We start from the raw sequence: 121,896 nt of genomic DNA on the forward strand, positions 1-121,896 counted from the left end.
TTCATTTCCACAAGAAGAATAGATGGGAGGCCACAATTATGTGCTCCAACAGTCGATTTTTAATATCTTTAATTCTGCTCATATTAAAGGAAAACAATTAACTTGGAGTCAGAAAGCCTTAAACACCAAAAGTTTTACAGTTTTCATTTTAAAGCACAAAGGACCTACTTCAAATACAATGCAACGGGAACTTTAACCACGGGCTATGTTTAAAAGACAAATCCACCATGGTACTTTAAACAATCAATTAAGGCAAGTTTAACAATTTTTTTTCAGCCTCACAAAATAGCCCCATTAAAAGTAAGGAAATAAAAAGCGCTGTGTGCTTCTCTCTCTCCCACACACACATGCACACACAGAATACTCTTTAACCATAGTCATATCAAGAGATTGTGTTTTATCTAAGAATAAAGAAAAGAGTAAGCCTTAAGGTGAACTTTATGTAGAACAGCCCAGTACCTTTTGCAAACTGGCTTTTCAAACCGAGAACAACTGAAACACCCTCATCGATTTGGATATTGCTAGGACTCTGAGTGAAAAGCAAAATACCACTTCAAAATATTTATCAAGGGGATTTTTTATTTTTCACTAGTACTGATTTATTTTAAAATTTATACCTAATTCATAAATAAGAGAATACAAATAGTGAAGGAAGTTTCTGCCAGAAGGCCAAAGAGGACTCTTCTGGTGGGCAGACCCTGCGACACATCCCTTCTACCCTAGCCATGCCCTTCTCCATGATGTTCCTGCATGGAAATAAATGGTACTTTAATGCTGAAGCGGGGCACTCCAGGGGATCCTCCTATTGCTAAAAGCTTACGGGTAGGCTGGGCTTAAACGCACATGTCTGCACTGAGCAGGGCTTGCATCACGGGTTGTGAGCAGTGGGCTTGCCCAGATGTATGGCCGGCATCCAGTTCCTGCAAACCTCCCTGCTTCTGTTTTCCTTGCTGCTGCGGCTGCTACTATTGTTCCAGCAGCTTTCTTTGCTACGACGGCCTGGCCAGCGGAGGCTAAATCAGATTGGCCTTGGGGTCAGACAGCTCTCCATGGATTTGGGAGAACAGTTTTATTTGTGCTGAGTTCTCTGGTTCTTGCTCAGTAAATAATGGTCCATTTCAAAATGAACCATGTGTCAAAGCACTGGCTTTCTAGTTTGTCCTGACAGTGCTTTATTCCTCAGCAATCAGCAGCCTAAATTCCTCAGGAGGGATAGCTTGTTACACAGCGGGCCCAAGGAAAGTGGACCCTATGGGTGACCCTGGCTTGGACATCAAATGTGAGCTACCGGTGCTGCACAGAGACCTGCAGAAAAGGTGAATGCTGGGGGTATAAACAGGAATGACATTCGTGACACGTCCTTTGGCTCGCTTGGAGGACTGAAGTACCGAGTCTGGTCTTGTATGGGGCACTTCAAAATGATGTGACGGGAGGGACTGAAGAGAAAGACAAGGAGAAAGAATAAGCAGAGATTAAGGAAACAAGGAGAAAGAAGAAATTTTGTATTGTTTAGCCTGGAAAAAAAGAAAACTGAGATGAGAAATGGTAATAGGCTTCGAGTCCTTTGAATGATAGCTGCCATAGGGAAAAGACCTATTCTCACTCCTTTCACCTCCATTTAGATGTGACATGCTTAAATTGGAGCAGGGAAGAATGAGGTTAAGCATTAGGAAAACCCTTCAGCCGTAAGGATCCTTAGGCACTGGAAAGTGCTTCTGAGGGAGGTTGTGCAATTTCTTGTACTGATGGCTTTTGTAAGAAGAAACAATTCTGACAGAAACAGTTTTGGCACAGCAGATCCTCGAATCGAGGAGATGGGTAATGACTTCCCATGACTCCTCACACCCTTGTTATCTCTAAGTCTATGTTTGGACTTTGTCTCTCTTCCTGACTAACTCCCTGTCGACACCTGTCCCTCCTAAGCCATTCTGCTCAGCTCTACAGCCCCTCCTAAGGCAAAGTTAATCATCAGCAAGCAGTAGCACTCACTGGAAATAGCTACTTTTATTCCCTCATCTCCTGCCGGTGTTTCCTGACAGGAGCTTACAACCGCAGTGAATGGATGGCCAATGGCAGTAGCAGAGAAGAAAAGTCACCCAAGGTCAAGCTATTGGTCAGCAGTTCAGCAGTCATCTTGGGCCTCCTGCACCCATAGACTTGTGAATCTAGTGGATCACGTTATGTCTGTCAGTCAACTGGCCTTCAGTACCAGGGTTTGGCTATCTCTACAGAAGGAAAAAATATATGGGTATAGTTAACATGTGTAACTCTAATGCATAACACATGTAGCCATGTATGTAGCCAGAAGGTGTTCATTGTGCTTGCTGGAGTGATGATTGCCTCAGCTTGCACCACATTTTTTGTGCCACTGCTGCATTTCCCCCATCAATTGCCTGTTTGGCCACAGAGCATGAGTGCTTTTTTCTTCCTGCGTAGTGTAACAACCCGTCTCATGCCAACATCAAACCCACTGTGGACCTCCTTGTACTGCAGGAGACTTCAGGATGTCACGCAGCCAGTCTGACATTCGGAGTTGCTGAGCTCTTGCTGAGCTTTTGCACCATGTGCTGAAGTCAGCAAGAACAGCAGATGTTCGGCAACTTTGGAAATCAAGCCAAGAGCCTTTACTGGGGTTGGTCTGATGGCAGAAGGACCCTATTCTCTGTATGTGATATAAAGCCCAAGCTGTAGACTCCCTGCTCTGCAAATGGACATGCCACATACAGTGAAATTGCATTCTAAGTCTCCTGAATGCTTAATTTCATAGCGAGGAAGTTCATATGAAGCCTTCAGAGAAAATATGAAGCCTACATAATGGAAGACTTGAATGAGTGGACATAGACTGCTTAGGGTTGCAGGAGCCAAATTTTTAAGGGACTTGCGGCAGACTTTGTTCTTCTTTTCTAGAGTTTATATGTGCCTGGAGAAATACGTGAGATGCTGCTCATTAGGGAAGCATGATGCCACTGAGCATCATCTGTCTCCGGACTCCTCGTGGGCTGAGATTAGTGAAGGCAGGATGCAGGAGCTGGTGTCCCTCCCAGACACCCCTTTTATGATACTGTGGTTCCTCTCTTCAGGCCTTGCACCAGTCCTGCTGGATGTTGGCTACAACATGCTGAGTGCCAGCCCTGGCACTGGGGTGGAGGTTGTTGACCACATTGCGTAAGCTACCTACAGGATACCACCCAGTAGCATTAAGGACTCGGTGGGAGAGCTTTTTGGTTGACCTGAAGTAGCACACATATATATGCGTGAAACAGCTACCGCCCTTCTCATTTTTCGATTATTGTATAGGGCAATGAATCCGGACGAAAGAGCTGAGCGAGAGCCCTTGTTAGTACCTGTGTATTGCAGTCCATGATGGAAATCAGTCCCTTCTCAGCTTTGCACACAGAATGATGCTGAGGGATGAGGTCTCTGCTGCCCTTACAGCTCGCAGTGACTTGGGTCTGCAAGGTCTTGTCTGCAGCAGCTGGGACCCTGGCCATGTCTCTACGGACCTGACTCTCAGTTCTCACAGGCCTTTCACACTGCCTTCTCGTCTTACTAGCAAAGCTTTGTCACAACTTTTCAGAGAAAGTATGTGTTTCATCTTCACTTTCCTTACCTTTTTTTTTATTTAACCATAGAATCATGGAATAATTTTGGTTGGAAGAGACATTTAAGATCATCAAGTCCAACCATTAACCTAACACTGACAAGTTACCACTAAAACATGTCCCTGAGCACTACATCTACCCATCTTATAAATACCTCCAGGGATGATGACTCAACCACTTCCCTGGGCAGCCTGTTCCAATGCTTGATAACCCTTTCCATGAAGAAATTTTTCCTAATATCCAATCTAAACCTCCCCTGGTGCAACTTGAAGCCATTTCCTCTTGTCCTATCTCTTGTTACTTGGGAGAAGAGACCAACCCCCACCCCGCTACACCCTCCTTTCAGGTAGTTGTAGAGAGCGATGAGGTCTCCCTTCAGCCTCCTTTTCTCCAGGCTAAACAACCCCAGCTCCCTCAGCCGCTCCTCATAAGACTTGTTCTCCAGACCCCTCACCAGCTTTGTTGCCCTTCTCTGGATCCGCTCCAGCACCTCCGTGTCTTTTCTGTAGTGAGGGGCCCAAAACTGAACAGAGTATTCGAGGTGCAGCCTCGCCAGTGCCAAGCAGAACATTTCCTCTTCCCATTTACCAAGATTTTAATTTGTCTAGGATAGGGGCACTTTCTTTTCTAAATCCATAAGGCTTTATATCTCAGGGAAACATGAACTGTGAGCCGCATGCCTGCAGGAAATGTTGGGAGAAGGAACATAGAGGTGACTTGCTTAGTAAATGTATCCATACATTTTCTTCTGCAAGTGTCGCATCGTACACTAGACTTCCTCATTCCTTGGTGAATGAAGTGTAGTGTGTATGACACGGAAAGAAGACATTACACATAGGAAGTTTATGATGATTACAAAGGCACAAGCCAGGGTACGGTGTGATTTTCCTTCAACTAGTCTTCTACCAGCCAGTCTAACAGGGAGGAAATATGGGGGTAATGAAGCAAGTAAAAGAGAGGAGTAACTGAATTAGTTGGAGGAATGAAGCAAACTGACATTCAGCTTTGCCCAGCTTGTCACTATTAGATGTGCAAGTGATAAAACAATCAGACAAACCGAATGGCCTCAGATACTGCAAACTGTTACACAAGTCAACTCTGTGTGTCACATTAATGAATATTTATGAAAATTAATATGAAACAATGGAAAAGTTCAGTCGTTAAAATATGACCTGCCAACTGCTTCTACCATTGTTTTCACTGCACCCCATGAAACAAAGAACATTTGGAGTCCAGGCCTCTGCTTCATTTTCAGCTTGTCCCAAACTTGTGATTTGTTGTTGCAATTTTGTCAAGATGTGAGAAAACAGTGGCTGGTTCCACGACCGGCATCTTCCAGAGGGCTCTATACAAGGACTTTGCTACACGGCAACTTCCACACTGAAATGAACTATCTCTTCTCAAACCCCTCATTGCATTCTCTTTTGTGGAGCTAAGGGCATTCTCCTGTCCTTTGCTATGCAGGACAAATCCTGGGTTGTTTTTTTCTCCACTGGCACCTGGGCCCGCAGGGCTGGGACAGGTACCCGCGTTATGAAACAGCAGAGCAGACGGTTGCAAGCCAAAATCAGGGCTCAAGCATTACCTCTCTACTGAAGCCAATCAGACCTAAGGACCTCACTCAGTTTCATCACCATATCATCACGGATCTAGAATTCACACACAAGGATATCTGAGATTAATATGTTTTTTCTTTACACTTTGGCTAGAAGATATCTGTGGTCACAGTGAGGTAATGACTGGCAGATGCTGATTTTCCAGTGACCTGTAAGGATGCTTGCTCTTGATCTCAATTCAGCACTCCTGCTGCTATGTTTTCTTACCCTTTTTTAACTCACAGTCTTGGACTGGCTCCCACACATCCAGGCTTCATTCTCTCAGGCTACATGTAGCAACTGCTGTCCCCTTTCTGCGAGAGCCTTTTTTCTAAATTACTTTCTAGTCTTCAACATGTTTTACTCCCTTTTTTGTTCACTTCCTTTCTCCCCTCCGTAAATTAGCTTTCCCCGCTAAACTGACGGGTCTCAACTTTCCATTCAGCCTTCACTTCCACCTTGGGCTTTCTGCACTCCTTATGGTCTGCCACCCCTTGTCTTTGGCTGGGGGGCTCCTCTCACCTTTGCCGTGCTCCCTTCAGGGTCACGGGAGGCAATCTCTGAGCAGCGCCGGTTCCTCCACACCAGCTCTTTCCCTGTCTCACGTCCCAACGCTCCTCCTTTCCAGAGCAAAGGATGGAAAAACAAAGTAACAAATCATTTTCTCGACTTGGGGGTTTATGCATGGATCCCTCTTTGGTCTTGGCACCCTCCATTCTCCTTTAATCTTATGCATAGCTCCTCCTTATGCCATTTCAGAAGTGAAATAAAATACGTAGTATATAATGCGTCTTTTCCTTGCTTCCTGCTTTCACCAGCCTGCGTGCTCAGAGAATTTGAAGTGCCAGTTCTCTCTTTTAATGTCTGAATCTCATTTTTCTTAGTTCCTCTCTTGGCTTCAAAATTTTTGGGCGTGCTGTCTCCTCTTCACCCGTGTGATGTATCTTACAGACACTGCTCGCCCCTCCGAAGACAAACCGCTAGTACAAATACAGAACAAACAACTGAGATGAACAAATACCTGGGCAACCATGACCAAGTGAGAAAACTGTTCATTTCAGAAAAATAATACCACACACTTTTAAGAACATTAGGGAAATAAATGCTTTGCTTTTTACATAGTTCTTCCTTCCAAAGACAGCTGCAAAGGACAGCTGCAAAGAGAGTGGGGTTTTCTTTTGTTTGTTTCCCTGGCTCAAATGGTAGATTCGTGTGGTAACTAGAAAAAAGTTCATCTTGGCTTTAGATACACTCACTTGTCCCCTACTGTTATATCCAGAGATAAACTCAAACCGGTAACACAAGCATAACTCTGAACACAGGCGGAGTCTGAACATAAATCAAACTGTGTCCAACAGTCCCAATGCCATCTCTCCCCCATCCCGAGCTCCCATTGGCATCCCCAACACAGGCAACTGATGGGGTTTAAACAAAACCAGGAGGGTTGGAGCCAGCCCTGGATATTTCAAGTACCTGCTCATATTGCCTTGTCCAAGCTCATTGTCCTTCGTAATTGCCATCATATGTTACTAGGTGCAATGTGGCTGAAAGATAGCTCTACATCCGTTCCGCTGTTTGCTTATGCTGCATCACAGTATACACAGAAGGAGTCTCTCACAGCTGTACAAAAGTCAGGACCAAAGTGTCCATAAACAAGCACAATCAGTAGCCTGGACTAATTTTCACTAGCAATTATATTTTATTTGTGTGTTCGGCGATGGGAAGTAGCTAAAATCAACTCTCTACTTCTACCGATATTAAATGCAGGTAGTATTTTCCCTGCTGTAATTGTGTCTCTTCCTTTAACTGTAGTTTGGTTAAAGCAAACATAGACTATATCACATTTTAAAATAACATTTCTTTCTTTTTTTCTCAAATGTAGCAATAATACTAATTTAATATGGCAGAAAAATAATACATGATTTAATTCTTTAAAAGTTTGACATGGAATTCAATCTGTGTGCATAATTTGTCTCAGATTGTTTCACACTTTACTACCAATACTGTTTTGCCTTTTTTTCACGTGTTTGTTCATTTCATTTTTAACACTCCCTAATCCCAAAATTGCCATGAGGAAAATTTCACAATTCTGTGTACTCAAGGAAATTTGACAATGTTACTTCACCAAAGACATTTCTGTTTGGAAGCTAAAATGAAACAATTCTGAATGGATGTCAGGACTAAGTTATAAAATGAAAGACTATTTCAAACTTCACAGCACCATTATAAATCAGGATTTTTCAATCTCTAAGTCACGTGATCACGATGGTTCTCTGTTTCCTCAACAAATTAAGGATATCCATCAAACTACAAGTCTTTCCAGTGTGCGTAAATAGAGATTAAAAGTATCATACATTGTTTCACAATTGTACACGGTATCACCCAGAGAAAAGAAAACCATAGTCTGAAATCAAAGGACTTGAACATTGACAGCATCACTTGAAGAGTAGTTCATTCAGCTGGGGGACTGGGGACTTGGGGTGCCATCGAAACATTCATAATGCCTACAACCACGTGCATGGCTAATTGTCACTAGAGTGCTCCATTAGACAGAGATTTTCATGGATTAAACAATTCTGGGGGACCAGACAAACCTGTCTACCCAGGTCTCCATCTGCCTCCCTTGGTCACCGCCTTCTAGATTTCAGCAGAACTGCGTTTTCTTTTTGCATCAAACCACCAAAGTAGGGCAAACACAGTCAGGGAATCCATTAGAAACCTCAAACCTTGGTCCAACCTGCTAAATATTTATTGAATTTGGAAAAAATGTGAGACAAATTTAGACTGAACTTGGGCTGATTTATTGTGTTTGGCAAAACATGGTTGTTTCGTATGATTATGACTCTCAAACCAGACAAATCTAAGTGGTTTCAATTGAATGAAACTAAAGCTTAAATCAAAGCTGGAGAGACATTACTGGAACAGAAGTTGTTGGGGTTTTTGTCTTTTTTTTTTTTTTTTTTTTTCAGGAACAAAAGTTATTTTGGTTTTGTTCTTTTTTCATCTGGAGCCAAACTCCATAAAATATTTTATCTGCTCCTTTAGTCCGCCTGCACATACACAAATGGAAAATCATGCTGATCTGCAGTACAAGTTTGTTTCCCGATCGTTATTTACCTGTCTTCACCAGAACGTAAGAAGTCTTTGCAGTTTTCTCGAGGTTGAGTTCTTCACAACAAATAGATGCTTTCACAACAGAGAACTCTTTTTGCCTAAAATACACAGAGATTCTCAATCAAAAAGAGAAAGAGAAACTCTCATGGTTTTATTGGAGAGGTTAAAATAAATTACTATTCCAAACGTTAAATTACAGAGAATAGGCACGTGAAAGCAACAATAAAATAGCAACAGAAAGAAGCAAAAAAAAAGAGGCTAATTTTGCTACTCTGGAATTCCCGTGAGTTGCAAAATTTATAGCACTTCCTTATATCATTATCGTCATTATTATTTGGAATCATCAAGTGGAGTGTTGTTTTCCAGACAGAAGTTTTGGAGAACGTAAGTTGCAAACAGTTTTCTTATTATTTCACTGATATTTTTACATAGTTTTAATTTTTACCTAGAGAAATAATTAGTTTTAAAATAAAATACATTCTTATCTTGATGCTAATGCAGATACATAGCCAGCTCCTCACAAAACCAGATATTAAACAAGAAAATTTAAAGAACTTGGGAAGGTAGCACTACATTTTTTCCTCATGTGTTTATACAAAACCATTTCCTTTCAGGTTTGAATTATAAAATTCACCAAAGCAAATACGATTTTTGCTTTGAATGCAGATGTTTTCCTTGACAGAAGAATGCATTTAATTTAAGTCGCAATGCAGTTGATGCTGGAATAAATACAGGAACGGTTGTACTGCAATTTTTCTTAAGATAGAATTAAAATATATTTAATATTTTCATGACTGGAGGCCAAAGAAGATTTTGGTATCACCGTGGCCACATAAAGCAGAATACGATGTAGTTATGAGTTCATTTACAAATACATTCTAGCAACAGAAGGTAGAGTCAGAGCCTTTTTCGTGTCATTCAAGAAAATCCAAAAACGATGCTTAAGCCTGAGCAAAACACAAAAGGAGGGCACAGAGTACTTCAGCACATGACACGAACAACAGTGAGAAAATAAGGTTTAAAAACAAAAAAAGGTTTTTATATAGATAATAAGACCATCTAGAAATGCAACGGGTAATGCTTAGGATGGAGGTGGTGAGAAACATGCACCTCGGAGTTTCATCCTGGGATATTCTATCCCTCTAACACCCCATAACCACCACGAGCCCTTCACGGGGTTGGAGCCTTGCCTACAAGCTGGCTGTGCTTCCCAGGCCTTCCTCTGCTCCCCTCCCAGGGGAAGGGGGGACACCGGCAAGGCACGCCGCTGAGGCAGGGGTGATAGAAGCTACTCGGTACCAGCAAATTAAAGACAACAGTATGGTAGCAGGGCCACACAAAGGCCAATGTCCCCCTTGCCTTCCCCGCCGCCTCACGAGCAATGCTGTGCTACTCAGTCGGAGCGACGTTCCACTGCCTGGCCTTTCAGAGGGTTGCCCCAAATTAAGTGTTTGCAGAGTAACACCCCAGAAAGGTAAAGTGAGGCCATTTTATCCTCTGCCACGAGCACATCTAAAATAATACCCACTCCCACCGTGGTGGGGAAAAAGGCTAGCTGTAATTAAGCTGCTGAAGCATAGCGCTTTTATTCATTAAAAACAATTCTTTGATTTAGCGCGCAACACAAAACACCCACAGACCACAGGAAATCTCTGGGCTAATTCTCCTGCCCTTTCACCTCTCACACATTCGAGCTTTCTGCTTTCTTCCTCCTGTCCATCTGCTTTAATCATTAGCAAAAGCCTTGTGCAACAGCTCTCGCAAGTAAAGTCAGCTGTCATCAGAGCATATTTAAACTCTGACTGTTAGTTTCCACTAAATCAGCTCTATGCCCACAGGCCTCATTAAGCATGGAGAAGGGCAGTGCTGCAGGTCCCAAAAAGCTACAGGGGAAACCAGCCTTTCCCAGATGAAATCGTGGTCCACATGGTCCTTGGACCAGGTTTATCTTTTCCTGAGTTTTCCAATAGCTTTGAAAGGGAAATGTGATCGGCACAGAAAACAGCTGGTGTGCAACCGGCGCACTGGGGATAGATCTGAGGATGGCGGTTTTGCGTTGTAGGTATTTGAGTGCCAAAATACACTATCATTAGGAGGGAAAAATAAGTACGGCTCTTGACAGTGGTCTAACACGGTGAGTACAGAGAGCACTGCAGTACAAGACCTGGAGAGGGTTTGATTTTGCTTAGGAAATGAGCTCCCCTTTCATAACATGCTTGCCTTTCCACAGAGCGATGGCTGAAGGAAGAGAATGAAGGCAACTGCAGGCGAAGCTCTTAATGTCCAACTAGGAGCGGCTCATGGGCAAAGAGCTTTGGAAAAGTCACAGTGCTTGCCCTTGAAAGCAGCAACAGCATTCATAACAAAGCAAATAAAATGAAGATGCAGTCCTGCATTGTGAAAACATTTACACGCTTGGATTACCTCTGCTGGAGAACAGTGTATGAAATTCAGAGGTGCAACTGAAACTACCCAGTTAGGCCAAAAAAACATTTGGCAACAGGTAACCAGTCAAACTGAAGGGATACCAGGGCACTTTATTTTCCATTGTCTTAGGAGAAGCCTTGGATTTTTTGGCTGTGCTCCTAAGTGTGCATACACTAGCTGCTTTGTATGTATACTATCCACTAGAGCGATAAATCAAACATTAGGTAGACCTAGAGACCAACACCTTAATGGAATAAAGTCAGGTAAAAAATTGAGGCATTGGTCCTGCATATTCATTTTAAATGTATGGGCAGATACACATCTTTGGACCAGATCCTCAGGTGCTGTGAATCTGTGTGCTAGAATTAGAGAAAATACAAATACAGACAACAAGGACAATCACACATAGACTCACAGAATGGTTTGGTTTCAAAGAGACCATCTAGTCCAGCCTCTCTGCAATGAGCAGGGACATCTTCAACTAGATCAGGTTGCTCAGAGCGCAGTCCAACCTGACCTCGAATGTTTCCAGGGGTGGTGCATCTACCATCTCTCTGGGCAACCTGCTCCAGTGTTTCACTACCCTCACTGTAAAAAATTTCGTCCTTATATCTAGTCTGAACCTGCCCTCTTTTAGTTTAAAGCCATTACCCCCTGTCCTATCACAACAGACTCTGCCAAAAAGTTTGTCCCCATCTTTCCTGTAGGCCCCCTTTAAGTAATGAAAGGCCACAATAAGGTGTCCCCAGAGCTTTCTCTTCTCCAGGCTGAATAACCCGAACTCTCAGCCTGACCTCATAGGAGAGGTGCTCCAGCCCTCTGATCATTTTTGTGGCGCTCCTCTGGACCTGCTCCAACAGGTCCATGTCTTTCTTGTGCTGAGGGCTCCAAAACTGGACACAATACTCCAGGTGGGGTCTCAACAGAGCCAAGTAGAGGGGCAGAATCACCTCCCTTGACTTGCTGGCTATGCTTCTTTTGATGTAGCCCAGGGTACACTTGGCCTTCTGGGCTGTGAGTGCACATTGTCAGTTCATATCCAGCTTTGCATCCACCAGTACCCCCAAGTCCATCTTGGCAGGGCTTCTCTCAATCCCTTCATCCCCCAGCCTTTATTGATATGGGTGGTTGCCCTGACCCAGGTGCAGGACCCTGCACTTGGCCTTGTTGAACCTCATGAGGTTCACACAGGCCCACTTCTCGAGCTTCCATCCCTCAGGCGTGTCAACCTCGCCATTCAGTTTACACAGCACCTGCCATTCAAGAGAATACTTAGGTTAGGTGTCCTCAGTTTGGAAGAGTGACAGCAGAAAAGTGACATTACAGGGCGACCAACGGTATTTTAAGTGGCATGGCAAAGATGAATAAGAAATCATTATTTATTGTTTGGAGGTAGGCGCAGTGTCTTTGGACCTACCCTTTGTGCTGTGCAACCTGTGAAATTTTCAGATGCTTAAAATGCCTCTACAGAAGTAGTTTTTTAACACTGCTTGTAGTTAAGTTACAGAAGCCAAAAAGAATCAAACAAATTTATGGGAGGGAGGTTTATCTCAGGTTATTAATCATAGTGGATGTCAGCGTAGGGCATCACTAAGCCACCGATTTCTAGGGGCTGGGAAGATAGGTGAAGCTCTACATGCCTTGTGTTAGTATTCTGTCACTACATGCCTGCTACTAACCACTGTTAGAAACAGGATACTGGGTTTGAGTGATCTTAGCTTTTCATAGTGACAAGAAGATGTTTATGTTCTCCAGAGAGCTTAACAACCCAAAGGACATCTTGCTAAGTATTGAATTCAAACGTTACAGACTGAAACACTACAAAGCAAACAAATGAATAAGCAGTGAAAACTCACGTTCCCATCGCAGGATTGCCAAATTATCACCTGGTATCCTGAATAGTGTTTTTAATCTCCAGCATACTTTACTTATTAGCTGGTGGAAGGGTGGCAAGTCTACAGCGGAAATTACCCTGAGCTTCAGAAAATAAGGTATATTCCCCTTAGGGCAGCAACAGGTTCAGGTTACCCTGACTGTACACTCTATAAATGTGTACATTTAATGAAATAAGTTTGAATGTTTCAACAAAGATGAATCGCTAGCATTAATATAAACATAATTAAAGTTATATCAGCACCTTTGTTCTGAAATTGCAAAGTGTATTTTGGACACAAGTTTCATCAAGTAAAAATATACCTGTGCTGAGGATGGTTCTAGAGAGGCAGCTCCAGAGGGTGCAGCTATGCTCAGAGCTCCTGACTTCATGCTCCAGGCTCCTGCTCTCCACCTCCCTCCAGAGGAGCGTGGAGCTCTTGGTGGTTGGAGAGTGAGGGAGTGCCTTGGACCAGCCTCCCAACTAAGGCACCCTTCCACATGTCTGCTGAAATGAATCTGGCTGTTTTCCGCCTTCTTACACCTCTCTAAATGGCCACATTTTAAAATACATACATACACAGCGCACACGAGAACATTTCACATTTGGTTTTTGCAATGTAATGGTTTTGCTTGCTTTGTTATGGTTTCTTGCACCAGATGTAGGAATGCTGAGACATATGGAAAAGAAAATCAGCTACAGCAAGAATGAGCTACCAGTCGCTGTTGCAGGTTCCTCAGAGATAGGTGAATAGGATTAAAGACAATGTCAACCAACTGGCAGAATGATTTAGAGAACCACTAGCGTTTCCTCCTTCCTCAGCATCTCCCTAGCCTGAAACAGTGTAATGCTGGTCCATCCTTGTTAGGTTCTTCAAAGGAAGCAATTCCAGAAAAAATCCTATGATGATAGTCAGTAATTAAAGGTCCTGTTGTAAATGCTGCAAGATGATAGCAATTAAAATAAATGTAAGTCTCTTCACAGCCTGGTTTCGGTCTCTTCACCAAAGACTTAGGGAGGTTAAACTGACCTCTTATGAGCAGTCCAGCCTTAGAGATGTTACACAGGACAAACAGCACAGGACAAAGTTTTAAAATCTCTCCATAGTGAGGTGCCATGGTTTCAGCTGGAATAGAGTTAATTTTCTTCCTAGTAGCTGCTGTGTTTTGGATTTAGTATGAAAATAATGTCGATAGCACCTATTGTTTTAGTTGTTGCTAAGTAATGTTTATATTAAGTCAAGGACTTTTTCAGCTTCCCGTAAAAGCTGAGAGGGAGCACAGGCAGGACAAGCTGTCCAAAGCAATATCCCATACCATAGACAACATGCTCAGTATATAAATGGGGGTTGGCCAGGGGGCAGGAATCTGTGATTGCTGCTCGGGATGGGCAATTCATCAATGGGTGCTGTGTTAGGGATAAAAGAGGATGGTCCGAGTGAGACAAGCACCGTGCCCGCCTTCCCTCTGCCGTACCGATGTAGGTCCTTGTTATCCTGCTGCTCAGCGGTACTACTACGATCTAGGGGGTGGTAAGACTCTCTAAGTATCTTTTGGGACATTCAGACAAAAGCTGAATTCACTGCTTTTTTTTCTCTGTAGCAAGGCTTCACAATAAAGCAGAGTTAACCCTTTTTTTTTTCCTTTGTGTGGGCTCCAGTTTGTACGTTGGAATCTTTAAAAAAGAACCGGTTACAGGTGCTGAGAGCAATTGTATTGCTTCACTTTTTTTTTCTATATTCTTTTACTATTATTATTATTTTCTCTTCTGTTACTGTTTTAATAAACTGTCTTCATCTCAAACCATGAGGCTGGGGGGGTTTCCCCCTTTTTCTTCCTCCTCCCTATCCAACTCGTGGGGTGGGGAGTGAGTGAATGGCTGTGTGGGATTAAACCACGACAGGAGGGAAAACTTGGACGTAGAATGGAAAGGCTAATGAGGATCTGCTTACTCCTGGTTTACAACCTAGCATAGTGCCCTCCACGCCACCCCAGCCTTACCAAATGTCATCAGTTCCTCACCCTTGCCTGCCTGGGAGCCTCAGCAGAGGCAACACGGCCATGCTTGAACTAGCTTTAATCTCACCAGCCTGCAGACCTGTGGCTAGGGACCAGCGTAGGCACAGTAACAGCTGCGGAGAACGGCGTGGGGTGCAGAAAACACCCGTAGCTCTGACATCTGCCCTCCTCAGCTGCTGCTGTCCCTGAGGCAAAGCCCCTTGCTGAGGCATCTGGCCAGAGCCTTTCTGCAGCACAGCCCTGGTATTTCTCCTCCTCCTCCTCCTCCTGCATGTGGCAGCAGTGCCGAGTTGTAGGGCTGAGAAGCTTGGAGGCAGCACGACGTGCGCAAGCAGCCATGGCAGTGGAGCAAGGAGCAAGGTGGCCGACTGCCCGCTTACTTATCCAGCCTCACAGCTGGGTTTCGCAGCCCCGGCCGCTGGCCTTCTCCCAGTACCTCAAACACCTTGTTTAAAACTAGCTTAAGTATGTCCACACCACACTTCCAGCGGCACTCACCATCCCAGCCACACCGCAGGCAATCTTGGCTCTGGAGATAACCCATTGCCTGCGTGGTCATGCACAGAAAGCTCTGGTTCTGGAAAGCGTTGACTCAACCCTTCAAGCAGGCATTAGGATCACTTACAGAAACATACAGAATACTTTGTTTCAGCGCTCAATGGTCTGTTTGTGTGTTTACCAACTGGAGGGGGTTGCAGCACACAATTTTGCCAAGGCAAAAAGGTGTTCCAAGAAGAGCAGCAGCAGCTGTAAGCAGGCTCTGGGAATTAAATAATGGCATCTTATAAAACTTCACAAATTGAGCCAATAAGTGTGCAATAAGTCAGTTTTGAAATTACTGTCTTATATCAAGTTTCTCTAATAAAAGTCAAATTTGTGCTTAGAAAAGCTTAAAGCCCATATGTAGGAAAACTTTATAACTCTAATGGGAGCCATGATAGAGCAGCATGTTAGTAAATACATGTGTAAGCAGCACAGTACAAAGAGAAAAGTAGCAATATGTTAATTATCTCCCTCCTGTATTATTTTTGGTTGTCACTGTGGATGCAACTGCAGCAAAACACATGCACGTTCCTGACAGCTGCTCTGTTCCACGAGGAATAAAACGGCAGGAAGACTGGCAATGTGAAAGAGAGAAAACAGAGTCTTTTCTTCTATAAAAATTCATTACATGTCCATCCAGAGATAGAAATAACCTTTTTATGTTCTCAGTGACTGATTCAGAGGCAACTTTTTTTAAAGGAGATATGTGGGTTGGAAAAGAAAGCTGTCTGATGCTGGAGAACTAGTCTGTAGGGACAGACTCCTTATTAACAGCCATAGGTTCTCACTTAGCTTGGAAGTGTTGCAAACGTCCGCGCCAGCACTGACAGAGAGGTAGTCTCTCGCATCCAGAAGGCCTGCGTGGCCTCTGGCAGGCTCACCGAGCGAGCACGGAGCCAGGCTGGAATCCACTTCTCCACCAGACGAAAGGTGAGCAAGGCTGTTGCTGCTTTGCAGGTGTGAGACTTGGACACTGTGCTTAAGACACGTCCCGTCGCGGGAGATGTCGCGCCGTGCAGAGCACTGCTGAGTAATGGCAACTCAACCAGCGGCTAACGGCATTTGCCAAATGGGCAAACTTTCCATCGCCCCAAATAAAAGTGGTCAAACTCTTTTTGCTTGCATTTTCCCTTAGCTGCAGGTACAAAGCAGCACCACTCTGTCCTGTCCAAATGAGGTAACCGCTGCTCTATCAGTTGAGGTATAATAACAGAGGTTCAGCTGAAATGAGCCAGGCAAGATCTTCAAGGGCAGACATTGGTCCTCTCTTTTGAGCTTTTAGAGAAAAAACACTTCTAATAGAGCACCAAGATAAAGGACACCATAGGACTTCTTCCACAGAAAGAGTATACCCTTAAATAGTAAAGGTGTAAAGACAAAGGATTGAGCAGCTTCACAAGGTGGTTTTCACAAACTGAGTTAACCTATTAAATTATGAGATGAAAAGAGAACATTACACATGCAGTCATCCCTGCATCCTCTAAACCTCACCGATCAACCACACCACAGAAACACCTTGTTCAGCCTGGAGAAGACAAAGCTCCGGGGAGACATTATAGCGGCCTTCCAGTACCTGAAGGGGGTCTACAGGAAAGCTGGGGAGGGGCTGTTTCTAAAACAATTTCTAAAAATATAGGCTAGTATATGGCAAAGCAAGTTATCCATTAACAAAGTAATGACCTTTCAAGCCAGAAGACAACCTTGTCCAGTAACCAACTGCTTAATGAAATTATTACCTCAGCAGCATAATTACAGCAAGCCTTTTGCCAAAAACCACAGAGTCGAGCAGACTTTGCCCATCAGGCTTGAATTCGGGTGCTCACAGCTCCACTGCTCCATTTCAGAGCAAGGAAAGAGCCATTGCACGCGTGTGGAACGCCCTCAGCCCAGCACGGGGGGATAAACCACCAGGGCAATGCAAACTGGTATCAGGTTTAGTTTATTTGACAGGCTGAGGGAGTTGGGGTTGTTCAGCCTGGAGAAGAGAAGGCTCCGGGGAGACCTTATAGCGGCTTTCCAGTACCCAAGGGGGGCCTACAGGAAAGATGAGGAGGGGCTGTTTGCAAAGGCATGTAGCAACAGGACGAGGGGCAATAGTTTTAAACTAGAGCAGGGTAGGTTTAGATTAGACATTAGGAAGAAGTTCTTTACAATGAGGGTGGTGAGACACTGGCACAGGTTGCCCAGAGAGGTGGTGGAGGTCCCATCCCTGGAGACATTCAAGGCCAGGCTTGATGAGGCTCTGAGCAACCTGATCTAGTTGAAGATGTCCCTGCTTACTGCAGGGGGGTTGGACTAGATGACCTTCAAAGGTCCCTTCCAACCCAACACATTTTATGATTCTGTGATTCTATGATTCTATGATTCTTATCACCTAGAATTAACCAAATAGAAATGTTTCCAAAGTTATCAAAGGCCAATCCACAAAGGTGTGGATAGCTAAACTGGAGATGTTGCATAAAAAGGGTGACAGAATACCTAAATCCAAAAGGACATTCAAGGCTACAAGCCTCAATGAGTCCAGAGTTAATAATCTAAAGTCACACAGTAGGATGGGTCTTTAAGATATACCTTTCTCTTCACCTTTTCTTAGCGTCTATGACTCCAGTTCAGCCTATTGGATTTTGTGGTTTCCATTCTTAGGCACTGCACTGCACAAGCACCAATCCTAATACCTTTATTAGATAATGTCTAAAACTTGGGCATTACAGTGCCTACTTGTTTTTATGGAGTTACATTTGGTCTTAATGGAGTAGACCAGATCACCTGTGTTTTAATTCATTTTTTATCATTTTGAGTTATTAGACAAGGCCACTCCAAAGATTTCCTTTGCCTCTGAGAAAAAAAATGTAGCTTGTATAACGTTTCCTTATCACCAGGTCTCCTTGAGACCTACTGTTCTTCAGATTACTGCATGCTATGCTTTTAGAAGTAGACAAATTATATCCTCTTCCTGTGATATGGTGGCTAAAACTGTATAAACAAGGGTTTCAGATAGCAACAACGTGCCAGGTCATCCCAGTGTGCAAACGTAACAGGAACACAGAATTTCCTGGGCCACAGTGAAGGTGTGAGCAAAGAAACTCCCCAAATATGCAGAGGCTCTGGGCTTGGAAACCAGAAAAATTGCTTTACCTGTGGTAGTCCTCATAACTTGGGTCATCACAAGGGTATGCAAGTATGGAAGCCTCTTTCCTTAGCATGCTATCTGTTATATATGGCTATTTGTCTGGAAAAGAGGCATGTATACAGCAGTGGTTTGGTTTGCTTGGGCTTTTCATTTTGTGTTTTGCTTTTCAGGTACACAGACAGGATGGGTGTGCTGGAGAGAACAGGTCATGGATGCACACCCTGATCATTGGTCAGGTGCAGATGGTCCTCCTTTCTCGTAATAGGTTATTCCATGGACACAGACAGTCCCCGATGCTGCTTGGCCTTCAAGGTGAAGCCAGACACCCATCCATGGTCTTCCTTCACAGAACTCTTAGCCAGTCCTCTGGAAAACCTGAGCTCAGGTCCTCGCTTGTTTTGCAAACAAGCATCAAGACCTTGGACTTGATTCATAATTCAGGGGAAAACCAGTTTTGACACACATCCCTAAGAGGGAAGAGCTGCCTAAAGGTCCACGATCCAGACTTCGGGCAGCCTAATTCCATGTAAACCCCTGGGTTTAGGGTTTCCTGTGGCTGGCTCTAGGCCTTCAGGCATCCTATGCAATACAAAACACTAAAAAAGTGGGTTTGGAAGGAAGTGAGGCTGACTGAACCTAAGCTTGTACGTTTTCAATCCTAGAGGTGTTTTTTTCCCCATGTTTTAGTCTATAGTATGACCAAGACAGGCAGGAAGTGTCCTGGTTGAGAGCAAATTGCATGACAACTGGCTGCAAATGGCCTGAGCTAAAATATCTGACTTTCAATAGGGCTTTCAAATCTAGGACTCTGGATCCAGCTGCTGGTCCTCAATTTTGGCTGCAACATGGGGGCAGAAAGCTGCAGCCTCTGTGGAGTACATCCAGAGATATTTTTGTCAGATGTTATGAGAAGGGTTAAGGTAAATAAAGAGCGCCCCAAAATCCAGCACCTGAAACAGCAAGTCTTGCCTGTGCCTTCACAGCATTTTACCTCTGGCACTGCAGATTTTTTACTCATCCTCTTGATGTTTTTAAGTGTGTGCATGTATGCTACAAAATGGAAGAACAATCTGGAGCAAATAGTACAGTTTTGTTTAGTATAATAATTCTGACAAATCCGTAAAGTTGTAGTAGAATTTAAGTTGGGTTCTGTTAGAACAATAAATACACAATATTTTCAAAAACATTTGTATTTTTCCATGAAAAGATTACAATCTATCCCTGGCTTTTGAAGCTCTTTTGCCTTTGACATGATAAGGCTCCACAAATATGTAGCCAAGAGGTTTGGCCATTGTTTTTTTTCTAGAATGTCACAACATGCTCTGCTCCTAAATTGGTAAATATCACTGTCTCCATATTTCACGATATTCTGGGGAATACAAAGTGAGCTCTTTTGTGAACTAGGACAGAGGGGCATTGGAACAGCATATGCAGGAAGTCACAGTGTGACCATTGGGGATACAGTGAGATGCAAAAAAGTCACATTTCTACTTACATTGCTATCTGGGAAGCAATTTCCCAATAATATAAGAAGATATATGGGTAGTCTGACCTATTTTTTTGTAGAGACTCACTGCAGCTGAGTATTTCCTGTAGTGACCTGGATCCAATATCATAGAACCTAATAAATCAGTTAATATTTCAGGTAACTAAAATATTAAAAGATGCCTTAAAGATTTAAAATTTTTCCACACATCATACTCCAGCTTAACAAACAAAGGTAATGTGAAACATGTAAAAATTCCCCTCCTTTATTAATTTTTTATTCTTTTTTCTTTTTTTACTTGAAAGCTATCCAACTAAGCAAGAGGAAGCCATGACCTTAGAAAGCGCTTTTCTCTTTACCAGAGTGTTCAGAGACAATGTGTGTGGCACATTTAAGTGATACATAATCCCCAGTTCTTCCCCTCAGTCTCTAAGGAATAAAGACAGAATCTCTTGTTGTGGTAAGAACTATTCCCCAGAATACAGATTTCATCTATTCAATACATGTAATGCTGTTCAGTTATTAAACATCCTGTTTAGTTCTGATCTGTCCCCAAATATGGGATTTTCTTCTGCAATTTGACTCAATAATCCAAATCTTCATTTGTGTCGCATAGGCTCCGTGGTGATCCTTCACCTCTCCTACATAGGGAGACTCCATATAACCACCCCAGAAATAAATATACCTGGAATAGACCCAATTCCTTTCACTTTGTTGGGCTCTGCTGACCATGATGTGACTGCACAGGCATCAGCTTCTTAGCCCAGGAGAATCTTTCCATTAAAAATGAAAATAAATAAATAAATATTTAAAAATGGAAGCCTTCCTATTGTTTTCGTAAAACAAAAGGATCCCAGTTTCATAAAGCCACGGCTTTTGTATTAATCAGAGAATCTGTTGATCTTTGCTAACCACTACATTTCTTGGAAGTTCAAGGGGCTGTAACAGTTAATTCAACATGATCTCTTAGAAAGAGCCTAGTAGCCGAAAAGCTGAAGGCATTTTCCTGTACTCAGGGTTTTAGTTAATTTTATACACAACAACTAGGATGACACGCTATTATGGAAAAGGTCGTAATTCATTCCAGTCCATTTGCAAGCCAGGAATTCTAGGATTTGTATAAGTCTTTTGTAAAACGGCCAATTTCATGTAGAGCATGCAAACACTCAGAATGGTAACTGTCAGGAGACAAAATTCACCAACAGCCGAATTGAATTAAACTCAACAACATTTCGGTTACTTTCTTCTATACTAGATAAGCACTAAATGAAATTTTACAAAAAATGGTTGTGACACCAAAACAATATTTTGCCATTGATCCATAGGCATGAATTCAACCCAAAATCCATAAAACTCAAGGGTTTGCATTTTTCATGAACCTCGGATGCAGGCTTCTGTGCTTCCCAAGCGATCCTGCCTCTCCCAGCCCTGCAGAGAAACATGCAAACTAGAAATCCTTGGTGTAGCCATAGCTAACAGCCTAGTTGCTGGTTTTAGTTATTTTTTTTCTATTTGCAAATATTCTATGAACAGGCTATAATTTGACTGCTTATTTCTTTAGTTTCATGTAATTTCATTTTCAGGTTACAGACTGGGCACACAGTATTCACTGCAAGTATCAAGCAAAATCCATCTAAGATTTGAGCTAAGATTTCAGGTCATCACTGATAAAGCAGTAGACAAAGACCTAACTCTGTGTTTTTCCATGCTGAAATTTAACCACATAATGTCATTATGTTTACACACATACCTAATGCTAAAAGTTAGGTAATTAAGCTTGCAGCTGTGTCAGGGACTTGTCAAAGGAGGAACGTTGGAATGCTCTTCGGCATTGTTTTTACTTTAGGATAAAGAATAAAAAGGGGGAGTATTTCATTTAGCTGGTTGATTTATTTTATTAATTTTTTTTTTCACAAATGTGGACCTGACAACATCAAGTTTATGAGTAGGTAGTTTATTAACACATTTTGCTTTTAACAAATAGCGTATAGATCAGGAAACGATAAAAAAAAAACCAAACTCGAACTGTTCATAGTGACATTTCATACAAAATATTTTTATTTTTCCTAATTAAAACAGGACATTTCATTCCAAAATATCCTTCCATTTTGTTTTTGAGAAAAAAAAAAATTAAAGTCCTCAGACCTATTAGATAAGATATTTGGAAGAAATTCTTTCCTGGGAGGGTGGTGAGACACTGGCACATGTTGCCCAGGGAAGTTGCGGATGCCCCATCCCTGGAGGTGTTCAAGGCCAGGCTGGATGGGGCTTTGAGCAGCCTGGTCTAGTGGGAGGTGTCCCTGCCCATGGCAGTGGCGTTGGAACTAGATCATCTTTGAGGTCGCTTCCAATTCTAACCATTCTATAATTCTATGGTAGGTGTTCACGATATTTTAGGATTTTACCTGTGCTACCCACCAAAAATTCCTGAATGTTTTAGGCCTGGGTTAACTTGATTTTTCTGCCCCCTGAACTGCAAACAAATCAACCGTCCTGTAAGACTTCAACAGAAAGACAAGAGAGTCACAAACTTCAGTATGAAATTAGCCCGAATTTCAGTCCCCCTCAACGTTGCAAGCCTAAAGCCATGGCGGGGCAGAAGCTGCCCGTGGGCTGGTGGCACCTTCCCATGGGTAGCCAGCCCCCTCGGCTGGCCGGAGCACATGGCTGGGGGCGGGAGCCCCTGCAGCCACCTGATATTAATCCGCTGCCGTATGTGAGTCAGAGCCCAAAGACTCCCCAGGGCAGAATCGCCATTTCATAGCAACCTTTCCCGGTACGCTCTAAATTTGGCCAAGTCAAGCAGCTGCAATCCTACATTAGTCATTTGGCAGGCAGGTTGATCCTGCAATTTGTTGAGCACACATAGCAGTCCTTTAATGTAGTCCATTAAACAAACCTTGATGCATGTGAGCAGTGCTCAGATTCAGTGGGAATACTGCAGCGATTCAGAGGGTTTGGTTTCAAAGGTCCAATCCTGGCGAGTACGTGAGGATTTTGCTATTGAATTCCACCGGTGGGGGGGGGGATACTTCAGGATCAGGTCGGCTCTGTAACAATGTGGAGAAAAAAGTGCTTTTAGGTGTCATGTGTGGTTATCCCGGCATTGTTGTTCTGCGACAGAAAAGTTTTCTGCATGCAAAACTTGCATTTTTCACTTGGTAAGGTTACAATGACAGTCTTGTAACTTAGATCCACTATAAAAGTAGGGGTAAAACTGAAATGACTTGAGTTGAAGGTGTTGCATGTTTGCAAAGGCTTAAAATGCCTTTTTCTCCTAACTCCGCACAGCACACATCCTCATGGTTAATCCTGTGAATCCAGGGAACAAAAAGCCACTTCACACAGTCTGGCTCATTTGGATAATGAAATATCCAGAGGAATTAGGTCTGGGAAAATGCTCTGATTTGCAGTTGTTTGAAGGCAGGGCAAGGTAATAGTGTCACTGGTGAAGATAATCCAAGGAATTTCAGAGATAAACAAGGGCTGAAATGTCCCTGGTTTAATGGATGGCTGATGTTACACCTTGTTATTTTTTTACAAAAGTCTGCACTTACGAAGACTGTCAACAGCAATGAATATAGTGGACTTGAGCCTCCTCATATCCACCAGACAATCCTGTTCTTACCCAACTATCACATATTCTTTGACTTGCAGCTACTTTTCCGATATATGCTGCTACACGTCAGTGCTGACCTACCTCAGTTTCAGTGCATGTGGCTATTGCTGTTCCCGGAGCACTGATAGCCAGCTGGAGGCTCTACCGTGGAGCAGAAGAAAAGGTCACCACTGAAATAGCTTTCCAACTACAGGCCCTGTCTGCAGGGGCAGATGCATCTTCTCACACGCACCCCGCATCCCCCACAAGTCAGGGGGCTCCAGGAGGAGCAGACAGGTCTACCTGTAGGGAGAAAGAGAAAAGGCGCAGATACACCCCTGGTAGAAGAGGTGGGTCAAGAGAAGAGGAAATAAAAGTGTCCCGGAATAAGCCTTGCTCATTACAAGGGTCTGGAAGCTGGTTTGGGTAATTTTTTTTCCTCTGACCTGTAAATGCCTCTTTGAAAAGAGGACACATAAGCCATTTAGGAAGAGTCTATTTTAAGGAAGTGGTTAACAGAAAAGAATATGAAGGCAGAGCCACTCCAGGCAAATGAGACCATATTTATCAAACTTGTTTTAATAGCAGAAAAAAAACATAACTATGTTGGTCAAGTAATTTCTTCCTGCTGAAGACAGCAAAAATATTAATTGAACAACTTACTTGACAAAAAAGTCTGGCTATTATTTAGTCAGCTGTAGTTACAGCCTAATTTATGTCCATTTCCATCCTCATTGTTATGAGAGTATCCCTCAGGAGCTAACAGTGTGAGATAGTACAAAAATGCTTTAATTTTATTGTATTTTATTGCCTACACCCAAATGCTTGGTAATTATACTAGGTTTTCTCAACATGACAAGAAGAGGACATGCTGAGTGAGAATTTTAATAGCAAAAATGTTTTAAGAAACAGAAAATCTCGTTTCCCTCAACTCCCAACCTCCTGGACACCAGCAAATAACTAAGTAGAAAAATGTCATCCAGAAAGACGCATTTGTGACACAGCTGATGTATTAACTAGCTTTAACAAGATGACAAAGTACCTAGAATCCAGCTGTCCACAGCGAATATTCCAGGTCATCAAGGTGAGGTTACTTCCAAGTAACCAATCTAGCCTAGTTTCCACATGGCAGGCTCGGAGATCCCCATCCCAAAGCGTCCCTACAACCTCCTCTTGCACACACACACGAGGCACACACGTAGTTTTTACAACATGCAGAAAAGCAATCGCAGTATGAAACGAAAAATGCAGCAAAGCCAGCAGGTGTTTGGAGACACTGGAGTATTTCCGCCCTTTATTCTTTTGCTTTTTCCTTCTGCTTTTATCCTCCCTCGCCTCCCGGCGGCAGGCCTTTCTGTGCTCGACCTTTAGCCTTGCTACCCCTTTGCCGCAGCCCTTCTCCCATCCCCCATACATCCCCATACATCCCTGTACATCCCCATACATCCCCATACATCCCTATACAACCCCATATGTCCCACGGCAGCCAGCAGTGCCAGCAAATACTCAGCGGCTGGCTGTGGCCTGCCCACCCAAAAGGAAAGGCGGCCATTGAAATATTCCCCCCAGGGTTTCCCTTCAGCGTCACCGTCAGGAAACTTGCCACTCACAAAGGCACTACTGGCCCCAGGAATCAAACACCGGCCCGAAGAGCAGGGGCTCTCGCTGTAGCCCAAACACAACTTATTGTAATCCCTTGCTGCCTCCTGTGCTTATACAGTACAGACCTTCTTGGGTTACAAGACACTTTGAAGATCTCACCTTCTCCCATTACTTGTCTTTTACATAAAATGTCCACAGATGTGAGTCTGCTAGTGTGTCGGAGGACTGCGGTTAATAATTTATAAACCAATACTTCCTATTGGGTGTATTATTTAGCCTAGGGGTATACGGCAGAGAGAGCCTTGCTGCAGGAGCACCCTCTGCTGACCCCCACATGGGGCCACAGCCCTGAGGTGGGGTGATGGCCACCCTGGGTGGCCTGCTGAGGGCCAGTCCCCAGCTGAGGGGATGCTGTGTCTCAGAGTCTCCAGGGTGGTGGTGACTCCTAAAGCCTAAAGCCCCCGCTCTGCAGCAAAGAGCAAGGCTTAATGTCCCAGCGTAGCACAAATGAAGGGGGCTCCAGCGGAAATACCCGGATGCGTAATTCTTGGGAAGACCATGCTACGCACCCCCAGCTTGCAAAGCGTCGCTTTCAGAAAGCCCGGGATTTTTTCTGTGTGCATGCTCCAGCAATCACACTGAAAAGGCTCTTCTTGAGCCAAAGCCACAAGGAAATGGTCTAGACGGCTACACCTGAAAATGGGCTGTTGTGTGTGATGGCGTTTGCCCCATACTCCTAATTCACCCCAGGTCCGAGTGGAGCACAGGAGAGGATGTGGGCAGATATATTTGCCGCGTCAAAGATAACTCTCTGCAGGTGGGACTGATGCTCTGGACCGGCAGTCGCAGCCTGAGAAGAAGGGTCCTCCCTAGGAGTGTGCACTGGGTGGATCTTCTTCAACTCCCTTCCCATCCATGACAGGTCTGGAGCAGGAAATGCCAGTAACAATGGTGAGAACAGTCAAACAGCATCTTCCTGCAGGGACGCGTGGACTAGATCATCATAAATAAAGAACCTGGCATACCTAGCAATGGCTGCTCGATAAGGAACCATCATGTAGCTCGAGTGCTGGTGGCAAGGGCTTGTCCTTCCTACTCTTACCACATCTATCTCTATGAACAGTGAGTCTGTTTACTATTTCACTTTTTTTAAATATTTTTAAAAGTTTCTAAACACCTTTTAAGCATTTGCTAATTGGTGAGCTAATGGTTCTTCACATCATCAGGAATCCTTGAGAGATTTTAAAATGACAATTCGTTTCAGATTCCCAAAATGTGGTACCAAAGTGGTACGAATGTTACAGAAGAGCATTCCAGGGCACTGTGCAATTTCAGCTTCCTTTCAATTATGGTTATGTCTTAGGCCATTTTTTTACCAGGAAAGTGATTACAAAACCAAAACGTCCACGGCTCTCTAGGCATAGCTTTACTGACCTGAGGAAGAGTTTGTCTGCTGAAAGCTTGTCTGCTTTTTCAGACTAGAGTAATAAAAGATATTACCTCCCCTTACAAACCTTTCCTCGCTGACTGATCAAAATGTTGCAAATGTTATTTCCAGCTGTGCTTTATTATTCCGATTAGAAGGGCAGGTTTAAAAACCTGTGGTAGAGGGATATCCTCATTTAGTCAGAAACAAAACTGACATCCTCCTGCCTGAAACTTTTGGCTGCTTATCTCCAGTCTGTGTCACAGGAGACTGTTTTTGCAGCAGCAGGAAACACAAGTGGCCATTGGAGGCTCTGCGCTGGACACCCTTCATGATGGGATGGAGGCCAAGGCTTCAGTGTCCTCTCAGCACGTGCCAAAGATCCGGGCTGGGCTATTCCTCCCTCCGCACTGGTGCTTGTGAGCCCCAGACTGCCCTTTCCCACTGTCCTCACACCGGGGATGCTGCTGGTGGATGCATAGCAGCAGGCATTACCGGGCAGCCTGGACAAGTGGTGGGACACATGGAAGCTGCTGTGTTGATATGCAGAGGACTGTCACGGGCTCCTTCACATGCACAGCACAGGTCCTCACCTGAGCTAAGGGCTACCTGTCTTCACAGGCTGCTGAACCTCCAGGAATGCCTTCACGGACTGTTGTTACCAAGTTCCATTACGTTCTGCTTTCTCGGATTATCATACGACATAGAATTTGTCTTGCTGATCTGCTGTTAACAAGGCAGGGATACAGGTAGAGATGGTTTTGTGGTACAAGCTGAATTCTTTCCCATTCACTCACCCAGGGGGAACCAACACCTTCACAGAGGGCAGACCTGAACCATTGCAAGGACAGACAGTAAAGTGAGACCAACCACTCTCAGAAATACCATGCAGGTTATACTGTTGTGAAAAGGCAATTTACTGAGCCCTGTTTCTGTGTATCAAAGCATTTTATATTTTTAAAGGAGGTGGTATAATACAGACAAAATAAGACAAAATAAAAAAAGACAAAATACTTCCTTCTGCCAAAACATACCTAGTAAGAGGGCTTGGAAAAATGTTCTGATTGAATTGGGTTTTGGACTTTACTTCAAATTCTGTTGGGGTTAGTGCATTAATAACACATGTACCGTCTCTCTTCCACAACTAAGCATCTCAGTTTCCTCCCAGTGACCTCCTTTTGTCACTTCTTCTTTTCATATCTACATATTTCTCTTCCGCTCAACAGAGAGGAGGAGTTTCCTCCAGGCAGTCATTCATGGTGTGAACCAAAGCTTGGCTCTGCAAAGTACCAGCCTTATCTGGTGGCTGTAACGTCACAGGGTGGACCATGTTCCTATGAAAAAGCTGAGCCTTTGGGGTTTTCGTCAGACTCTCATTTCCATGTGACAATAACAGAAAAACAATTGTCAGTAGCAACCTTGGGCATCTTGAACATCACCCAGTTGCAGACATCTGCACCCAGAGACTTCCAGCCTATTCTTTTACTTAGCTGCTTTCAACACAGCCTTGGGCCAAGGTAATCCTCGAGTAAAATCAGTGGGAATTCTTTTCACTGGAAACCAGGTGTTTCTTCCTGGGACACGCCGTGTTTTTCCACTACATATAGTGCTCAGTTTTGTATTCTAGGTGCCTCCTACTTCAGAGGCTCATCCTCTGTATTTTTACCAGTTTTTGGATCATCAACAGTTTGCTGTTACGTGTGTGCTTGGTATTCATCCTCACTGGGGGCAGTCAGTCATCACGTATGGACAAAGGGCAGTTTTAACTACACGTTGTTTCACTAGTGCTTGTTACAAAGCAGCATCTAACAATCTCCCTGGCTCGCTCAGCCCAGCATCCACAGAGAGTAAGGCGCCTGCTGCCCAACAGAGCAACCCCCTCGCAACAGCAGTAAGAGGATTTGTTCTGAAGGTCTTTTATTTAGGAAGCGGAGCAAAATGTTAAGAAGTGCCAAGATTTTTCTTATGCGTATAAATCCCCTCACTTTTTATTTCTGGGGTCATGCACCGCTGAGGTATGTGGTAAGGAAATAGCATCTTGAACTTGCCTTATACTGAAAAATGAAACAGATCTTCAATATTCCATGGAGAAGAGGGTGTGCATCGTTTCTTGAGAATAAGCCCTTTGTGTCTCTATTATTTTTACAATGCACTTTAATGACCTGAAAGCATGTGTGTGCCTTCTTAAATCATCACATTCAAAACTACATTTTGACTGTAAAATATATTAAGAATCTTATAGAGGAAGTTATGCCATGTGTGGGGTTTTTTTCTCTGTTTTCAAAGATAGGATGAGTTTTGCCTGTATTACAAGGACAAACTCCAAAAATGAAAAAAATAAGGTGGGAAGGGGAAGGTATTTTTTTTGAAAAAGAATAAATCCTAGCCCTAGACACCAGTGTTAGAAAAGTCACCCTTACCAGATGGCTAATACAGACAAGGGAAAATAGCCAACTTGATTTCAAATGTGAGAGTGATTTTTAAAATGAATGATAGAAACTACTTCAGATTCATTATTTTAAGCAGGGAAACTCATGTGTTTAGCTTACGGGTCTGGTTTGAATAAAAGTTTGTCTTTCTTGAATAGAAATCATATGTGATTCCAGGCAGTGGCCTGGACCATTTGCTAATACTAATTGTTGCTGGTTGAAAGTAGGGTAGAAGATTGTTAAAGTCTTCCCTGGCAGTAACTTGATCTGTGGAAATGTACTTTACAGGAACTGTGATGAGGTTTACAGCTGGCAGAAGCTTGTGATAGGATGGCCACATGACTTTACATCTCCCTTTTAATAACAGAATAAAAGCTCGCATGACACAGTTCTGGTAGGTAAAGGATGGCAGGGATTGTATAAGCTGAAACAGGGATATATATTTATATAAACATTTCACATTTTGAAAGATACTCGATGATGTGGCTATTTTGAAATAATATTATCACAATACGCTGAAATAAAGCTGGCAAGTTAGAAAACCACCAACTGAGGCCAGACGGGCTGTTGAAGTTCTCACATGAAGCATCAGTAGTGAAAAAAAAAGTGTCAGATTATAATCATATCAGTTTGCCCTCACCCAGTCTCAACAGAGACCTGGTCAGTTGGTAAATGCTTTGTTTGCTGATAAGGCAGAGCTCTAATCTTAGTTAAATAGATAAGATGTGATTATTCTGCATAATTTACATGTTAGCACCAGTGCTCTGGTAAATTCCAGAGTGAAACCTTATCTTCTGTTTCTGAAATGCCAGGGTTACACTATTTTCAACCTTCAGCCATACTGCAGCGCTGCTGCTATTCATATTCACATCCAAGCTGGCGGCATATTACTGCTGCATGAAACACCTAGGGCGTGAGTCAGCTGCACAAAAATAGGTCTTGGTGCCCTTCAAAATGCCCTGATGTGTCTGAGACATCTCTGAGGGGCTGGCAGATGAGGTGCACGACCCACCACACCCCACGTCCCTGCTTCTCCGTACATCAGCATTCTTCCAGAGGGAGCAGGCTCTACAGGCACCCATAACAGAGCTGTGGCTGTGGCTGTGGAGCACAAAAGAGCTGTGGGCTTGATGCCCTCTTTCTCATAGAATCATAGAATCATCTAGGTTGGAAGGGACCTTTAAGATCATCGAGTCCAACCATCAACCTAACACTGCCAAAAGCCACCACTAACCCATGTCCCTAAGCACCACGTCTACCCATCTTTTAAACACCTCCAGGGATGGCGATTCCACCACTTCCCTGGGCAGCCTGTCCCAATGTTTGATAACCTTTTCAGTCCACCCTTCCTGGACTCCTTCTCCCAGGAAGGATGCTGTGGCTCCTTCCCCATGGAGGGTGTGCCAGAGTCGTAAGAAAAGCTCAGTCCCAGTTGGTTGAAGGGATGAGCGGCATTTAGTTGGTGTTCATACACTTGACATGTTGCCTGCAAGCTCATCCAGAAGAATTTCAGCCTGCAGTTTCAGTCAGAGCATCACACACTTATTTTCATTGCACATCCGATAGTATCAACGTGTTTTCTGAAGCTTTGTCATGCTTGGATAGACAGAAAGTATTCTTTTCACTAGTATTTGTATTGCTTCACATCTGGTTCATAATAATTCTCATGCTATTGTCAGTGGAATTGCTCTGCCATTTCCTTTCATGATGTGCTTGATGACTGCTCTGGAAAACAGTTTATTTACAGGTTCAAGAAGATGCTGTTGGGTGCATTTTCCATTTGGCAAGCTACAAAAGTAACGTTTACAGTTATAAACACCTGCATAGACTAACATATATGTTGTATAACTTTCTTCACAGAGAGGTATACAGCATAAATAACATGTAAACAGCTTTCCACAAGTCAAAACGAATGCAGAAAAAAAACAAGACTTTTAGGGATATAAAAAATAGAGAAGTGCAACTTTTTTTAAACCTTTTCACTTCTATTCCTCCCCAGTCCCAGTCACAGTTATTTCATATTTTCTCCAGCAACTGTCTTTTGGAAGTAGTGAATATTGTGTACTCATTTTATATTCTTTTGAAAAATCCCAAACCTTCACAACCACTGATTCTTTTTATTTATTATTTACTTCTTTACCTGTTCACAGAGTAGCAGCTGTCTGTGAAAATGCTCTGAGTTGTGTCCTGTTCTGTGTGGTCCTATAAGAAGTTTCAGTGTGCTCTTCTTTGGGGAAAGCTGAGCTCCTCGGTTGAGTCGCATCTGCAACCAAGGCTGGCATTACATCCTTTCACCTTTTGCTGGTTCTCACCTAGACATCCTCTGGCACATCTAGGCAGCCCAATATCCTTGCCCTAAACACAGCTAATCAATTTTCAGTCCCATTGCTCTGCTGGCAAGCAGATATATAAGTTTTAGAATTAATAATCTTGACATTAAAATGTGGGCTTCAGTCATGATGTCGTCTGGGCTAACTCTTGCTTTTTCTTGATGGCTTGTTTGGGGATTTTTGACAATGTCTTCTGATGATGACAATAACCTTACAAATATAGCTTGAAAAGCAGATTAGCCTAATTTCTTTACAGTTGCCAGGCGGAAATTTGGTAGCGATGGGTGCCATGTGCAAGAAACTCAATGGTTCCAGTGTTCTGATGTGTTTTGAGCAATATATTGCAGCATCGGGTCCATCTTTCATGGACAAGCACACATCACTAGCCATATAAACACTACGTTTGGATATGTAATGGTCAGCTTCCCTGACTGTGGAGTTTCCAGAAGATTGTATCAAACTCACAGCAGCCCACAGCAAAAATACCTGTGAGAAAATTCAGCTCTTACACTCATAAACCTGATATTACTGACTGAAACCTGTCTCTTGTCTGCATACCTCTCAACAGGAATGGAGATGGCTGTGGAACAGACCTTCTCTTCTCCGATTCAAAGACCAATGCGACATCTCACTTTCATTTTCCTGGCCCTCAGGTTCCTGAGGAAGTGTACATTATTTCTCCCTGCCCCTTGTACGTCCTTCAGTCCTCTTCCAGTGGAGGACGTGAGGGAAACAGGCACAGAAAGTGCAACAAAAGTCATTTCACTGCCTGTGGGTGGGTGGAGCCTTGTCCTGTAGTTCCATCCTGCCTTTGCTCCTTCGCGCTTCTAGGAGGTGCAAAGGAGCTCCAGTGGTGTGGAGAAACAGATCAAAGGACCAGCAGTTCATAGCTGTTCTCTATGGACAAGGACGCAGTATGGACCCCAGGGCAGGTTCTTGGAAAGAACTGATTTAACTTAACTGGGTCTCCAGAACTGCCAAGATTACGCAAAAGACCACTGGGGCCACCAAAGAAGGAGAACAATGAGATCAAAGCCACCTGAGACCCACACTTTCTAAGGCAGGCCTCTGAGAGTTTCTGCACGTGTCAACCTTTCACAGGCAGTTTGGTGCAAACACTGAGCAAATGTTGGCCTTTGCCAGGAGTACACTTTAGAGAACTGCATGGACAAAGGCTAAGAAAAGCTTTCACAAAAAGCACAGAAAAAAGGAATAAATGGAATCCCTTCCCCAGCTGTAATTCGCATGTGTTTTAAATACTATTAACACAGACAAAAACAAATTATCAGATAGTTTCTGTAATAGCAAAAGCGGTTGCTATTATAACAGGTTATGATTCAATGTTTCATTTTCTTTTATGCATTATAACTTCCATCCAGCCATCTTTTAGCTGGGTCTGTCACCAAGTCCTGACTCCCTGTTAAGCCTCAATCTCTGGCACTCATAACTAAAGCAACGAGACCAAGTCCTTAAACTTATCCACTAAATGTGTTGGCTCTGAGAGGTTTTTCCAGAACTATGTCAACCCTCCACTTATCACTTATCTTCCTACCTCCTGCAAGTGCCCCTATTCACAACACTCTGCACATCGCCTGGGACTTTCAGAGACCATCATGCAACATATTAAAACCATTCTAATCTGCTTCTTCACACATAACCCTTCAATCACAGCTCGTACTGATTCCAACCATCAGGCTCATAATCTTTGTAGCACATTAGCCAAAAAAAAAAAAAAAAAAAAGAAAGAAAATCCAGTTTCATTCTATCTTATCCATAACATGTGCAAATATTACCTCATCCATCCTTGAGCTGGCTCCAGAGATTAACCCAAAGCTGACATGATAGATGTCTAATTTAAAAAATAGGCCGTTTCCTGGCAGTTGATTTTATTGTCAGTTTTGTTTTAGACTTCAACTTCGGGTGTGACATTGCTACCAGAATTTCATATTTTTAAATACCGTTTCGCTTTCAACGGCTGAAGCCAAGGATGATGTCATGTGCGCAAGTAGCTTAGCACATATCTGCAGCGGGAGCTTGAAGATTCAAAAGAAAGTCTTCCTTGCAAAAACAACAGAGCAGGACACGCAGGAAAAAGATTTTCGTAGGAAGCCAACGTGACACTATTTAACCTTCACATGAGGTAAAACATGACGTGAGTTGTTTTAATTGAGGGAATGTCACTCGCGCAGTTTGCTAGGCAGGAAGTGGCTGCTGATGGCTATGGAAAGCAGGCTGCATGAGGTTTGAAGCAGCACCCTTTGAAGTGAATGGAAAGAGTTTTACTGAGCTCAGCGGAGGTACTCTGCATTTGTACTAATGCAATTCCGAGCACAATTTGACCCATGGGGATGAAGGGCACCGGCTAAATGAAAAAATAGCATGAATCCTTTGTTTATGTTACAGAAAAGCTCGTATTGTATGCAATATTACTAAGAAATAAAATATCCTTTGCAGTGAAACAGTTTGTTCTTCCTAATCCAGTATTATTGTTACGCATGTGTTAAATCATAGGATACACATGGTTGTAAAAGCTGATTTATTAACTAACTAAAAATCAGAGGCATCCACCCAAGCGCCACCCAGCATCTGCTGGGACTAATGTCCCTCAAAAACGTCCCATATGTCAAAGAAGGGTATAGGCTCAGAAAAACACTAATCCCAGCTGGTCAAAAGGAGCAAAAGAAAAACAGGTTTTGCTTTATAGACTACAGTATTTTGTTTGTTTTCATTAAACACTCTTACTGATTTTAAACATCTGTATTTGTTAACTTGTTTAGTTCTTTCAAACTTAAGAGTACAAACAGTGCCATATGTGCTCACTGCTGGCATTTCTGTTCCCCATGCTCACATTTGCCTCCAGAGCTGGGCTTATCTCTGACAACTCGGTAAACACAGCTCACGATGAAATTTGAACTATGCGAGGTAGTGTACTGCCTAGAGAAGGCAGAAGGGACACATGGAAACCCCTCTCTTAAAACCTATGACACCCCCCGTGGCAATGTCGGCTCGGCTGAAGCAAAGTTGACATATGGGGGGGCTGCATGTGGCCAGCTCTACTGTCTCTGGTCGTTAGCTTTCTCATCGTTTGCGTGTGCTAGCTGGAGTCCGTGCAAGCGGGTGGAAAGGTAAACCCCGGTGACTTGCACATCCTGCTGTACATTATCATAGAGGCTGGTTTAAAATGAAACACAGAGCTTCCTGCAGTTGTACGAAGCAAGTCCACTTGCCTCAAATCACAGCCAGTCAAGAAGAAGATTAAGAAGTGGTTTGGCTTCATTGCATTGGTACTTTCACAGAGGTGAAATAGAGTGCACTCCAGGACTCTTTAATCTGGTAGAGATAGTCTCACAAGTGGAAGGCTCAAGCCAAACACACTTAAGTGATGAATTAGATGGGTTTTTAACTAAAGGAGTAATCATTATTACTGACCGGAACCAGTTACTAGGGGAAGTGATGTCTTTATGGCCGCTTTCCTGGACGGCAGGTCATGGTCAAACAAGTTACTAGTCCCAATACCACAGTATTTCTGATGGATAGGAGATCAGGCTACACGATGTGTAGTCACTGTCACCCTGTGTACTCCAGGAACCCACTGAGCTGTGGATACACCACCTAGACTCCTCCAAAGTGTAGGGAAATGACAGTCACATTTCTTCTTCCACTATGGGACCAACCGAGAAAAAAAAAAAAACACCTCGCATTCTGCTAATTTTTGGCAATTTGAGCAGCCATGCTCAGAAAAAACCCACTCATTTAAGGCATTTCCCATCAAGTGCCCTCATTTTGAATATTCAGGCCACTTTTTGGAAACATTAATCTAATTTCAGGCCAATCCCTTTTTCAGAATATTTGACTTCAACTGTTTTTTCTCCTATGATCGACTTCTCACGTCTAATTCCAATTTATAATATATTCCTCCTTGGTAGGCATACAATCTTGGAACCTGGCCTGGAATTATCCAACGTAATTTTTGGCACCAGAGTTTCCTGCAGAATGAAAATGGGCACCTCTTAAGCAAGATTCTTAGCTTCCTTTTCTCAGGGGGTTTGCCCCTTCACACAGAGACCATAGATACTGACATTAAACATATGTCTATATTTACAATTACAGAAACATGTATCTATCTTGTCCTCAAACCCTGCCCCCTTCGCATTCAAGACCTACATTTCATGCTCAGTCCTTCTCTAAGGCTTTGCACCGAGCCTGTGCTCCATGCTATAGAGGTACAAGTCCATCCTCACCTCTCCCGGTTCATTCTCCATGAGCCAGGCAACCATTCACCCTTTGAGACAGGGGTGCACCTTTACAGAACAGCAGCACGTGTGTGCACATATGTGTGTTCACGCACGTGCACTGACCTTTTAAATATGTGCAACAGCTCTGCCTGCCTCTCTCCGGCAGATGACATGGGAAATACTGATACTACATAAAAGCTGGGGGAGCAGAGGCAGGGAGAGGGGGTAGTAGGCTCACGTATACATACATTTCTTCATAGGGAAAGAGGAATGGTTAGTGGAATACACATATATGCTTAAATAGGAAACAAGGGAAGAGAAGCAAATGAATGGCAGAGCTTATTTTGCAAAGGCTACAGAAGGCAGAAGACACAGACAAATTGGGTTTGTGGAAATAGGTGAACAGAGGAAATCTTCTCCTGATCCTCTCTGGACGTGTCCTGTGTGAACCTGAGAGCAGCTGGGTGAGAGGACCAACAGAAGATGTGGTCGGGCAAGAGCTATGGTACTGTCTTGGTTCGTTTAGCACTTCCTGAAGGCAGAAATACAGTATTAGGAGAGGTGCATTACAGTCCTTCTGAAGTCTAATAAACAGCCTGTCAGAGCCACTGAATTTCACCACTGCTTCTAGAGACTTTCTGAAGCCTCTCTCAACATTTCACTAATAAAAGTGTATGAAACAGTCACGTCTCCCTTTGTATGCTTCCCTATAGGAGGCACCAGCAATACCAGCTGCTCAGAGAACACATAAGCTTCTAGACATGTAGTTGATACCTTTTTCTTCTTCCTCTTGTCCCTGCAACATCCCTTTCACTCCATTCTTTAATCTGTATGTTTTTTGGATTATTAACAATTGGCCTCCAGGACAGCCAACTCTTAGCACATCAGTAAGAAGGTATATGTTAATATGATTAGACTCAAAATCCCCTAAAAAGACACACACACGAAAAAAAAAAAAAGCATCTGAGGGGATTATCAAAAGCTTCTAGGCAATGAAATATCTTAAGAAATCTGGCTTTACTCTCCCGCGTGTGGACTGTGGCTTGTATACACTTCTGAAATCAGGGGCAGGTGTCTGGGAATGCTACTGCAAAGAAAATACGCAGGGGGGTCTAATTCATATCACTTCACATCCCCTTCTGAATTTGCACTTCTTTCCATGTCCAACTATCGGGTGTTTTTTACAGTTTATTACGTTTTGAACTCGACACTGTGAAGATCAAATAAGCAGCCAGCCATCAATTAACTTTCCAAAGCAAACACTTCAATATTCAGAACACATATGCACTGCAGGCATAAATGGGGGTGTGGGGGGTGTGTGTGTGTTGGTGTGTGTGTGCACATGTAGAAGGAACCGGGGGAACGGGCTGCTCAGTTAGCACACAAGTTTCCAAACATGTGGATTATACGCTCTTCTTGTACCTCTTTTCCACACAACATCTCTTTCACTCCAAATGCAGGCAGATACACAGAGACACACACGCTCACCTTTGATATAAAATTCAGCCTGACTCTTGCTGTGAATGTAATTTTCTTCTGCTCGATGGCTCTCTTACACTCTTCTGTAAGTGGTCCAAGGGGGCCACCAGCTAAGGAGAATTTTGGCCCACCATGTTTTAAACTTCATCACACATTAGGGCCAGAAGCAGCAATAGCTTCTCATTGTAAATTGTGCCTGTTATTGTAATTTATCAGGATCAAACAGTTGCTGGCAGCCCTTTCCATAAGATCCGGTTGCAGTGTCTATATCAGCATCAAGCAAAATCAAACATGGCTTGCGAACAGAGGTTTAGCGATAAATAAATCACTCAGGGAGCTTTAGAGAAACAAGTCTTCACACACACCAATGTTATGGTACTTGTCTTTATTTCTCTTCCAGCTTTCCTTTCTTTTCTTTTCTTTTCTTTTTTTTTTTTTTTTTAATTTGATTCACAGTGTTCGGGTGACATGTGTTTTGCCTTATTCAGCCATTTGGAGTACAGGTGCATGACTGTGTTTTTGATGGAGTGTTGCTATTCTGGAGTGCTCCATCCAAAACACAATCCCACACATGTAATCCAAACTGCCGAAGATGAGTCAACCATCTTCCCTTTGCCATGATAATTAGACATTTTTTTTTCATTCAAAGTTGCATAGTCTTTATTATTAGTTGCAGATGCCACGCTTGAACGATATTGTTGAATCTTAAAAGGCTTTCGCACCGGGCTATTTTATCCCTCAGCGTGGAGGAAATTAACAAAAAGCCCAAGCTTATCCAAACTTAAATTAAATCAAATCAAATATTATTACACTGCAAGAAAACAGTGACACCTAAATACCTTTCATATACATGTAAAAATCGTCGCTTAATATTCTGTTATGTAAATACAGCAGCTCACCAGGAAGGTTTGTCATAATTAAGGGATTCGTGGAACAGCAGCTTCCAGTCTTACTAATCCACGCAGGCCACACATCTAAGTGTCTTTTCTTTGAAAACATTTCAGTTTCTTATCGCATTAAGAAAATGATCACTTTCCCAGAAGCCTGAAACAACAAAGAACCTCACTGGGTTTTAAATCCTTAAGCTAGGTATTATTTTCCAGACAAATGCTCGCAAAAGGCAGTTTTCACAGGTCTTAGTATACACTGTCTGAACCTTGGGGCTGCTGGTGTTTATTTCTGGTACCTTAGGAGCTAATAGGCGATTAGTGGGGTAGATATGGAGAGAAAGAGAAGACACGGGAGAGCAGGTGTCATAGTCCTTCAAGGCTGAGCTTTAAGGACTATTTTAGTCCTTCGACAAGCTGATCTCTTGGTGGCATTTTTGGCACTAGGTGGGTGGCAGACAGACACCAAATGTTCAGCTGCTGGAAATCTCTAAGTAATGACAGGTCGTACCTCTACCTAAAGCACTGTTTACGAAAAAATGAAGAAAGAAATCAATCTTCTGCCTGTCCACATTTGAGAGTTTCCGAGCAGTGAGGTTTTCCTTTCTGTAGCACCTATCTGGCTGGCTTTTGTTTTCTGTACATAGAACATCAGTTTAGATTACCTTTAGTTCCAGCTATGAAAAAATAAACCAAAAAGGATGACACTTGCTGACTCCAGAAAGGCTGCTTTGCCTGGTGGAGAATGAGACCTCCTGACCAGCACAGGGCAACAAAAGTGGCATGCTATAAATGTGTTGTAGGTGAGGGATCTGCACCTAGCTGAAATGGCCCCAATGCAGCGCTGGGGATGTGGCAGCAGAGAAGGAGACCTCAGATTTCTCTGGCTTCCCCATCCCTCGGCTCTGGTCTAACAGCATCTGTACAAACAGCATGGGACCAGGGCCTGCGTCTCCGCGAGCGAGAGGATGACGAGTGAGACAGCTACATTAAATCGACAAACACGTGAACTCGCTTTGCAAAGAAAACGGGCTTGTAATAGTCACCCTGTCCACCCCATCAATATTGGTTAACACATCCCAGGGTTTTTCTTATTATGTGTGAACCTAAGTTTGGGATGGTTATTCCTTCACCAGCCAAAGATAAAAAAGGGTATCCATATGCACCAATCTACCTTTTTTCTGTTCACTGGGAAAAAAAGCCACGTTCACCTGGCAGTCCATGGATCAGCCAGGGGAGCAGAACTTGTACGGGCAATGATTCCTGGCAAGGATCTGATTTTGTCCCCTTAGTTTTTAAGACATGATGCTCAAGTCCCTGTGCAAGAACGTTAAGACTGAACCTCACAGCACAGTTTCAAAGAAAATAAAAAATGTGGAGTGGATTAATTTAGGATGAAATTATAATGAGAAAAAAAGCTTGAGGAAAAAGGTAATTGGTATAAATTTCACACTCCAGCTCTCCTGTCCAAATGTACACTGTAACTACCTTTAGCTTGCTGAAAATGACATAGAAACACCACTGACAAGATGCTTGGTTCACAGGAATACTGTTTATAGCAGACATAAAGTCAGGAAAACTGTGGAATACATTATTGGTTAAAAAGTTAAATCAAACTCCTGGCAAATAAATTAATGGTCATTCCAAATTTTCTTTCTAAAAATATAGGCTAGTATATGGCAAAGCAAGTGATCCATTAACAAAGTAATGACCTTTCAAGCCAGAAGACAACCTTGTCCAGTAACCAACTGCTTAATGAAATTATTACCTCAGCAGCATAATTACAGCAAGCCTTTTGCCAAAAACCACAGAGTTGAGCAGACTTTGCCCATCAGGCTTGAAATCGCACGCTCACAGCTCCACTGCTCCATTTCAGAGCAAGGAAAGAGCCACTGCATGCGTGTGGAACGCCCTCAGCCCAGCACGGGGGGCTAAACCACCAGGGCAATCCAAACTGGTATCAGGTTTAGTTTATTTGACAGGCTGAGGGAGTTGGGGTTGTTCAGCCTGGAGAAGAGAAGGCTCCGGGGAGACCTTATAGCGGCTTTCCAGTACCCAAGGGGGGCCTACAGGAAAGATGAGGAGGGGCTGTTTGCAAAGGCATGTAGTGACAGGACGAGGGGCAATGGTTTTAAACTAAAGCAGGGTAGGTTTAGGTTAGACATTAGGAAGAAGTTCTTTACAATGAGGGTGGTGAGACACTGGCACAGGTTGCCCAGAGAGGTGGTAGATGCCCCATCCCTGAAGACATTCAAGGCCAGGCTTGATGAGGCTCTGAGCAACCTGATCTAGTTGAAGATGTCCCTGCTTACTGCAGGGGCGTTGGGCTAGATGACCTTCAAAGGTCCCTTCCAACCCAACACATTCTATGACTCCATGATTCCATGATTCTATGGTTCTATGATTTAGGTATCGGGATTAGTTATTGGACATGTATGCACCTGCTGCTGTGCCCCACGTCCGTCCTGGGGAAGACAGAGCTAGAGTTACTGGAGAAATGCCATCAGTTACACGCAGGTAAAGAACAGGTTGGAGGGATTGTTCTCATACGCCTCTGTATGAGGGATGAACACTATGTTCCTCGGCTGCAGCCATGGCTGGTTTGGGGTACACTTAGTGGCAGGCTTCAAACAGATAACGCTCCTGGCCTCTGACAGAGACAAATCTCAACATTGCGGATGCGCAGCAACTTTGAAAACATTCTGACTGATTTTCCTGAGAAGATGTACAAATCTCTCTAGCTCTTCACTTCAGCAGAGACTACAACCCAAAATAAGCATCCTGCACAGAAAGTAGGGAATCCCCATCCTCGGCCAAGTGGGTGTTCCAGGTTCCCACCACTCCAATAACAGATCATTTTCAAACCAACCCCCAAAAAACCCTGAGGACCTCCCAGGGGCACTAAACACAACAGTTTGATCCTTTTGCATCCAGTAGGATAAAATGTGATGTTATGACTAGCTGTATTTCAGGGAGAAACCTCCTGTGGCAATCCTAGAGCTACCTCACTTTCAGAGGAAAATGTTGCAAATTGCAAATCTATCACTTCAGACCTTACGCTGTTTCTGTACCGACAAATGTAATGGCACTTGCCATACTGTGCTTTTTTGGATACTTATCTGCAGAGAAATGATGTTCCCCTAAATTGGGTTTTTAAGATAAACACACATGTATGTGCTGTTTATTGTACTTTAAAAATAAAAAAATAACAAAAAAAAAAGTCGAGCACAGAGAAAAATCTTCAAACTGCATTTGGAGAGTGACCTAAGATGTGGGAAAGTTGTCTATTGCTTATGTTATTTTTTCACCCACTTTTGAGTGCTTTGAGGCTACATTTCCCCTGAGTTATGACAGATATTGCCACCCACCTTAGTTCTTCCTGCCTCTGCCCTAACAGAACCTCTTTGTTGTTTTATCTAATCAGATTCAGAGGCCCTGCAAGACTTGGCTCTTTCAGACTGTTCAAAGCAGTTATATTTCTTATTTCCCAGGCTTCAGAAGAACTAAAAATAACCAAGTGAAAATCTGAAATGCAAAGCTAATATTCTTGCCAGTGTTAAGCAGATATGTTGTCAGGATTAACGAGAGATTTTACAGATCTGAAAAATTTGAAAACCAGAACACGTAATTTTTCTTTGCTGAGTTTTCCGAGTTTAACCTTTCCTAAGCCACTAAGAATTTTTTATAAAAATATTTACCTTAATTTTTTCTGAACTGAAGATACGCGACGTGTCTTCACGCAAAGAGAAAAATTTATTATAAAACTTTCTATATACAAAGGAGAATATTCGTGGATGATGAGGGTTTGCAGATCAAACGACTTTGGGGTGAAAATGACCCAAGTTTGCGTAGAGTAGGAATCGTAGGTGTGTCGCCTGATGCTAAGGACAGAGAATTTTCACTGGCAAAGAAGGACCTGCAGTAGGCATAGGGCAGGATCATTAGGCCAGTTCAAATGTGGTATGGTTTTATTTTTAAAGTACAATAAACGGCACATGCACGTGTGTTTATCTTAAAAAGATGGTGACACCAGCCATCTTTGTATCTATCTTTGCACAGTAATCTTCCCAGGATTTGTAACAGCTCGTAACAGGAGGGACCTTGCTCCACTAGCTGGATTATGCAGTAGAGCAATGTTTCCCAACAAGTTTATAGAGAATCAGGAAATGGAAGAAAAAGCAGTGTTCAATGTTGGCAGATGTACTTCTTTTAAGTTGAGAGAGTGAGAAGCAGCTATAATTACTGACTGCAAACATCCACCCTCTTGAAGGAACTTTTAACTGCTTACATTTTCTGGCAGTAGCACAGTTTTCCCTAGGATGGGGAAGGGTTTACTCCTGCAGCCAGTCATTACAACAACTTTGCGCTCCCCCTCTTCCAGAGGAACCAAAAAGTTGGCAGCACAGGGCACAACATTAAGGCAATTAAGTATTTACACAAATGAGCCAAAGGGAGGATCTGTTTTCAAAAAGTCTGAGAAACAGTGCGTGTCTGCTAACTTCCAGAAAGCGGGAAATGGCCGGCAACATGACAGCCCAGCTTCCAAACTTGCAGCTCCGTTCAAGGGACGCCAGCTTGAAGGAGAAATAAGATTAGCGACTGGTCTAAACTTCTGGAATAATTTGAAACACGACACAGAATTTAGTTCTCAGCCTGTGGAGAAACTGCATGATGGAAAAGAGCCGGCGGGTGAGATGCTAAGCTGAGTTCAGGCTAGCTACCGTAACGCAGTCGACCATAACTCAGACCCTCAGGATGTGAGGACTACGGTTAATCAGTGGCGGAACAAAATAAGACCTGCAGTGAAACAAAAGTGAAAGTATTAAAAATAATCTTTTAAAATGAAATTATAGTTACGTGAACTATTTTATAACTAATCCCAGTTTAACAATGCCAAACTACTGTTTTCTCTTGCACGAAACACAGTTCCACATAATCTTTCCATTTTTGGTGCAACTTGTACTTTTATGGAAGGCTTTTCCTTTTTCTGATGCGTATACTGGAAAGGGTTTTTATTGCATAGTCATGTAAGGAAGTATTATCACAGCAGGCATGCACAGAGAATGCCGTTTTAACTTCTTAATTCACCACTGTTTGTTTGCTTTTCATTCAGTATGAAACTGTTAACCTTTAAAAAAACATAACCAAGAATATGGCTAAATATTTATTTTCATAATCTCATATTTCACATATTTGCAAGTTCAGTACTGAAATACTATCTAATGCAATGCCTCAGCCAAAGTGGATGTGGCAGACGTTTTGTTTCTTTTTTATTTGATGTCTTTTTCCCCATTGACGTTTATGGATGATACAAATCTGAAATTAGATGTGCAAAAACAAAAACAAAAGTATGGATATTTTATCCCTTTTAATTTTACCATTAATTGCTTGAAATTATAATACTAATACATGAAGCCTTATATTTTAGCAATCTGGAGGAAAAAAAAGTGTGTTAAGTGTACACATGCCACACATTCAAGTGAGAAGCCAATGACTACAGCAGCAAAATCTGGTTTCACAGAAGTCGACAAAGGCCTCCCACCCATGTCAGCAGAGACAGAATTTTACCTTGTAACCTGGGGCTCTTGACCAGCAGGATCCGTTTCAGAATCTGTGACCACCCTTCTGCTTTATTAGTATCACCAATCAAATTGCCACGTTCCTGGCTGAAAATTCATGGCTAGCCCCGCTCTCCATTTTTTTTAAGCTGCACTGTTAAGAGGTCTTGAGAAAACTGCTCCAACTGGTTGGCATTAGAAGGAAATGAAAATCTTTTAAGTGGCTATTGTGCATGTCATTTGAATGCACTGGATGACATTTCAACACCAGGCAATGCCTCCTCTCCACCACAGTCATCCAGAGTGGTTTGGATTTTTTTTTTTTCCTTTCCATATGGGCACTGAGGTTTCCAACAACATTGATCCCCCTGCACATTTTTCTATACTTTGTACAAGCCTCTTTGAACATATTTCTGCAAGCAGAAAGGCCTCAATGTGCAACAGTTTTTTAGCAGCTTGCAGGACTGAGCCCTTGATGTGATTATTTGATTATATATGAAGTAACTCTCATGATCAATGAGTGATGTCACGGCTATCACTTTGAAGTTAACAGCAAATTTGCATTGGCTTAAATCTGAGCAGGATCAAGGCATGCAGCATCAGACTGACATCCCTTAATTAATTTCCATATTTCTCTTTAAATGCTCGTGCCTCACTCCATGCTTTTTCATGAGACAAGAGAAAAGAGCAAACGCTGGAAACTGATGTTTTCACCAGCAGTAGGCTGTCACGCTTAACAAATTGTTCTAGTATATTAGTTTATGGGGGCATCCTGTCCTTGATCAGCTCCCACATTTCCCATAGACAGCAGCCGAAGTTGCGCACAGAGACGCAGTAAATGACCCGTACTTTGCAAATGGAAATACAATACTCCATCTGCAGACAAAAGGCCTGGCTGAAAGAAGCGCCCCAGCACCTTTAGCAAAGCAATTCCTATAGACTTGGGTGGAGAGCACAGAGCCCGTATTTTTTGGCTTCTTTGAATTTAAACTGTAATTTATACTTGAATTAAAAAATCTGGGATATATAAAGGCCATATTGGAAGCACAGTCTTTATCTCTCAAGCTAACAGGAAATGAGAGACAGTAATAGGATTTTAACTAGTTTCGCACTTGCGATGAATATCCAACACTTGCCGAAAAAAACTTCCTTTCAAAATCTTTTCATTCCGACTCTGCTCAACAGAGAATCAAAATGCGTGTGTGTATGTGTGTGTGTGAACAATGTTCATTTGTATTCTTAAGTGAGCTTGTGTTATTTTGCCATTTACTAAATGCTGGCGTAAAAATTCCTAAAGCAACGTGACTCTCACAACAAACACAACTGACAGACCCTCGCTGGAGAGCACATGCAAGCACAGACTGCAATTGTTCTGTGGTTATTTGAGAGACAGTGGTCAGGGAAACAGGGGTCATTAATTTCTCTGCATATTTTAAACATTTCCAGAGATGTGCTAAAATGTATTAAAAGCACAGCAGCCAACATCTAAGGCTGAAACATCAGAAAAGCTTCAGGAGGGGATTTCTGTGGAACACCGAGAAGGGATGGTTTGGGTTTGACCTTTGCGTTAGGGAAAGCGCTTTTAATACTTTCCATCCTGCTCTTGCAAAAGATCAGCTGAACGACTTGCTACAAATATGATCAGGAGACTGGAGCATCCCTCTTATGAGGAAAGGCTGAGAGGCCTAGGTCTGTTTAGCCTGGAGAAGACTGAGAGGGGATCTCATCAATGCTTATAAAAATCTAAAGGGCGGCATCAAGAGGATGGGGCCAGACTCTTTTCAGCGGTGCCCAGCAACAGGACAAGGGGCAACAGACACAAATTGTAACACAGGAAATTCCATCTCAACATGAGGAAAAACTTCTTTACTTTGAGGGTGGCAGAGCACTGGAACAGGTTGCCCAGAGAGTTGGTGGACTCTCCATCTCTGGAGATATTCAAAGCCCGCCGGGATGCGTTCCTGTCCAGCCTGCTCTAGGCGAACCTGCTTTGGCAGATGATCTCCCAAGGTACCGTCCAACCCCCACCATTTTGTGATTCTGTGACTTCCGGCACAGCCTGTCCCTCAGAAACACGAGGAAGAGACCTTGGCTGCAGGTGGCCACAGCGTTAGCCCCACAGGCTCCGTGACCAGGAGCACGGGTGCTGCTCTGCCGGGCCTGGCATCGCCGCCAAACAGAAGAATAAACCGCCTTTGGTTTTAATCCCTCCGGTTTAACCACAGGCTCCTGCGCCGCTCCTCGACGGCAGAAAACAGACACGAGGCGGGCAGCGACCCCGGAGAACCGACGTGGGGGGGGGCGACGACGACACACACACCAAAGCCCCGTCCCGTCCCTGCTCCCGCCGCGGCCTGGGGGCGGATGGACAGAGGGCCCCGAGCCCGTCCCTGCGGGGGGCACGGCGCAGCCCCCGGCGCCGGCACCGTCCTCCCCCCGCCAAACCCCGTCCAGCTCCGCCGGCCGGAGGCAGGTGCGCGGGCAGGCCTCGTCGGCTGGGCGGCCGGGGGGGCCGCTGCTGCCTTATCCTGGCGTGACCCCTCACGGCGGGAGCGGCGAGCGGCGGCCCGGCCCCGATCTCCGCCGGCGCTGCCCCCCCTGCCGCCCAGCAGGGGGCGCCCGCTCCGCACCCCCGGCGCCGCCACCGCCGCACGTCACCGCGCGGCGACTTCCGCCTCCCGGGCCGGGCCGGGCCGCGTCTGCCACGGTAGTAATGGCGGCTGGAGACCGTTGTCCCCCGTCACGTGTCTTCCACGCGCGCCGGCAGCGGGGCGGAGAGCCGGCGGCTTGGGGCCTGTCACGTGACAGGCCGGCCGGCGGTCAGTTTTGGCGGGCGGTACGGTGGCCGGGAGGGTTTCCCTGGCAACCGCGCCGCCGGCCAGGGAGCGAGGCGGCCCTAGGCGGGAGGGGCCCGGCGCGGCCCAGGTAGGCCCCCGGCGCCCCGAGGCGGGGCAGCGCTCGGCTCCGAGCCGCTTTCTCTCCTGTCCCCCCACCGCTCGCTAGGTCTGACGGCGCCCCGTCGGGGGCTGCGCTTCTCCCTCTTGCCGCCCGGTTCCGCTAGGCCTAAGGGGGGAGAGGACGGGGCTGGAGGAGAGCCGCGGAGTGGCGGCTGGGGTTGGGGGGAGGGCGGCCCGCCGTCCCCGTGACTGCCGCCGTGTGCCAGCTCTGCCTGTGCTTTGGGGGAAGGCGGAGGAGGATCAGGTCACGGCCGGTCCTAGCTCTGGGATGATTAAAAGGTTACGTGAAATGTGTTGGGTTGTATAAGCTTTCTTTCAGCCCTGTGGTTTAGACATACCTTCCCCAAACTTCTGCTTTCTGCCCTGTGCCATAGCATCTATCCCAGCAAGTGACTTCTTCGTTTTATGTACGAAGTCATTTGTGAGGCTGGAATTCTAAAGCTATGGCTGCAAAGTATATTTGCTACAGGTAATGTTTTTCTGTAATCTTCTATTATGGAAATTGACATATTTGTTGTCCTTTTGAAAAATAAAGTTTTATATTGTTAGCTTTTATAAAAGCTATAATTGTAAGGTAGGCAGAAGTACAGATAACGTCAGAAGAATCTTTTTCTGGCAAGGCTGGAATTAAGTATTCACTCGCTGAAGCAGTTGGCACAGCTAGTAAACTGTTAAAGCATCTAGTGTTTAGCATATAGTGTTCTTTGATGTAAAAGTATAAAAGGATACTGGATTATGTGTGTCATGAGAGGTAACATTCTTAATCTTCTTACCATGTTTGCAGAGATATTGTCCAAGTGCTTACAGAAGGATATCTTATTTGATTCAAAGTCTGTGCAGTCTGCTATAACTTTTTTTTTTTTCTTTTAACTGCCAAAGCCAAAGTGTCGGGTGGTCTATGGATGAATAAGGAGTGAAAGCAGGAAGCAGTTGTCACAACTCGCCTGTCAAAATCAATTTACTAGGTAGGTAACAGTCCTGTGTACTGAGAGGGCTCCATATTGGGAGTTTTATTTAATGGTAAAAGCATTTCTGCAAATGTTTAGCCCTTTTATGTTTACGTAGCACTTCTCAGCCTGGAAGATGCTATGGTAGTTTAATGCTGCTATACATATGCAGTTTTGAAGGTAGCCATATGTGTTGAGCAGTTGATATACAAAGGCTTTGTAGTGTTTTGAGTGTGGAGCGTGTTTTATACCTGAGAAGTCAAAACAGACTTCTTGGGAATGGGAGGGGGGCAAGTGCCGTTGGCTTTCTGTGTCAGGGCAGATCAAACTAAATGTTGTCCTCTAATCTTAAAGACTGTCGTGCATTTATTGTTTACTGAGTCCTAAGCAGAGAAGATGAAACATCTTAAAGTGCCAGATGTCTCCTATTTTGGAGAAGAAACATAGAAAGGAATTAAAAGCCCTTAAAATGGATGGGAGGTATTACTGCAGTGGATTCTTGTTTGATCATTGACAAAATACTTAATTGGGGTTAGCTAAGAGAGCTGTCTTTTGAAGAAAAATGTAAAGATGGTGATTTCTTTATCCCTCAAAGTTTAAATGCTGAAACTGTTGTTTTGGAAATGACTATTTTGATTATAAGGAATTTGGGTAATCCAGATATGTTTGCATTGATTGTCTTGTTCAGTAAATAATTTAGATTAGGACTGAGAGGAATGAAATTTGGCATCTCTCGAGATTTATTTTTTTTGCTTATAACTCCCTATGAAATCAGCAAATCACTAGGTTACCTCTAATTTCAGAATGCTTTTAATTAACTTTATTTTCATTTTAAATCTTATTTTTAAACTCATTTGTTTGGAAATTAACATCCAGTTGCAGATCATGGCTCATCGATTTTCAAAAGAAGAATTAGATGAGCAGTTTGAAGAGTTTCTGAAGGAGGTATGTTTCAGAGCATTCTCACATCCCTATTCCCTAATACAAGGGGGAAATTGACTATGGAAGAATATTAAATGGAAGATGCAGCTGTGCTTTTACCACATAATTCACATAGCTGTTTCATGTGTGGGTCTTTGCAAGGTCTTCGCTTCATTGATAAACTTAATTCATGCTATTTGATGTAATGAAATCAAGAGAACAATTTTGTGATTAAATAAATACTTTGTCATTGCTAGGTAATACCTTCGGAAAGAGCCCTTTCTTGATTTTTGTTTCACTTTAATTGTGTGTGTTATTTAGTAGCAAAAGCTTCAAATTGATACATAAGTGAAAATGAGATAAAAGACCTTTTCCTGTATGTAGAGGCAAGCTACCTTTTACTGAATTCTATTTAAAAATTCTTGTGTTAATCCTAACAAAATGAAGTATGTTGTAGTGATTAGAAAGTGTTGATTCCTTTTATTCCTCATGGTGCTTGATGATTTTGAGTACAGGCAAAATCATGCAAGTCTGTGGGTTATGACTTAAGCTAACAATTATCGAACGTGGTCAAAACGTCCTAACTTGGTATGGTTTTTTTCACTGCACATAGACCTGTAATTTCATAATTTGCCCTCTGGTCAATCAGACACACAGTGTGGTAACTCTAAGATGTAAATACTGCATATATAAGGCCTTACTCAATTCTGTTGCTGTATCTGTAGCTAACGATGGCAGAGAGTATTTCTGCAGTCTCTGATATACGTAATGTATGCTTAAGGATATAGAGGCTGTGCTACGCTTTAATTACTTGTGAAAAATGTTGGTGCTAGATTCTATAAAAATTGCACTTTGTACTGTGTAGTAAAAATCTGTAGTAACCAGAGGTTTCTTTTTCAAGAAGACTTTAGCTTTCCCAGGTAGGTCTGTAATTCTGCTTTGACCATGCAGCTTGTGAGGTGTTTTTACAGATACATAAGAAATGTAACTTCACTGAGCAATATTAAATTGAGAGAATAGAAAATGAAAATGCCATCTGAAAATTGAGATTCACAAATAACTTAAAGGTAGATTTTGGCCTTTAATTTCATGATGTAATTGAGTTAACATTCTTGAATTCACTGAAATTATTAATGTTAGTAAAAATAGAAAATTAGGCTCTGCATCTCTGTCAAAAGTGCTTTACTTGCTGTTGTTGTGAAGGGAGTTGCTCTGGGGAAGAGAAAGGAGGTTTATTCTTTTATTTATTTTGTGCATCTGACAATACTCTGCATATGATTGCTTCTAGTATTTTGTTCCTCATTTGACATGCTCTTCTTGCTCCTCAGCTATTGCCCACATTGAGAATGCTTGAGTTACAAAAAAAATCAAAATAGCTGTATTGAGTTATTCTAAGTGGTATTTGGCATGTTCCAGAGAATATAACTTTTAACAATTCCTGTCTCAATTTTTCAAACTAAAACTGTTTGTAAAGTGTTTAAACTTGGTTAAACACACATATTGCCAAGCCAGTCATGAAAAATATGCATTATTTTATGTTTCGACAGCTATATACAGACCCCAAAAACAATGGCATTATCTACTCTCTGTTATTTTATATGCATGCATCTTCTGTTATGTCCCTCCCTTTGCTTTTGTTTTTTATAAATGTGTGCAGCCTTTTAATGTTAGAAAGATGAGAAACTGGTGTGCTCCATTGTTTGAAAACGCTGTGTAGGTGATGTTTGTGTTGAGAGTATAATGGTGGGGGGGAGGGGGGGATAGCGAAAACTGTTTCGTAGTAGTTTGAGGAAGACAATATTGCTGAGGCAAATCTTTCAGAGAAGAAATGGAGCAGGACTTTTTTTTTCCTTTTAAATATCTCATAGTGAAACTGCCTTTGTTTGGGGGGAGGATTTTATGTATGTTTGTGACCAAAACATAAAGAAAGACTGTAGATACAGTTGGATGATGCAGGTCTAATATGAGGAGTAAACGAAAGTATTTTTGGCATAAGCACTGAACTTTAAAAGCTATCAGTGAAGAGGATTTTCTAGGCTTTTATTTATATAGAAGGAAACACAGATGTCTGTCTGGTCACACTTACTCCCAGCCCCTTGCCAGAATGGCCTGTTGTCATCCATAATTTTTGTCTTTCTCCTCCATTGTCTGTGTGCCTGTGATCCATCCACTCCCCACCACCAGTATCTTGCTTTAGCATACTTCCCCTATTGTCACTTTAATCTACGTTATTATCTGTCATATTGGTATATCCCATGAGTTTTCTGAGTGTTGGCCGTGAAGTTCCCTTGGGACATGCAATGCGAAGAGCTCTTTCTAATACCCAGTGCTTCAATTAACTGCTTTCTTTGATGACCCAAACTAAAGTTAGGAAAAAGCCATTGTCTGCTTTTAGTCTTCTAGACTAACTTTTGTTCTACTTGATATTCATGAACAGCTGAGAAGGAAGACTTTCAGAAGGAAAGGCTATACCATCTTTTTTAGAAAATCTGTGGATTAGTACCTGGAAGAGTAACACTAGACATTAAACCATGTTTGAAAAACATTTTTAATTTTTATTAAAAGATCAAATATATTAAAATATTATTTTGTACTAAAAGTATAATTTGGACTAGACTTGTTTTATTGAAAAACAATTTCACAAGATAATTAGGACAACTGGCCGTGAAAGTCTGAGTATTTTAGATCCAGTCCTGTATTACCTATCTACTTTTCTAAGTTCCTTCATGTGTATAGGAGGTGTTAAGCTGATTATGTGCCATGTAGTTGTTCCAGTTCTTAAAACCGACTCTTTTGGCTTTTACTTAAATTGAGGTTAAACAACTGACACTTCCCCCTCCCTCCCCCCCCACCCCCCGTGTGTCTGTGTCCCTGCAAGGCTGACAGGCTGTTTTATAGAGGAGGGGAAGGAAGAAATCAGTGCTGCTTGCTGGCACTGAAAAGCCATTACTAGTCCAAAAAGTTGATTGATTTATTTATGTACTTTTTTTCAAAGGAAGAAAAAAATATATCTCTAAGTTTTGCTGTTGAGACAACTGACATGTTGGGAAAAATGCACTAGTATTTTTGTGTCAGCATTTCTTTCCCAGCTGCTGCAACTTTACTGTCTGCAGTTGACAAGATGGCTGTACGTAGAAAGTTTCCAGAACTCAAGAACAACCTGTGGGAGTTTCAGTTTCTTTAGTTACAATACTCGAAGGAGTACAAGCATCACTGAAGTTCTGCTTGCAGAGTAGAGGATACTGTTAGTCATAAAAGAAACAGCAAGCGATAACAGATCTTGCATCAAGCACCTGTCAGTACTTCTAGCTAGCAGGAGGCGGTGCGACCTTTGGGGACAATGGCATTAGTACTTGTGTTGTGACTAGTGTAAGGAAGTTGTTATTTATAGGACATTTATTAAGAATGTAAAGCTGTTTTGTTCTATGTCCCTGAGCCAACTTAAAGAAATTGCAATACATCCTGTTGTCTATCAGTTTCATAATTTATTAAAATTTTGTTATATTAAAGCGCAAGGCTCGGAGCACTTAAATTTTCTTTCTGAGACTGTATAACAGGCATTTAGATTTCTCAAGTGAAACTGTAAGCTCTAAAGATGTTGTTGGTCAGAGATATTCATAAGAATATAATTTTCTTATAATTATTTTTTTCTTAAATGTTGGTTTTGGATAATTGGCATTTGATTTATGGATGTTCTTGTTAGGCCCATATAAATTGAAGCGTTAGATATATAGTAAAGGTAGGCTTTTATGGTAGTGCTTTTTGTGCAGTAGGAATAAGACAGTGGGCTGCAGAGGCTTGTTTTAGTAAGACATCTTCTTATATCTTACATATTAAGTACCGACAATCCTGTTGCCGTTAGTATTCTGTTTATACTATCACATTTTCTTATTTGTGACTGTTGTGAAAGTCAAGCTTTTGAAATTTTCCCATATGATGCATTTCATATGTGAATTCTTGGTCTCTTACGCTTTATGGCTTTTGCTAACTCTATTCAACGTATTCTTTAAGACACTTTAGGACAATTGATTTCAACAATTATGGCTAAAAATTATATAAAAATAAAAAGTATGCCATCTCCTTAACCCCATGTTTACTGAGTTTAAGCACAAAAATTATGTAGCACATAAGCTTGCAGTGCACTAGCTTAATAAATATATTTCCTTGTTCAATGTCTGGACAGCCAATTGTGGCTCTGAGCCTGCTGTAGGCAACAAGGAGCTTTATTAAAGGAAAAGAACAGAGATTAGTGTGTTTGTTTTTTTTTTAAAAAAATGCCACATCACTTCAAAAAACTGCTGCTTTCTTATGAAGCATCTATAGATCTTTTCCTTCCTGTTACTCTTCAGTAACTTAAATTCGTGGGATGCTCATACTCATAGACTTTTTTCTCCATTGATTTAAGCTATCAGTCAAAATCAGCACAGATGACTAACACATATGAGAGCTTAATACACAGGGAAATGCTCTGGCATTTCTATTAATTTCCATGAACACGAAGTATAAAATTAATTTCTGAAATGTGATTTGCTGGGAGCTGGAATGTTGCTTGTGAAGGTTTAGTTTTAGAATATTAATAATTTTGTTCATGTACAAAGCAAGGCCAAAGCAAAAGTATTTCTGCCGTACTTCATTACGTTCGGGGATGTGGTCAGGATTTTGGTTCTTATATGTTCTAACTAATTGAAAAAGAGATGATTATGCTGTTCACTTGAACATACACTCTACTAAGCAGTGAACTTTTAACGTATCCAAATTCTGGAAGTGAGTTTGTTATAATATGGTGTATTATGCGACATGAATATAGTTACTGCTTCTTACTCAGCTTTGTCATCCATATACATAAAAGGCAGGCAGTGGGGAGGAAAGAGAGGCATCTGAACTCAGAAGTCCAGAGTTAAGTGGCTGAAAGACAGTTAAACAATGTGAAAACGTAAAAGCTGTCTTTAATCTTGTATGCAATTGACTCAGTCTCTTTCAGATGATTCACTTGGAAATTCAAAGAAAAAATCCAGCATTCTTGAGACATTGGGACAGCCCAGGAAAAAAGAAACGAAGAAAAAGGATTCAGTGCCGTGGTGGATATCTGAGGAAGATTCGGATGATGGTGGTAAATAATGTAGTTTTGCAATTTTTTGACCACAGGGGGTCAGGCTAGTTCTTTCTCATGCTTCATATAGGCCTGGTTTCACGTTAAGTTGGTGGTACTCAAGTGCTTTAGAACATTACGGTGCAAATTTGAAAAGTATAAAACTCAAATGTAATTGTATTTTTTTAAAAGGGTTTGTATTCAAGCTGTAAGCAAGCTTTCTGCTGTTTTTTTCTTACAAGTTATTAAAACTTATAAAGAGTAAATACATTCTAAATAGTAAGATAATTAGAAAATGGAATTTATGAATTCTGCTGAAATATTTGTATGTGTGTTTTATAGATTTCTGCTTTCCAACTGGAAAGGAAAAAGACCAATTTGTATTATCTTATGCTAATTGCAACATTTGTAATTGATTGGGGAAGCACAGGAAAAACTTTTCAACCGCAGCTGATTGAAAGATGTATGTCTTTCAGTACTCTCAACATCTTCTGTGCTAAGAACCATAGCTCAAGGGGAAAAGGGCTGTGATGACACGATTGCTAGTTCAGTTCAGATTTACTTGGTCACATAATTCTGGAAGAAAATATACTTTTGTTTGCAAGCGTTCCTCCTCTAGTTTTCCATTTCTTCATTATTTTCTTATTGGATAGTAAAGCCTATGAGTAGTAAGTTTCCACAGGGCGATTGTGTCTTGTTCATGTTGTGGTTGTTGGCCTCTTATTTGCATGATTTGTATAACTTACAACTGGAGCTTAACAGAAAGTTCCAGAAATCAGTTTTTCACGTGACAAGAGTTAAGATACTGCTGGTAGTCTCCGATCTTAAGCATAGCTCTGTCCTGTCAGTGTTGTCGTTGTTGGGAGCCAAATCTTAGTCAGCTGTTGTGTCATCTAGGCATAACCCTAATAGGTGTTGTCTGGACTGCTTATCTGTCTCCAGCCTTTTTTAAGATGTTGCTGAAAAACTCAGATGGATGTGAGAGAGTTCCTATCAGGCAGTGCAGCTACATATCAGGTAGTTATGAAGCATTATGATTTCCTTACAGCTTCTAAAAAAATGGAAGGATGGAGTGTTCTTGCTGGGCCAAGTGTGAGAATTAAGCGGTTAGCATGACTTCATTTTTCTGTGTGCAATGAAAGTTTTCGGGTGACTTTAGAAGTTCAGCATTCTTCCATGGCTTTTCTGAGATGCTTGAGGCAACCCATAAAGCGCATTGATGCTTCTCATGCTACTTAAACCAAAAAACACTGAAATGGGTACTTAAAAGGTGAGGTAATTACAAGTTTTAGAGAACAGTGCTTATATGGGTTAAGCACAATGCAAAGCAGAATCAGAAGAAATAATGTGTTTATATCAAGTTGTTCCCATCCAAACCAATTCTACCACTTTTATTTTTTAAATTAAGAATATATTTCAGCTGTGTAGTTTAACCATAGGTAAAGCTAGTAGAACTGAAACATGCTTGATCTGCAGTTTATTGACATAAAAAAGAGTTCTGGTAAAATTTTTAAGGTCTCACTTAAAAAGCCTTCTCCTTTAACAGGAAAACATTCAGAAGGTGAGCTTACCCAGTTTTGCCAGTACATAATCCATTTACTTGCTAGTCTGTTCATATTCATACTCTCGATGAGGGGCTGGATTTTTTCAGAGGGAGTTGAAAGTAATCTCTGTGTAATGCCTTTTGAATCAAAGGTCCAACATGTCTTGGCAGTTGTACATAATAAAATTGAGAATACAAGAATATGCTATATCTGTGCACTGAATTCTTCCCTGAGCACCATTTTGCCAGCCAGATTATTAGTTTTATTTCAGCTACACCTCTGTTACCACTCTCTGCGTAGAATTCTGCACTTGTGGGACATATGCAGTAAGCCATATCCCATCTAGTGCTTTAATATTGACAAGCAGACAGGCGTTTAGGTTTTACTAGAGGGCTTTCCAGGTTTTAACCTGGCAAGAAGAGGATAGCTCTGTGGCATGAAGCAGAGCTCCTGGTTGTATCGTTCTGTGAGGAAAGGACTATATTTGTCACACTGGACGCTCACAAGTGGTAGCAGTTGTATTAACACATACTGTGACAGATAGGAACTGCATGGCACAGAAGCAATCTGTACTATGATGAATGCCATTCTACTAACTAAAGTCTAGTTGTAGGGCAATTAACGTAGAGTCAAAAGAGCCATTTGCAGAGGTCAACTTGGCCACCTTCAGTATGAACTGAGTTTTCCTCCACAATTGCGGAAGTAGATAACTTTTATGTGGCTATAACTGAGATTGATGAATCCCACACATAAAGAGGGATTTATACATGTGTATACACACTACAAACTATGCTATGATTTTAGTTCACATAGATATACTTACAGTGTTTTAAAACGACAGGTCAGGTGCCTGTAAGGAATTCAGCGTGGATAGGCTTCTAGAACTGCTACTTTTTTCCTCTGTGTGTCTCTCTGTCTTGCATGCTTCTGAGTACTTTGTCAAATACAATTTTGGTACGTCTAATATTCTTCAGCGGGTATATGTTGTGTAACATGTTGCTCAGATGTATTAACAATGGATGATCACAGCAGCATTGCAATGTAAGTTACTGCATGGGATGACTTGACAAGATGTTGATGTAGATTTGTAGCTTTTTGTAAGGTTACTAAATGTGCCCTAAATAGCAAAATAGTTCTCCCATGGTGGAAAAAGAAAAATATTGCTGCAATTATGACAAATAAGGAAATAAGCTGAATTTAATTTCTGAAAAGTGTAATGTTGGCATTCCTTGAAATTTTGTTGAGATCCCTGTATATTCTTCTAGGCTTGAACCTCCACGTTGGTTGCACATAGGACTTTATTAACAGGCTGTCAGCTATTACAATTATTATTTTTAAAGTTTTTTATCATCATGAATAAAACTTAAGTAAGCGTATAAATCTATCCTCCACCCACAGTGTGGCACTGCATTACAAATACCTGATCCATATGTATGAGTTGGTGTGTTTAGATGATGCTGTATAGATACATTGTTATATTAACAAAGTGCAGTCTGGCTAATTAGCTTGAGTAATGCATGGAGCTGATAAGTTGTTTCCAGTTTGAGGTTTTCATTTTGAGTTCCATCAGTATCATGCTTTCTTGAAAGACACAAAGACTTGACTGGAAAACAAAATATATTCTGTACGTTTGTTTGTTGTCTGATTGTTTTTTCCAAGGCATCTTGTTGCATAAGTACTAGGAAATAGGCAGAGATTTAAACTAATAGCCTGTTTTCACTTGGTTTTGTAGATTAATGGTAAATAGCGTAGACTATTTCTGTTCATTTGATTGAGAAGATAAAGTACATTTTAAAATAATTCAACTTGTTATTCTAGGCACATTTGAACTCTTTGTTCTTCAGCTTTAAGCTGAAATGTGCAAATTATGATTCAGGATACTGTCTTTCTTATTTGACAGGTTAAAGACCTACCTCTAACTAATGTCCTTTCTACTTGCTTTTGTCGTTTAAATGATAAAAAGAAATTGGATGATAAGAATTCTTGTCCCGTCTTGCTTGCCTACTACCTGTTCTTGCTGTTTGTCTTGCTTTTCGAGATTTTCAGACAAGATTTGTTAAACTGAGGAAAGAGAAGAAAATGATGGAAAGCCATGCTGAAATAGTGGAAAATAGTGAACAAAAGAGTCCCCATTCAGATTCCCAGTCTGGTATTTGATTAAATATGTTTTGTTAAATTTATTCAATATCAGCCTTGTGTTAATAGTGTGTTTCCTGTAGAAAATCCTTTGCAAATAGTCCATTTGACCATAGTGTTCTCATGGAAAGCAAGCTGCCACTTAATTCATTTGTCATTTCCAGAAATAACTAATAACTGTGTGACCTTTTACTCAATTGTCATTACATCATACATCACTACCTATAGTGATGTATTAGGACAGACAGTATTGAACGTAAGCAAGGTATATTAATATTCACTGTTCTGTTTCTTTAATTTCAAAGTCTGCAGTCAGATAAGTATTCTATTTATTTTCGATTAATGTGATTCTTTTCCCCCTGCTGACCAGTAGGCTACTCTGTGCATGCTGCCTCTGGAGTGGAAACAGTACATTTGGTGTAAGAAATGACAACTAAATTGTTGAATCTGCAGGACTATTTTAGTCAATGTAACTTCAGATTCAGCATTTCATGTGAACTCACTTTTTATGCTATCTGAAGAGAAACTCCAAAGAATAATTACAAGTTACAAACATTGATCCATGAAATGCTCTTGTGTAAAATACAACAGCAATTAACTTGTATGTACTAGTTTAAATGTGGCTTTGGTGTTAAATTCAAGCAGATCAATGATATTCTGGAGATATTTCTCCAATATTTTGCAGAAAGACAAATATTTGCCTTTCTATGACAAAGAAATATTTGGCACTTGGTCTTTAGATTGTGTTGGTGATCTACTATGTAGCCTATAGGGCATTTCCTTATGTTAGCTTTCTAGAGCATATGTGCTGCCCTGTTTTCATAAGCCTCATTTGCATAGAATAGCTATAAAGCATCTCGGTCTGGGAGATAAACACTGAATCTATTTCTGAAATTAGGCTTAATATTTGAAATATGAGCAATAGAGGGAGCTATTTCAAGTTACTGTTTTAAAAGGCATCAGGTGTTTGCATTATTTACAGCAGAAGGCATGTTTTCAACATTTTAGTTTCCCAGTAAATGAGGGCGAATATAGATCTAGAAAAGTGATGCCGCGCTAGTGGACTTGGACACCAATTGAGGGAATAAAGGACCTGTGCATTGTATCAGAATGGATTTCATACCATTTCTCTTCTTGCAGTGCACCTGCCATATGCCCACCAGCTTCCTTTAGTCATCTTGGCTTTTTCTGAGTTGTGTTAGTTTCTGGTCAAATATCCCCATAATCATGTTTCTAGATGGCAGAAGTGTTTGGCCTGATCCCCTAGACCACTCTTGCTCTCTCTCATGTCAAGGCAGATTCAAAAGATCTGTAACTAAGAGTTTTCTCTGAATTAGCCAATTTAGGAGCTTCCTCTACCCCTACAATTTGAACAAGGAAGAGTCTAATACATCTGGCAAGCCTAAAGAATATAAAGCGTGTAGTGCGACTATCATCTTAGCATCACGAGAGAGCACAGTTTTCAGCATAGGTACTCTTATCTAAAACTTAATTCTACTAATGTGACTGGAAGGTGTTTGGTTGTATTTGCTGCTAAGCAAATCCTCACGAGGGTTTGAACAAACAACATGCAGTTCTTGTGGTAGACAGTAGTAATTCACATTTATCTACCTATGTTTTTCCACTTTTCTTTGAACTGATCTAGATGCTTTCTTCCAAAACTTGTAGTACAAAACTTCTTTTATTGTTGAAGTAGTTTTACTAGTTTTCTTTGTTTTCAGGTAATGAGCTCCTAGAACAGTGTGTTTGAATGCAAGGAATATGTGGAGCAAGAAGGACTTTGTCTCTTTTAAAAATAGAAAAAAATCAAAAGAAGACTTTTATTTTCAGAAGTTATGAGTATTAACTTTAATTTTTAGTTATAGCTATAGAATTATATATAATTCAATCTACAAGAAACTGAACTGCATTACTTTTTCAGAAGTGGCAATTTGAATTCTTACATCTTATTTTTCTCTTTATTCCCTGTCCATTATGTATAAAAATTTATAAATGTTTGTGTCCACTTAAAAGTAGTTCCCCCTAAACCTTCTTCCAGTGCATCTCGCAGCAAGGCTTTGTCTAAATTCAAAATGCTGGAAAAATTTCATAAGGACAAGAAAGATTCATACTTAAACAAAGAAGAAGGAAGCCTCACTTCTGACAGCCCAGACAATTCTGAGGGTAACAAATTTACTGTATTTTATATGATATTAAAAACCTAAAATGGCTTGATCATGAAAGTCCTGGTCAGACTAAGGAGAAAAGTAGTTCATTTTTAAATATCTGTTTGTTACTGAATGTGTGTTTAAGTCCTTTGTATTTATAGTCTTACATTTTTCTCTGCCAGTAAGGTGGTTAGAAATATTTTTCTAAGTGAAACTCATCTTCTTATTTTAACGAATTTCAAGGAGCAGGGCTTTAAAGAAGAATACCGTGTGTGATAAGCCTTACAAAATATTGCAGGAATAGATAATGTGAAGAATATGGGTAGTGCAATCTTTGGCATTCAAGGAAACTGCTGCTTCAAGAGGTTTTCATAAAAAGTAACAAATACTCCTGAAAAATAAATCATTCTTGCAAGCCCCACGGCAATCGGTAGGACTGTTCAAACATCCAGAAGACACAATGAAGAGAGACTTTGAAATCCATCCAAGTTGATACTTTTTTCTGAGTTTGATAGGTTTCTCAGAGTTCACATAGCTTAGGGCTAGTAAAAAAGACATTCTTGCCTTCATAGCAACGGTTGTATCCCCTGTAATCTGGGATGTGTGTCTGGGAATTGGAAGTGGCTGAGTTGCAAAACTCAGTGGCTGCTAAACAGTATTTGATTTTCAGATTATTATGGGAGGGGCTTTTTTAAAAAAGCTCTGGTCTGGTTTGAACTGGCAAAATACTTAAAAAATATGAGATAGCTTACATAAACCTTATGAAACTTTCAAGATCAATGCAAGTCTGTCAGAAAATTCATTGAGTTTGAGATGGTTTAAATAAAACAAATCTGGAAAATGTTTTTCTCCAAAAGTTTGTTCTAATTGTCTTTTTACTGAAGTATATTCCCATCTCCTTTCTAGAAAGTCTTACGTAGGAGGGCAGTGACAGTTTATCTTTGACTCTACTAGCATATTCTCCTTGAAAAATAGGGTGTTGGAAATCTGGTGAGATTGTGGCTAATCTAAAACTCTGCAAAAAAACTTGTGACCCACCTCCTGTATTCTCTCTTGATAACTAGAACAGAGCGCCATCTGGGTAAATTACTTTAAATTACTGCATTTACCTACCAGGGAAATGGACTATTCATACTTTTTCACTTCTGTTCAGCACTTTGAGCTTTCCAGTATATACTTTTCAATGTAGCAGCAAAATGTATTTATTTAGGCATTAACTTTGTATACATGTGGAGCTTGACCTTTAGTCAATGTCTCTGACATATGTCTGTTGCATGCAAGGCAAGTCAGTCAGAGCTCTGTGTCCAGGATGGAGCTGAAGTTAGATACAGGACTGTGGAAGTCATTTTTGAGATGCAGAATCTTATCCACTTAGCCTCCCAATAAAACCTGTAAGGGGACTTGGTCATGGAAATCAAGAAAAAAAATAATTCTACTTCTTAACAGGGAGGCTTTTATAATCAGAATACACTTGCTAAGGGCTGCCCAGTAGGGAAGGAAAAGGTGTTCAGACTCTTACTTTCCCCACGCTGCCTCACCCTAAGTACGTTTTCAATACTGAAGCGAGAGGATTCTCCATTGTCATGATATAGACAAGGATGGCACTTATTAAAAGGGACTTGTTTGGACCTTTATAGAGGACAGAGTAACAGCCCAGAGTTGAAGCACTTGATCAGCAGGTGGAAGACTGGTTTAGTGTTCATGATCCGAAGGGTTATTGATGTACACGTCTCCCGCAGTCTCCTGCCAGCAGGAAATGGCTGTTGTCGGTGTCTTCACACCTCCTGGTATGCTCAGTACAAGGCCACAGCTACAGTCTAAACATTATTTGGCCAGACAGAACAAAAAATTCTGAGTTTATTTTACTAACTGGAGATTCATGTTGGAAAAGACAGGCATGGTTTCAGTTCCCTTCTGTGATAACTGTTAAATCATTTCATAGGTCATTGGATAAAATGCGTAAGCAGCTTTTCTCATAGCCCTTCTCTGAAGAGAACCTCTAAAGAATTTAAGTATAAATGTGTCTTAGGGGCAGGCAGAAAGGACTTGGTACTGCCTTTTAACTAGTAATGTACGGCAATATTTGGCTTTTATTTTTTCTATGAGGAAGTAGATAAAGCAGCCTTTCGTCTGGGAGCAGAATTCACACATATTGTTGGTAAGGTGATGTCGAACCCTCACAACAATGAAATTACAGTAAGGAGAGAAACTGCATGTTGTAGTTGCATAAACATAGAGAATGGAAGAACTGGGTGTTCTCAGTAACCTTTAAGTAACTTTGTTTACTATTTTTTTTCCTTAAAGCATTTAATTTACAAAAAATGAAAAGGAGCTGCTGGGCCAATGGCTACAATTTTCACAAGTCTGTGGGTAGTAGATAAAACAAAATTAATAGACTTTTAACAAAGTCTTGTTAATTTCTGTACAGGGTTTGTGTGTATGATTGTCCTCTATAAGTAACATTACAGTAAGTCAGTTTTTGCAGTTGTTATATTAGCCCCATGCCAAACTATACGTTTGTGTGCAAATATGAAGGATGGGAAGAAAATGTATATAATAGACTAATTAAATTGTAATTAAACAAGATTGACATATAACAGAAACCGAAGTCAGATAATTGTGATTTGTGAGACTGGGTATCTTTGCAGTTGTGAGATGAGCTTAAAATTGGTGGTTCTGGAAGATGACTAAAATGCATACAAGGTGTCATACACATAGCTTTTAGATGATAGTCAAGAATATTGCAACTTTTTTCCTAGGAACGCGTGGACCCAATGGAAGCTTTGTCAAGATGCAGAATGCTTCACAGCCTATGGGGGAAACTGATGAGAACATGCATATGGAAAAGCTACAGCTTCAGAAAAGTAACGGGGTTGCTGTTTCCTTAAGTAGAGACAGCCTGGAGACAAACGGTGAGAACTGAGAGTGCAGCCATTTCATGAAGTTGGCTAGATCTAAATAAACTACTGTTACAACTACTATTACAAACTGTTTCCCTTAATTCATTGCAAGTCAAGATTCTTCACTTCTGTCAGCTTCATCTCATGAGCTGAAGGCTGCTGGTACTAGCATGTGATTATTTGATAGCTAACATTTTATGAGTCTGTCTATAGTTGTTAACTGTTATGACAATTCTATATGGACATACGGCAGAGACACAATTACTTTGTTCTTTGTTTTGGAATTTAGATTCAGTTTTAGCTTCTGGGCCTAATCAAAGTATCATGGGAGCTGGACTGGATACCTTGGAAGAACAAGAAGAAAAAGAGATCTTCTTTGCCAAACTTGAACGAGAAGCTTCCTCTACTATTGATTATTCAAGATTAAATAGAGAGCTGGATTCCCATGATTCTGTACTACTAGCACCATTTGTACGGTAATTTAGAGGGAAGAAAAGTTGTGAACTATATTAGTGGGTGCATATGAAGTGGCTATCTGAATACCATGGCCACTGAGATTTTGTGGGACAAGATGCTGTATGATTTCAGTCAGTTTTTTGTTTGTTGTGGTTTGTTTGGTATGGGTTTGGTTTGGTTGTTGGTTTGTGGTTTGTTTTTGTTTTTCTTTTTTGGAAGACAAGGACAAAAGTGAGCTTAGTAAATAAAAGAAAGAGCATGACTTGGTGATGAATTGACATAGCTACACAATCTTGTGCATAACTCAATAGTTACAAGTCGATTTAACGTGCTTAATTGAGAGGTGTAACTAAATGAAAAGTTAAAAACAGGTAATAACAAGGAAGTAGATCAGGAAAGATTCTGTGTCCCATTAGACATGATGTTACAAATGAATCTGGAGGAAAGATACAAAATCTTCATAGACTTGGGCAATCCATTTATAATCAGAAAAATGAAAATAAGTTGGAACATATGAGAGAGAAATGGATGAAGGGACAATTCAGGCTGCTGTTGCTAAAAATGCTAAGTGCAAAGGAAACTTCCAATATGAAAACAGTTGGAGGGTCAGAATTCTGGAGAGTTTTAGGTAAGGACAAAACTTTAACCTTACAGGAAAAGGGGAAAGAAAGGAGAGATTTTGTTGTTGCTAATGCAGAATGAAAAGGTCAGAACAGGAAGCAAACCTGATTTTAAAAGTTTATTTGAGAAGCTAATGTAGATGTTGGAGGGAATGCAGCAAGGGAGTGATTTTACAGGTTGGCTTGAGAATTTTAACTGTGGACAGTTGTAAAAACTTAAATATTTATTTTAATAATTGGTGACAATTATCTGCCTTTCTTACTTATGATTTGACATGATGGACAAATTCAAGTTTTTAATTTTATTGCTAATTGTAAGAAGTAACAAAGTTTGGAATTAGAAAAAAAAAAACAAACTATGTGTATTTGCTGTCCAAGAAGAAAGTAAAATTTTCATTTGGTTTCTCAGGAATGAAAAAAATGAAAAAGAAGAGGAGGAATCCACACATGAAGAGAAATCTGGTAATACCATCTTGCGAAATCATTAATTTGAATTATTTTTTTCTGTGTGTACGTTAAGAACTGTGAGAACCTCATTAAACAGACTAACAGAAATGAAAGCTGTGGATCAGTGCTCCAGTTCAAATGCAAAGTCTTCAGAAAGTGTCACAGCAGGGTGTCAGAGGATAGCCTAGGATCTTCGTGTTGATAGCAGAATGTAATTTAAAGATCTGGAATGATAAAGTTGTAGTACAGTCTCACAGCTTGTTTTATACTCTGTGTTGCCTTTGGAGCTAGTTAGAAAACGACTCTTTCTAGGTTTCGGATTCACAATACAGTCCAGCATCCTCACGGAACTTTTTTGTTCTGACTAATATGTAAACCAATTGACTTCTGTTCCCATATCACCCTGACCATTGTGGGTAAACTTTTTATTTCTCTGAAAGCTAGTATAATTTTCGTATTAGTGATTTTCATTTATCTGTAGTTCTCACATTGGCTTTTTAGTCTGCCTTTGCAGCTAACTGCGCAGCTAGTGTTCAGACAGAGAATTTCAAGGGTTTGCTTTTGACTTGAGCTTTTTTTTTTTTTTTTGGTAAAGCGGATTTTTAGTCTATTGTGGCCAAAGTCTGAAAGAAAAACAGCAAAAAAACCCGAGGCACCTCTTGATCAAAATCTGAAGAAAAATTGACCCTGATGTTGAAATACATCTTAATGTTTGAGTTTGTACTTTTGTACTGTCTTTCCATACCTGAGTTTAATGTTTGTAATCTGCAGTATTACCCTTACCTGATCTTTTCCCCAAATTTCCATGCTACGCTCCTTCTGTCTTGCTTATTTGTCTTTCACTTGTCATCTCTCTTTATTTCACGCTTCATTGCTAACATATGATAGAGAGTATTCCTGTAATTTAATCAACAGATTGTATTTTCAGATGTGTATATTTAGCTGAATTTTTGAGAGGTCCTGTTGTCAGGCTTCAATTTCCCAAACATAAAAGGGCTGTATTTGTAAACCTTAACCGCAGGAAATCTTTTCTCCTTGCAAGTTTGATTACTGTGTAGATTGCAAGAAATCATGGTAGTTGTAGCAGAAACGTTACAACAGTCTGTTAGCCTTTTTTCTGAACAAAACAGTTGAAATTACTTGACTGTTATGGCCAGTTTTATGAAATTGGTACTTCTGATTTTTAGGAAAACAGTTTCTATGGAGTATGTGGAATGAACAGTGTGCGTTATGTGTGGTTGTGTTTAGTCTTTGGCAAACTGCTATTTTATGAAATAGCAAATGAAACAGTGGATAATACATGTACAGGAATAGTATAAGCACTGTGTATGTCTTAAGTCAGTATAAGAAAGGTATTTTCAGCTGAATTGTAAAATACATTCTCTGACAAACTTGTGTTTTTAAATAATGCGTACTTTAGAGACTGGCTGTTGGGCCACCAAGGCAGGTCCGAGGAAGCAGAATTACAGATTGTGAGCCTAAAAACTGCTGGAGTTGTCAGGGTGGATGTAGAGTACTTTGTCTACTGAGGGGGAAATTGCATCATTTCACCCCTAAGTGAGAGAAAGTGATTGAATAAAAGGGGTCAATTCAAGTATGCCTTGAGGAGACAGAGGTGAAGTATATCTGATCATAAGACAAACTTCATTTGAATTTAGAGGTATTATGTGTGACGTTTACTGTAGTTTTAGTACCACACACCCAGTCTCAAAACCTTTCTATTGCCTTTGTGAAAGGATTAACAGTAGCGTTAGCTGTTTTTAGATGAGAGATTGGGGAAAAAGAAATAGCTTTCCCTTACTGCTTTATCTTTCTTGAATATTCATTCTGTTTGATGTTTATTTTACTCTTCAGGCAGCTACAGTGAAGATTTTGAAGAAGAAACAGATGCTAATCCTGCCTTTAAAACTGAGGGGAGTCAGGTCAATCAAAACATATCACGAGTTGATTTAAGTCCTCAAGAACAGGTATAACCTACCAGCTGTTTATATTACTTGCATGAATTGTAAAATCTCTGCAACGTATAACTGACAATATAGTAAACCTTTATATAATGTGTACTACCTGAAAGAAAAGAATATAGTGGTCCTGGGACTATATTGTTCTGTTAAGAATATATATTTTCCTGTGAAAAATTACTGAAAGGATTAAGTTCTTCACAGTGTTTCCTGCTTAACTCCTCCTTTGAATTAAGAAGTGTAGATAGGAGCACACAAATGATGACCTTTGGTTGGAGCCTCAGCCTCAGAATGGGTAGTTATTAATCTCTCTCTCATGGAGCTATTAAGGTGGTGTCTACACCAGCAAGTGATACAGACGAAGGAAGTAGTTCTGTACAGAGAAGCAGTTTGGACAGAGGACCCAAAATCTACACTGTATGAACTTTGGGGGTATTACTGTCGACTAGCTTAGTCAGGTCTTTTGATGTGGAGCACATGCGGCTGGAGCATGGCAGGTGCGTTCCTGGAGCGCACATTCTGATTTGATTTTTTTATAAAAGGAGTCTATCGAGCACCACGTGTTCATCTATAAAAGATAAATGGCGTTTTTTAATTCTTTTTAACTAAGTTTATTAGGGTAATATTTCTAATAAGCATTTGAAAAGAACAAATAGAATGGAAGTGTAATTACTTACTGATACATTATTTTTTCTTTTCTCAAATAACAATGTAAGAGAACCAGGGATGTGCAAAAATATTATTCCATTTATGTGGAGTAGCATTTAGTTCCCAGTCACTTGTGAGAGGGTATATAGAGTACAGGATGTTGAGGACCTTTTGACATTCTAAGGAGACTATTGGAGAAGAGCATATTGTTGGAGCATCAAGAACTGCTTAGTTCTAAGTTCTAAGAACTTTTCTTTAGGTTTTGGACCAGCTTTTAAAGTTCATCCAGATTTTTTTTTCCCCTGAAATTCAAAAAGTAATGTGTTTTCTTTATTTTTGTTAGGAAGAAGCAAATGCTGGCATGCTGGCTAAAGGTAAAATATAAACTTTGATCAGTAGGAGAATACTAAATGCAACTTTTTGAAACTTTCTTACATAATTTTTACTATATTGATATTTTTTACCTGATTTTATTGTGTTCTACTGAAAGTCTGTTGGACTGAATTGGTTAAAAATGAATCTACATGTTTGCACTTCAAAGTGATCATCAATGTAATTGTGTATTTTACTACGTCTAGTCAGTACTCAGATTTTGATGCTTGCAGAATTAACCAGTTTACCATTAATGGTGTTAGAATAATCTGTATAGCATTTTTTGCATGTTTAGTACATCAAGATAAGCTTTGGTATACTTCTAATTTCAGTGTAGACAAAGTATAAATAAGAGAGTTGTGTTTTCTTTAACATTTATCTTTTTGGCTTTAGTTGTATTACTTGATTCACAAGATTCAACTACAGAACTGCAAAAGGCCATTGAAACATCAGATGTAGCTCTAGGTGAACATCATCTGCCTGAAGAAGTCAGTGGAATTGAAATGAATGAAGCAGGTAAGGGTTGCTTTAAAAAAAACCAACCAAACACACACACGACGAAGCCCAAACCCCAAAATCTTAACTTTAGTAGAACGGGTGGCTCTGATGTCTTCATTTGTTCTTAAGTTCTGTGTAAACATGAAGCCCTTGGCTTTTAGTAACAAATCTTGAGAGGAGGAGGAGGAAATATTTCAGGAAAAAGTCACGTTTCTGTTAAAAAGACACCTTTTTACACTTGGCTATTGTAAAGTTGCTTTTGACATTGCAGTTTGATTTTTGAATACCATCTCCTTTGGTTATTCGTCATTGCTAAAATTCTTCTTTGTCAGCATTGAACACAATTATAAAATTATAATTGTGAACACAATTATAAAATTCTCTTATCAGACTTTGTACAACAGTGTATGTCACTTGTATCCAGAGTATGGCTCTAATGGCATCTGTTAAAATAGTTCCAGCCCATGCGCTGTTAGTTTTAGTACTGGTAAAATACTGAGGCAGGGGAGAGAGGTGGAGAGGCACGCAAACTGTAGATGAGACTATTAAGTAGTCCTGCCCATGGCAGGGGAGTTGGAACTAAATGATCTTTAAGGTCCCTTCCAACCTGAACCATTCTATGATTCTATGAAATATGTACTAATTAACTTGCCAACTGTTTGTTTTTATAGTAAAAATGAGATTTTAAATTTCTTTTTCATAACTGCAATCACTGTTCTCACCACATAATAGACCAAGCTAATAAGTGAAACACAGGCTCCAGTGGGATGTTTCCCAAAGCAGAAAATCCTGTAGTGTTTCTTATGAGCCTGTGTTTTTTACAGGCACTTCCTATGGTCAAACCACCAGTGACATGGAAGCGTTACACCAAGCATACCACCATATTGATCAGTCTTTGGGAGACACTGATGAGCAAAAACCGCACAATTCTGCAATGGCAGCCTCGGAATGCTTAGTGCAAGGTGTTTCACAAAATAATGACATCTATTCAAAAAATATGTCAACTATTGAATCAGGTAAATATCTCAAAGGAAGGTATGTATTGTACAAGGTTTTAAAATGAGTGAACTGGTAATATCTTTGTACTCTGTTTATGAAACATTTTAAAATGTTGTCTCTTTTACAAATACTTTTTCTAAGGGTGGGGTTTTTTTTTTAATTTTTTTTTCTGTTTTGCACTAATTAGACTTACCTACTGTGGAAGAATTGATGAAACCAATTCAAGGACATTCATGTAATATCAGAAGTGGTGATGTGGAGCCCGAAAGGTATTTATTTCAGAATGCATTTTAGAATTGTAATAACTTAAGTTCATTAATTGTTTGTGAAAAACAGTTTACTAAGTAACTCATCTGTCTTTTGCCCTGATTAAATACCGAAATTTCATTATGTCTTGCACTGGCATTATGGCATTTGCAGTGTATTGTAAAACAAATACACAGGGTCAATTCATTTAGACCAGGGATTCCCAAACTTTGCCTGAATGATAAGCAGCAATGTTTGCCAAATCATTTGGAGGAGTGTTCTTCACTCTCAAGCTACCACAGCTGGGATCTCTGCTTTCCCAGTCTTCTGCTCCCTCCCCCATACATGGATTTCAGCCCACATCCTATCCTTGCTCTCCAACCTCCATAATCTAAGATCAAATCCTCTTATTCTGCTTGATTCTTATTAACCTGTGCTCCGTACCTTCTTCTGGTTTGCTCCAACTGTCACATCTAGAGCAGAAAGCACTGGCCCTGGAACTGTCAGAAATAGATTATGTTTAGCAAACACGTTTTGGGAGCTTATCACATAGCTGCACCCAGCAGAAATTACCATTCATTGTTTTATTAGCATTAATTGCATGCTTGCAGGTGTTCATCTTGTAGCCAAGTTTTGTACCTCCACAAAAATGGTCACTGCTGGGAAATGGCTCTTGTTACACAGCATGGGAGTGAATCTGTATAACTAGATATGCAAGGTTGTTCTTAAAAGGAGTGTAGTGGCTCTTTCAAATTCAAGCAGTCTTTACAGCTGGTACCTAAAGGAAAAATGGCCCACTTTTCACAGAGTGATAGAAAAGCAAAGGGCAAAAGTCCTGTTATATATGACTTTATTCCTTTCTCTTGTAGTCCTGTGAAACTGGTAGGCAGCACAGCAAATGACCTCGTCAGCCACTCGCCCTTTAAAGAGCACCAGAAGAATATGATTTGGGAGACAAACTTATTTGAAAAATTTAACAGAGAAGAGAGCATCTTTCTGCAGCCAGCTGGGAATGATGATAACTTTCAGAGGGTAACTGAGAAAGAAATTCAAATTGGTGAAGTACAGCCTGATATACCAAGACAAAAAATAGTTCAAGACTCTCCGCTTTCTCTACAAAGCAGCAAAACTAAACAAGTAAGTATTATCAACCAGATTTTTATTATATGGAAATACATTTAAAATGTATATATTTTTAGTCTGCCTGTCATTTGATTATGCTCTGATGTTTAGAAATGAGAGACTTCCTGTTTTTCTTGAAACTCTCATGTTACCACTGGTATTACTAGAGGTAGCCAGACTCACTGTACTTTGGGGCCAGCAGGATTCTTCCTGTCCCAGCCGAATATCTGCAAGGCTGCTGTGGTTCCATGTCCTCTACCACTACTCAAGCTGGTAGTGAGTCTGAGCACATGTTCCTACAGGGGGGACGTGTAAACACACACACAGAGGCTCAAAATAGGGAGCATACCTACAGAGAGGGCTGTTAGAAATACGGTTTAATAAGAATATTGGAGAGACTGCAATGATCACTGTAGGGCTTAGTCAGACAGTTGTACTGACCAGCAACCCTGGTCATGTCACCATTTTCTTTACTCTTGTTTTCTCTCTGTCCCACACTTGTTCCTACCTGATCCACCTTAATCTCTCCCTTTACCAAGTTTTTGTCCTTTCCTTAAACATGCCGTAAATTTTGCACATTGCCACAGTCCTCTCAAACATTCCATAACAAGACTTACACAATCCTAAATCCCTGCATCCCCAAATTCTCTTCTCCCTGAATCCCCTAAATTAGCCCCACTGTCCTTCAGGCAAACGCTGCTTCTGTCTGCAAGGCATTGCAGGGAGAGCAGTTGTTTGGCTGATTCATCCTGGTGGGTTTCCCACCAGGGCCAACAGGCGAAGCTCTCTACTTTGCTGGTCTTAAAGTTGCATGCTCTGTTTTCAGTGATCGGGTTTATTAGGGTTCCTCTGCCTCCCACTGTTCCTCTCTTCATCACTGGGTTTCTGCATTCACTGTGATTAGCCTTTAGTCATGAGCTCCCTGCTTTGGTAAGCTAAAGATCCTGTAATGTAATACAACTTCCTAGAACAATTAAACACTGCCAGTACAAAATACTTGCACTACTTCTGAAGTAGCAGAATTCTGCAAAATGACATACTATTAATTTAGTTTAAAATAATGCATCCCACCACCCCAAATCTTACAGCTGTGTAATACTGGTAACTGGTTCTGTGTGCTTTTAGTAGCGAAAGCTACCTTCAGATCCCACTAGAGCCTAAAACTTGCTTTAAACAAATGTACTCTATCACAGGTTCTTCGATCTTGTTCCTTGAGGAATGAAAGATCAGAATCAATGACAGCTAAGAATATCAGAAGTCCAACACCTTTACATAAAAAGAAATCTTCATATGGTCCTCATGGGGTGGTTAGAAGTTCTGGGTATGGGAAAATCACTTCGCTCTCAAAACAGTCTTCTCCAGCTGAAAAGAAAGCACCAAAAGAAACTTTCAAAAAGACCGGTATGAAAGCCAAAAGTCCTGCAGATAGAACAAGATCTAAAGGTAATTCTATTGTAAGAAGTCTGAGTTTTAAGAGCCAGAGAGTTTTGCTCCTCTTACTTCATATTTAAACAAAAAAAAAAAAGGGAAGAAAAAAAAATTTTTCAAAAAATCGTAGAAGAAATCTAAACCCAAAGGTATTTAAAAGATGGGTAGACATGGTGCTTAGGGACATGGTTTATTGGTGGTTTTGTCAGTGTTAAGTTGATTGGTTGGTCTCGATGATCTTAAAGGTCCCTTCCAACCTAGGCAATTCTATGATTCTATAAAGTTTTGCACTGTAGTCTTGTTTCATTTCCACTCACATACTACTACTATGTTTGAGACTTATGTATTATTCACCCATAGGACTAAAACAATAGAAAAAGCTGATGTTGCAAAATAAGTATCTGGAAGTTGCATTTTTCATTACAGTAAATGCAAAGTTTTGCTGACACACAAACTTCTGTGTGTGTGTTTCCAAATTTCTGTTCTCAACTGCTTCTTTTTATCTTTGCTTTCCTAGAGTACAAAGAAAGCACTAAAAGGAAAGTCCTATTTTCTGTTCATGTCTCTTGTAAACTAAGGAAAGGTGAATAGCAATGTAGTGCTGTGAAAGCTGAGTTGCAAGTAAAGGACTGAAATTTTTTATTTTTGGGTGAAGCTTGAAGAGTTTCGTGAAATAATTCAGCTTAGCATCTTTGCAGATGATGTTTGCTATCTCCGAGGCATGGGAAAATAACTCAACAGATGCCCGGGTTTTAGCACAGTTCTAGCATGTAATGCTTTTGAAAACCTTGCAAGTAGTGTTGGGAATCAAACAATCCCCTAATTATCATTGCTAAGGGAGCACCTTTGTGAGGGGGTAGTGTGTGAAATGTAAAAAGCATTAAATTTGGTAAGTGATCATTGTCTGTCTGTTTTCAGGCATAACATTCCTAAGCAGGATCTCTTAGCTTAAGTTGCTATAGGCAGAAATGAAATGGCAGTTGTAGTTATCTGCTTTAGAAGACTAAGGTGTAGTAGTTTCAAGTATGTTAGATATGTTAGTTACTCTCCTGGGGGAACTTCCCTGATTTTTAATTTCCAGCCAGGTTGCTATTTGATGCAACAGATAGATGCTGCATGTCTTTTTATGCTGTCTGCACTCCGAAGTCCATTTTGAAAATTGCTGTGTCTTACCTTCACCACAGCTTGAAATATGTTGTATTTCTGTATACTTGGATAACTGGCGACTTCTCAAGCAGGCAACTGAGGTTAACCTTATTTCATGAAGGATTTATTATTCAGCTGCTTGTTTCAGTTGTTCCCTTGGGTTTTGTTTTATCTTGTCATCAGTTCCTTACTTAAAAAACACCCTACAACACTTTCTGTAATGTCGCTATATTTAATTTTTCTGTATTTAATTCAAAATTCAGACTGTAGAATGCTTAATTTATATGTCTAAGGGGTGGATTACGCGGTTTTTTTGAAAGGACATTAAATTCTGAATTTATCTTTGTTCTATTTTACTTTCTGCCTAAATGAAGAAGCCTTATTTGCTACTAGAATAATAAGATCTGCAACAAATGAACCAAGTTCGAAGGGAAGTATTAACAGAGTTATGTCTGGCCAATCAGTTGTTAATAATCTTGGACACCAGGCTGTGGATTATTGCAGGCAGTATCAACACGTAAGTAATAATCAGTGATGCTCCTAATTATAGTAAGTACAGCTTGGTTTGCAAATCTATTTTGTCAAGACTTTTAATAGTTATCACAAGATTGGCAAATGCTGAAATATTGAATAAAGATGTCCCTTTAGTCAAATACTAGTTTTTGCTTTTAAAATATGCAAGTATAATCATACTGCTTTTCAGTTGCTTGGATAATTCTGTTGCTTGAGTGGTTCGATATACTTAAAGTTGGAATGCTTATTAATTCCTAAAAATGACTATGTTGTGGTAGAAAAGGGGAAAATTTTAAATAAACCTTTTAAGTAAAAGTATTCTGTTATAAATGTTAAATAGTGCTACCGTTTGGGTTTCTTTTCTATTTGCATTGCATCTAATATTTAATATTATCGCCTAATATTTAACAGTCATCTTCTCCGAGATGACTGAATTTGCAGTACCGTGATGGATTTTCCTTCTTCCTTATAAACCGTATGAAAAATTGTTCATTGAATACCTAAATCATTACTGCTTTTCAAAAAGTAAGACGCATAATAGAATAATTCTGGTAGCTGTGTAGTGGCTCTCATATGAGAGGTGTTTGTTTCTTGTTGGTTTTTTGGCTTGTTTTCCTCATGCATATTTCGGAAATGAGAAAGTAGCTCATTAAAGTAAATGCAGGATGTTTTGCTATTAGAATGTTGGGTTGTTTTGGTTTTTTTTTCAAGTGCTGTATGTGGTTGCCAAGAGCCAGACAAGCCACTTAAATAAAATTGATGAGCGGAATTTTTGGTAAACAATCAGGTCAGTGTAATGTTTCCCTGAATTTTTCTCTTCATTAGGATTTATCATTTTTTCCTATCAGAAGTTGTGATAGAGAACTCTATTTGCTAAAACGAGTGCAAGTTGCAGAGGAGGACTTGAACACAGCTCGTGATTTGATTCAACAGCTAACCAGCACGGTTTCACAGAAAGAGAAAGAAATAGAGACAAAGATTGCAGAACTGAAAACACAGCATGAAAAAGAGCTTTCTCGGTTGGGTCAGGAAAACTTTGTTCTTCAGAGTAAGGTACTTTGTCATCTTGTAGCCCATTACTACAGAAACTTCTGAAAATTAAATTAATGTTATTTTACATAAGTTTTACTGAGCAGAAAATCCAGATTTACATGCACATTGCTAGTTTGTAAATGCATGCCCACTGTTACATTTATTGCCCATAGGACATGATTTTTTTTTTTTCTACAGATATAAACTATGTTATCCTGAGTTCCTTTAGTTTGCGATTTTGAGAGTTCTGCAGCAGGTCTTTTGCAAAGGTTTAACTCACTCTTATGGTTAAAAAAAAAAAAAAAAAGAGAGAGAGATTAACAGATACCAGTTGTTACAGATAAGTGCTGTATGTTGAGATGGTGTGTATTTTTTTGATGCATTTTTCAATGTTGTGTTTTCTCTATATGGCATATTCCCAGGGTTATTCCACTATACCCTCCTGTCTAGGTACATAAGAACAGAAGAGGGAGGGTAAAGCTTTGCTAACTTTTCCCAGACTTTTTATACTTTGTTCCTGTTTCACAATACTTCTATAAAACTCCAATAATAAGATTGTCTCACTGGTCGTTTTCATATCTTAATGAAAAGATTGATCTATTTATATTATAAAAGTGTAGTCTTGTAGAGAATTCCATATTGCTAACAAAACTGTGTGTCTTTTTCTTTCTGAAAGTTAAGAAGTATGGAAGAGCTGACTCAAGAAAAGAGATGGATCCATCACACAGCAACAATTCCTGTCACTGAAGAAAAACTGGCACAAATAAAAAAAGAAATTGAAGATCAAGAGGTCATTATTCAAGGTTATCAACAGGTATACCACACAGCGTATTAAGCTGTGTTCTAGCCAGTTTCAGAAACAAAATTGTTTAATGGTTACTACTTTTCTGTCAAAACCAGTTAACTTGCTGTATAAAAAGTGGATGAAATTTAGGTGTGAAGGGCAAACGTGTATTGCACATTTTAAAAGTATTTCACACATGTCTAGTTTGGGCTAAGTTTTTCCACGATTCTATGTAACTGTTCTAAATTGTAAAAATATGCTGACTTGTCAGTTGAGAACTGGGAAAACACTTTATGGCCAATAAAGAACCACAGACTCTTTGCCCTAAATGGAGTAGAAAACTAGTATTTTTAAAAAATAATAGAAATCTGGACAGTTCTGTTTTTAAGATGTTTCTCATAGGATTTGAGCAGCTGATTTCAAGGGAACCTTATTAGTGTGCCTGATTTTTATTACTTAGTCAAGTGTAGAAATAGATAATGCAAGCTTAATAATCCTTTTGAATACTTGCAGATGTAAAATCTGAATAGGGTAGTTTAACCAGCTTCCAGCTGGTGCTCAGCAGCATTTCTTGGTGTAAGCACAATGTCTTGCCAGTATGGCTGTGAGCGTCTCGAGTCGGTGATGGTTTATGTCCACATGATTGGAGCATGGGCAGGCTGAGCTCTTATCTATCAGCACCCATCCACATATGTGCTTTTAGAATATAGTTGGGATAGCTTTGCAGAGGAACTGAGAGAGCCTAGGTTCTCCGAGTGACAAGATTGTAGAGGTCACTATATTACTTTAGTGTAAAGATAATGAAAGTAGATATTAGTTTTAGAAATCTAATAATAAAATATTTAGTGTTTGCTTCCACTGTTTCAGTAGGCAAACTATGCAAGTCATAGACAATTGTTTTTGAACTGGGTAAAACAGTAATTTATGAATATTCTTTAACTTTGTCTGTCTCATCTTAGGAAAATGAGAGGTTATACAAGCAAATGAAAGAGCTACAGATCCAAAACAAAAAAAATGAGGAACGAATGTTTAAGGAGAATCAGTGTTTAATGTCTGAGTTAATAGCCATAAGGTAGGCTTGTTTAAACACCCATCCTAAAATCTCTGTAGTTTTCAGCTCTGTTTATTATTTTTATTTATAAAGAATCACTGCAGAGTCTGTCAGATGCATGTTTTCCAGTGTTTCTTGGATTTGTGGTTTTGTTTTTTCTTTTGAGAATTGATTTATGTTGATCCCGTAATCAACACTTAATTCTTAGCCTTCTTGCTGATTTTGCAGACCTGTGGGAAGGCTAGTCTTCTATTTGGGGACTATTTCAATGCTAAAATTCAAATATTCTTATTCAGAGTGTAATATGTATGCTACACTTGTTCTCGTATTGTGTCTCTGTTCACATGCCAAAATGTTTTGATACTGCTGTAAGGTACACAGTAGATCAGGACCACAGGAGATCCTGGTAGTGGAGGAACCATCAGATTCGCTGTGCTGTAGGTCCTGTAAGATTTGCATCCTATGCTAGCAATGAGGAAAAAAAACAAGCGATTGTGTGTATTCCTAATTTACAAATCTTTGCCACAGATGAGTTCCACTGAGACAGAGTAGGTTTTGTTTCCCTCCCTCGTGTAGTCCCAACAAGCAAGTTTGTGCTAGGTGAGCAGATTTCACCCTACAGGTGGAATTTTTCATATAAAGACATACTATATAGTTGCTTCTTTCTTTGTTTTAAGCTTGCACAGATTGACTTTGTAGTACCATTTGGGGGGGTTGTGTTTCTTTTTTAGTACACCACTGTTAGTACACCAAGTCACCTCATTGCATAAATGTTTTTGCTGTTTTAGAGAAAAGGTCGAGAAGACTAATAATATCCAGTCACGGATTGTGCAGGATTCTGAACCAGTCAGAAATCATAGTTTCACCGAACTGATTTCAGAGCTTCGAGCAGCACAGGTAGGTATTTGCCAAGACTGGTTTTCATGTGTTCTTACAAAAAATGCGTAACCATCCATATTGCAGACCAATAATGTAAATGAAGAAAGCAGTGGAGCATGCTATTGTTTGCCACACTTGTGTATCACAAAAGTCTCATCAGGTGAACTCTGGAAAAAATCCCCTAAGACACTGAACAAAGTGCAGTGTTGCCATGTTTACAATGGGCAATTCTGAAATACCTTGTGAGACCTTGCAGAAAGTAGTGATACCTCTATAGCTTTTCCACCTAAGACAAATCCAGGAGAGTGTTTATCCCTGTATCCCTGCTCTATACCAAGTTCTAGAAAAGAACACCAGAGTGAAAAGAATCATTTGTTATTCATTCATGTAACTTTTTTTGTAGTCCTACAGATGCATGTGTTTTTGAGGAAAGATGTTTAGTAAGCTTCATGTTAAAATTAAAGGTTTTCAGGAACTTCTGTACTGCTTACTGCAAGTGGGGACTGTTCTGATACATACTTCCTCTGATAGATAGACCAGAAATTAAAAGCTGCTGCTTCCTTTTTTTTTTTTTTTAATTAAAAAAAAAAACAAACAACTGGTTAGGTAGGTGGTAAGAGGATGTGAACCCAGTGAGCTTCAGGACTAGTGGAGACATTCCTGGTCGACAGAGCTGACTTTGACCTCTTAAGACTGCAGGGGCTCCCATAGTTCCAACCTCATAGGTGCTGCTGCTACACTTCCGTGTCCTTAGGTCCAGCCTGTAATGAGACTGAACACAAGATCCAAAGACGGAGAGCGAGACACAGACAACACTGACATGGTCAGGCACGCCGCTAACGCAGAGAGCAATGCCTTTGCTTACGCCACAGAAATACAAACTGTACTCCTGGAAACACAAGGAGCGTGTTCCTGGACAGACTGATCCTATTCAGCAGATCAGGACAGGAGTTTACTAGCAGTAACACAAATAGATGCACACACTGGCCATTGCTGGCCCTAGACCCTTGGTCTATTTACTGGCTGGCCCCAAAAATCTCAGCCCCTGCAGTTGCTGCTCCCTGTACCTATGGATCCCTAGGACCGAGGGCCTCCATCTCCAGAGGCTGGCACTGAGACCTTTCATCCTACTTAGTCTTGAAGTTTGATAGTGATCACACATAAACAGAACAGAGAGTGCATGCAGAAAATGGTGAGAAATAGAATGTAGTAAGATGAACCACTGGAGAATACATCTGTCCATTTGAATACGTGATGTCCATACATAAAGCTATTTTCTTTACTGACCCTCTCAAAAGACTGATGTTTTCTACTTCAAAGACAATTATGTAAAACTTATTTTAAAAAAATATTGGTTTTTTATGTTTAGCTTAAGTTTTCCCATGCTCTGCTAGAGCAAGGTCTGAGAATAATACCAAAACTAGAAAACTCATTGCTACTGCGGTCTGATGCAACTGTTGTGATTTAATAATTTTATGGTGAAAAAGCACATTCAGGTTTTTTGTATGATGATGTGTGTTTAGTTTTTCTTGTCTTATCCATTTCTCTAAAACTCAGAAGGAAGAAACTAGATTACAAGAAGAGATAAGACGTCTCAAACAAGATAAGCAAGCTCTTGAGGTAGACTTGGGACAAGCAAAGAAGGAGAGAGATTTAGCAAAAACCCAGATTGCATCCACATCAGGTAAAGCACCTTCATTTTGTTGAATAATTTTGCCTACTCTATGCTTTGATAAATAAATATGTAATTGAAACTTGTTTCTTATTAAAATATTACTTAGTCAAATGCATCTAGACCATTTCCAAATATTGTCTAAACTTCTAATAACTGCATACAGTGAAGGACATGCTACACATGCTTTGGCAAAGCCTTTTCTTGTATCCAACCAAGCTGTTTGTTGTTGCCCATTAAGTTTGATTTTTTTTTTTCGCCCATCTCCCACTGGGCCTGGAAACTAGATGATTCAATTTATATGACAATTCTGTTCATATGAAAAGATTTACTGTGTTGCATCTTAGTCTCTTATTTAGATCTTGCCCATTTTTTTTACCTGTAATTTATGCCTTGTGACTTTTTTTCAACATTCTTATCAGAACTCTTTCCAGTTTGGCTTTAGCTTTCTTAATGAGAGAGGGACAGAAATTGGCCCCTTTCACTTCCAATATCAGACATCACAAGTGCTAAGAGCTGTAATATTTGCCTCCATCTCTCTTCTCAAAATGCTTGATCCCTAAGTGGGAGTATGGTCGATACATATCTAAGCATACATTCTGCCTTGTCATCCATGTTGTTACTGAAAATTTGTTTATTACAACGTGATCAAGAATAGATCCCCTTGGGTTTCTGTTTTAAATGCTTTCCATGATAAACTGTGAACCATTGTGTACTACTATGTATGAGAGAAAAAAGACTTTTTTTCAAATACTGTTGCATTTAGAATCCTAATTAGGGTCTGGTTTTAAAAACTTACTGCAGTAACAGGATTAGGAAATACACGAAAAGTGCTGAGAAGGATAGTGTTGACATAATCACTAATAAAATAATACTAAGGATGTTTTGTTCTTGTAGGTGAGAAGTCTTACGAATTGAAAGTTATGGAAGAATCGTACAAACAGGAAATTACTCATTTGAAAAGAAGACTTCAGTGGTATGCAGAAAATCAAGACCTTCTGGATAAAGATGCAGCCCGTCTTAAAGATGCAAAAGACGAAATTGAGAAACTAAAACTAGAGGTGATAATATCTAGCTTTATCTAAGAAGTTGAAACTTTAAATTATTTCTTTCCTAATGATGAGTATAATGTAATTCTGTCCATTTTTTTTTCTCGAAAAATACCTGTAAACTCCTTATAAGCTTTAAATCAAATGTGGAGTCTTTATATGCAAAACAGGTAATGCTGCATATGCACTGACAATTGGAAGTGCATAATGCTTAAAACCTGGTTTTGCTTATATTGGACAACTTGATGATGCTTCTGGAAACAGAAGTAGTCTATTTCCTTAAAACCTGCAAATTTCTTGACTAAGAAAAGGAAGTACATTGTTATGTTTAACAACATGGAACATCCGTCTTGTGATTCTCTTTTCCTCCTTTTTATTCCATTGTAGCATAGGCAACACTTATTTTTTTTTCTCTTAAGTAGCGGTTGTAAACCTCACCGGTTGTAGTAAGGAGGAAAAAGCCAAAACACTCAAAATATAAAGCAAGCAAAACTAGTGCATGAATCTTGAATAGTTCTGAGATTTGCATTGCCTGCTTGTCAGTAGATTTGTCTTAAGATTCATAGAAATAAAGAATTTTACCAGTGATAAAATGATCTTGGAATTTTTTCATAGTGTTTTATTAAAGAGATCACAGATGAAAGGAGGTGCCTCTGAAGGAGCAGCCAGGGAAGGAGATCCCTTAAACGCCACCATATCAAACTTTGATCAACATATCATTGCTGTGAAAGAAAATATTTTCATTTGCCATTTGCTCCAGGATGGACTGGTGTTTAAAAACAATGAAGAGCTTTGACTTCATAGAAACAATCAAATTAGTCAAACTATGCTGGCAGAAAAGCATCACTAATGCTATCATTGCCCATGTGAGAGAGAAATCAAGATAGGAATACTTCCAACTATAAAAGGTGTAATGTCCCTGTACAGTGATCATAGTGGCTGATAAAGGTAGGAAATTCAATTTTAGATTAAAGCTTTGAGTCTTCATGGCCAGACTTTATGGGAGTGCAGGAGCATTAGCTACCCCATTCCTTCCCCTGATCCTGAGAGTCAGCATTTATTTAGGCACAACATAACATTGCTTTTTTGCTGTTTCTATGTCTCATCGCAGAGCATAGCCTTGCAAATCACAAACTATTTCCTTAACTCCCCCTGAATTCATGTAACATACTGTAGTACTTTATGTTATAGCTTATTAACCAAGCCTGCGTACTGGAAGTATAGTGGAAAGATGATGATTTACTGGTTTGAAGTCAAGAACGTCTCAGAGTTGAAGTTTTCTTCTAGATTTCTGTAGCTAGTTTCAGCTCCTTTTGATCTTAAGTGGCTTGAAGAAGCTGCAGCTTAGTTTAAGAACATGAAAAATCAGTTAGTACAGAAATTATTATTACCAGTTGCAGAATACTTCCATTATATTGTATGCATTTGAAATGCTTGCTTTTGTATTACAGGGCAATGTCTCTGAATATGTATTTCAGTTTATTTTCTCATAAATTGGATAGGTTGAGAAGCTCAGAGCTGAAGCTGGAGATCAGTGTGTGCAACAGAAGAAACGTTTGCGAGACAGAGCAGCAGATGCTAAAAGAATTCAGGATCTTGAGCGACAAGTATGCAATAATAGAACTGTGTTTCATTTAACCTTTATTTCAGATAAGGTCTCTTACAACACTTACCAGCCGTTTCATAGGGATAAAGCATTGAATGAAGCCCTGTGATAAAGTAACTTGTGCTATGAAACACAAAACGCAAAAACATTGAGAACGCAAAAAGCTGCAATTATTTACTTACAAAGGGCTCTTCTTCTACTATGTTCTAATAAGCTATTTAGTGATATCCCTTTTAAAATTCTTTAACATTAAAGTACCATTTAGAGTTCCTTGGAAAGGGGCAAGAGGGCAAAAGCACACACAAGCTTGCTGTTTATCTTCTAAGACTCTTTTTGTCTATGTTCAGTAACCCCTTAACATTATGACCAATTTCGATCAAATTGATTCAAGGGGAGGGGTTTAAATTGTATTGGATTCCTACATGATTCATGAAAACTGGAGGAGTAGAGACCTTTAAAATCAACATTTCTGCTGAAGAAAAGTCAGAAACAAGCGGGCCTTTGTGAATTTTAGGGGATGACAGCTGTATTTGGTAGGGATGTGGGACAAATGGGAAAGAGTCCCTTCAGTATTCTAATGTGAAGAGTATCTTATCGATAGATAAAAGAGGGGCTTGTTATTAGTCTTGCATGCAGGGTGTTAATTTATTTTATTTCACACTCCAAAATAAAAGGTCTATAATCTGTTATTGGGAGAATAATTTCAATAATGTTATGAAATACCTCTGTAACAGTTGCAAAAGTAGCATGTGAATGTAAGTCCAGAAAAAAACCAATTACTTAAGAACATTAAGAGCCATATACAACTTAAGTGCTAAGAAAGTAAACAAAAGATCCATTTGACATAAGACAATCTGAAGACGAGCAATATTTTGTTTAAGATGATGTATAAGTGAATCAGTAAGAGATGATGGGTCTTGCTTTTCTGTAAACAATAACATAAATGTAAACAATGTAAAAAATTCTCAACATACGCATCTCTAGCTTTCATTCTTCACACAGCTTAAGTGGATGACATTTGTTAACATTCTGTCACTTCTTTCAGTTCCATTTTCATTAGAACTCTATTCTTTTTGACTTCTGACTTAATTTTCTTTTTGATAGATCAGAGAAATGGAAGGAATTCTAAGAAGACGGTATCCAAATTCTTTGCCTGCTTTGATTTATGCTGCTGCTGCTGCTGAGAAAACTAATGATCTTTCAGCTAGAACACACACAGTGGATTTTTTGGAGAAAAGAATAAAAAAGTTAGAAACGGAACTTGAAGGTAAAGATGATGAAGCTAAAAAAAGTCTACGTGCCATGGAACAACAATTTCAAAAAATAAAGGTAAAAGTTGGAGGCTTGTTTTATTGAGTAGTCTACTCCTTAAGTAACAGTCGTAAGGTTACAGAGGTCTGAAGGCAAAGACCACGTTCAAGGGAAAAAATACTCAAAGAATTTATAACCAGAATTTCAGTAACTTCAGCATCTAAGATATAAAGAGCACTGAAATTGTTAGAGTAGTATGGAAACTGAGAGGACAATTTCTTGAGGCATAATAATTTAATTCTTACAATTGAGATAAGTGGGTTTCATCCTGGGGGTCAGAGTAGCTGCTTACCTAATTCCTTGCTGGACCAAAGGCTGTGGTTTCAAAGGTCTGCTGACTGGGAATTTTTGAGGGGAATGTCTATTCTAAACATTCTATCTAAAAATTACATGATAGCGAAACATAAGATTTGTGTTAGGAAGCATGAAAATCTGTCATGTTACTTCATGGAAAGGTGAATTGCACAGGTGCTTAATGAGCAGGAAAGGAAAGCATTGGCCAGTTGTTCTCCCTTTTCTCCGTGTGAATAACTCATTGTGCTTTCCTCAGAGGCTGTCCAGACTATTAAGACGGTTAGGTTTCCCTCAGCTCATTAGGAAGAAAGATTGTGTATCTCTGAATTCATACTTATATATTTAAAAAATAATTTAAAAAAAAAAATCTGTCCTGTTAAAATTTAAGATTATTTTTAAAATGTGAAGTACAATTTTGAGGCATATAACAGTAGCGTTTGCAAACTGACACATGGCCAATACATAATGGCAGATCTTAACAAAACTGAAGACTTCTTGCTATGTTAAAATAAGATTTTTACTTTGCCTGTCCAAGTTGGTAGCGCCTGAAGGGAATACAATTATACAAAAATGAGACAGTTCTTTGTCAATTTAATTTTCTTTCCCATAGTTACTGTATTCATAGTGAGTACAGGACTAATTTATAGTAAATGTTTTGAGTAATTCTGTTTTACAGCAGAATTAAGTTCGCTTCACGTAATTTCACTCACTAATTTCTGAACTGATTGAGTAGTGCTATTAGTAATACCGTTGTGTATCCTGTCTTAGGAAACCTTCAAATGTGTAGTAACTTTAAAGAATAATAAAAAGAGACTAGTAATAAATGTACACTTGAGGAAAATACTTTTTCTTCCCCTTCTCCCTCTCCCCTCCCTTAGATGCAGTACGAGCAGAGACTTGTAGAGCTTGAGCAACTACTTGCCTACAAATTTATGAGTGAATCTCCAAAACTGAATGGTGATAAAGCCAGTTCTTCTACAGAACTTGAGCAGGAGCTTCAGGACCTAAAGAAGAGCCATCAGATCACTGTTAAAAACCTGCAGACAGAAATCGAAAACCTTAAAAGTCAAAATTCCCAATTAAAACTCAGAGGTAAAAAGAATAATAAAGACTTAGAGTCCACAGACTCCCAAATGAAACAAGGTAACACAAAAGACAGACTGTTAAAACTAAATGAAGAACTGGTCACCAAAAATAGAGAAATACAAGACCTTACAAGAACCGTAGAGAAACTTCAAAAAGAAAGGATGGTGATGTTGTCTGATAATAATTTGAGAAATAAAATGGATAATAAGGAAAACTCTACAGAGATCTTGAAAAAGAATACCTTAGCAACAGATAAAAGGAATTCCAGCAACAGCGAACCCTTTCTAAGCATTTTCAATGATGACAAAATATACCAACCACGGACCTTTTCTGATTCTAATCTCTCGGAAGTTCTGCAAGAAAATGCACAGCTGAAAGAGGAGCTTGAAAGATTGTCTCTAGAAATGAACCAGCAGAGGGTGAAGTCTCAAGCAACATTGGCTTATTCTGAAAATAATATACGAAGGTAAATGCTCAACATGTTCCTTTAAAAACCTTGTTAAAGTGTTGGCTGACATGGGATTGACACATTAACATGTCAGCCATGTGTGAAGCTAGCTTATACTTGGCCAATGTTATCTGTAAATTTCATTTTTACGGTTTGGTTTTGGTTTTGGGAGGGAGGAGTTTGAGTTTTTGGTCCATGGACTTTTTTTTTTTTTTTTTAGAGCAGTGCACTGTCATGGTTCTTTCTACAGGCAAACCTATATTAATCCATCTTATTAACACTACAATTCGTCATAGTTTTGAGTAAGAGTATCTCAGTATACATCGTCGCATTTTAGATGCTTTGTATTTGTGGTGTATAACATTAATATTTGGTACACATACTCTCTTTCAAACTGGGGTATGCTTTCAGCGGGATTTATCTGACCAACTGTAGAAACTTTACACTTCACCCAGTCTCCCTTAGATCCCTTCATAGTCAAAGTAGAGGAAATCGGCATGTTTAGATTGCAACACATTCTGTTCTAAAATAGATACCTGAAATAGGACAGCTGAATTGTGATTTAAAAGCACCTATTTTCTCTCCTTTTTGTAATAAAAGGAGCAAAAAAGAGATGATTGGACGAGTTTTCTGTATTCTAGCTGCCTCTAGTTAAATGAGGCACGTATCCAACCTTGTAGGCTTCCCACTCTGTCATCCTTCCAGAGCAGCAGAAGTAATGGTGGTGCTATCTTGCAAGTTTTTGTTATGAAATTTGAAACACATGCCATCTTTAAGGTTTTGATATTTTATATGTTCGTAAAGTGACAAACTTTGTCACATTTTTGAAGAACTATCTGCAGCTGCTTTACTACATCTTATTTTTTTCCACCCTGTTCAGGATAAAGGAAGACACAGCAGAGTACGTTGCATCTCTGAAAGCTTCCCATCAGAGGGAAGTGGAGAAGATTCTTTGCCAGCACGCAAAGGAGCATTCTACTTCTAAAGTAGCTGAACTAAACAGCAGAATTGCAACACAAGAGGTAAGATACAGTAGATACATTCGTTACATATAAATATCTGTTAAAGTTACATCTTTCTAGATTACTATAAACTTTATGTTTCTTTAAAGTAGGAGCTATTGTTTCAAAAATGAGCCTGTGCCACTGTATTCACAGAATCACAGAATGGCTGAGGTTGGAAGGGACCTCTGGAGGTCATCTTGTCCAACCTCCCTGCTCAAGAAAGGTCATCTGGAGCCAGTAGCTTAAGACTATGTCAAGTCGGCTTTTGAATATCTCCAAGGAGGGAGATTCCACGACCTCTCTGGGTTTAGAGATCCAAATAAGTGCTTGGTCACCCTCACAGTAAAGAAGTTTTCCTTATGTTCAGACAGAATTTTCTGTATTTCAGTTTGTGCCCTTTGCTGCTTCTCCTGTCACTGGGTACCACTGGAAAGAGCCTGGCTCTATTGGCTTTTCACCCTCTTCAGATATATATTGTAAACGTTAATGAGATCCCCTGAGCCTTCTCTCCTCCAGGCCAAATGGTCCCAGCTCTCAGCCTTTTCTCATATGAGAGATGCTCCAGTCCCTTCATCATCTTCGTGGCCCTTTGTAGACTCTGTCCATTAGCTCCATGTCTCTTGCACTGGGAAACCCATAACTGGATGCAGTACTTCAGATGTGGCCTCACCAGAGCTGAGTAGAGAGGAAGGATCACCTTCCTCAAGCAGCTGTCATATCAATGCAGCCCAGGATACCATTAGCCTTTTGTTAACTTGGTGTCCACCAGGACACCCAGGTCCTTCTCTGCCAGACTTCATCTGCCAAGCCAGTCATTTCATCATAGAGGGTTATCAGGTTGATCAAGCATGACTTCCCCTTTGTGAATCCATGCTTACTGCTCCTGATCACCTTCTTGTCTTTCACGTGCCTGCCAGGTTTCCAGGATTAGTTGCTCCATCACCTTCCCAGGGATCGAGGTGAGGCTGACTAGTCTACAGTTCCCTGTGTCCTCCTTGCTCTTGAAGGGTGGAGTGATATTTGACCTCAGCATACATAGTTGCATCCCATCAGGGCCACGGACTTACGTATGTGCAGTTTGCATCAGTATTCCCTGACCAGACCCTCTTCCACCAAGGGTGTACCTTCCTCATTCCAGACTTGCCTCCTACTCTCTGAGGCCTTGTATTCCTGAAGGATGGTCTTGCTAGTAAAGAGTGAGGTGAAGAAGGCATTCAGTCCCTCAGCCTTTTCCACATCCTGGGTCACCAGGGTCTCTGCCCCATTAATCAGCAGGCCCTTATTTTCTCTAGTTTTCTATTTGCCACTTGGGTGCTTACAGAAGCCTTTCTTGTCCTTGCCAGTCTTGCTGGATTCAATTCCAGGTGGGCTTGGGCTTTTCTAACCACATATCTGCATGCTTGGACAGCGTCTCCATATTTCTCCCAGGTTACCTGTCCTTGTTTCCTTGTTCCCACAGTCTGTGTGCTTCCTTTTAATGTTCAGGTTTTTGCCAGGAGTTCCTTGTTCATCCATTTCAGTCTCCTGACTTTTTTGCCTGACTTTTTTTGCTTGTTGGGATGGTCTGCTCTTGAGCTTGGAAGAGATGATCCTTGAATGTCAACCAGCTTTCTTGGGCCCTTCTTCCTCCTCAGGGCCCCATCCCATCTTTCAAGCAGATCTCTGAAGAGGCCAAAGTCTGCTCTCTGGCCTTGTTGGCCTGCTCCCTCCTCTCAGGGTCCTGAACTCCACCATCTCATGGTCACTGCAGCCAAGATTGCCTTTGATGTTCGCATCACGTAACAAGCCCTTCCTTGTTTGTGAGTTTAAGGCCCAGCAGAGCACCTCTCCTCACGGGCTCCCCTGTCACTTGGGTCAGGAAGTTGTCATCAATGCTCTCCAGGAACCTCGTGGATTGCTTATGCCATGTTGTATTGTTTCTCCTACCAGCAGGTATCAGAGGGGTTGAAGTCCCCCATGAGGACCTGGGCCTGTGATTATATTTGTGCATTAAAATTTCGGGAGAAGTTTTACACACGATATGAAGGTAGAGAGAGCTATTGCATTCAGATTTTCTCAGAACTTTTTATAACTGAGGATTTATAACTTGAAGATTGAGACTTGGTTTCATATACTATATATGTACATGTGTGCTATTTAACGATCCACTTAGAGGATCGTTAAGTAGCACACATGCACATGTGTTAGAGGTAGTGTTGTTAATATATGCATCACTTATACCCGCAGTACGACAATACTGATTATATTTTTGGCGTTTTTTTCCTACATAGGTTTTCACATGTTGCCATGGGTATTTATGTTAACGACGAATATTTTTAATCTTTTTCTAGATATTAATAAAACATCTCCAAGAACAAATCAGTGAACAACAGAGACATCAGGAAGCCCTTCTTGTTTCACAAATGCGAGAGGAGCTCCTTCAAAAAGAGGTATATTTAAATTTGGACTGGGGGTACCTTAGTCTAATAAAAGAGTTTTCACTTTTATCCATGTAAAGCCTCAAATTACATAGTCATTTAATATAGTAAATATAGTAAAGTTAAGTCTTAGAAACAGTATCTTTCTCAGTTGCTTCTCCATCAGTTATACCTGGGAATATATTTTTCTAACACGAGCAAGACGACAGCACAGCACAGAAGGCAGAACTTTGACCGCTTTTATTTATTTTTTTTAATTGTTAGAAATGTCTGACTTCTGTATTAAGATTGATCAGCAGGTTAATCCAAGCATTCATAGCCTCCTCTTTGAGAGTTGTGATGGGTAGTAAATAGACCACAGGACTTTTTCCTTTCTGAAGAGGATATTTTATTATTTTTCCCCCATTCTTTGTTCAGAAAAAGCCTTCCGTTCTTCATCCTTCGTTGCCATAAAACTGACTTAGGCAATTATATTCTTGGTTTTCTCCTTTGATATCTATGAAACTTGAAGTCTCTTAAGAAAAGAGGTTAGTTGTAATAGTTCTTCTAAAATTCACTCGGTTTTGAGAGAGGTATTCTAGGTTTTTTCTAATCTTCTACTCTAATAGAATATAATAAAAAAATTACACTTGTTCAAGTTTTCATTTTTGGGTTAATATTGTGTAAAATTGCTGTCTGTCTTTTAGCTCAAGCTTTTCAAACTATTGGCTATGCTTTTCTTGTTCTTGAAGTGCTGCCAATCTCTCTTTTTTTTTTTTTTTTTTTTTTTATCGCCTCTTGTTCAGGAGGAGGATCTAGCCTGTCTTAGCATTGTGCCTATGCTTAATTCACCATCTCCTTGATGTATGAACATTGCTAATTTTAACTTCATTTTGATAATACAGTAATTAACCTACAGGAGTTATTAAAAAGAATTCTCCTATTCTGTAAGGGACTGAGACCTCCAGACGTTTAATCTTGTTTGCTGCCCTTATTTAGAAGAAATGAGAGAAGTATCAGTATGTGTTTAGTACATACTTAATACAATTAATCTTAATCTCACTAAATTTATTCAGTATTTATTTTATCCATGCAAAATTCCACCTCTGTTGTGAAGTTTGTAGGGAGAGAAAAAAGATCATCTATTAAACAAGCTCTTTATTTGCAGAGTAAAGGCTGAGACATTGGGTTGATATTATGAATCTAGTTAAGTGTTGCCTTTGCATACAAAGCTTGTTTCACTCCAATAATCTCAGTATATATAATACTTACTCCTGGGAAAACGGGGCGAGAGTACAATGAGACAAATGTTAATCGTGGGTTTGTTTCTTCTGTGACTGTTTGGTTTGCAGATTATTAATAACAGTGATGATTAAAAGAACGATTATCCTGTCTGACCCACACGTTACAGGCTGAGTTTGAGGTGCTGGCGTTTAAGAAAATGTAATGGAGTGCCTTTGTTACAAAAACCATTGCAAGGCTATACAGAGAGAAATGTCAAAGTAAAGCCTTACTTTTGCCCTCTAGCATGATTGCTGTGCTGCTTATAAAATACATTTTAAGCATTAAATGGTTAAATAAGTTGAGCTGAGAAACAAAGGCAACCAAACCTGCAAATGTAACTATTCATGTTAGGGAAAACCACTACTATTCGGATGGAATTGAGAGTCCTCTGTCTAAAATGCTTACTTCAAGAAAAGGCAAAGTTTTTTTCTGAGGCTCACTGGAAGATTGTTATTTGAATACTAATCTCAAAAATTCTATTCATGGATGTTTTGCAGTGACTATATACTTCTCTTGTATAACAGCTTGCACATAGGACAGCTTCGTGTTTAACATTGTTCTGTTGCTGGCAAAATGTAGGGAGCCCATTTTCTCCTGGGGCTTTTCCCGCCTCGTAACATCTTTCCTGCATGAATTTTTCTTGTATTTAATTACGTACTTGAGATCACGCATCAGCCCTTCCCTTCAGTGGGGCAGCTTAGCAGACAAGCAGCAGACGCTCATTTTCACAGACCTTATGAAACTAAGATTTCTGCTCCTCTGACAAACGTGGCTGAAATCGGGCCACAGGTTCAAAGCTGCTGGAGTAACGGACGGGCAAAAATGTAATAATATCGGTGTTGTTATTTTAGAAGACTGTGTTAAAAAATGGAAATAATAATAAGCCATCTTGGAGTCACTTCTGAGTAAGAGTGACAACATGTTACGAAGCACACGATGCTTCCAGCTACTTTGAATTCAGCAGCGGAGAGCCAAGGATGGCTGAGTGCTTGAAGAGGGTTAGCAGTCCGCAGATATATTGGGTAAGGGGAGCTAAGGGTTATAATAAAGGATAAAGACTTCAAAGCTTTTGCTTATACACATTAAGAAAGGGACCAAAAAGGACTTTAGATGTTAAAGAATAGGCAAAGAATGAGAATAAACCAGTAGAGCTTTATAAGAAAACATCCCTGAATTTCTGGAGGATTAGGAAATCAGTTGTAAGTCATTGGTAGAGTTGATTTGACCTGGCAATTTTGATACCCCAGCGGGTTTGCAATCATGCCTGCTAGCAGCATGTCTTTTCCTAATTTATTCCTTAGAAATACACTGGTACATTTTATATTTGATCTTTATCCAGGGTGTGAGAAAGGATCGTGTAAGAACATCGAATCATAATATGCTCTATTAATTTTTTAATAAGTTTAGCAGTATAAAAATCGACCATGAATAATCATTTCGTAAGACATTATGAACAGGATTGGATTTCTCAAAAAGGACTAGATTTTCATATCCTCAGGCCACTTCTTACACATGAATAGATGGTAATCTAAGTCCCTGAGCCCCTACTTAAGCTTTTGAATAAAGGAGATTTCTCTTTTATGTCTTCCTTTCTTCAGCCTTTGAATGGAGTGATTAAATAATGCAAATATACTTTGAATGGAATCTAGTTCATACACTACTTAGCACAATGGTAATGATTTTCATCAATTATCTCCAACTGCAGGTGACGAAATTGTTGGAAGAACTGAGAGAGGCTAAGGAGAGCCAGAGTCCTGAAATGAAACATTTCTTGGGTCTGGAAAAGAAAATCAGGCATATAGAGACCAGACACGCAGTAAGAGAACAAGAAATTCAAAAGGTACCCCGGAGTATATCGGCATTTACTTCTCAAGAGCAATTTATCGGTTTAACTGTAATTCTATGGTATTTGTCCATTTAGTCCACGCTGGAGGGGGGGCAAGTACTTCTTGATACAGCCATGGTTTTGTCTTTGGTGCCTGCTGATGCAAGTGAATGTGGATGCAGTGCTAATCAGCACTTCCTTGCTGTGGTAATTAAGATTACTTGCGCATATCAGGTGCAGAACTTCCTCACAACCTGATCTAAGGAGGCCTTGCTTTTGCAGAGGGTTGGACCATGTGACCTCTGGAAGTCCGTTGTGTCATTCATTATTTCATATTTCAATTACACAACGAAAGCTAGATATTGAAAAATTGACCAGAGTTTGTAATGCAATTTGTTAAGCTATGATATATTCCTCAAGTGAACTGTAATTTTATTTTCTAGTCCTCGAAGTCCCATTCGGAAAAGATGCATTAAAAGTATAGAAACATCTTGTAGCAGTTTACCACATACTGATTTTAATACCCGAAACAACAACAAAAAAAAGCCTTTATCCTCCACAAACTAAATTTGGATTTTGAAGGTTGGATCTTTGTGATTCAGCTTCTTGTAGCTGACATTTGCCTCCCTTGAATGGGTAAAACAATTTTGCATTGATTTTTTTATTTTATTTTTCATCTTATTTTATGTCATGGTCTCCATCCTGATTCTTCATCTATCTGGGAGCTTCTGTCATCTGGAAACAGTTTTGTAGTTCATATAGATTTTATTTTTTCTTCTCAACAGTTTACTGCTTAAATATAAGCCTGTCTTTCCTTAGTGTTCTAACTTAGGTTTTACTTAAATACATGAAGTCAAAGAAGGGCAGCTGGACTGGAAGATCATCAAACCTGTGGTAGTTCTTAGTTTTTGGAGTTTGTTCTACCGTTTTGAAACCGGATCTCAAGGAATACATTTTTATGTACCGAATTGTTTGTGATAGAAGGTTTTATTCTCAACAATTTCCTCATCAGATATTTCATTTTCTTCCCCAAAAGAGCTGTGCATAAAACAAGTCACTGGATTAAGAACAAACCCTGCCGCTACTGATGATTTCATTATTTTTGTTTTAGTTCTGTCCTGCTAAATGCAACTGTAATACAGTTACTTTTTTATGCTATTCATAGAATCATAGGGTTGGAAGGGACCTCTGGAGAATCCAACCCCCCTGCCAGAGCAGGGTCACCTAGAGCAGGTTGCACAGGAACGCGTCCAGGTGGGTTTTGAATGTCTCCAGAGATGGAGACTCCACCACCTCTCTGGGCAGCCTGTTCCAGTACTCTGCCACCCTCAAAGTAAAGAAGTTCCTCCTCATGTTTAGGTGGAACTTCCTATGCTCAAGTTTGTGCCCATTGCCTCTTGTCCTGTCCCCGGGCACCACTGAAAAGAGCCTGGCCCCATCCTCCTGACACCCCCCCTTTAAGTATTTATAAGTGTTGATAAGGTCCCCCCTCAGCCATCTTTTTTCCAGACTGAAGAGACCCAAATCCCTCAGCCTTTCTTCATAAGAGAGGTGTTCCAGTCCCCTAATCATCTTGGTAGCTCTCTGCTGCACCCTCTCCAGCAGTTCCCTGTCCCTCTTGAACCAGCGAGCCCAGAACTGGACACGGTACTCCAGGTGTGGCCTCACCAAGGCAGAGTAGAGGGGGAGGATGACCTCCCTCGACCTGCTGGCCATACTCGTCTTGATGCCCCCCAGGATGCCATTGGCCTTCTTGGCCACAAGGGCACATTGCTGGCTCATGATCATCCTGTTGTCCCCCAGGACTCCCAGGTCTCTTTCAGCTGAGCTGCTCTCCAGCAGGTCAGCCCCCAACCTCTACTGGTGCATGGGGTTATTCCTCCCCAGGTGCAGCACCCTACACTTGCCCTTGTTGAATTTCCTAAGGTTTCTCATCGCCCAACTCTCCAGCCTGTCCAGGTCTCTCTGTATGGTGGCACAGCCTTCTGCTGTGTCAGCCACCCCCGCAGCTTTGTGTCATCAGCAAACTTGCTGAGGGTGCACTCTGTCCCCTCCTCCAGGTCATTCATTTGCTTTTGTATAATGTGAGAATCTCTTTACCATTTCTGTAGTGTCTGCTGCTGCCTTGTCTGTGATCTATCTATCTCCACTGAATTCATTACCTGGCCTGTAGTGTTTACTAAGATGTTTTTTGATGTATTTAAAACAAATAGAAATAATAGCATACGCAACAGTTACTACTAAGTAATTTCATCTTTTCTGGTGCTACTATGCACCGTTACGTATTAAGCTTTGGGTTTTGTTTGTCCCAGTTTTGCACCTTTAATCATCTGCAGTGGGGCACCGAACAGCCCCCCAAATATAAATGAACTGAACAAGAAAAGCTAATTGCTGAACAAGCAGTTATTATTGCTTGTTCCACAATAATTATGGCCTTCAAGTGATAGGACTTTCCTTAAAGAATATTACAAATAATAGTGGTGTGGAGATTTTGATATCTGGTGACGCTTTTTGAGTAATTTCGTAGTATCATAGAATGGTTAGAGCTGGAAGGGACCTTAAAGGTCATCTACTTCCAAACCCCTGCCATGGGCAGGGACACCTCCCACTAGACCAGGCTGCTCAAAGCCCCATCCAGCCTGGCCTTGAACACCTCCAGGGATGGGGCATCCACAGCTTCTCTGGGCAACCTGTGCCAGTGTCTCGTCACCCTCACAGGAAAGAATTTCTTCCCAATATCCAATCTAGATCTCCCCTCTTTCAGTTTAAAACCATCACCCCTCATCCTGTCACTACACTCCCTGATAAAGAGTCACAGAATCACAGAAAGTTCAGAGTTGGAAGGGACCTCTAGAGATCATCTAGTCCAACTCCCCTGCTAAAGCAGGACTGCCCAGAGCACATTACTCAGGGCTGCATCCAGGCGAGTCTTGAAAGTCTCCAGAGAAGGGGACTCCACAACCTCCCTGGGCAGCCTGTTCCAGTGCTCTGTCACCCTCACCGTAAAGAAGTTTTTCCGTGTATTTGATCAGAACTTCCTATGTTCCAGCTTGTGCCCATTGCCCCTCGTCCTGTCACTGGGAACCACTGAAAAGAGCCTGGCTCCGTCCTCCTTCAACCCACCCTTTAGATACTTGTATGCCGTAATAAGGTCTCCCCTCAGCCTTCTCTTCTCCAGGCTAAAGAGTCCCAGCTCTCTCAGCCTTTCCTCATAAGGGAGATGCTTCAGTCCCTCAATCATCTTAGTTGCCCTTCGCTGGACCCGCTCCAGTAGTTCCCTGTCCCTCTTGAACTGGGGAGCCCAGAACTGGACACAGTACTCCAGGTGCGGCCTCACCAGTGCAGAGTAGAGGGGGACAATGACCTCCTTTGACCTACTGGCCACACTCTTCCCTATGCAGCCCAGGATTCCATTGGCCTTTTTGGCAACAAGGGCACACTGCTGGCTCATGGATAATTTACTGTCTACCAGGACCCCCAGATCCTTCTCCTCAGAACTACTTCCCAGCAGGTCCACCCCTAACCTATACTGGTGCTTAGCATTCTTCCTCCCCAGGTGGAGGACCTTGCCCTTGTTGAACCTCATTAGGTTCTTCTCTGCCCAGCTCTCCAGCCTGTCCAGGTCACGCTGGATGGCAGCACGGCCCTCTGGAGTGTCAGCCACCCCTCCCAGTTTGGTATCATCAGCGAACTTGCTGAGGATACACTCTGTCCCATCATCCAAGTCATTAATGAATATACTGAACAAAATTGGACCGAGTATTGACCCCTGGGGGACACCACTGGTTACAGGCCTCCAACTAGACTCTATGTCCCTCCCCATCTTTCCTTTAGGCCCCCTTCAGGTACTGAAGGCTGCTATAAGGTCTCCTCGGAGCCTTCTCTTCTCCAGGCTGCACAACCCCAACTCCCTCAGCCTGTCCTCCTAGGAGATGTGCTCCAGCCCTCTGAGCATCTTTGTGGCCCTCCGCTGGACCCTCTCCAACAGGTCCATGCCCTTCTTATGTTGGGTGCCCCGGAGCTGGATGCAGTACTCCAGGTGGGGTCTCACCAGAGTAGAGGGGCAGAATCATCTCCTTCGACCTGCTGGCCAGGATTATGCCATGGATTCATGTAAAAATTAATTCAAACTTTTATCTGGAGCAGCTTCAGACCTTTGTCACTACAGGATATTTTCTGATAATTCATAGAACTTGTGGTTTTTGAAAGCACATTAATAACCCATAAGAGGTCATTCAGATTTGGTTTGTTGCTCTTGCAGAGCATTCTTTTAATTAACACATTTAAATGGCAATTCAAAAGGTTCATTTTGATTACAGAGGGTTTTATGTTACAGGCTCAGCTTTGTCTTAAATATTCAAACTTTTAATTGCCGCTTTGGAGAGGCTAAGTTAAATTCTCCTGAGGCTCATTAGTCAGTAATGGATTCTGCCCTTCTGTCATTAATGCAGATATTTAAAGGAATTTATAGCTATTGGAATGATTATTTTTTTTTAATATTCAGAACAAATTGTTTCCACTTAACGTGAGCGTTGGGCTTTGAAACTAAGCATCAAATGTAATGAAGTGGCACATTTTTGCAAAGGGGCAGCATTGCCCGAGTATTTGACACGGAAGCCGCAATGGTGACTTGCTTCTCATTTGCAGGCGACCCAACTAACGCAGCACGTTACTGAGGCCAGGCAAACGCAGGAGGTTGAGAAGTGGCGAAGACTGGCACAGCGGAAGAACCAAGAACTGGAGAAATTTCGAGTGGAACTGGATTCAATACTAGATGTTTTACGTGAACTGCAGAAACAAGGGGTTGTTATTCCTGCACCTAATGCCAGTGGATTCAGCATGACAGACAGCTGTTGGGAGACATGATTAGGTAGGAGTTGATTAGAGAAGAATAATTTTAATATTCAAAGTTATGTAGAGAAAAATATTACTGAAAATCATTAACCTGACACTCATAAATTGAATTACATTTGGATCTTATTTGTAATCATCTTGCTTGTCCAAAGGTAGATTGGCATTGAGTGACACCCCACTCATACTGTAAGTCTTACATTTTGTTAGTAATAAAGTTACATGCAATTTTAAAAATATTAGGAATACTGAGGTTATTCCATAAACTCAATTATCATTGAAAACTTCCATTTGATGCTTTTTCAGATGCTGTAGAACATGCCTGAATATTTTTAACTCTTGTTTATAACTTGTCTTATAGCGATTCCTTTGTTGAACCATTTGAGGAATATGCTGTTTGGCTTGTATTTTTAGTATATAGAGTTATTATTTTTCATTTGGTAGGGCACGCAGATCCTCTTTTCCAACATTTTGCTTTTTCTTCACGACAGCCTCCAATTCATAAAAGCATTCCTTCCCTTATCTTTAAGAGCCCTTTCCAGTTTGTGAATGATGGGCGGGCTGGAGCGGAGCAGGCTCTCTCTGGTGATGCTCAAATTCAAACTATTCTCTGTTCATCTTGCAGAGCTTTCCAACCGTGCTAGTCAGAACGATGGCAGGGTGGCCATGCTGAATTGTTATGGGGCAGATATGAAAAAAAGCCTGTAAAATAGAGTGTGAGGGTAGTTATTGGCACCCTTTTTAAAAGGGAAGGCTGTATTGAGTAAGATTTTTTTACAAGGGGCTGTTCTGGATCTACCAGAGTACCATCTTCATAGATGTACACTTTATTCTGTAAAGATCAAGCAAATGTGAAGACAATGTACTACAGCTCAACTGCAGGGATACGCTGGTGGGCAAATATTAGAGTTGAAATACTGAACAAACTGGAAAAGGGGCCAGACAAAAAAAAAAAAAAGGGAAAAAGTGATAATCTTCATGAGTGACAAAGGAGACTAGTGTGCTTAAGCAGGAATAATGTACCACCCAAGTGCTGACCATGGACATAACGTTCTGCTGAGCTGACGGGCATCATAGCAGGTACCAAGCTGAATGTAGAGAAACCATTGCCTTCTCCCTCTCCATTACGCCCTGCTGGAGTTTATTCACCAAAGCGTAGAGCCTGTAAGAGACTAGGTAGCACAGAAGCCATTCCTCCTGCATCGCTAATGTGTAACTTAGTGTGCTAAGCTTTTGGTCCCTTGTTTCAAAAAAAGGGATGGACCAGCTGGAGGGAAAAGAACAGTCAGCAATCTGGAAGGGGTAGCCTTCGGAAACACTGAGCTCACGGGGGCTGCCCTGCTCCAGCGAGGAGCCTGGGGAGGGAAGGTGTGGATGGCTATTACAGTTGTCATATACGAAAAACCTGCTGCTAAAAGGATAGAAAAAGGAGCAGCAATACGGCAAATTAAGAGAAAAATCAAGATTAAGATAGCTAGCTCTCTGGTGGCTGGAAGGACAGGTTTTCAAACAAATCAGTAAATTACTAGTGGGGAGCCTCAGCGCTGCACGTCCTTAAGAATTCCACAGCGCGTACACTGAGGTGGTAGCTCAATCAGCTACACTTGCCTAGGGCAAAGCAAAGGTCAAGCTACAGCGTACTCATCACGTCCTCTCCTCCTGACCATTGTAATTTTGTACAATGCACGCTGTAGTTGGTTGTACTGGTTGAAGCCAACGTTTAAGTCAAATGTGAAATAGTTCAGGTCTGTCTAAATGGAGTTATGCCTCATGTTTCTCCGGGGAGCAGCAGTAAACGTGCATTTTGGCTTACACAAGCATGTGACTGCGCAGAAAGAAGGAAACGGTGTAACAAATTATACCATATAGGCACAAACAGTAATCAACAGTGCAAGGTTTTTATTATTTTTTTTTTTGAGCACACACACACACACACAAAGTAAGAGAAAGCGTATACACATATACAGAGATATTAAAAAAAAAAAAAAGGGTTAGTTGGCAATTGACATAGTAATTGTGATTGTTTCATATTCAGCTATTTTCAGTGTTTTCATTGTGGGTGTTTTGTCCCCAATAATGAAGTATTAGTCTGTATTCCTAAAAAGTGTAAATTCAATAATGCATTGTATATAAAATATCAGCCATGTGTAAATATGCTGTATTTTCTTGATTTGAGACTGTTTTGCAAATGAAAAAGATAAAGTTGAATCATTTCAACTTACTGTTTATTTCCTGTACGATTTGCTGTACCTGTAACACTGTATTAAATTGTGTGATGTAAAGTGAGTTGGTTTTTTTTAAGTTAGAGCCACCCTTGTGTTCCCAGAGAGGCCAGGTCATGGGTGTAGGGATGCCAGGGCACTGCCTGGGACAGGAGAGCTTAGGGGAGGCATTTCTGCTCGCTGGAAACTCCCTCTCAAACGTATAATTCTTAGGTCATCAAGAGGGGGTTGCAATTCAAACACCTTTTAAAATTCTTACATTCAGCTCTCAGCAAATGATGGTATCTTACAGAGTTTGAATAAGAGTCAAATTAAATTCTCCCTCTGAGTCTCTCTGACTGAGCGGGGACAGTATTATTTACCAAAAATGTAAGCCATAATATGGTTTATACTGCGTCCCCACATGCATTTATGTAGTTGTACATTTCCTGAAGCATGGTCTTTAGTTATTAGGCATTTACCACGAAGTGGGCACCCTGCACAGCACCAGACTCAATCTGGTCTTGAAGGGCTGTAGGAATGGTGCTCTTTTTTGGAGAACGAAGGGCCAAGGTTTACCTTCCCTGATACAGTTATTAGTTCTTGACTCCAGCTGTCAACACTACAGAAAGGGGAAAATACCCTGAAACGGAGCAAAGGCTGATGAAACAGGTCATTAGCTTTTACTGTATTCCACTGAGGATTTCAGTGGGCTCTTTCAGAAAGTAAAAGAATTATATATACTCCTTGTGTATGTTTTTCCTTTTCTACGATATTATTTCATCACACGTTTCCAGGAAACATTGTGGTGAACGGATTAGAAGATCATCATTTCTTTGATTGATTGCCTTATGTTTAGCTGGAATTCATTTGTTTACAGCAAAGCAGCTGGAGTATAATAATTTGAATTGTCATGTTTGAAGTTTTTAGGAAATCAAGTGAGCAGCTGGCTGACTCAGTGACCTAGATTAACAGAGAAGACATTTGCTTCAAGAGAGGAAAGCAGGGTCTGCAGAAGAATATCAGATCTCATCATGGCACTTGTGGCAGAGACATAAGCAGTGTGTTCTATTTAAATTTGAAATGTCAAAATTGTTCATGTAACAAATTAAATAAATTATCATGGATTAAGACTTTACTTGATAGTACATAATACATTTTGAAGTCTACCACTATATCCAGTATTCAACTGAGTCTGGAAAAAAAAGAAAAAAAAAAAAAGAGAAGCGATCCATGTACTAGCACTAGCTGTGCAAATGCAGCTCTGCAGGGAAGCGTGGCCCCAGCTCTTGACCAGAAAGTCCTCTTATAACTTTGAATCATAGCGTTTAGCCCTTCATACAGCTAACTACATATCTCATGTCCAAAAATAAGCAAGCCTAGCCCCTCCAACTCTTGCTCTTGTTGGAGAACATGCAGCACAAGGCTCTGTGTTATCCTTGCTGCTTGTCACTACCTGAGGCTACTGCGGAGTAAGTTCAGTCCGGCTCTGCAGTACCTCCACTTGATTTATTTAGCTTTGTCATCTTTCACTGCCAGGAGGACAGGGCAGAGGAGGAAGGGAAAAAGCACAGTTGAACGTGCTTTTGTGAGACAAAGGAGTGTCCTCCCTTGTCAGGGGCTTGGGAGGGGTTTGGTGGCGTTCTTTTAATCAGTGGCAAAAAACATTACTATTAGCAGTATTCAAGATCCACAACTCAGGTGCATAAATACTAAATTGCATGACAAATACACATCACTTCACCTTTTAGCCCCAAGGGCAGTACCTCACTGGATTTTAGTTCACGGTTTTACCTTTCCTTTTCTTTAGGAGCAGGCATTTTCTGATTTTAGATTGTAGGGTTGTTTTGGGGTGTTTTTGTTGTTTGTTTATAGTGAGTTTTCAGAAGAGGCTCTGAAACAGCCAAAGCAGTAAGAAAATTTGCAATAATTCCTTTTTCAAACACCATTCCAAGTATTTGTTTTGAAGGATTACGCTGGTCAAAACACTTTGTGTTCACTTCATAGTGACCCAACTCATGTTGGTTTTCTGGGAAAAGATGTAATTTTTTGAACACGTTATACAAAGCTGGTTAATTATACCAATCCCTTTTCTCCTGAGGCAAAACACTGTGCCTATTAGTTCTTAAAGCAGTTCTTTCTTTCTCCTTTTTAATATAACTGCTTTTGAGGACTGCAGAAAGTTTCTTTCTTTGCCTTTGACTCTGCTCTAATGCAGAAGAAAAACCTGGATCAGACTGTACCGCTGCCACAGTGCTTCTGAAGTCACGTGCGAGCTGTGCAGCGGGGACTGCCAGGTTATTTTTCCGTAAAAAGCGGCATGAAAGACTTTAAAGATAGAAGGGAGATAAGATGGAAAAAGTAGGGCCATCAGGGAAGAACAGAAGCAGGAATGAAACACTTAAATACCTTTACAGGATTAATACATGCTTCAGAAGGACATTAAGAATACAATTCAAACGTGTTCTAAGCTAAGTTGGTATTATCCCTTGATCATTTTAGTAAATACCTTTCATCTAGGCGTTACCTGTCACCAGCATCCATACACATGAATACTTCTCCTTTCTCCACAAAATAGCCGTTACATACCTAAACAAAAGCCACAAAGATTTAAGGTGGCAGAAGAAGAGCTTAGGTTAGCCCACTGGGAATAACAAGCTTGTCTTTTTCTAAAGCCAGACCTGCATTATTTTGAAACCTAATTTTAAATGCTTTGAAAATAAGCTTCATTTCTTGATTGCAGAGGAGATAGGTTCTACACAGATTTTCCCCTCATTGAAGCAGCATTTCTGGTTTTAGGCATGGCAAAGGGAAAAAAAAAAAAATAGATCTAATATCACTGAAGGCAGCTCACTTATCCAGAAATAGGCTATAAAAGCCACATTGAGTAGAAATCCCAGAGCTTGTTAGCAAGAACAATATTGAGCTTCAGTTCAGACAAAGCTTAACCGTTAATTAGATAGCTAACAGTTGTTTGAGGTGCCTCAGCAGCAAGCAGTTGCCACACTCAGAAGGCAGATTTCCCAAATTTCTTTAATTGGGAAGAGAAAAAGGGAAGTCCACAGCTACAGCTTTCATACTCACTCGTGGTCAAGTACTAACTGTAAAAGGAGGCCTGTTCTGCACCTGAAGCAGCACACTGGAGACCTATGTTGCAACCCATGCAGCTACGCTCGTTTATAACAGGGCTCACTTCAGTCCTCTCGGGAACTATTTTCGACCACAGTCTGCTAGTTTTAAACAGTCTCTGCTTTGCTTTAAGTATAACCCCATTACTTTAAACACTAGGAAGTAGCGCAAGAATCACATTGGAAAACAGGAATTTTAGGTGTAAGTGGTTTATAATAAGGGCACAGTAGATGAAATCAAAAGAGGTTACCCCCACACACACACCTTGTATTCTTTAAATGCACAACCCATTTGCTATTTTTTCTATTTGTCAAGTGAAGGAAGAATTAATTCATCATCATTTAAGCGTCTGAAGAATGTATCAGTAGGCCATTGCTATGTTTTCACTCTGACACAAAGGTGTTGTATACAAAGCAGGTTAGTTTCAAGAAAACCCAGTCAGGCACAGTATCTTGAATCCAGTAGTTTCATTTCAGTTAAGAACACCCTGCAGAGCACTCTTACTCCAAATCCAGCAGAGGGTTTGAAGCTGGTTCCTCTACATCCTATGTGCTTGCCCTAAAACCATTTGGCCATTAGTTACCCATGTCTTGAAGAAAGCTAAAACGTAACTTAAGTACTGGCCAAGGTTCAAAACCTTATTCCTTCCCTAAACAATACGCTTCATAGTTGAAATCACACCTATTCAGTCCCCTAACAAACCTCCCCCTGGCAGAACAGCTGTGGTTGCAACACCTTCTCAATTCAGTATGAGAAGATGGAGCAAGTGCAGCTCAGCTATGCCTTTGGAGCTGGTCCTCTCAACAAGTCGAGGCCTGCTAGCCCTTCACTGGCCCACTAGTCAAGAAAACGCTGCTATAGAGCCAAAAAGCATAAGAAGCTTCAGCCTAGAAGCAAAGCATAACACCAGCTTAACATACCACTTCCATTTGCATATAACAACTCTATTGGCAAAAGAATAGTTTTTATCTGATTTCCTGTGATTTAGCTACTGAATCCTGCACTTCCCAAACTGGAAGTTCGCATCAGCAATTTAAAAAAAAAAAAAAAAAAACAACACCAAAACAAAACAAAATCAAATTACTGTTTGTGTAGAATACTAATTGCAGATCATCACTGGGCAGCTGTCAGAATATCACTCTGAAGTACTGTAATTACAGGCACCAATTTGCTTTTACTCAGCAGCAGGTGGTGGTAGCATTTTGTAAACGCTGCAACCGAACAATTTAATATGAGAGAGGCAATTCCCTCTATAAGCTTTGTAAGTTGAGTTTAACCTGCACCGAGAAGCAGTTCGGAATCAGAAGCTGAAGTTAATGCCAAGCAGATATCCATTGTGCTGCCCAGTTTCAGGTGTCCTTTTTGGGAGTGGCAGAAGCTGCAGAACCTCCCCAGGGGCTGCCTCTTTGATTCTTTGCTTCAGTCTTAATTTGAGGTTTACGCTTTTCTTGGCCGAGGCGTTTTCACAAACCTCCCAATGCCACGCTCCGGCCTTCACCATCCCTGCAAGTTGTTACGGTATCCTTCAGAAGCTGGACATAAGCAGTCATTTACAAAACAAAGAACAAAACAAAACAACAAAAAATTAAAAATCACGACGCAAACATAATGCTGGGCAAAAGGTTTAGACCACAGAAGGCATCAGAATAATGCATTCAGTGTTTTGTCTAAATCGAGTTCTGTCAGCACAGCCAGCCTGACATACAATAAAAAGTGCAGGTCCGGAATACCTTCTGTCAAAATATCAGAAAGTTAAGAAAGGCTTTAAAGTGGACAATAACAGGAATGTTTACCTTAAAGTAAAAGACTTTTCAGTCAAGGATCCGATGGGAAGACTGCATGACCGATTTGCTTTCTAAAATGATTGGTGGCTCTGAGATGAGGAGATCATCCTCACCTAGTGAAGAGTTCTGCTCTGTGTTCACGAAGTTAGGAATGTTAAATTTTGTAAGACAATTTAGGTCCTCCTCAAACATTCCACTGCTCCTGGGAACTTCCTGGAAGTGGATATGACTCTCCAGACTGGGACCTTTCTGACTTTGTTTTGCTTTGTCCAAATGTTCCACTTCATTAATACAGAAATGGAAAAGTGACCGGGATTCTTCAGCTATTTGACGAGAAAAGACCCTCTCTGACTCTAGAGGTCTTCCAAAATCTGCCACAAAGCTATTCATGCAAAATCTTTTTTCAGAGGGTTCTGCATTGCTAAGGAGGAAAAAGAAAAATACAGTAAGCACAGAAGTAGAACTATTTGAGTTCTTAACAACAAATTGGGTTTCAGTAACCATTATTATCAGGAAGAAGGGAAACCCTACAGTTTATCTACAACAGAATTTGAAAGCTGGCACTATTTATTATTTTCTGCTGAAGCTATTTTAAGTCTTGATTTGTCACAATAATTTTCCATGAGATTAAGTTATCCATGCCAGCACTGTTAAACAGCACTTCTAGTAATCTAAATACTTTAATAATCAGCTCACGGAATGAGCTTAGACATACTCTTCAATATTTCCTCTTGATATCACGTAGTAAAAAGTAAAAATAAAAGTTTTATAGTGACCCAGAATGTTGAGGACATACAATACAGAATAATCCTGCGCTCACGAGCAGAGAACACGTGATCTAATACACTGATATTTTTGGATTCTGAAATTCACAAACATTATGTGTATTTTGGGGAGGATTTTTTTTTTTTTTTTTTAGATCTTGACTAGAAACTTGCATAGTCTTGTTCTCTTGCTCATTACAGCACACAAGTATACCTCAGCGTATTATCTTTTCAGAACACTCAAAACAAGAAAAGCAGCCTCAGAAATCCCAGTTTTACTGCAGGAAGGAGCAGAGCCACCTGGACAATCAAATCCCTTTCACAGTATTTGGGCCAACGGAATCCTCTGAATCCCAGAAGCTGCCAACAAGAGAGCAGGAAGGTGAATGCCCAATACCTTGAGCATCGCACATACTGAAAACGACTCCAAACAAGCAGTAGCTAATGAACTAACACAAGCTCCCTTTTCTGGCAGTCTTCCAGCCTGCGATGCTGGGATCCGGTCTGTTGGATTTAGTACTGAGCTCTGGACTCTGCCCGCGGGACTTGAGTACGCTGTCAGGGTACAGACCATTTTGCCCAGTATACCCTTCTAACAGGGGCATACTGGTTTGGTACTGACACTGGAGATTCCTCGATAGCTAAAACACCCCTTCTCTCAACACTCCCTCAAGCGACCGGGAATACTTGGCAAATCATGGAAAGGAATAAGTAGCCAGTCTTCCAAAATAGCAGGATTTGGCATCCCAAAGGGAACTTGGGGGATCTAAACAGATCCTTAGTACCAATCCAGAAGTTTTACCATGAACCTGAAAAACCTCCCTGACTAAGTTTTCAGCAAACACTGAATCTGTAGAAGGAGATTTTAGTTCAGTGGATCTGCATCTGGATTTCATCCCAGAATCTTAATTGAAACCAACCAATTTCTTAAAAAAAAAAAATTCAGTCATTTCACCTTTACTGCAACTAACTGTACAACCTGTCTCAATAGCTGCATGACGCTTTGAGATAACATGAGCCAATATTTTGTACAGATAGGTTACATGAACACATGTAACAAATACATTTTTAAGGACACTTTTAAATGCGGAAAGAAACGTAGCATACTATTTTCTCCCAAGTGATGAACGAGAATACTTTTCAGGCAAAAATTCAGGAAGATTGTCAACACAATTCTTTGTCGCACAAGCTAATGTTCTACACATATTAACGTGCAAACAAACAAAAGAATGGTGCAACAGGCACCATTTCCACAAGTAAATAAATTTCTACCTCTCCCCATCCGTATCCTGACCCATTTTTTCTGGTCCAAGAATGTACCCAATTCTGAACATCTTGTACAATTTTGAAAAGTACATGCTATCATACCCCTTTATATTGAACCGAGAAAAGCATACTACTAGAAAAATCGGAGTATTCAACTTTGGATCCATCCATCTGAACCCAGCTACACTTATCTCTCAAACTAATGGTACTTTAAAGAACAGCCAAATTGACTTACTGAAGTCAGACATGTCCATCAATCAGAATGGCTTTCTCCCAAGACCTAAGAACCCCATTAACATCTATTTCTAAAGGAGGGCTGTAAGACAGACGACTAATGAAACAATGAGTCATGAAGAATCCAGTCAGGTATAAAGACAGAAGATATAAACTAAAACCACAGTCTGCACTGGTTTTACAGGTAGGTGTTTGTGTTCTCCAGTTTTTCTATGCATTAAAAAAAAAAAAAGAGAGGAAACAATAGTATTCACTACCCTTAGCATATTCCAGTACCATACACATTGGGTTACCAAATCTCGAAAAAAATAGTGCTCAAATTTGTTAAGGGTGCCAACTCAGCAGGAAAGCATTCAAGCACCCACTGCAAAGGAAGTTTAAAACAAATACAGAAAGGAATAACTGGACTCTCTTCAGCAACCGAAGAAAAAAAAAAACAACAAACATATTAAGATTTAGACTGGAGTGGACTTCTGGAGGTCTCTCCCCTGATCACTGCAATGCCAGCTCTTAATTCAGATCAAGTTATCTGGATGGGAAACTTGACCAAAAATGGAGGTTTCACAAACTCCCTAGGCAATGGGTTCCAAGAAAATTGATGGAGAAAGCAGAAACACAGTGGGAGATTCCAAGCAGCCCTCTGCTACCTGAAAGTACATTTTTACAAGTATACAAGCTTTTGACAAATATCCATATTACAGTCTCTTTGTTGTACATTTGACTTCATCACTTCTTCCCCTCTCATATTATTCATGTGGGAGCAGACTCAGATGCTTAGCTAAGAAACAAGATCTCCGGGGAAAAGAGGCAGCACACCATCACTTACAAAGACTTAAATAGATTTGGGAGCAAGGTCTAGCTACTTTATGACAGTCTGTAAGAGAGGCAAAAATACCAGCCATGAAATTCAGCAAGTCAGTTCTGGGAAGCTGAACTCTTCTGCCTTTCTTTCCTTCTCACAGAAACAAAAGCTTAGGAGCACAGAAGAGGCACACGATAGGCATATGCACTCCCTAGTACGGCCCTGCCTCTAGAGATGTGCTATTACACAAAGTTTCAGACCTACTCCACGTATGACTAAATAGCAAAGGGCCCTCAACAGACAGAAATAGGCAGGCTGCTTTAGGAAGTGATAAGCACTAACAATTTTCTTTCACAATCAGCTTCTCATAACTGCTACCTGCCTGCAAGCAATCTCACTCTCCAGAGAGGCTTTTTATTTCTACTTTATGGCATGCAAGCCTGAGAGGAGACGTGGGTTTAAACTTTCCCAGGGGAAGGGACACTGACAGCCTGCGTGCTGCGCAAATGCAGATAAACGGTTGATGCAAGGCATGGTCTGCACATACTGATCAGATGGAAAGAGCTGGGGACTTTGGTGTTAAACAAGTGTGGGCTGATCTGTATTTCAGCATCTACTAGAATTTCTCAGGAGAAACTAAGACACTCTGGGGAGCAACAACGTTAAGGGAAGATTTTGTAAATACCACCAATAGTAGTGTTGGTACTACTTTTGGACTTGAAGACACAAACACATAAAAACCCTCCAGACTTCAACTTCCTTAATTTAACATCTGCACTGCATTTTATTTGTATGTACTCCATCAATATTCACTCTGTTCCACTCCATCATAACATAAGCCTAACTAGAATGACCCCATTAATTTGCAGAGCAGCAATCTAAAGCCATCTTTTTTGGCAACCTACCCACCACCTTCCTTTAGCACGAAAATGCATACACGCGGCTATTCCCTTTTTACTGCCTTCCTACTATTTTCTAAATAGGGAACACATTAATAGCAATTCTACAGAACTGGTCTCCTAGAAGTGCTTGGAGCAAAGATTAATTGAAACAAGGATAGACAACACCCTTTCATAAATGTCATAAGAATGGAGTAGAACAAGATGGTGCCGAGCTACTGCAATGTGAGCACTGTCGCTGCTTGTTTGGGGGTTGCAAAAGAACAGACACACCACTTAGCAGACTGAATTTGTTAATTCAGTTTTCAGACTCACTCTTGATGTGGTGCTCCTGTCTTCGTCAGCAGGGTCAAGACAAAAAACATGAAGATGACAAAAACCGCAAGACCAACCCAAAATCCAATCACAATGGAATCTGGTGAAAAAAAGACAAACAAGATGATCAGTATTTCACCTGCACTTGCAAAAAGTTCCCTTCCACGTATAGCATGGCTACAAATCCCCAAAGACTTTGCATCTTATTCCTGGATCACGGAGAAGAAGAACAATCAGATTTATTGTTATTTTTATACAGAAAGCTGCCTTTGAAGCTCTCATTTCCAGCCTGAATTTTACTGGTGTCTGGACAAACCAGAAGACGAAAGAGGGAAGACACTCAATTGTCTTGGTTAGTAAAATGAGAGCAGCTCCCTTTGTGATGTCCTGCCCACGTTCAAGCATCAGTTGGAAACAACTTCAGTGCTAGAACTCAGAAAAGAGGATTACTTGATTTTCAGCAATAACCCCTATCCCTGCAGAACTGTACTGCTATTTTAAACAATTTCTGACCAAGACCATTAGGTTTCTATATTTTGATGGATTTCTTTGACACAATAGGTTTAGGAAGACCTAGCTTTCTTTCAGTGGTAAAATAGAGAGTTCTGAAAGAAATGGAACAGCAAATAGTTTTATCTGTGATCTCAACAAATATCAATAACTAACACATACAATACATTTTTGAATACTTTTTGATTTGGGTTTCCAACTTGCATACAAAAAACTCGGAGGAACCAAATGCATTTGGAAAAAAGAAGTCAAACCACCAGTTAATTAAAAGGAAACTACCGATGCAATAGCCAAATATAGAAGCACATTAATACACAAACATGCAAGAAGTCTTGGTCAACGCAGGTATCTGATCTACCTTTAACCTCTCATTACACATCTACTACTGAACCTCAAAGATCCTTGCTAGCTGTAAAGCTATGTGATGATCCATCTGACCCGCTGCAGCAGGAACAGCACAGAGCTTTAGCCACTATTTTCAATCTCCTACAGGACTACCTAAAGACACCAGAAAACTAGGAATCAGCTATCCTGCCTGGTGCTTGACCCCAACAGTTAATCACACTCCCACTGTGAAATATCTTTCGCGTTAAAAGGCAGATCTGGAAACTGGAAATCAATTCAAACCATTTGCTCTTTCTCTGTGAAGTCAAAGGGCCTGCTGCAACTTGAGATTTTCTTCCTGTGAAAATACTTTATCACAATCAAGTCACTCCTTAATCCCTTTTTCTGGTAAGCTAAGGAGGTTAAATTTCAAGGCTCTCACTGCAATGTTTATTCCATCTCTCCTCTGCCACATCTTCCCCTCTCAACACCTTTGTAAAGTAACTAGAGGGTGGTTCAAGAATAGGTTTCCAGAGGGGTGAGGGAGGGGGGAGAGAGAGTTTGTAATACTCCTTTTTGCTTCAAGCATACGAGTTTATTTCTGTAATTCCACGCATTACGAGCCCTATATTATTTTCAGAATCATTCTAGAAATATAGCCAGTATTTAGTGGTTCAAGATGCATCTTGTGTTTGGCCTTACAAATACACAACAGCTTGTGATTTATCTGCCATCCTACTGGACTTTGTAGTACCTGAAAAATTCATCTAAAAACAGATACTCCCATTAAAAAATTTACCACTTAACTATTTATAGCTACTATTTCCTAACAGGTTATTCAAACATGCTTCAGTGATATGCAACTGCATGGATAACCGGAATGTAAAGTCTTATCAAGATGTCTAAAAAAATATGCACACAGGTTTCCTCTGTTCCAAAGGTACAAAAAAAGGTTTTTGGTTATATCTCTGCTAGTCAGGTTATCTCCTGGCTATCTTTGTCCATTTACTTTCTGAAGTTTTAATATACACAACATCAGGTGTCTACTTTTCTGGATTTTCTGATTTCTAGTTCCTGCCCTCATCACTTCTCAGGCAGGACATACTTTTTGCTTGTAAAACAGCTTTTTCCTTTTTTTTTTTTGCAGCCATATACCTGAAAAGTCACTGTGGCATTTGAAGATCTCATCTTCTCCCAACCTGTGCTTTTTTTTTTTTTTTTTTTTTTTTTTTTTTTTTTAAGAAATGTATTTCTATGTATTAGATTGTTTTGTCAATATATTTCTTCACAGGTAACTTTGCATAAGTTTTACTTTGCTCTCAGAAAATAGGCTTCTGAATTCCTTCGTATATACATTAAATTATTAGGAACTTCCACTTGCCTACAATTAATTAAATTAACATTGTCCTGAAAGTGGCCTCCAACTTTCCCTTGTGGAATTCATCTTACCTATGGTTCAAAACAGTGCCCTTATGCTGGGTGAAATATTTTGTGTATCATAAATTAATTAATTTAAAAAATAAAAAAATCACACACCTCTAATTTTACAGAGGATCAGCGATATTTTACAGCTGGCCAACTGTCACTGCCAGCCTGCACCACTGAAACTGGAGCCTGCTCCCCCTTCAACATAAGCTACAGGCATTCATTAACACCCCAGTTTTGACATCTTCCTTTCTTTTAGACTCTTTTCTGGACTTTGGTAGCATTCACATTCATGTATCTAACAGCATTCAAAGACCATCCCACCATAACAGCGCTTGCTGCTCTCCGAGCAGCACACAAACAAGTGCCCTACTCAGCCACTTCCGAATTTTCAGCACTCGGACCTAAACGGAGTGGCACCACCGACATTTTCTCCTCCCACCACACACCTCCCCGCCAACTGGTCAGGCCATTTATCCCTTTGGCTTCATTAGAGCTCACAGTACAACTGTGCAACATGCAGCTGAGCCAACAGCACCATTTTAACTCTACACTTTAAGCCAGATCACTGAAGCAGCCTCTCTCATTGCTTCCACCTCAGTTTATATGACTGATTTGAATTCCGCTGCTACTACAAAAGTTACAATAGCATACCTAAAGGAGTATTTCCAAGTGGTAATATGTCTACAAAGCCCCAACCTCACTGTTTGTGACATCTGCCTCTACAAAATTTATCTTTGTTAGCAGGGGTTAAAATAAGCCTACTTCCAGCTGTGCCAAAGGCTAGAAGATTTAAGATTTTTTACATGGCAAAAAAGAAAAAAAGTCAGTAAGTCAAAAAAATGAAGATTTGTTAATATTCAGTGTCTCCCTCCTAATACAACCCCAGTGTAATCTCTTCTCCTTCCTCCCCAGGTTAGGATTTCAGTGAAGTTAAGTGTCTGACCACATTGCCTCCACATTCCTCAGTGTCAACTCAAACGGAAATAGATAGAACAAGAAAAATATCAAGAACATACCATGTCAAGAAATATCATGACATCCACAACATAGACTATTCCTTGACCAGATTAAACTCAGCCCTCTGAGAATGCATGCTGTAACACTAAAGTAAACAGAGCCAACTTCAATCTATCACTTAAAAAAACAAACCCAAAACAGCAACTGGAAAAAAAAAAGCACAGAAGGGACTACCCAGGTCACTGATTCAATACTACTCTTAATCTCTCGTTCATAAGTACATCAAGCTCCACCGGAAAAGCAGCTGTTTCTTCTGTCCCATTCTATTAGTTGTCCAGAGTCCTCCTGCTCAACAAACAGCACACAGTCAGACAGCAAAGCTGAGCTGCCACGCTCAGCACGGCAATCCAAGATCCGTTTTGACACTATACCTTCCGCAGTCCTGAGGTAACTATCATTTATATTTTTTCCTCATCACGCTCTTTGACACACTGAGCTAAAAAGAAGGCATGTACATAACACCGCAGCTAATCTTCGTAATCAGTAATCTTTGTAATCAGGTTTGGCCTCTGATTAAGTGGAAGAATGGAATTTAAAGTAGAAACATAATAAAAGCTAACCTACATTTTTGAAGTACCTAACGTTTGTAAAAATACAGACAGTAATCAGCAGACTGGGGGGGGGGGGGGGGAAGGTAAAGTACAATTCAGGCTAAAAAGCAACTTCAGCTCTAGTTCTTTTAAAAATATTAAGAACTTCAACAAGTTTCTTCTGACCCTTCCAGTCGCCCCAAAACCTCCTGACTATGCAGAGCCAAGGGCGATCAGCCTTTCTGGGCTATTGATTGCCACTGCAAGCACTCCTCTTTCCTAGTCTGAATCCTCATCCTGATGAATGAGGCAGAAAGTAGGTATCCCACCCTGGACCAGTGCTCTAGCACTGGATGGAAACCCTTCCCCAAGACTTCGAAGACTGGTGCTCAAACCCTCTCGCAGTGTATCCTGCTCACAAACAAAGAAATGAAATTATTTGCTTCTCTTTGGCAAAACACTTACAAAACACATGCAGTAATCTGAGCTAGTCTCTGTTACTTTTTTTTTTTTACCCACACCTATCTTCTCCCCCGCGCCTCGAAAAAAAAAGAAATTTCATAGAAGTCAAAAACATTGCCTAGACTTTAGGTAAGTGTTGGTCCAGCCATACTAGCTTGTCCTAGCTAAATTTCCTCTCAATTCCTACACATAGTTTTAATCTCCTTGGTCCCTGTTCTCCACTTGTTACTTCAACTGTAAGACAGCTCCAGTATTAGCAGAGTGCTCAATTTAGCACACTCCTCCTATGAAGTCCCAACGATAGATATTTCTTCAGAAAGAGAAATTTATTTTTTTTGTTTTAAATCTTTCATAGAAAATAAATTTAAGGCTATAAAGAAAAACCAAAAGCAGTAAGGCTGCCCACTGCTGCCTTTTTAGCATTAACAGGAAAAGGAGGGCAAAACAGATCATATACCAAGTAGTCTCCAGAAGCAGCAGTAGCTGTATTTGCTGTTATGAAGTCTTCCTGATCCTCTGATATTCCTCAGTATTGACAAATTTCTACCACAGACAATAAATCCGTGGTCCTCTCATGCACAAGAAGAGTAGTCAACAAAGACACAGAATCATAAACTATTATAACAATCTAATAAACAGAGTAATAACTCTAATTGCTGAGAATCCAAAAAAATAGAAGATATATTTTTGTACAATAATCAGTAACAAATGAAGAATAGGAACATAAAGATGGGCAAGCTCAGCTGCGATGAAATGTATCTCTACTAAACTTACACTTATGAGCCTTCAGGCCTTCAAACGACACTGGTCCATACTCATAGTACTCATACTCCCAGGTGTAATCAGAGTTAGACAAGGCCTGCTGGGAGGTTCTGTTAGAAATCAGCCTCAGGGCAGACATCTTGCACCTAAATAAATATATACCTGTGGATAAAAAAATGTGTTAATAAAGACTACACACTTATAGCGCATCTTTTGATTTTATACAGAATCCTTTCTTATTTATGGGATCTCTTCCTCGCCACTGTTCCCAAGAGCAACTCACACTTAAAAGGCTCTCCCGTTCCTTTAAAATCCAGTATCATTGCCCCATCAGACAAAGCCATCACATTCCCTCCCATTCCTTCCCCAGTCTTTGCTGGCCAACTACTAGTCAACACCAAGCTTCTCTCCAATGGAAAGAAGAGAATCTACGTTCACTTCCACACAGATGTCTGTAAATATACAAAGGCATCAAACACAGGTTCCTCAGATTGAATATAGCTTTTATAGCTCAAAAATAGTAAATACCAAAGATCACCAGGCTCAGCGGCTTAGGGTAAATGCTGCCATGAAAATCTGGATGGAGAAATGGCTGGACCACCAGGCTTAAAGGGTTATATCATCCATCCAAAGTCCAACTTGCAGCTGGTTACCAGCAGTACCCCTTAGACTGACATTGGGGTAATAGTGTTTAACATTTTCCTTAAAGAGCTGGAAAGTGAAATGGAGTGCACTTGTAGCAAATTCATGGATTATAGGGGGACGGTCGAGAGGCTGGAGGACAGCAGCTACTCAGAGGGACCTGGACAAGCTGGAGAAAGGGACTGACAGGAACCTCGTGAGGATCACCAATGCAAATGCAAAGTCCTGCATCTGGGAGAGAATAATCCCATGCAGTAGTACAGGCTGGGGGTTTACTGCCAGAGAGCTGCTCTACAGAGAAGGACCTGTGATGGACAAGAAGCTGAACACAAGTCAACAATATGCCTTGTGGCAAAGAAAGCCAAGTGTGTACTGGGCTGAATTAATGAAAGCACAGCCAGCAGGTCAAGAGAAGTGTTTCTTCTCTACTCACCGCTGGTAAGACTGTATCTGGGATACCGTATCTGGCTTTGGGATCCCCAATAACAAAAGACACAGACATGCTGGGGCAGGTCCAGTGGAAGGCCACCAAGACGGTCAGGGAGCTGAAGCACAGGATGCACAAGAGCCTAAAGGAACTGGGTTTGTTTAGCCTGGAGAAGAGAAGGCTCCTGGGAGACCTTAGCGCTGTCTACAGTTACAATTATAGTCAGAGGGTGCAGAGATGATGGAGCCAGACTCTTCTCAGAGGTGCAGAGTAAGAGGACAAGAAGCAATGGACACAAACTGGGAAATGGAAAATTTAAATTAGATACAAGGAAAAAGTTTACCTCATCTAGTTGAAAATGCTTTGAGCAGGAGGCTGGACCAGATGACCACCAGAGGTCCCTTCCAACCTAAATTTCTCTGTGCTAATAAACAGCTTCAATATGCCACTACGGAAGGAAAATAAAGCAGGAGTGATTTTCCCCACAGATTAACAAAACTGCAATGCAACATTAAGCATCATTACATTGTCGTGATAGATATTTCTGTCACAACACTGCACTAGAGACGTGCATTTTGCAGAGTAATTTTTTCAGAATATTAAGACAGTTTTATGTATGCCAAAAGAGAGCACAGCTTTGTGAAAAAGATCTGCTGCAGCATCTAGAGTCAGTACTTCCAACTTGAAACATATTACAAAATACTTTCTGTAAAAGCAAATTGAGCTGTGGGTAATTTTGCATTCAATAAAAACCCAGCAGGATGAAGACTTCATGCAGTTTATAAGACTATTGCAATTAGTTTTTCTGTGGACAATGAAACTTACCAGATCACAAAGTCAAATCCAGATAAAATGTCTTTAAAAGAAGGGCCTTAAATAGCCATGTCACTCAAAATAACTGAACCTTCAGTCCTTTCTAAGGATAATTAGATTGACTAAGGCTGTGCAAGTAAAGAGGAGGGCCATACACAAAGAACCGGAATCAGACACAAAATGAAGAACACAAATTCACCCAGGGAATATAAACAGCTTTTCAAATTTATAAAAAAAAAAAAAGTCTTTCTGCACCTATTTTCCTGTGAGTAAACACTGGCAGGAATGTCTCAAAATAAATAATTTCAAATAATTTCAAATAAACAGTGAAGTATATGCCTGAAAAAGTAAACTTCACACCCAGTCACAACGTCCGGAACCCTGAACGCATACCAAAACTTGACTAGCAAGTGATAAATCCTTTAAAACAAGAAATGGATCTATTTATCAACTGAAACCCACTTAGTTTTCACAATGATCAATTTGCCAACAGGAAGGGGGCAGGGGACACTAAGACTTTGCTCCTCCCAAAGAAGAGCAAAGCAGGGTGAGCTGGCATGCTATCAGCCTGTCATGTGCATCTGCCAGGCTGCAGCAGGTCATGGAGGGACTGCGGGTGCCAGATAAGGGCTTCTAGGAAGGAATTCCCCCAGGAGATGCACTCAAAGGGTTCTTTCTGCCAGGAGTGGACAGCAGTGATTCGTCCAACAACTCTGAGGCATGACAGCAAGCTCATCTGATTGACCTTGCTGAGGGTTTTTTTGAGGGGGACACAGGAGTTAAGGCAAACATGAAAGCCCCTCTGTTGACTTTGATGTGTATGGATGCAGAAAGCCTTTCCTCACCCTGGCTTATTTCTTTCAGGAGAAAGTGAGCAACAAAAAGCTTCACTTTGATCACTCAAGAAACCCCAAAGCAGGGCTGTGTTCAGCGCTGCCAGCCAGGAGATTCAGGGAGGTCAGTCTCCTGGAAACTAAAAAGGGCAAGTGCTCGTGGCCTTCTTCTGGGCCATTCGGTTGGTTTCTGCAGATAAAGGACGTCAACAGGTACCCAGACTCTCCCCATGGAGACACAACGACAACTCCTGGACTTGAATTATACCTTCATGAGAACTCATTTGTAAACTCTGAGAAAGTTTGTAAGGTCACAGCTTGCTTGCCAGTGGCACCTCAGCAAGTCAGTTTGACGTCTGGGCTACATTTGCACAAAATCCACATCTTTCACATGCAGCAGTGGGGCATCAAACACTGCTGCAGTTAGACTATTTGCTTCAATGTGGACAGCATCAGCACATTGCACAATGCTTACAGCTTCTTACCTTTCAAACTGAGTCACTGTAAAGGCAAAACTGGGCACATACCATATCTGAGGCACACCTTCACAGTTTACACCACCACTAGGGCCACAAAGACAAATCTGGTTTTGTGTACATCTGGAACCAGTCTTGTATATAACCAGCAACAACCGCCTACAAACCTGACCTGCATGCACAAGAATAAATCCATGTGGACTGGTCAATGTACTGTTCATTTCTGGAGCAAGAGAAAGTACCAATATGGCAGACACAAACAACTTAGTAAACTTTCAGTCAAAAACTGCATTTGTTTTCCACATACTTCCATTCTTCTTACTGACATCTAAGTCAGTAGGGTCTAAGCACTTTACAGTCTTCATAGAGTAAACAAACAAACTGTTGGCCCCTTGCAAACTGTGAAGATCCCAAAAGCCAGACAGGGAAAAAAAGTAGCAACATTTCAAGATGTGAGAAGTCCTAGCCTGAGAAAGGTTAGCACTACACCCTAATGCATGAGCTCCATCAGCTAGGCAGGGCAATTAACCTAGAAGTTGTTAGCTATGAGAAATTAACAACTCGGGCTGTTCTCATACTCCATAAGTCCCCATACCAGCAACAATATTCTGCATGGGGGAAGAAGGGAATTACCCACCACGACCACACTCCTTTTTACGCCACCCCAAGGATTAAGAGGTGAGATCAGAGGGAAAGAAGTCAACGACGAAAGCAAGCACAAACTTATTTACTCTGCACTGCATGAGCTGAAAGTGCAGCTCATCTTTTCTCCAGCGCTACTACATGGCTACTGCTTCAAAAACCTCTACCACTACCAACCACTAATGAGAAAGGAGTCTGCAGGAAATACTTAACCAAATGTTCCTTGCTTCTTAACGATTCTCAAGATTTTAGATGTGCAGGATTTGAGATCAAACTTGTGGTCTTTTCAGGGAAATATCCAGTCTTCCTGCCTGCAATAAAAGAGAGGAAAGCAAGCTATACTAAACAAGTGAAATTTACCCAGAAAAACAGAAAGATAACTGAAAACTGACTGTACAATTGAAAAAAAAAAAAAAAAACAAACAAAAACAATCATACATACTAACTGTGAGTGCATAACACCTGGGACTTCTCTTGGAGAGAAAAGGAAGTACTACTGTTAACATTGGTTATGTTTGTGACTGATGCATCATATGCATAAGCCATTGCACTAAAATAGCAAGGATGACGCTGGATCATCGCAAAAGGACTTTATAACAATGGTAAGAAAAAATGCTGGTTTAGCCACTGCTTATTCTGGAAACTAAGGATGAGAAATGACAAAGTTGCAGACATCTGTGCCTCATACCACTGTATTACACATCATATAACATACATTTTGTTATCTTTATAACTGCAATGTAAACTAGACTCCAACAATAAACTGCTTATATACCAGCGATATAAATTCTCATGAAAATGTCTTATTTTCCATGTATTAATGCTTAATGTCTTGCCTTGCATGTGCTGCAGTGTAAAAGGAGGTCTCCACACCATTATATACAATTTGCATGCTAACTGTATAGCTACTCTTTGTACTTAATGTAAAAGTGATGACTTTACAGTAGAATTTAACAAATAAAAGATAAAATGGTTTGCCAAGTATTTTCCCATGAGATAATAACGATATAGGCAAGCACTAATGCCCGCCTAGTAGTTCAACTCAGTAGGGGCCACCTGGAAGTTAAGCAGAAACTAATATGAAATCATACTGTACTACGAGTTCACAGACAACTACAAGGATTTGAAAATAGATAGAGCAAACATTATACAAGCTCACTCATCAGCCTTGTCTGAGAAGACAGCTGAATTATACCTAACGTGGCATCACAGAAGCTATGTATTCCTTCTGCTCTTAAAACGTTTCAGTCCTGCACTGACAGTAAAGGGACATGGAACAAACAGTACAGAGCTATTGGGACTTGCTTTCAAAACACCCAGAAGCAAATAGCTTAGCTTAATTCAAGGACCAAAAGCCTTAAAAATTACAGCCCGAATACACAGCCTTAAGAGACGGTATTATCTACAAATAATAAAGAGATGTTAGCCATAATTCCGTTTATTTCCTGCAGCTAGGGCAGAATTACACAATCAATCCATCATCCGACTTCAGTGTAAGAATTTGAGCTTCAGTTGAGCTCAGAAAACATTTCATTTTGACATTCAAGATGGCAAAAACTGATATATTACAGGAATTCACCCTGTATCAAATAATACATCTCTACACAAAAAAACACAAGCAACTTGACAGTTATTATAGTCAGAGTAGAAAACAAGACTAAAACTTCCTTTTAAGAAAGAAAAGTCTATTTTTCTCAAGGGAAAACAAATAGATAAAACCGCATTTGAATAATAGGTTTAAATTTCTGAGCAAGTTTTAAAGAGGGAAGATCATCCTTTCAACAGCTTTCCCAGACTTGCCCCAGCCGTACCTCCACTGAACTTACTTCTGGAGGGTACAGACATGGCTGCAGACACAGCAGGGCTGTGGTCAGAAGAGAGCTCTGGGTATTGCTGAGCCCATCTTCCTCCCCCCACTAAAAGTTGACGTCCTCTCAGATGTGCACACATGGCAGCTTCAAAACGCAAGTTCCCTCAAGACCAACCAGACTAGAAGAAGCCCTATCATTAAGCACTACGGTACTGAGACTTTTTAGTTCTGTAACAGTGCAAGTGCTGACACAAATGGTACATGTAAGCGCATTCAACACTTTCCAAAAGAAAGACTGTCTTTCCCTCAGCTGTTTATAATACTGCCAATTTTAACCTTTCACACTGCCGATTTTTTAACCATTAACCTTTCAGAGGTCTCAGTCTGATTTGTTATAGAAGCCCCTCGAGTGAAAGAGTTCTGGTGTATCCACTAATGGGTAAGAGTAAACCATACAGCAAGTTTGCAACTGACCTGCCCTGAATGCCTCTGCTTTTGGGCTGCACTATCTTCCTGAATTTTCCTGGATTGGCAAAGTAGGAGGTTTTTTTATTTTATTAAATGTCTCTTTTTATTAGCTTTATTCCCACAGAAAGCTCAGCACTGAGATGGGGATGTTTTGGTTTCCTTGCTAACTCTGAAGTCTGTCCATCTAATGCCTTATTCTGAGTAGAGAGAAAAGAAAGCTTTCCCCCCTCCACACTCTTACTGATCAGCCCACTGCAGGTCAACTGGAATGGCTCCATCAGAAGATTAGTTAGCTATAAGAGTTGGTTTTAAAATACCTTCTATTTGTGTTGTCACTTAAGAACCTATTAAAAAAAAAAAGGCAGCTTCAGTAACAGGGACAGAACAAACACTAATTTTTTTGTAAATAAAAGATCTTAAATTTGAAAAAAAAAAAACCTCACTGTGAATTTACATTAATGCATGTAACCCTATGCGTAGAGTTGCTAGACTAGATTTACTCAAATCAGCTAGTCTGCAAATCACTAAAAAACACTGGAAGCATAGCGCTCAGTGTAGCCAAAAGAACAACTGAATCCAAGAACCGAGGCACCCGTGAGAATTTCAAGTAAGTATACCTAAACTGACCGTTTGTGACAGGGGCAAGGCTGAGAGAAGGAACTGTTCTTGTGTGATTGCTTCCAGGAAACGGTGCTGATTAACAGCTGAAATTACCCGGGCTCCCTTCGTGTTGGGTACCTGGGCCTGAAAATGCCCTGAGCCGTGCAGCGGAGGTGCTGCTGCTGCAGAAGCCACCGTCACCAAACCTGCAGGGCGCCCATCGCAACATGTCAGCCCCTGGGTTTAAATGCTCATAAGGTTGCAGCTGCTCACAAGGTTGTGCAGCCAAGAAAATGGCTAAGTGCATTCAGGCCTCATTTCATAGCTCCATTTCAGCTCTGCGGCAGTGAAAAAACCACCAAAGCGCTGAGGCTGACAAGCAGAGTACATTTCCCCGCTCCCATTACAAAATAAGATTCTAATCTTCACGTAATGTCCATCTGGTCTGAAGCACAGGCCACAGCACACCTCTCATATCACCTCTTTGCTTCTCAGTGGTTCTCCCCACAGTTCTTAGTCGGTGCTGAAGCCAGTAGAAGATAAATTGGCAGAGATGAAAAACAAAAAAAAAAACCCCAGGTACAATAGACCATTTGTTCAGAGTTGCTCCCACACTCGGGTTATCTCACAGCCGTGGTTTGACTGTGCTATGGTGGAAAAATCTTTGGTTTATGCTTTCAGTCACACCAACGTAATCTCTCAGACACAAACGCTTAAGCTTTTCAATTCGAAAAGTCAGCTGTGTATTAGGCTTCCTCAAGAACTAACAAAATAAAATTAAAAAAAATACAGCTTTTCTTGAAACCTTCCACACTTCAATGACAAACGTTTTCTGAACTTTTGCAGTTAGCCTACAATACAATGCAGAAATTTTGCCTTAATCAGTTCAGTGGAAATTTCAGTCACTGAAATTAAGCTGTTTATTAAAAGTCAAACTGGTCTGGGATTTTTCTAAAGCAGAACTTTTTTTCCTATCTTTAGATCTAATCCTTCCCTCCAGTGCTGCTGAAGAAGCAAACAATTTATTGTAGTGCCTCAAATACAAATTTCTTTTCAGGTAAATCAGACAGCAGTACACAACTCAAGCCCATATCTGAGTTCTTCCACTCTTAATCCCTGCCGCGTCTCTGTGCTACACCAGGCTATAAGTAACTAGAGACCAAGGAAACATCATTAAAACAGTACAACCAAAGCCCATTGCAGTGAGTGTGCAGAATAAAGCCTTCATTAATTTGTACTTAAGTTTTGCCAGTATTGTTTGCTCATCTTATTGGTTCAAAGACTGGAAATTTGATTTAAACTGTCAAACAAGCTGCAAGAGTATCATCTGTGCTTCATCTTAAAACCTTTTCCACCACAAAGTGTACGTGGACAACCAGCAAAAGAATAGTCAGTAAATTACTATGTCCATTTCTTAATATTCTGGATTATTTTTTTCCCCTCAAAAAAACATATTCTCTTGTAATAGCTTGGTTTATTTATACATTTTTGCTTGTGACTGATCACACAGAACATCTCATTATTTTTGGCAAGAATGGAGCCAGACTGTCCTCAGTCGATGGAGAACTGCCATTCCCCTGGCATCTTTCCAGGTATTTATTCCTGTGGTAAAAAATTATCTTGATTCTCTGATTAGGAACCTGAACAGGAAACCACAATGGACAAGAAAAAACAAGCAGTACTTGAGACTATTGCCTGCTTGTGGTAAAAAATTATCTTGACTCTCTGATTAGGAACCTGAATAGGAAACCACAAACGGACAAGAAAAAACAAGCAGTATTTGAGACTATTACCTGATTATCTCCAAGCAGAAACCAAAACATCTATTTATTTCCACAGCGATTACGTAAATCTGCATCCCTGCGTACACAGCCTCTGGGGAACTCAAATGAGAGTAACAGACAGGAGCACAGGCAGCGGCTCCAAAACAGAGCAGCAGGCTGGAAACACACCTGGAATAGAAGTGCAGCAATGTTCTCACAAACCAAACCCAACCAGCCTTGCTGAGGCAGTTTAAGACAGCATTGCCACTGCCGCCCCATCCCTCTACCAGCTACACCTGTCACAGGAGAAGTGGCAAACTAATGGCGTGCCTACCCTTCCAGTTACCAACCGGTGTTAAGTGCTGGACGAGGCTGATAGGCAAAGATGGGCAAAGCAAATGTCACGGAACAGAGGCTGTTCGGAGGGAAGCTTTGCTGGCTTGTAACTGAGGTGATTTATTTTAACATCTCCAGCAAAAAAGAAGGGCAGACAGCTCAGGAGAGAGACGTGAACTGCCTTCCATACCAGAGCCACTGTCAACAGAGGCTGTGAAGGATACAACTGATGAGGGAGAAGGAAGGGAAGGAGGAAAAAGAGAGCGAGAAGACTAGGGAAGAGGACAAGACTGAGAACAGGAAAAGTAATCTAAGGCTGCATGGAGGAGACATTCATCGCTTGAGTCTGAAAGCTCAAAGGGAGATGTCATCTGGAAAAAAAAAAAAAAAAAAACCCACACACCAAAAAACCCCCCACCACAACAAACACACCACAAACTTATCTTTCATTTCTTGCCTTTTTTTTTTTTTTTTCAAATATTTTAGGTTAAATTTTTAAGTTCATTCAAACGCTCAGCGTGAAACACAACACAGAATCTGGGGGGGCTGAAAATAATTTCCACGTATTGCAAGCAAGCTGCGTGCTTTATAGCCGTTTTGCTTTTGAATGCACAAGACTTCATAACATCAGAAGGAATCGCTGCGCTACAAATCCAGAAACATAACACACAGGCTTTCTGCAGGTGGCATTTTCCACATCACCCAAACGAACAGTGACACCTCAAGCTTTTTTCTTTTTTTTTTTTTCTTTAATTAAACAAAATAAAAATCAGAGGAGTACTTCAGACCTTAAGGCTCACCGAAAGTCGACGGGTCTGGGTGCCGAAAGCGCCCAGCCGCCTGTTAAGGCTGAACGCCAGACACCTGGGGCAGCGGCACCCCACGCCGCGCTCGGGGCTTTCCGCGCCGCCCACCCGGGACCACTCACCCGCGGCGGGGGGCCCTACCGTGGGGCGGGCGAAGCGAGGAAGGGCAGAGTAGAGCAGAGCAGAGCAGGGCAGGGCAGGGCAGGGCAGGGCAGGGCAGGGCAGGGCAGGGCAGGGCAGGGCAGGGCAGGGCAGGGTCGCCCCGTCCCTCCCGCCCTCCACTCGCTCACCCACCCCCTCCACAGCGCCGTCCCCTCACCGCTCTTACCCGCACCGGGCACGTCCGTTGCGCGCCGCCAGCCCCCGAAGCACCCCTCCGTCCCGGGCGAAAAGCGCTGCCCGCCCGCCAAGGAACACCCTTCGCCGCCCGGGGACGAGGCGGCGCTGAGGGGGAGCCGGGAGGGGTGTGACGGCCGCCCGCCCGCCCCCGCCATCCTACCTGACTGGGCGGCGGCAACGGCCGCGCCGAGCCCAGCCGAGCCGGACCGCGCCCCGCCACAGCCAATGAATCAGCAGCAGCCCCGGCGCCCCTGGCGGTGTGGCAGGGACACGTGACCCTCCCGGGCCAATGGGCAGCGCCGGCGGGAGCGGCCCGGCGGGCGGCGGCAGGTGCGGACAGGGCTCCTCGTCCTGAGGTGGGACCGACCGACAGACCCAAGGTCGAGGAGAGCCGGGAATGATGGCCCGTCCCCACTGGTTTGCACACGGATAGGTCCGGGGCCCCCCGTGGGGAGCCGGTGGGAATGGGGACCCTAGGCAGCCAGGCCTGCTGGCACCAGGCCAGCGCCTGGTAGG

At 40.9% G+C, this 121,896-nt stretch overlaps 2 protein-coding genes across 10 annotated transcripts; one reads left to right on the forward strand and one right to left on the reverse strand.

Moving 5' to 3' along the window:
• Positions 1-46,055: 46,055 nt before the first annotated feature.
• On the forward strand, positions 46,056-103,204 carry CEP162 (centrosomal protein 162). Of its 5 annotated transcripts, none has more exons than XM_063330059.1 (29): positions 46,056-46,257; positions 47,169-47,254; positions 48,113-48,181; positions 53,129-53,267; positions 61,833-61,985; positions 62,263-62,449; positions 63,459-63,511; positions 65,351-65,463; positions 66,446-66,476; positions 66,868-66,990; positions 67,797-67,988; positions 68,159-68,240; positions 69,087-69,354; positions 70,533-70,782; positions 72,288-72,430; positions 73,252-73,479; positions 74,135-74,272; positions 75,202-75,314; positions 76,082-76,190; positions 77,730-77,856; positions 78,742-78,905; positions 80,396-80,500; positions 81,604-81,828; positions 82,983-83,656; positions 84,519-84,660; positions 86,973-87,071; positions 90,028-90,162; positions 94,795-95,017; positions 103,112-103,204. In XM_063330059.1, exons 3-28 carry the CDS (start codon positions 48,122-48,124, stop codon positions 95,011-95,013), a joined length of 4,272 nt encoding a protein of 1,423 aa, XP_063186129.1. In that variant the 5' UTR covers positions 46,056-46,257; positions 47,169-47,254; positions 48,113-48,121; the 3' UTR covers positions 95,014-95,017; positions 103,112-103,204. The 5 variants fall into 5 exon arrangements, with proteins under 5 accessions (XP_063186129.1, XP_063186128.1, XP_063186126.1 ...); XM_063330058.1 differs by lacking the exon at positions 103,112-103,204 and adding an exon at positions 98,123-102,027; XM_063330056.1 differs by lacking the exon at positions 103,112-103,204 and having other exon boundaries at positions 94,795-96,966.
• Positions 101,779-121,591, reverse strand: MRAP2 (melanocortin 2 receptor accessory protein 2). Of its 5 annotated transcripts, none has more exons than XM_063330062.1 (8): positions 121,370-121,471; positions 119,930-120,088; positions 115,472-115,569; positions 112,838-112,942; positions 111,438-111,587; positions 106,393-106,492; positions 102,122-102,533; positions 101,779-101,831 (listed from the first exon to the last, which is right to left on the reverse strand). In XM_063330062.1, exons 5-7 carry the CDS (start codon positions 111,562-111,564, stop codon positions 102,140-102,142), a joined length of 621 nt encoding a protein of 206 aa, XP_063186132.1. In that variant the 5' UTR covers positions 111,565-111,587; positions 112,838-112,942; positions 115,472-115,569; positions 119,930-120,088; positions 121,370-121,471; the 3' UTR covers positions 101,779-101,831; positions 102,122-102,139. The 5 variants fall into 5 exon arrangements, with proteins under 5 accessions (XP_063186132.1, XP_063186131.1, XP_063186135.1 ...); XM_063330061.1 differs by having other exon boundaries at positions 101,783-101,860; XM_063330065.1 differs by lacking the exons at positions 119,930-120,088; positions 121,370-121,471 and adding an exon at positions 121,541-121,591 and having other exon boundaries at positions 101,783-101,860.
• Positions 121,592-121,896: the final 305 nt, after the last annotated feature.

The sequence above is a fragment of the Chroicocephalus ridibundus genome, chromosome 3, assembly GCF_963924245.1.
Source record: "Chroicocephalus ridibundus chromosome 3, bChrRid1.1, whole genome shotgun sequence".
NCBI lineage: Eukaryota > Metazoa > Chordata > Aves > Charadriiformes > Laridae > Chroicocephalus > Chroicocephalus ridibundus.

Excerpts from the sequence above, each read along its gene's own strand:
- MRAP2 (XM_063330062.1), bottom strand. The coding sequence starts at position 111,564 with ATGTCTGCCCTGAGGCTGATTTCTAACAGAACCTCCCAGCAGGCCTTG. Across the intron at positions 106,493-111,437 it reads AGGCCTGAAGGCTCATAAGT|ATTCCATTGTGATTGGATTT; the intron begins GTAAGTTTAGTA and ends TTTTTTCACCAG. Across the intron at positions 102,534-106,392 it reads ACAGGAGCACCACATCAAGA|CAATGCAGAACCCTCTGAAA; the intron begins GTGAGTCTGAAA and ends TTTCCTCCTTAG.
- CEP162 (XM_063330059.1), top strand. The coding sequence starts at position 48,122 with ATGGCTCATCGATTTTCAAAAGAAGAATTAGATGAGCAGTTTGAAGAG. Across the intron at positions 67,989-68,158 it reads TATGTCAACTATTGAATCAG|ACTTACCTACTGTGGAAGAA; the intron begins GTAAATATCTCA and ends TGCACTAATTAG. Across the intron at positions 84,661-86,972 it reads GCAGAATTGCAACACAAGAG|ATATTAATAAAACATCTCCA; the intron begins GTAAGATACAGT and ends ATCTTTTTCTAG.